The sequence below is a fragment of the Cervus canadensis genome, chromosome 11, assembly GCF_019320065.1.
Source record: "Cervus canadensis isolate Bull #8, Minnesota chromosome 11, ASM1932006v1, whole genome shotgun sequence".
Lineage (NCBI taxonomy): Eukaryota > Metazoa > Chordata > Mammalia > Artiodactyla > Cervidae > Cervus > Cervus canadensis.
In genome coordinates this window covers 4,625,425-4,769,603 of record NC_057396.1, presented here as the reverse complement: position 1 = coordinate 4,769,603, position 144,179 = coordinate 4,625,425, and the positions used below count along the sequence as shown (strand labels likewise).

Sequence of the window (144,179 nt, the reverse complement as noted above, 5' to 3'; positions counted from 1 at the left end):
TGCAGAATGCTCAAAAGAGGAGTGATAACTACTTTATGTTTTGGAAAGATCAATCTGGCTTTGTGGGAAGTATACTGGAGTATGATGGGTCAGGAGGCTGTTGTGGTGATCCGGACAGGAAATAATGAAGTCCTAAATGAAGTCAGAAGTCATGGGACTGGAGAAGGTGGTGAATAAAGAACATTTAAAAAGAGTTGACGACTTTGGGTTTCTAATTAAGTCAGCTGGTTGGTGATTCTAATTATTGAGATAGGGATATCTAAGGGTGGAACAAGTTAATATGTTCTAGTTTTAGCATCTGGAGCTTGAGTTCTAGGTAGGGTATCAAGGGGATGTCACATGCACGAGGTGTTATTCTATAGTCAGGACAAGGCTGGAGATATAGACTCGAGAATCACCAGGGGATAGATGGTCTGTTGCAGAACATTTGGAAAGTAAAATCGAGGAAGAGATACTCCTCCATCCTACCCGTGTCTCTTTCTTGAGATAAAAGACCTCAAGACAAAGTGGGAGAGAAGACACAGGAGCCTTGCCCTGGAGGGCTGGCGGGGCTGAGGATGGGTGCTGCGGCGGTGAGCAGTGTGGGGTCCGAGGTGTGACTGGAGCACAGCAAAAATGAGTCTGGAAGGGTGATTGCGGAATGGTCAACAGAGGCTCTTCCTCCTGGGGTTAGTCCCTCAGCTCCTGAATTTATACCCTGAGTAGGAATCTACTGTATTGTAACAGGTCCAAATCTAAGATCAAAAGCTCAGGTGTGCAAGAAATATTACATTTCTTTGTGATCCCTGGATCAACCTAGTTTTGATTCCAAGTTGCCACTCCTTTGGGCTGGTTGCTGTTTAGCTGCTAAGTCGCGTCTGGCTCTTGCAGCCCCATGGACTGAGCCTGCCAAGTCTCCTCTGTCCATGGGATTTTCCAGACAAGAATACTGGAGTGGGTTGCCATTTCCTTCTCCAGGGGATCTTCCCAACCCAGGGATCAAACTGGGGAACTGACAGGTGGCTTCTTACTGCGGAGCCGCAGGAAGCACATTCGGCCCGTAGGAAGGTGTGTAAGTCTTTTTGACAGCCCCCATTGCCGCCTCGACTATAATCCCTGGCTATGAGTCATCTCTCCCACCCCAGCTACTGCTGGTCTTCCCATTTTCTGTGTCTGCACAATCCTGTCTGGGCTGGCAGCTTCTGGCAGTTTCCCTGACACATTGAGGGTGCTAGAATATTTGGCAAAGCTCTGAAACCCAGTGCCTGGGCCCCTGCTTCCCTGGATAAACCACGTACCGCCTGTCTGGAGCCTTGCTGCTTCTTGGGGCAATGACTTGGAATAGAGCCCGGCTCCCTGCTGCTTCTGGACCTATGGACTCCTTCCCCACCACCACTACGTAGCCTCCAAGTCTGGGTGGAAGTTCCTCCCTAGTGCTCCTTCACCATACACCTTAAGCTCATTCAATCCATAACTTGAAAAACACGTTCTTCTTTGCTCCCGGGAAGGGAGGACTTGCTTCCCCAAAGAAGCGAAAAATATTTGCATTTCACTTTCTAGTGCATTGAAATAAAAGAAAAACACAAAACCAGATAAGATTATGCATTGGAACAGTGTCAGCATTTACCTCTTGGCACATATTACTGGTGGAGGGGAGGTTGGTGACTACAAGGAAGAACCGAGGCCTCTGATGGATGAAGGAGACAGTTGTTGGGACAGGAGATGGGGATGAAGAATCGCTGAAAGTAACATCTTTGGATTTGGGCTTCCCTGATATTTTAGAATAGAGCTTTGCAGGAAGGCTGTTCTCAAGGGTCGTAGATCAAACCTGGGATATCGTCAGCTGCCTAGTAGGCCACGGGGGTGGGAGGAGGTGGGGCCCTGGGCATTGGTGGCTGTGTAGGAAAAATACCCAGCCTTTTTATGTGTTTTTCTTTGTTCTTCCTTGTACTACCACGCTCACGGCACTTCTGATGCCAGATGTGTAGGGGTCTTTCCCACAAGAAGCAACACCAGACGGATGGCCTTCTAGAAGACGACGTGTGCATCGCTTTAGTCACGTGTGATTCTTTGCAACCCCATGGACTATAGCCTGCCAGGCTCCTCGGTCCATGGGATTCTCCAGGCAAGAGCACTGGAGTGGGTTGCCATGCCCTCCTCTATGTGATCTTCCTGACTCAGGAACTGAACCTGCATCTCTAACAGATGGCCTATAATTTAACTCAATTCTGACATGATCTACTTGGAGACAGCATCAGATCCAGAGGAGATTCTCCCCCCGCCCCACCCTACACACACACACTTCAGATACCAAGCCTAAGTAATAAGTCCGAAGTTACCCACAACTTCTGTCCAACTTGGCTACAAACCAGGGGTTCCTAAGATCTCCCTCCTTAGAGTCAATCATCTGCTAGAATGACTCATGGAGCCCAGGGAAAACAGGTATGTTTACCAGTTTATTAAAAGACATGATAAAGGATGAAGATGAACAGACAGAAAGAGAGATAAAAGAAATATAGGGGTCAAGAAGACTTGGAAGGGTCCTAGGTTCAGGGATTACTGTCTCCATGTAGCTAGGGTACACTGACGTGGATGTGTTCACCAACCCGAAAGCTCTCCAAACCCCTTCCTCAGAGATTTTAATGGAGGCTTCATCACATAGGTATGATTGATCATTGACTCATTTCCTTCTCCTTCCTCAAGAGAATGGGGTATGTTTGGGGATGGGTCAGAAAATCCCAAGCTTCTAATAATGGTTTGGTCTTTCAGGTGACCAGCCCTCATCCAGGAGCCCACCCAGAGTTGCCTCATGAGAACACTATCACTCAGGAAATTATAAAGGGTTCAGGAATTATTGTCAGGGGTCAAATAGCAAATACTAGAAAAAAAATGTTACTGATGCCCTTATTTAGCAGATCACAAGGGTTTTAGGAGCTCTGTGGCATGAAATGGGGGTGGACACCAATATGTATTTGTCTATTATTTCATAGTGTTATCAGTTCAGTTCAGTCAGTCGTGTCCGACTCTTTGCGATCCCACGGACTGCAGCATGCCAGGCCTCCCTGTCTAACACCAACTCCTGGAGCTTACTCAAACTCATGTCCATTGAGTCAGTGATGCCATCCAACCATCTCATCCTCTGTTGTCCCCTTCTCCTGCCTTCAATCTTTCACAACATCAGGGTCTTTCCAAGGAGTCAGTTCTTCGCATCAGGTGGCCAAAGTACTGGAGCTTCAGCTTTAGCATCAGTCCTTCCAATGAATATTCAGGACTGATTTCCTTTAGGATGGACTGGTTGGATCTCCTTGCAATCAAAGGGACTCTCAAGAGTCTTCTCCAACACCACAGTTCCAAAGCATCAATTCTTTAGTGCTCAGCTTTCTTTATAGTCCAACTCTCACATCCATACATGACCACTGGAAAAACCACAGCTTTGACAATACGGACCTTTGTTGGCAAAGTAATGTCTCTGCTTTTTAGTATGCTGTCTAGGTTGGTCACAGCTTTTCTTCCAAGGAGCAGGCGCCTTTTAATTCCATGGCTGCAGTCATCATCTGCAATGATTTTGGATCCCAAGAAATTAAAGTCTGTCACTGTTTCCATTGTTTCCCTATCTATTTGCCATGAAGTGATGGGACCAGATGCCATGATCTTAGTTTTTTGAATGTTGAATTTTAGCCAGCTTTTTCACTCTTCTCTTTCACTTTCATCAAGAGGCTATTTAGTTCCTCTTCACTTTCTGCCATAAGGGTGGTGTCATCTGCATATCTGAGGTTATTGATATTTCTCCCAGCAATCTTAATTCCAGCTTGTGCTTCATCCAGCCCAGCATTTTGCATGATGCACATAAGTTAAATAAGCAGGGTAACAATATACAGCCTTGACGTACTCCTTTCCCAATTTGGAACCAGTCTGTTGTTCCATGTCCAGTAACTGTTGCTTCTTGACCTGCATACAGATTTCTCAGGAGGCAGGTCAGGTGGTCTGGTATTCCCATCTCCTTAAGAATTTTTCACAGTTTGTTGTGATCCACACAGTCAAAGGCTTTTGGCGTAGTCAATGAAACAGAAGTAAATGTTTTTCTGGAACTCTCTTGCTTTTTTGATGATCCAACAGATGTTGGCGATTTGATCTCTGGTTCCTCTGCCCTTTCTAAATCCAGCTTGAACATCTGGAAGCTCACAGTTCATGTATTCTTGAAGCCTGGCTTGGAGAATTTTGAGCATTTCTTTGCTAGTATGTGAGATGAGTGCTATCGTGTAGTAGTTTGAACATTCTTTGGCATTCACAGTGTTACAGCCTCATACACACTTTCCTGCTTAAGTCAAGATAGCTTTGGAATTTTATTGCGTTGAACCTGGGTGCCTGAATCCTTGCTCTAATATGTGGATTGCTGGGAATGGTTGGTACAACAATCAGCTTTTATTTAGAAGTTAAACTTTTACTTGCTTATACAATTTGCTCTTCAAAGCACCTGGGGAGGTAAATGTTAACGATTTCCATTCTAATGATGGAATTCTCTGAAACTCAGAAAGGCCAGGTGAAAATACCAAAGTAAGAGAGTTAATGTGTGACTTAAACCCAGGTTGGCTTCCCTGCTGGTTCAGTGGAAAAGAATCTGTCTGCAATGCAAGGGATGTAGTTTCGGTCCCTGGGTTGGGAAGATCCTCTGGAGGAGGAAAGGGCAACCCACTCCAGTGTTCTTGCCTGGGAAATCCCATGGACAGAGGATCCTGGCCAGCTACAGCCCATGGGGTCGCAAGAGAGTTGGACATGACTTAGCAACTAAATAACACCCTCGTGTCACTTGTGTGTTCAACCTACAGATGATTTGTTGCCCAACAGTGACACTGTGAGAATGAAAGGGTCTGCTCTTAATAACTGTGCCAGGACAAAAGTGTGCCATGGAGTTCTCTTGGGCAGTTTGGGGTGTGTGGGCAACTGATTATTTTTCTATTTTTATTAACTTGAAAAAAAAAACAAATGGTAATTTTGGTAATCATTTCTACTTTAAAAAATTCTCTGTCTTATTACTTTGCAGCCTTAGTTTTATTATTTCCTTTCTTCAAGAAAGATAAAATTGCCAATTCCTTTTCTGAAACCAGTTTAACATCTAACCTCAAAACTTGATAAAAGTAGCCTCACTGGGAACAGAGATGCAAGAATCCTAATACATATTGCCTACCTGAATTCAGTAATGATTAAATAATGACATATATTGTGGCTAATTATGATTAATTCTTAAGAGTGCAAGGAGAAATTTCTATGTGAAAGATCGATTAATATAATTTCCCATACTAACAAACTAAAGAATGAAATACATTTCAACAGGTTCAGAATAAGATTCATTTTATACTTATCTATTATTTAAACTAGAAATAGGAAGGAACTTCCTTAACATGATAGAAAGGTATTTATCTTTTTACATGGAAAAACTTGAAGGCATTCACCTTAAAATTAGGAACAATACAATAACATATGCTATCACAATGTTCATAATGTTGGAGGTTCAGGCCAATGTTATCAGATAGGAAAAAACACTAAGAAATAGAAGGATTGTGTGGGAAGAGATAACATTGTTGCTTTCTTTTTTCTTTTTGGCCATGTTGCACAGCATAGGGGATCTCAGTTCCCCAACCAGGATCAAGCCTGCACCCCCTGCAGTGGAAGCATGGAGTCTTGACCACTAGACCACCAGGAAGTTCCCAAATTGTCACTTTCAAGTGTCATGATTGTTTATGTAGAAGAAAATCAACAGACTCTTAGAAGTAATAAGTGAGTTCAATATTTGCTGATTATAAGATCAATATACCAAAATCAGTAGCTTTCCTCTCAGAGAATGAGTGATAGTCACTCTGTCATGCCTGACTTTTTGCGACCCCATGGACTGTAGCCCACCAGGCTTCTTTGTCCATGGAATTCTCCAGGCAAGAACACTGGAGTATTTGCTGTTTCCTTCTCCAGGGGATCTTCCTGACCTAAGGGAGTGAACTTGCCTCTCCTGCAATGAATGGCAGGTGGATTCTTTACCACTGAGCCACCTGGGAAGCCCTTAAAAACTCCATCAAAGAGCATAAGAAAGAGCTGAAATAATAGTGAGATGAATTATCTTCGTGAATGAGAATACAATATTTAGAGATGACAATTCCCCCCAAATGCAATGCAGTTCCAAGCAAGTCATAGCCCCTTTGGAGAGATCCTGCTGCCTCATATTTTGAATGAACCATCAGGTGACTCCTGGTAGAAGGCAGGACTCTACTTCCTTCTATGAAAGAGGAAAGGTACTCCTTATTGCTTTTTGGAAGCTAGCACAAATGTGATTCTAGCTCAGGAGTAAAATTCTCCTTCCCAGAACTCTGAATCTTATGTGAGCGGTACAGTAGTGCACGGGGCGTTCAGAAGGCTTTTCCCTGTGGTGGCATCTGACCAAGTGCCTCCTGCATTGCAGCCTTCTCTGTCGTGCTGTTGCCAGGCCTCCTATGCTTCTTGCTCATTTTTGGAGTCTTTTTCTATAACCTCCTTTCTGAGAATTTCTGTGAACGCTCCGATATCCTCTCCAACAAATTCATTTTGCATTTAGCTAGACAGAACCAGTTTCTGATGCTTGCCATCAAGCACTTGGAACTGGGAACATTGCCAGAATAATTCTGCAATTTATGTAGAAGAATTCAAGTCCACGAGTAACCAAGACCAGTGGTCAGCAAAACTTTTTCCATAAAAGGCTAGATACTAAATATCTTAGGCTTTGGTGGCCAGATGCAACAACTCAACAAGAAAGTCCCTTTGAGAGTCCCTCTGATTGCAAGCAGATCAAACCAGTCAATCCTAAAGGAAATCAGTCCTGAATATTCATTGGAAGGACTGATGCTGAAGCTGAAGCTCCAGCACTTTGGCCACCTGATGCGAAGAACTGACTCCTTGGAAAAGACCCTGATGCTGGAAAAGACTGAAAGCAGGAGGAGAAGGGGATGACAGAGGATGGATGACATCACCAAGTCAATGGACATGAGTTTGAGCAGGCTCTAGGAGTTGGTGATGGACAGGGAAGCCTGGTGTGCTGTAGTCCATGAGCTCGCAAACAGTTAGACAAAACTGAGCGACTGAACTGAAATGTTTTGTAGAAAAATTTGTTTCACTATATGAAAACAATTAATTAGCTCCCTACCTCAGGCAAAATATAAAAATAAACTCTGGAATACAAAAGTAAGAAAGGAGCTAAATCTGAAAGATAAAATTACTGGAAGAACACATTGGCTATCTTTAGGACTTTGGGTTAGGGAAGAATTATGGTTGTTAGGCCAATATTAAACTATTTTATATTCTTGAAGGACATGTTAGCAGAGAAAGTGACTGTATTTTTAGGAAAAGTTAGCTGAAATCTGTGTGGTAAACTCAGGTGAACAGAGGAGCAATGCAAGAACCAAGGCCTGGCAACGTGCTGTTTGCTGAACCATTGTCTGGGTGGTGAAAGAAAAGGAAGGCCAGGCCAAAGAAAGAATGAGTGTATTTTTGTTGACAACAATGATGGTAAAAATTGAAGGGGGAACTTTGGAGCCAAAAAAGCAATATGAAGTTCTGCTTGATGATTCAGTAAATACCATGGTTTTCAGGGACAAGAATGAAGCAAGTGACCAAGTCCAGACACAGAATTAGATATCCTATAATTGTGGTTTTTTATTTTGTGTATATTCTTAATGTTATCTTCTTGGAGATGAAAATAAAAGCATGTGTGCTCCTACGCATCTGACTCTTTGCGATACCATGGACTGTAGCCCACCAGGCTCCTCTGTCTCTGGGATTATCCTGGCAAAAATACTGGAGTGGATTGCGATTTCCTTCTCCAGGGGATCTTCCCGACCCAGAGATCGAAGCTGTGTCTCCCGCAGCTCCTGCATTGGCAGCGGGTTCTTTACCACTGAGCCACTTGGGAAGCCCCATCTTCTTTGAGACACAACAAGAACAACAACAACAAAAGACTGGAAATATACAAACATAGCTTCAAATCCAAGTGTCATTGCTGGCTGTGAGAGTTTCCTCTTTTATGAAATGGAGGAAATAATACCCACCTTTCAGGGTTGCTACAATGATTAGAGTGTACGTATGTAGGGTGGGTTGAAGATGGTTACAAATTGTTTGAGAAATGGAGCTTATTTTCCTTCACTTTGAATCTGGACTGGGCTGGACCTGTGTATGCTTTAACCAGTAGCCCTCGGAACAAGTGATGCTTCTGATTCTGCCCCCTTAGAAATGGTAGGTCTGGGGATTCAGTCACTGTACAAAAGAGGCCGTTTGTGGGGAGAGAGGTCCCAGTTCTCCAGTCCCCCAGCTAAGGCACTAGATACGTGAAGGAAGCCATCTCGGACATTCTGGTCCAGCCACCACCTAGCTGAAGATTTATGAAAGACCCTACACAAGACTGGGCTTCCCAGGCAGCTGAGTAGTCAAGAACCCTCTTGCATTGCCACTGCAGGAGATGCAGGAGACGCGGGTTCGAACCCCGGCTCGAGAAGATCCCCTGGAGAAGGAAATGGCAGTCCATTTGAAGGAAATGCCAACTCCAGTATTGCCTGGAAAATTCTGTGGACAGACGAGCCTGGCAGTCTACTGTCCACGAATCACAAAGAGTTGGCTACAGCTGAGCGACTGAGCATGCTCGCGCTCTAAGCAAGACTAGCAGAGCTACCTAGTCAAGCCCCAGAATTATGTGATAGAAAATGGTTATAGTAGTTTCAAGATACTAAGTCTGATGTTTATTTGCTACGTAGCAATAGAAAATCCAAAGAACATATTAAACAATGTCAGTGCTTGGAACAAAGTATACTTGCCAAGTTTCTTCAGTCGTGTCTGACTCTGCTACACTATGGACTGTAGCCCGCCAGGCTCCTCTGTCCTTGGGATTCTCCAGCAAGAACACTGGAGTCGGTTGCCTTGCCCTCCTCCAAAGGGTCTTCCCGACCCAGGGATTGAACCTGAATCTCTTATAGCTTCTCCCTTGCAGGTGGATTCTTTACCGCTTAGCCACCACAGAAACCCTTCTAAGTGTTTACACGTTGGCAATTATTATTCCAATGAGCACAGGAGGTGGAGAAATCATTCAGTCAATTTCTAGTCAATGCTTTTCCAGGTCACTAATTTACACATTAATTAATTCCTTCTTATCACAAATAATAAACGTGTGCCCTACTCACACGCTCTTCTAGGCCCTAACAAAGCAGCCAACTTCCTTGCCTGAAAGGAATTAAGATGATATCCTTTAGTCTTTGTTGGTGGTGTGATGGCCACAGATATAACCAGAATATTAGGGTTTGGCCAAAAAACAACCTAAGTATCTGATATGAACATATAGAAAATGAAGTTCAAAGGAATCTTCCCTAAGTAAGTTAGAATTAACATTTTCTAAGTATAATCCTTAATAAACTGAATATAAACCATTAAGCTATTTCAAATTTAAATAAGCCTCCACCTTACTTATCATTCTTGATTTGTATCATCATCTTCTAGAAAATGTCTAAAATGAAAATGCTAATTGAGCTAATTCAAATACTGTATTCATTCAATCATTCAACCATTCAAAAATAAATTTATCAGACAAGCTCCATGTGACAGTGCCAATCCTTAGGTTTCTAATTCAGAGGGTTTAGACATAGACTTTTCTGTCAAGAACTACACTTTTTATATCATGGGTGAGGAGAAGGTTCAGAGTGTATTAGATTAATCATGTTTTTATATGAGAATGATTCCTAAAGAGGTTGTAATCTACTTACTTTGAGATAGATTCTTCCCTAAATATGATCTCGATATAGATAACCGAAAAAGTATAATTAGATGCTAAATTTGAACAGAATTCCAATTTGTTAGTTAAGGTTCCCAAACTTTTCTACATAGTTGCTTGTTTTTATTCAGAGTTAGGTGAATTTGCTAACTTGAGAGGCAAGATAAAGAAGCCTGTTAAATATGTTTTTGCTGTGATGCTGAGGTAGTTCTCAAGACTTCTTGCACGTTAACGTTTAGCCCAAACACATGCACGTAAAACAAATGACAATCATTATTATTCAAATCTAGGAGAGCAAGTCCACCCTCATGTGGGTTTATAACCAAGGAGAATTATTGGTTCTTGGTCCTAAAGTTTATAATCCTCAGGAAAATGCCTCAGCAAAAGAAATCAGGGATGAAAGACTGAGTTATTCTTAAAGTTTATCCCACCATCCTTTGAGAATCATAATGCCTTGTTTCTTTCTCACTAATTCAAGTTGGAACAGTAGCTCACAGCTGTCCCTTGGCTGGAGTCGAGCCAAAGTGGAGTTCACCATCCTCTAAATGCTTGCCCTTAATGGGAGTAACTGTTTTACACACTTAGAATGGTCAGTGAATAAGTGGGCAGGGGTCATGTTGCCTGACAGCCTTCAGTATGTGCAGATGGTAAAACATTTACCCTCAGAGAAACAGCTGGGGTCACCAGGGTCATGGTCTACAAGCCTCCACCCGAGCAGTAAAGCAGTAACTCTGTATTCCCGTTTTGTTCGTTCGGGTACTGACATCTAGGCTGTGATGGCAAACGAGGGTGCAAGCTAGAGTTTAATTTTGCTGATCCATACAACGTTTTTATTGTAGCAAGTATACTTTCAGTTAATCTCCTCTAGTTTAAATAACAGAGGGTTTCATAAGAGGAAGGCTGACCCCATGTGGCGGTTTTAAAACATGACTGCAAATTCTGTGGCACTTTTTGTGTTAAAGTGGGGTGCATGCTGCCTCTTCACTGTGGGTGAACTGTGACTACTTTGACCACTGGTGTATGGCAGAAGTGAGGCTAAGTGTCTGAAAGGCTCCACAGCTTCTCTTTGTTTGTGGGAGCACTTTCTTTTGGAGCCCTAAGCCACATGTGTGAAGGCTGACCAGCAAGATCTCCATGCTGGAAAGGTCACGTGTGGGTATATGGTTGACCTTTCCAGCTGAGCCCAGATTTCAGGCACCAGACTGGCAGGTCTTGGACCCTCCAGACCAGGCTGTTTGCCAGTGAAACCAAAGAATTACCCTGTGGACCCTTGCCTGCATTCCTGACCCACAAAATATTGAGATTTAATAAAATAATTGTTTTAAGTGATTATTTAGGGCAGTTTTAAAATGCAATGATAGATAGAACACTCTTTGTGTTAGTTCAAGTCCTCCAAAGAGCAGAGCTTTATACATGTAAGAGATTTTTTTTCTTCCAGTTTTATTGACATATGATTGACATACACATCATATAAGTTTAATATGTACAGTACAGTGACTTGACATATGTATATATTATGAAATGATTACCCAAATAAGTTGAGATCCATCACCTCTTTAATTACAAAGATTATTTTCTTTGTGATGAGAATTTTTAGGATCTACTCTATTAGCAACTTTCAGATATATTATAGAGCATTGTTAACTATAGTTGTCATGTTTATATTATATCCCCAGCACTTAGTTATCTTAAAATTGGAAGCCTGTAGCTTTTGACCACCTTCACACACTTCCCACTCGCTGCCTCTGGCAAACACAAATCTGATCTCTTTTTCTATGAGTTTGGTTGTTTTTGATTAGACATGCAAGGGACGTATCCTCAGGTATCCTTCTTGTGTTAGGAAGGATAAATGCGGAGGGAGTAGAGTACGTAGGTAGAGCCTTCAGGCCATGATACAGATCTGTTGTCTGTGAAGTCTTAGGATGCATCACAGTTCCAAAAAAGTTTTGATTCGGCTGGTGGGGAGTCCCAGGCCTATTTGAGAGGTCTTACTTATCTGGAATACTTTATGATCAAACTGGAGTTTTGGACTTGCTTGTTATCACTTCATGGCAAATAGATGTGGAAACAGTGGAAACAGTGGCTGACTTTATTTTTCTGGGCTCCAAAATCACTGCAGATTGTGACTGCAGCCATGAAATTAAAAGACGCTTACTCCTTGGAAGGAAAGTTATGACCAACCTAGACAGCATATTAAAAAGCAGAGACATTACTTTGCCAACAAAGTTCTGTCTAGTCAAGGCTATGGTTTTTCCAGTGGTCACGTATGGATGTGAGAGTTGGACTGTGAAGAAAGCTGAGTGCCGAAAAATTTATGCTTTTGAACTGTGGTGTTGGAGAAGACTCTTGAGAGTCCCTTGGACAGCAAGGAGATCCAACCAGTCCATCCTAAAGGAAATCAGTCCTGAATATTCACTGGAAGGTCTGATGCTGAAGCTGAAACTCCAGTACATTGGCTGCCTGATTGGAAGAGCTGACTCATTTGAAAAGACCCTGATGCTGGGAAAGACTGAAAGCAGGAGGAGAAGGGGATGACAGAGGATGAGATGGTTGGATGGCATCACTGACTCAATGGACATGGGTTTGGGTAAACTCTGGGAGTTGGTGATGGACACAGAGGCCTGGCGTGCTGCGGTTCATGGGGCCGCAAAGAGTCGGACACGACTGAGCAACTGAACTGAACTGTTATCCATGTTGTTGTTCAGTCGCTAAGTCACGTCCAGCTATTTATGATTCCACAGACTGCAGCACACCAGGCTTCCTCGTCCTTCACTATCTCCTGGAGTTTTCTCAAGCTCATGTCCATTGAGTCGGTGGTGATATCCAGCCATCTCATCCTCTGTAGTCCCCTTCTCTTCCCGCTTTCAATCTTCCCTAGCATCAGGGTCTTTTCCAATAAGGTGGCTCTTCACATCAGGTGGCCAAAGTGTTGGAGCTTCAGCTTTAGCATCAGTCCTTCCAATGAATATTCATGCTATCTATGGTATGCTAGAATTTGTAGAATGTAGCTAAGAAACTAATTAAAATATAGCGCCTAGAATCTCAGTATTAGGACTTTCTCCCTTTCACATAGTAAAATCCTTTGTTATAACCCATAAAATAGAGTTTTATAAAAATTTTTTTGAGTATTTTATTCATCAGACTTTGAGACTTTTGAAGACGGGTTTTCTGTATTTTTCACCTCTGCATACTTCTTCATCCCCCAAGTTCCTGACTCAATGGGTGTTTTTTGAATGACTAACTGAGAATAATGGTCAAATCATGTTTCCTGTATAATTCTTAGAATAAGTTACAATTATCTGGTTTATTTACAAGGATTCCCTGGTGACTCAGGCAGTAAATAATTTGTCTGCCAGTGCAGGAGATCCAGGTTCAATCTCTGGGTCAGGGAGATCCCCTGGAGAAGGAAATGACAACCCACTGCAGTATTCTTGCCTGGAAAATTCCTTGGACAGAGGAGCCTGGCAGGCTACGTGCATGGAGTCACAAAGAATCGGACACGGCTGAGCAACTAACACACACACACATTGTTGATGAAATACCTGAATGTTAATTATCTCTTTTAAAATGTGTTATAAATAGCCTTCTAAATAATCACAGTGAAGAAAATCATATGTGACCTAGGATTTTTTTTTTAATTGCACTTTGTTATTCCTACCATGGTAAATATATATATATATATATATTTTACAGTCTTGTCAGCTAGTACTGGTCTCCTTCCCTTTCTTGGCAGAGTTGTGGATAGGAGAGTTTATAATTCATAAGGCTGACATTTTAGTTGAGGTCTAGAAAACAAATCTCATCTTGTGAGTTCCATACCTAAAAGCTTCCTTGTAATTGTAGCCTAGTATCATTTAAAAAATTAGGGGCACTGACATTTATTTTTAAAAGTAGAAGCATTAAAAGCAATCTATCACCTATCAGTGCCATCATTTTACAAAAGAAAGAATATGTTCTTAACAAAAGAGAAGAAAGAAATCATCTTAGAATTTAAAAACTGAATGAACTAAATTACCAACTTACTATATTATACACACTATTTTTCATTCCTTTGCAGATTGATACCGGCCTCTATACCTGAGTTTGGAAACCACTGATTTCAAATTAAAATTTCAACTTATATCTTCAAGCCCTTCCCAGTTAGTTCTTGCCCTACATCTCCAGCTTCTTTTCATCCTGCTCCCCACACCCATCAACTGTAATTTTACAGACATTGGGAAGGGGAATGAGAAAGTCTAGAGGGCACTTCTTCCATACGGTCACCAAGAGTCGGATATGGCTGAAGTGACTTAGCATGCACATCTGTGGGATCTCAGTTCTCCAATCAGGGATTGAACCCAGGCCGTGGGAGTGAAAGCGTTGAATCCCAACCTCTAGACCAACAGGGAAGTCTCTATTATATAATCTTGCTGCTTAGATGGAGAAGGAAATGGCAACCCACTCCAGTATTCTTGTCTGGAGAATCCTGTGGACAGAGGAGCCTGGTGGGCTGCTGCCCATGGGTTCATACAGAGTCGGACATGGCTGAAGTGACTTAGCATGCATGCATGCGTTGGAGAAGTAAATGGCAACCCACTCCAGTGTTCTTGCCTGGAGAATCCCAGGGACAGAGGAGCCTGGTGGGCTGCCGTCTATGGGGTCACACAGTCGGACACGACTGAAGTGACTTAGCAGCAGCAGCTGCTGCTTAGAACTTTTGTTAATATATAATGTCTGTCTTTGACTTGTGTAAAAATTTTTGACTTAAAAGTACATTTTATCTGCCATTAGTATAGCCACCTCTGCAAATGATTGGTTATTATTTGCATGAAATATCCTTTTCTGTCCTTTCACCTTCAACCTATTTTGTGTCTTTGCATTTAAAGTGAGTCTCTTGTAGACAGCACATAGTTGTATCATGTTTTTTAAATCTGTTTGGGCAATCTCTTTGATTGGAGAGTTTAAGACTTCTGCCATTTTGTTATTTGTTTTCTATATGTCTTATAATTTTTTGTCCCTCATTTCTTGCATTACATCTTATTTTATACTTAGTTACTTTTTTGTAGTGAAATATTTCAATTCCTTTTTCACTTCCTTTGTGTGTATTATTGAGCTATTTTCTTTGTGGATCCCATGAGGATTACATTTAACACCCTAAAGTTATAGCACTCTAACTGTAATTCATACTTGCTCAATTTCAATAATACAAAAAACAGCTCCATCTCCACCCCTTTCAATTGCTGATGTCACAATATTGCATCTTAAAAATATCTTTTATGTAGAAAACAATGAGGAGTTATAAGCCAAAGTTACAATAATACTAGTTTTAGATTAATAATTAAGAAAAGGATTAGTCTTCTAAATCAAGTAGAAAAAAAAGTGGAGCTACATATCATTGCTACAGCAATAGTAGATTCTATAATTGGCTGTCTATTTATGTTACTGAGATCTTTATTATTCACGTGGCTTTGAGTTATTGTCTTTTCACTTCAGTCTACAGGACTTTTGTAATCATTTCTTGCAGGACAGGTCTAGTGGTTATGAGCTCCTTCTGCATTTGATAATGTCTTAATTTTTCCCTCACTTTTGTTATTGTTCTTGTTGGCCATGCTGCCCGGCTTGGGGGATCTTAGTTCCCCCACCAGGGATTGAACCAGGCCCATAGTAGTGAAAGAGCTGAGTCCTAACAACTAGGCCTCCAGGGAATTCCCTTCCCTCACTTTTGAAAGATAGTTCCACCAGATATAGGGTTCTTGGTTGACAAGTTTTTTTCCCTTTCAGCACTTTGAATACATCAGCTTAATGCCTCTGATCACCAAAATTTCTGATGAGAATTTTGTTTATAATCTTATTGAGGATCACTTGTATATGGTGAGTTGCTTCTCTTTTGTTGCTTTCAAGTGTCTCTCTTTGTCTTTTCAGTTTGATTGAAATGTGTCTTGATGTGGATTTCTTTATCTGTTTGGAATTTGTTGAGTTTATTTGACATTTATATTCATGTCTTTTATCAAGTTTGGGAAGTTGTCAGCCATTATTTCTTTAAATATTTCGTATGTTCTATTCTCTCTCCTTCTTCTTGGACTCCCATAATATGTCTTTGGTCCACTTGATGATCACTTTTCTTCAGTCTTTTTTTCCTTTTGTTCCTGTGATTTAATAATTTCCTTTGTCCTATTTTCAAGTTTGCTGGTTCTTTCTTCTACCTGCTCAAATTGACTTTTGAATTCCTCTAGTGAATTTTAAAATTTTAGTTATTTTACTTTTCAGCTCCAGAATTTCTTTTTGGTTATCTTTTCAGTATTTCTTTGTTGATATTTCCACTTTGTTCATACATTGTTTTCTTGACTTTCCCCATGTCTTCTTTTAGTTCTTTGACCATCTTTAAGATAGTTGCTTTAGAGTTTTTTTGTAGTAAATCCACTATCAGGTATTTGTCAGGAACAGTTTCTGTTGGTTTATTTTTTTCCTTTGGATGAGTCATATTTTGTGGTTCTTTGAATGCCTTGTGATTTTTTTCTTTGTTGTTGTTGAAAACTGCCCATTTGAAGCTAATAATGTGGTAACTCTGGAATTCTGAATCTCCTCCTTTCACAGTATTAGCTGTTTTTTTGTTTCCGTTTATTTTTCTTTATTGTTATAGACTATCTCTGTGCCAAAGATCTGCCTGAGGCACAAACTTAACATTTTCTCAGGTCTTTTGTGAGCCTGCACTTTCTCCAGGGCATGTGTGGTGACTTTTTGATTTTCTCTGTATCTGCAGTTGCTTTTGAATTTCCTGGCCTGGCAACCCACTACAGTGTTCTTGCCTGTAGAATCCCATGGACAGAGGAACCTGACAGACTATGGTCCATGGGGTTTCAAAGAGTAGGACACAACTGAAGCCACGGAGCATGCACTCACAGTCTTCTGTCTGGCCCTTAATAGGGAAAAAAGACAGAAATGAGGGAGAAAAAGTCACTGATTCTTCTAAGCACCTGGAAGTCGCTTTGGTAGGATGGGGAGAGACTTGAAATGATATGAGGAGTTGCAACCCGAGGAATATTTTCTTTTTGTCTGCACTTCTGTGGTCAGAAGCAGCAATCAATGGGACTTCCTTAATGGTCCGTTGGTTAAGACTCCATGCTTTCGATGCAGGGCATTTGGGTTCAATACCTGGTTGAGGAACTAAGATCCCATATGCCATATGGTGCAGTCAAAGGGAAAAAAAAGCAGCTATTAGTGATCAGATATCAGACTTCTAACATTTGGAGGACATCCTCACTCCCACAGCTGTGCAAACTGCATACAGGCTGCTCCAGGAGCATGTGCATAGCTGCCTGCCGTAGGGCTGAGAGGGGGGTAGCTACTACCATACTAAGAGCTGAAACTGACCAATATTGACCAAAATTTACAGTTCAAGCCTTCTCCTGAAAGGTTCAGACCCTCTATAGGCTCCAGAGTTCCAAACAAGTTGCCTTAGACTGAGTTGGTCAGTGCAATTTTTGTCTAGGAGGGGAGATATATTTCTGATGCTTCCTATTCCACCATCTTCCCAGAATCTTCCTCTGTGTTTCTTTGTTTTTTTGTTTTAATTTATGAGTTCTGTTTTTTTCTTAATTTCTAGGATATCAATCCAGTTACATTTTAATGTATAACTTGATCTTATGTCTTTTAGAAATGTTTGAATGATTTCTTAATTTGGACACAACCTAAATGAGAGGTTTCTGTGAGTGAACCTTTCATTTTGCTTTAGGAATAAGTTTCCTTTCCACAATAACACATTCAGCTTCATAAAGGAACTGACAATCTAGTGGAGACTGTGTATTCATCAGAAGATTATAAGTCAGTGAGGTAAAAGATGACTGTGAGTGTATCACCACATGTGAAATAGATCGCCAGTCCAGGTTGGATGCATGAGACAGGGTGCTCAGGGCTGGTGCACTGGGATGACCCAGAGGGATGGGATGGGGAGGGAGGTGGGAGTGGGGTTCAGAATGGGGGACACATGTACACCCATGGCTGATTCATGTCAATGTGTGGCAAAAACCACTACAATATTGTAAAGTAATTAGCCTCCAATTAAAAGAAATAAATTAATTTTAAAAAAGATGACTGTGAGGGGTACATGTTTGGTACCATGGAAGGTTTTAAGGGGAATGTCTAAGCAGATGCAGGGGTGAAGTGGAGGTCTTTTGGGCATGGAAATGTCAGGGCTGAGGTGTGAAGAATTGCAAGAGTTGCCAGGTGAAGAAAAGGAAATGCCTACATGCATATTTTTTGTATCTGCTTGAGCGCTGTAAGCTGGCACTGTTTTCCTTGTAAGGGCCTCAGTGAGTGATTCTGATGGCAAACATCTGCCTTCATCTCCTTGTTTTTCCTAATCAAACTGTTAGGCAAATTTAGTCAAGAGTGAGTCCTTAGTTGATCATTGAATTGTAAATCTCTAAGTCCTGCTTTATGAAGTGAGAGAACTCAAAGGATAATCCAAAGCCAAGAGAAGATAAGGAAGCCCAAGCTTTCCTTACTGCCTGTCAGAGCACAGCTAGAACCCAAACAGAACCTCAGACACGGTTAATACTCTTTTTATTACTTATCATTGTTTTTACATTAACATCAATGGAGTGACAACAAAGGGCAGCTCTGATTAGCTTCACATGGGGCTGACACAGTCTGCACCTCTGCAGTCACTTAAAATAAATGATTTTATTTATGAATTTATTTTGGCTGTGCTGGGTCTTCGTTGCCGCGAGGGCTTGCCTCCAGCTGTGGAGACTGGGGGCGACTCTCCAGTTGTGGGGTGCAGGCTTCTCACTGTGCTGGCTTCTCTTGCTGCGGAGCACAGGCTTTGGGGAGCGCGTGCTTCCGTGGCTGTGGTGGGTGGGCTCAGCGCTGGTGCCCCCAGGCTCTGGAGCACAGGCTCAGTAGTTCAGGTGCATGGCGTATGGAATCTCCCCTAGTCAGGGGAACCCTTGTACCCTGCATTGGCGGGTGGATTCTTTACCTCTGAGCCACCAGGGAAGCCCCTCTTCAGTCACTTTTGATCTGATCTTTGTTCTATCTTGTTGGACGCCATTTTTCTGGAAGATTCCATGGATAACCATGATAGATAATGCTGATGAAGAGAGGAAGAAGATGCCTGTGTTATACTGTTTCTCTTAATTTTTGGACTTGTTCTGGTATTAGCTTAGTTGAAGAGGAGATTTATTGAAAGGACATTACAATGCCTTATAGAATCCAGAAAACTACTGAACAACCAGGCCTTAGGAGAGGAAAAATACTACGGAATTTCTAGGATCTTGAGTCACAGAAATTTATGGAGTTTTCCTAAAGACTCTGACTGTGGACAAGACTCTGCTCAGAAATTCCAGTCTCTGAGTCTCTCTGTTCATTACTGCTTAGGGTGAGTTTGTGGGATCCATGTGCATAATGACTTTCTTTGTTTGAAATTATATCCTTAAGGTTAAAATTGTGTCTGGAACATGGTAAACACTCAATGAATATTATTGAATAAATAAGTGAATGGAATCACAGTCCCCCTGGAGAAGATACCTCAAGGGCCTTGCCTGAGGTGGATGTCTGCCTTTGCTCTAGACAGCTGCGGCAGGAGGGGGGATAGTAAACACTTGGCACCCTAGATCCACCGTGGGTCAGTGACATTCTCAGAGAACAAGGACTGTCAGGCAGGTGGCCAGTATTCTGAAGGTGATTGTTATTTGTGCTTATCCCTAAAAATACTGACAAGAAATCAATAGTTATGGAAAACTGACACAAAATAAGGGAAGATTACTGTAAAAAGTTGTGTCTCTTTTCATGTACTACATCTAAACTTGGTTCTCCAATGAGCCCATTTCAGTGAATTAAAATGTCATCTATTGTAGGATGAACCATCTCTTTGTGTTCAAGATGTTTAAGAACCAGATTCTAACAGAAGATCCCGACATAAAGCTGGGATACCAAATGGCTGGTCTTTTGGTAAAAGAATTAAAGAGAAGTAAACCTGCCACACCAAAAAATGCAGCAAGAGCACATGGCTGCCTCAATCACAGTGTTGAGAGGAAGAAACCATCCTACCTGACTCCAACCATCTTATCCTCTGTCATCCCCTCTCCTCCTACCTTCAATCTTTCCCAGCATCAGGGTCATTTCAAATGAGTCAGTTCTTCACATCAGGTGGCCAAAGTATTGTAGTTTCAGCGTCAACATCAGTCCTTCCAATGAACACCCAGGACTGATTTCCTTTAGGATGGACTAGTTGGATCTCCTTGCAGTCCAAGGGACTCTCAAGAGTCTTCTCCAACTGACCACAATTTGAAAGTATCAATTCTTTGGTGCTTAGCTTTTTTTATAGTCCAACTCTCACATCCATACATGACTACTGGAAAAACCATAGCCTTGACTTAGACGGACCTTTGTTGGCAAAGTAATGTCTCTGCTTTTTAATATGCTGTCTAGGTTGGTCATAGATTTCCTTCCAAGGAGCAAGTGTCTTTTAATTTCATGGCTGCAGTCACCATCTGCAGTGATTTTGGAGCCCAAGAAAATAAAGTCTGACACTGTTTCCCCATCTATTTCCCATGAAGTGATGGGACCGGATGCCATGATCTTAGTTTTCTGAATGTTGAGTTTTAAGCCAACTTTTTCACTCTCCTCTTTCACTTTCATCAAGAAGCTCTTTAGTTCTTCTTCACTCTCTGCCGTAAGGGTAGTGTCATCTGCATATCTGAGGTTGTTGATATTTCTCTCAGCAATCTTGATTCCAACTTGTGCTTCCTCCAGCCTAGCGTTTCTCATGATGTACTCTGCATATAAGTTAAATACAGACTTGACATACTCCTTTCCTGATTTGGAACCAGTCTATTGTTCCATGTCCGGTTCTAACTGTTGCTTCTTGGCCTGCATACAGATTTCTCAGGAGGCAGGTCAGGTGGTCTGGTGTTCCCATCTCTTGAAGGATTTTCCACAGTTTGTTGTGGTCCACACAGTCAAAGGCTTTGGCATAGTCAATAAAGCAGAAGTAGATGTTTTTCTGGAACTCTCTTGTTTTTTCTATGATCCAACAGATGTTGGCAACCTGGTACTACCACAGAATTGCTGACTGAATTCACATGAACAGTATGGTGAAAACAACCCCAAGCACATGATTCAGTATACAGTGCTGTCAGGTTGATAGGGCTCCATGTGATAGGCAAGAGCAAACCCAAATCTCCTGGAGAATTGCCAGCCCCAATTGCAAGATGTCACCTTATTTTTAGCAATGTTAATATGTAAACATGTATGTCATGTTTTACAATACATGGAATTGGCAATGTTCTCCAATTTCCTACATTTGTATATTGTCATGATTGATCAAATTACATTTCATCCTGTAACCATAGTTGACACCGGTTTCCACTTGAGATCTCTTCACATATCTCAGACTGAATTTGATATATTTCACCTATCAGCTCTATTAGGTCTTCATAAATGTATTGAAATTCCTTGTCCATGGAGAGACCTCCTCCTATGCTGTTTTATTGCCTTACCACCACTTAGATGGAAACTCAGAGGAAAGTAAAGGTAAATTTCTGTGCTTAACCTTCTATTTTAAACTGGAATTTGACTTTATAATTAGAAAAGATAACAATAAAAGTAATCAACAAAATACAAACAAGTTTTGTGAGCTTCTGTAAGTATGCAGTATTTTGGTTTTAACATAAAGTTGGTTTTATTCCTTAAAATATTATAGTCTTTTCATCAAATAAATGTCTCAAAAGCAAAGTCACATTAATCTTTTATTGGTTTTCCTTTCCCATGGGATGACACAGGATTAGCAGATGAAAGGGATGAAAAAAGGTAAAGAGGGACATTGCGTATAATTCATTAAAATAAGAATTCACTTTCTTTAGCTTCATAGATCTCAACTAAGGGTTATTTTGCCCCTTAGAGGTCATTTGGCAATGTCTGAAGACAACTATTTCTGCTTTATTGACTATGCCAAAGCCTTTGACTGTGTGGATCACAATAAACTGTGGAAAATTCTGAAAGAGATGGGAATACCAGACCACCTGACCTGCATCTTGAGAAACCTATATGCAGGTCAGGAAGCAACAGTTTAGAACTGGACATGGAAAACACAGACTGGTTCAAATAGGAAAGGAGTATGTCAAGGCTGTATATTGTCACCCTGCTTATTTAACTTATATGCAGAGTACATCATGAGAAACGCTGGGCTGGATGAAGCACAAGATTGCTGGGAGAAATATCAATAACCTCAGATATGCAGATGACACCACCCTTATGGCAGAAAGTGAAGAGGAACTAAAAAGCCTCTTGATGAAAGTGAAAGAGGAGAGTGAAAAAGTTGGCTTAAAGCTCAACATTCAGAAAACTAGAATCGGGCATCTGGTCCCATCACTTCATGGGAAATAGATGGGGAAACAGGGGAAACAGTGTCAGACTTTATTTTCTTGGGCTCCAAAATCACTGCAGATGGTGACTGCTGCCATGGAATTAAAAGACACTTGCTCCTTGGAAGGAAATGTGTGACCAACCTAGACAGCATATTAAAAAGCAGAGACATTACTTTGCCAACAAAGGTCCATCTAGTCAAGGCTATGGTTTTTCCAGTAGTCATGTATGGATGTGAGAGTTGGACTGTGAAGAAAGCTGAGTGCCGAAAAATTGATGCTTTTGAACTGTGGTGTTGGAGAGACTCTTGAGAGTCCCTTGGACAGCAAGGAGATCCAGCCGGTCCATCCTAAAGGAAATCAGTCCTGGGTGTTCATTGGAAGGACTGATTCTGAAGCTGAAACTCCAGTACTTTGACCACCTCATGGGAAGAGTTGACTCATTGGAAAAGACCATGATGCTGGGAGGGATTGGGGGCAGGAGAAGAAGGGGACGACAGAGGATGAGATGGCTGGATGGCATCACCGACTCGCTGGACATGAGTTTGAGTAAATTCCAGGAGTTGGTGATGTACTCACCAACAGGGAGACCTGGCGCGCTGCAATTCATGGGGTTGCAAAGAGTCGGACACGACTGAGCGACTGAACTGAACTGAACTGAACTGAACTGAAGACATCTTTGGTTGCCATGACTGAGGATGGTTTACTGGCATCTAGTGGGGAGGAGAAGGGAGCAATAGAGGATGAGATGGCTTGATGGCATCACCGACTCAATGGGCATGAGTTTGAATAAACTCTGGGAGTTGGTGATGGATAGAGAGGCCTGGCGTGCTGTGGTTCATGGGGTTGCAAAGAGTTGGAGACGACTCAGCGACTGAACTGGACTGAACTGAGTGGGGAGAGGCCACGGGATGCTGCTGAGCATCACTCAATGCCCGGAACAGCCTCTCATGAAGAATTATTCAGTTGAACATGCTAATAGAGTGCTAAAGGGTAAGAACATTTACTCTTGTACAACAATATGGATATACTTAATATGAACTGTACATTTAAAAATGGCTAAAACGGTACATTTTATATTATGTGCACTTAACCACAATTAAAAAAAAAGAACATAGGTTCTTATTTTCTAGGCAGAATTTCTAGTTAGAAGTGAGCTTTAGGCATTTTGCATAGGAATAAGAAAATTCAGCTTCTATGCTCAGTTAGTGCTTCACTTCATACTTAAGACTGGTGAGATACGCAACAGAACCCTTGTGTCATACACCATAGGAGAGCTGGTCAAGCTACTGTGGCAGAGATTTGTAAACAACAGGCATAAACTGACTCTGGTGAACGGAAGCAAAAGATAAAATTTATTGGAAGGCCCTGCAGTCAGCTGCAAAACCTCAAAGAGAAGCCCTGTACCTAAGCTGTTTGTAGGACAGGACCCAAAGCAGCTTCAGAGATTTACCTGAGTGTAGGACTGCGTAGGCAGTATCTCCAAAGTCCACTGCCAGGGTACATCAGCCTCTGGTGTTTATAGGTGAGTGTCCGAGAGGCCAAACTTGGGTTCTGTACCCCTTTCTCAGCCCCGGCTGTATGTGGCATATTTAGTGATGTCTCCCTAAGACAGTCTATAAAAGAGAAAGACAGTCCCTGTCCCCAAAAGTAGCGTGAAAGGATGCTGGGCAGGTGAAAACAATTAAAATGCATTTTAGCTGCAAGATAGATACTGCCTTCTGCTGCCCACAGCAAAGTGCAAACTGGCAAACAAAAAAACAAGAAATGCTTTAAATACAAGACATTTGTTTACTATGAAATTGATGGAAATCACTTAACTCCTCTTGATCTGTTTTATCATCTACAAAATGAGGAACTTTAATGACTTCTGTCTTCTACATTTTTATTATAGACGTGTTCCCTTATGTTTCTAAAAAAGTCTTTGAACTCCTATTCATATATACCTTATATTTTGCCTAGGTAGTGGATCCCCCTTTCATTTTATCTGTTCTTGGAATGGCTTCCTAATGGTTTTGGTGGTATTTCTGAGTTTTGAATTACTGATACATTTTGGGTGAAATAACGGATCTTCTCGGGGTGCTTATGTGTGGTGTAATTTGTATCAGAAAGAAAATCAATTCCAAATATTCATCCCTCCATTTGCAGAGAAAACCAGGCAGAGGTGGAGGGAGTATGGAGGAGGAACAGCTGAAAGAAAAGCCTTTTCCGGCTCTGTGTCCTGCTGAAGGGTTAAGCCCTGCACAGAGAGTGTTTTTTCCCACAGAAACACGGTAGTGAGTCTCTATACCTGGAAAGGGAGAGCTCCCTGGACTTTAGGAGATGAGCTTCTGGGGGAAGCAACAAGGACCAGGGTGTAGAGATCTGAAGATTAGGAGAGATGAGGGAGGAGGTTGGGGCCTGCAGGGGCAGGTGGCCAGTGGGAAATTCCTGATGCTGAGATGCGTCAAGGATGTGAAGGATGAGGATAATATCCAAATGGAGTCTTGGTCAATCACTGTCTTTGTGCAGTGTAAAACCGGACGGTTGATACAAATCTCACAAGGTCTGTAGGACTGGTTTGGAGAAAGGAAGAGAGAAGAGGGTGAGACATATCTGGGATGCTGTGGGACAGAGGAGGGGGGCCAGGGCAGCTGTGGTGGGACAGATGGAGTGAGGTCAGGTCAGGGGGGAGCTTGGCGCTGGGAGTGACCATAAGAATGCAAATCCTTGGGAATTCACACGTGTTTTGTGGGAAGCCCTGGACTACCCAGAATACTCAGAGTGAGCACTTGGCCCAAAGGGTGAGGGGAACTTAGTGTACTTTTGGGCTCTACTGTCTTGGGTTATATTACACTATACCTGACCTGATAATAGGTTAGGGGCAACTGAACACCCAAAATAATGTGGTGGGGTTACTTATGTTTTTGGTTTCTGCCTCTGATTTCATTGTATGGCATGTCTTCTTTTGCCACAGTCCTCCCAAATAGAAATCATTTTTGTACTCAGTCACTTCAGTCATGTCCGACTCTTTGCCGCCCCATGGACTGCAGCCCGCCAGACTCCTCTGTCCATGGAATTTTCCAGGCAAGAATACTGGAGCAGGTTACCATTTCCCACTCCAGGGGATCTTCCTAACCCAGGGATTGAGCCCGAGTCTCCGGGGTCTCCTGCATTGGCAAGCAGATTCTTTACCACTGCACCACCTGGGAAGCCAGAATAGTTTTACCAAGAAATAAAAATTGTATTTATCTGTATGGTTAACATTTATTGACATCCACCAAGTGCATCTTGCTTGAGGAGAGTCATAGATGAGTAAGACATAGTGATGTCGTAAACAAAGTTTATCCGCAAATGGAGAGAGAGACATAAAAACCAACCACAATACAAGGTTGGAGGCAGCAAGTGTTAAATGGAAGGCAGGAACAGTGTTCATTAGTTCTGGTTGGGAACGGTTATATAGAATCCAATGAATGAATGGGTGTTCTTGCTGAAGTTTCTATTTTTTTCTTGAATAATTTCTCTTTCCTATTAAGAGACAAAAATAAGAACATTCTGGCATTGCATGAAACACACACACACAAATCCCAAGGCTAAAAAAACACAAGAAGTGTTGCAGTAGGTAATCATTCATCCAGCCCACTTTTCTATGCCTGGGACAAGTTTTGAAGATTAACCTCCAAAGGCTAAAAAGGCAGCACTGTGTATAGGCCTTGGGGGTCAGATACTTTTGCATCCTGTGTCTGCCATTTTACCAGCTGCATGATCTTGGGTAAGATACTCCTTATTAATAGCCTCTCTTTGTATTAGATTACCAATCTATAGAATAAGAGCATGAATAATTTACTGGATTGTTGGAATAAACAAGCTAATGCATGTGAAATGCTTGGTACGCTATATAAACTTGATGCATTTTAGCTATTATTTTTATTATCCTGAAAAGAATGTTGGGAATTTTACACTTGTGAGTTTAGTCACATTCTTTTGAGTTTACATTTTCTGCTCACATCACTTCTTGGATTAACAAACACCTTACATTTAATACCTATATAATTAAATCTTGCTTTAATTTATCCAGAAGCTACCTCTTTCCAACTTTGACTGGAGGCACCTCACTCTCTAAAACATAGGATTTAAAGCACTAATCCACGAGTTCCATGGTTTTATATAAGGGGAGGTACTAATAATATTTTCTACTTTGTTGGTGATAACTGCCAACAATTGTCAGTGTTTCGTGAGCTTTTTTGACAGCAGCATCTCCTTAAATAAGAACTTTGAGGTACATTTACATGATATTTTCCAAACTGTCTTCTTTGAAACGTTATTCTGAGAGGGCTCAATGGGTGTTCCACACAGAGGATTGTAATTTAGGAAGCGCTGAATTAAACGAGAGTTTGTTAGGTTCTCTGTAACATCCAGTGTACCTCAAATACAGTAGGTATAGTGGTTTTTGAATTTGTTTCTCCAAAGCATCTTTTTTTTTGGTGGGGGCCAGGTGGGGGCGGGAGTTGTCTGGTAGGACCAGTGTTCTGGGAACACAATTTGAGAAAAGTTGATTAATAGTAAATTACAGCTTCAATCTGTTATCTCACAGGAGTAATTTCCCTCTGAGGACATTACATTATTTATTATGTGGAAGCACTTTCATTGCTTTTCTGAACATTCAAAGACTCTCAGGTGATCTTTATGCAGTGTATTCTCATCATCCTGACATTTTTGCCAGAAAAGTTTAATTGTATTTGTTTACTTAAAGATATCATTCTGTATGTATTCTCTTTTCCAAATTGCTTTTAAAAACATACTAAGTAGTGATCAGCTGAATTGTGTAGCAGAAAGAGTGTGAAGTCATGCAGCCCTGGCTTGGAATCTTTGTTCAAGAACCAAGAATTTGTCCTCGGATGATTTATTTAGCTTTTTTGATTCCTACTATTATATTTTCTGCTCTCATCACTTCTTGGATTAATAAACTCCTTACATTTAATACCTATATAATTAAATCTTTCATATGTCTGGAGACATAGCTTTTTATCCTTGTCCTTTGATTTCTTTCTCACAATACTCTTCTGACTTGATCAAGCAAATATAAATCATTTTATTTTTTTTAAACTGAGTTTGGAATTTGATTAAAACAAAAAAGTGTAGATTAGGACATGGGATATTCATACACATCATGACTAGCAATTGTCACTGTTGATGGTTAACCCCTTTCCCTATGTACATATGCAGGCAGGAAAAATTAGGTCACTTTTCCTCCTCTAGGGCCAAATCTGTGGGAGTGGGAAACCCCGGGAGAAGGTGTTATATTCCTCAGTCTATCCCTGTGGGGGAGCCTCTGCTAAAGTACTTGAATCCAGCCAGAAGGAAGAATGAGTTGCAGCTTAAGGAAAAACCCCTTGAAGTTTCTTTTCCACGATTTCATCAAATGATACTATATTACTGAAAACTTAAAATCACAGTATAAATATTCTCATAGTATAAGATAGTCTGATTAAATTTCAAGTATCCAATGTCTCAAATTTCTCCCCTCAATAGGCTTTTAGATATATATGTTCCAGTGTGTTTCAAAGTAAATACCTATTTCCCAGGCTTTCTCATTCAAGCCCACCATAAGGAGACAATGCCTCCTGATGGAAATATGGAAATCATAAATATTACCGTATAACGTCTGAATTCCGTTGATATCATCCTGTGAAAGTTTGAAGTTCTTGGAATCTTCTTTGCTATAGGTTGGATACATCACAGCATTAGGATCAGACGAATGACTCAGACCTAAGGAATGGCCAAGTTCATGTGTTGCAACATACAGGAAGTTAACTCCTGAAACCAAAGAGAGACATATAGTGACTGTAAAAATAACTATCTGTATAATAACATCAAAACAGATAATCAAAATTAGAGTAACTATAAGATACCTAATTCTTTAAATCCTCCATAGTTTTCTTATTTGTTTCCAGGCCTTCATGAGGGGGTGGGTTTAAAAGAGGAATCAGAAAAGTTGTACTTTAATCTTATCACCACTTCTGGTTTTAAGAAAATATAATGTTTTTTTCTGTCTATTTTCTTCTTATGTAATCATTCAGCAGTGTTCAGAAGCAGAAAGCAAAGGCTTTTAAAAAAATATAAAGACCTGAGTTTGAAACCTGGCTCAGCTCCTTACTAGCTGGACAACTCTGGACAAATGAATGGGTATTGCTGAGTCTCAGTTCCTCATTTGTTAAATGGAGATAATAATTCTGACCTTGTAGATTTGTCATAATAACTCAAATTTCCCAATATCTGAAAAATGATGAATATCCAATAAATGATAGTGGCTCTGAATAGCAGGAGAAAGAAAATTGGTTTCGAGAAAGCACAACCGCAGGGCAGGCCCTCCAGGCAAGGCTGCAGTTTGCTTTTGATTTGTTAAAGTGCATTAAATATATGTTCTCTCTCCCTCAGACTCACAGATAGGCTTTGCAAATAAGAAGGAAGTTGTGAGTGTGTGAATTAGAGGGGCCAGAGTTCCAATCATGGTGCATTAGATTGAAGGAAGGTGTCTTTACTTTGAGTGGGAAGAGGGAAGAATGAAAAACACATGCAATACGTGAAATGGAAGCAGGGTCGTAATTTTACATAGGTTAGATTTTCACAGCAAGGCATCACTGTGGTGGTAAATTCCCATTGCCAAACACAAGTATTCATTTCACTTTCAGGGCCAGTTAGTAGCCAATTTTTTAAAAGCATTGTCTCCAATTAGGATTATTTATCTAGAGCTCCTCTTCATTAGTTTTCTGTTTTGTCTATAATCTTCCACTTTGTAAAATGATGACTACAGTGGGCTGGGTTATAGTGTGACCAATAGTGACCAATAGTGACCAATATTAGTGTGTGTGTGCTGTCACTTCAGCTGTGCCCATGTCTTTGCAATGCTATGGACTGTAGTCCAACAGGATCCTCTGTCCATGGGATTCTCCTGGCAAGAATACTGGAGTGGATTGCCCTCCTCCAGGGGATCTTCCTGTCCCAGGGATCGAACCCGCATTTCTGTGTCTCCTGCATTGGCATGTGGGTTATTTATGACTAGAGGAAACTAAGAAGCCCGAATAATACTAGAATTATATACAATTCTCCAAATATTATAGTCTCTGCTCCCTTTTGTCCTTTAACTAAAAAATATTTTGAGGATATATACAAAAGAGTTATACTTGATTGAAATATTGATATATTCCAAGCACTATGCTAAGCATTGTGTAAGCATTATCTCATTTAATTCAAACAACAATCCTGTGAGGTGGGAATTAGTTACACTTCCATTTCACAGATGAGGAAACTGAGGCTCAGAGAAGTTAAGTAACTTGTCCAAAGAGAATGTGAGTAATTGGTAGAGGTAGAGCAAATTGAACCCAATGTTGCTTGACGCTATAGCCCGAGCCTCCATCTTCCATACGTGGAACTTTATGAGCACATTTAAAGCACAGAGGTTGGCAATTAGCAAGACTAGATAATTATTATTAATTAAAGCAATTATCAAAATTAGAGATAGTTAAGATATAGAAAGTTGAGGATTTTGAAAAGGATGTGTAATGGAAGAGATGCGGGATACTGTACCTATCCCATTGCCATCAGTCCAGAGCTCATCCTCATCGAAGTGAGCATCTCCTCCCAGGCCTGGCCCAGGTGCAAAGGCATGAGCAAGTGTGGCTCCTGGTCCATCAAAGGGATACGAGTCCCCATGAGCTGAAAGAAAACAGGGTGATTGCCTTTAGAGACTGAATCTATATCCAGTCATTCCATCTTTTAGTTTATAAGATTATTGAGGTGAAAACGATCAGTCCAAGCAGCCAGCTACATGACAGGGTGGTTTGGGTATTTGTTTGTTAGAGGAACTTTTTCTTTCATACAACTGCTGCTCATCCCTAATAACCTCCACATTTTGAAAGCTTACTGATGCAAGACTTTAAAAACATTCACATCTGATTTATGGTGGCACTTAAATGTTAAATTTGATCACTTTCCTTTGCCGCATGGTGGCAGAGTGGAGAATACTGGATTCAGCAGGTAATTGAATATCATTTAATGTAAGTTTTCTTAAAAACCTAGCTTATCCTTTGTGAGTATAGCAGATAGTTTCTTGAAGAACTGTGCTCAAGGTATCTTAAAATGGGGGTTTTGATGTGCTTTTATTTGTGATGCAGAGAATTTTATTTTCAAATTGGCATCTGGCCGTATCCAGTTTATCCGGTTCCTAAAAAGCATGGAGCATCATGTCAGTGCTTTCTGTAAGGTTTTCTTCACGCTTGTCAATATTGCGGTTTAAGTTTAAATTTCAGCTAAATTCACAGCACCCGTGAAGTGTAATATTAAAGCAGACCCAAAGAGCAATATTTTCCTCTAAAATTTGCACCATGAAACATCAGTAATTAATAGCAGTTCAGGTATATAGGTTTTATCTCCTTAAGCCCTTTAATATAAAATTTTCTATTTTCTGCTTTCTTACTAAATACATGAAAGGTGTTGGCAATAGGCCACAGGGGCAGTTCACTTCTTGGAGACCACTTAAGGCCTTTGAAAGTTGTAACCTCTTCTTTTGCTTGTATATGTGCGTGCCTGCTAAGTTGCTTCAGTTATGTCTGACTCTCTGCGACCCTGTGGACTGTAGCCTGCCTGACTTCTCTGTCCACGGGATTCTCCAGGCAAGGGTACTGGAGTGGGTTACCATGCCCTCCTCCAGGGGACCTTCCCAACCCAGGGATCAGACACGTGTTTCATATGTCTCCTGCACTGGCAGGCAGGTTCTTTACCACTAGCGCCACCTGGGAAGCCCCTGCTTATAACTTATATATGTATATAAAATGATTCATGTTATAGAATAAAGGTTGGCAAACTTTTTCTGCAAAGGACCTTTTTGTGGGCTTCATGATCTCTGTTGCATTTACTAAAGTTTGTCATTGTAGCCCCAAAGCACTCACAGACAATAGGTAAATGAAAGAACATGGCTATGTTTGGGTTTCCCTCATAGCTCAGTTGGTAAAGAATGTGCCTACATTGCAGGAGACCCCGGTTCAACGGACGTAAGTTTGAGTAAGCTCCGGGAGTTGGTGATGGACAGGGAAGCCTGGCGTGCTGCAGTCCATGGGGTCGCAAAGAGTCAGACATGACTGAGTGACTGAACTGAACTGAATGGCTGTGTTCCAACAAATATTTATTTACAGATTTGGCACATGGGACATAGTTTGCCATTTTCTGCTATAAAAAGTGGCTCTAAATTAATGGGCTAGAAAAAATGTAGTAACATTGACATATATATGTATGTTTATATCTGTATCCCATTAATGAGATCTATGTATCTGTCTATCATCTATCTATATCTCATTAAAGATTTTAAATCTGGAAAACAGGAGGGCACTGATATAAACAACAAGCAAAACAGCACACAGGATCAGCCTGAAGGAATCTTCCTTACCTCTTCTTGCAAAGCCAATCATGATATCAGCAGTTCCCCATCTAACTCTCTTAAACGTCAGTGGGATCTCTTTGCTCCATATTTTGAGGGCCTTGGCCACTAATTGATTCACTGTGATATGTGGTAAGTCTGAAGTATATGACATGATCCTGGTAGCAAGCAAGAAAACAATGTTTGACCTTTTAGGAGAAAGGCTATATTGTTTTTGCCAAAATGAGCCAAAGCAAAACTGACCTGTAGGTGACTACTTTGGACGTCCATTTTGGGTGATTTGGGAATAGCGAATATTCTGCAACATCTGGTACTCCACATCTGGGCTTCTGCATGATCTCTATAATACGGGGGCTTAATATTCCAGTTATAGGCAGGTGAAAGAATCCTTCCATCCGCTTGAGTCTCACTTCTAAACTATTGGCATTCTTGATTTTTGAGTCAGATGCATAAAATCTCTTGAGATAGTCCTGTTGGAAAGAGAGTAATTGATCTCTAATTCTTGTTTGTTGTCTTCTTTATCTCAGAAGTCTGCACAACTTTGCCTCTGATTCCTATGAACCCAAATAGTAGTTTGAAGGCAAAATAGTTACACAGTAACCAGGTAAAAAAAACAGTGCATTCCTGAGAAGAAAATTTAATATTGATGATGAGTCATTGCCATTTCTTTTCATGGCCAAAAGAAAATAGTCCCTCTATTTTTCGATTGTCCCATTAAATGTTTTGAGGAGAAACCCACTGTATAGTTTATAAAACACAGACTTGTTTTAACAGTCAGGAAGAGTGCCCAGTGTGCCCTCAGGGTGCACACCTGAAGTCTGCTCTTGGCATCAGAGACCGTTTGGGGAGATCCAAAGTCACCCAGCCCTTTCTAAGACTCTCTGGAGGTCAGGTCCCCTGAGGTTAAAGCTCTTAACCTTTTAGTCCTGGGAAGGATGTTAGGACATTATTTCATTCTCTAAGTGAAGAAATCAAAACTCATAGTAACTAAATGACGTGCTCCACGGTCATGTATTAAGTTAGTAGGCAAACTGGTCCTGAGTTTCTTGACTGCTTGCCATGTCAACGCTCTTTCCATAGCTAAATTCTTTGTAAAACCCTCTTTGTGAAGCTGTAAGGTAAAGAAGGTCTCTTAGGTGTGTTCCATGCACAGTTAGGTCCCTGGGAATTTCTTAAAGGACCTCAGTGAATGGGTGTGAAGATAGCGGTCCTGCAGCCTAAATAGGAAAAAGTAGAAAGTGAATGAAAATAACAACGGCAGCAGCCTCCCAAGAACCTTGATGAAGCACTTACTAGTGGCAGGGACCAGACCAAGAGCTTTACATGCTTATCAGATTTAAATCTCATAACCACCCTGTAAGTTGGGTATGGCAATACTTTCCTATTTCACATTTGAAGAATAATGGCTCCAAGAAGGGAAGTAACTTCCATGAAGTCACCCCATGAGCAACCAAAGGAATGGGTATTTGAACTCCTATTCTGATTCCAAAGCCCATTTCCTCAGAAAACCATAGAGCATCATGATAATGTGTGATAGTGCCGTCGAAATGAGTTAGGAGTATGAACTTCACGTAAGTAATCTTAGCAGTAAGGAGCTCTCTCTTCCTGTTCCCAAGGACTGTGTTTCATTCAATACAACAAGTACTCACTGTTCATCCATGACAGTTGCGCGTTAATTCCTGATTTAAAATCAAATAGCTCATTTTCTCCCTTCCAGAGCTACCAGTTTTGCAAAGACACCCTCTCGGAGAAATCTCTCTGAATCCTTGAGATGAGTTTTCCTACCTTCCTTTAAAGCTAGAGAGCCTCCCTCTGGTTTACTGGCAATCTGCACCCTGGGTGAAGGGGCTCAACACTCCTGCAAGTGGACTCCCTCTGGAGAATCCAGAAGGTGGAACCATACAAAATGGATGTTTTTCAGATCAAAAGAAAACAGTCAAATAGGACCTCCCTGATGGTCCAGTTGTTAAAACTCTGCCTGCCAATGCAGAGGACATGGGTTTGACCCCTGCTCTGGGAGGATTCCACATGCTGTGGCGCAACTAAGCCCGTGTGCCACAGCTACTGAGCCTATCCTCCTTACGAGAGACGCCACCGTGATGAGAAGGCCATGCACTGCAACTGGAGGAAGCCCGCACAGAGCAACGAAGACCCAGCGCAGCCAAAAATAAAATAAATACATTAAAAAAATGGTCAAATATCAGTAATTTCATATGGTTCAATCCAACACGTTACAGGGACTTTTAAAAAAGTCAGTTAGTGTGAAATAGAACTCAACTTTTCTTATGCTTAAAGCTTAAAGTTATAAACAATACTTTTACCAAGTAATAATTACTTAGACTTTGGGCTTCTCTGGTGGCTCAGCTGGTAAAGAATCTGAAGGAGAACCCAAGGAGACATGGGTTTGATCCCTGGGTCAGGAAGATCCCCTGGAGAAGGGAATGGCCAACCACTCCAGTATTCTTGCCTGGAGAATCCCATGGGCAGAGGAGACCTATCGTCCATGGGGTCGGAAAAGAGTTGGACTCGACTGAGCCACTAACACTTTCTGTGCCTCGCTCACATTAGAATAATTATTATATATTGGAAAGTACATGAGTTTTGAACCAGAACTTGTTCTTGACTCTTGTCTCTACAGTTAGCAAGTATGTGGGATGTGAATCAACTTTACTTTGGTTTTTTCTTTCTCCCAGGATAGAGCTGAGGATTCAATGACATCACGTATAGGACGTATTTCATAATCTGAAGTTGTTACATACATGATAGTTGGTATTGTTACCACTTCATTTATTTGCTAGACTCCTCCAGGTATAAAACACAGTATTACTGTTTCCACTGGATATATGAGAAAACGGTCAGAAGTTCATGCCTCACCCATCATCTTCGGTTTATCAGCAGAAGAGCTGCAACATCTACCCTCATTTTCTGTTCTCAAGTCTCTCCATCCCTAGGGTCCTTATCTTGAGCGGCATCTCTTTGCTCTTTAAGAGACTATCTCAAGTCGCAATACATGGTAGTACCTGCAAAAGCTTCAATCTATATAATATGTCTCAGGGATGTTGTTTCACATCACCCCCATTTGATTGACATCATATCTTCCAGCTAGAAAACCGAAGCTCAAAGGTTAATAAGATGCCTCTGTCCATCCACGCAGTAGAGTGGAGGAGGTGGAACTTGAATCCCCTTTGGGCAGGCTTCAGAGCCTGCACTTGATTAAAGCATTTATTGCCTTTATAATCGGGAAAGTTATTAAAGTGGAAAGCCCGTGGCGGCCCGGGAGAGCGGGCCAGAGACGTACCTGAGCCAGCTGCCAGCGCGGGTCGCCCTCGCCTGCCGGGCCCGGGCCGAGCGGCAGGGCCGGGCTGCCGGGCAGCAGGCACGCGGCGCAGAGCAGCGCCAGCCGCATAGCTGCCGCCTCGCGCTTACAGGGCATTTGGTGTTCTGTGCAGGCGGCTGGAGAAATTTATATGGCTTCTTAACCTTGGATGTGGAAACGGGTGACTCATTTCAGTGTTTTCTTTGTTTGGAACGTCTTACGGAACTTTGAAAAGCGTGTGTTATCTTTCATTAATGACAACGAGGAAGTATTGTGCCCTTATTGGCAGGAAGCACAATGGATTTGTCTTTCAAAGGGTTTTTTTCCCACTTGTCTTCTGTATAAATTTAACCCGTGAGAAGACACATTTTCTTTGCCAGGATCAAGTTGCTACTTTTTTTTTTTTTCATTTTTAAAGCCTTTATCTGTGCGTTCATTTCTGGCTGTGCTGGGTCTTTGTTGATGCGCAGGGTTTTCTCTGGCTGCAGCCAGTGGGGGCTGCGGTGGCATGCTTTTCATCGCGGTGGCTTCTCTTGTTGCAGAGCACAGGCTCTGGGGTGTGCAGGCTGCGGGAACTGTGGCCGGAGGGCTCAGCGGCTGGGACCCCCGGGCTCTAAGCACAGGCTCAGTACTTGTGACAGATGGGCTTAGTTGCTCCGCTTCCCAGATCAGGGGTCCAACCGTGTCTCCTGCATCGGCAGGCAGATTCTTTACCACTGAGCTACCAGGGAAGTCCTCAAATTGCCACTTAGACATGTCTTCTCAATTAAAAAATCGAGGGAGCATTATAAACAGGACATTCTGTATTTTAAACAATATAAAAAAAATTGAAATGCATAGAAAAATATTAACACATAAAAATATTAACATGCATATACTTAAGTCATTATGAAGCAAACGCTTTGTAACTGTCTCCAAAGTCACAGAGGGGAAGTCACAGTTTTACACTGTGCTCATTCCTGAGTATACTCCACTGTAGCGACATTGTTTCTGAATTTTCTGCATTTAGCTTAAAATGTGTTTTGCTTTGAACTTTTGCTTTGTTGCCCCTGTTTAGTCATGCTGATTCTGTGCCTTTTGTAAAAGAATGTTGCCTATAGCCTGAAATATATAGGATAGCCTATTCTTAAGGCTCTGGCTTTTAAGAGTCCATTCATTTAGAGATTAAAGAGTTGCAGAAGAAACAATAATATTTGTCTTGTTGGAAGTTTACAGGAACACTGTGACTGACCTACATGGGCAACTGAAAGAACAAAGGATTCCTCCATCAAGAAGTTGGCAACAACTCTCATCTTGCCTTGAAAAGTGATTTGCTAAAACCCTTCGAGGAGTTGGGGGCTTTTCAGATACAAGGCACCTGTCTCCTTGCATGACCCTGCAATAAATCTTTCTGTGCTCAAATTCCTGATGTTTGGTTTGTTTCATCTTGCTTGCATTGGGCACATGAACTTGTGTTTCGTAGCAATAGCTTCAGATGATTTTTTCAAAACAAGGAATCATCAAGTACACTAGGTGAATATTTGAGGGCAAGGGGCAGTCAGGAAGAAAACTTTTCTTAAAACCAGCTACAAGTACTTCCTAAATTGTTTTGATAATTCTTTCGCCATAGCAATTCTCTCTTTTGTGCATAAGACTTCACTCGGGTAAGAAAACTCTTTCCTGATCCGTCTTTGAGCTAGCACCATTAAGTATATTTCTATGTCCCTAAATTTGTGTTGTTGTTTAGTTGCTAAGCCATGTCTGACTCTTTGAGATCCCATTGGACAGTAGCCTGCCAGGTTCTTTTGTCCCCGGGATTTCCCACGCAAGAATACTGCAGTGGGTTGCCATTTCCTTCTCCAAGGAATCTTCCTGACCCAGGGACCCAACCCACATCTCCTGAATTGGTAGGCAGATTCTTTACCACAGAGTCACCTGAGAAACCCTTGCCCAAATTTACTCATTCATAAAACAAAAACATTCATTTATCCATTATATGTGCTTGGTCCTAGGGATAAAGGAATCAGCAGACATATACTCTGAACTCAATTATCTTGTAGGGAGATATAATGGAATCTTCTTACAGAGCTTAAGTTAAATATCAAAGTATAAATATGTGTAGAGTCATTTGTTGCTAAATTTGGAAACCTCATTTTGGTCCTTCTCAAATTTGATCACTGACAGGCAGTTGATTCCTGTGTTCTTTCATGAAAGGCTCTCTTCCCTGGGATTCTGTGCTAATACATTTGCTTGTTTCTTCTTCTGTTTTGATCCCCATTTTCCTGTTTAAACTCCTCTTGCGTCCACCTCTTAACCCTTGGTGAACTGTAAGTTTCCGTCAGTGGCCTTTACTTCTTGTGCTATGAACATTCCTTCAGTTCAGTTCAGTTCAGTCGCTCAGTCGTGTCCGACTCTTTGCAACCCTGTGGACTGCAGCACACCAGGCCTCCCTGTCCATCACCAAATCCTGGAGTTTACTCAAACTCATGTCCACTGAGTTGGTGATGCCATCCAACCATCTCATCCTCTGTCATCCCCTTCTCCTAACTTCAGTCTTTCCCAGCATCAGGGTCTTTTCCAATGAGTCAGCTCTTTGCATCAGGTGGCCAAAGTATTGGAGCTTCAGCTTCAGCATCAGTCCTTCCAATGAATATTCAGGACTGATTTCCTTTAGGATGGACTGGTTGGATCTCCTTGCAGTCCAAGGGACTCTCAAGAGTCTTCTACAACACCACAGTTCTCACATCCATACATGACTACTGGAAAAACTATAACTTTGACTAGATGGACTTTTGTCGGCAAAGTAATGTCTCTGCTTTTTAATATGCAGTCTAGGTTGGTCATAGCTTTTCTTTCAAGGAGCAATTGTCTTTTAATTTCATGGCTGCAGTCACCATCTGCAGTGATTTTGGAGCCCAAAAAAATAAAGTCTGTCACTGTTTCTATTGTTTCCCCATCTATTTGCCATGAAGTGATGGGACCAGATGCCATGATCTTAGTTTTCTTAATGTTGAATTTTAAGTCAACTTTTTTACTCTCCTCTTTCACTTTCATCAAGAGGTTGTCTAGTTCATCGCTTTCAGCCATAAGAGTGGTGTCATCTGCATATCTGAGGTTATTGATATTTCTCCTGGCAATCTTGATTCCAGCTTGTGCTTCCTCTAGCCCAACATTTCTCATGATGTACTCTGCATATAAGTTAAATGAGCAGGGTGACAATACACAGCCTTGACATACTCCTTTCCCAATTCGGAACCAGTCTGTTGTTCCATGTTCAGTTCTAACTGTTGCTTCTTGACCTGCATACAGATTTCTCAGGAAGCAGGTCAGGTGGTCTGTTATTCCCATCTCTTTAAGAATTTTTCAGTTTGTTGTGATCCACACAGTCAAAGGCTTTTGGCGTAGTCAATAAAATAGAAGAAGATGTTTTTCTGGAACTCTCTTTGCTTTGTTGATGATCCATCGGATGTTGGCAATTTGATCTCCAGTTCCTCTGCCTTTTCTAAATCCAGCTTGAACATCTGGAAGTTCACGGTTCACGTACTATTGAAGCCTGGCTTGGAGAATTTTGAGCATTACTTTACTAGCGTGTGAGATGAGTGCAATCGTGTGGAAGTTTGAGCATTCTTTGGAGTTGCCTTTCTTTGGGATTGGAATGAAAACTGACCTTTTCCAGTCCTGTGGCCACTGCTGAGCTTTCCAAATTTGCTGACATATTGAGTGCAGCATTTTCACAACATCATCTTTTAGGATTTGAAATAGCTTAGCTGGAATTCCATCACCTCCTCTAGCTTTGTTCATAGTGATGCTTCCTAAGTTCCGCTTGACTTCATATTCCAGGATGTCTGGCTCTAGGTCAGTGATCACACCGTCATCATTATCTGAGTCATTAAGATCTTTTTTGTGTAGTTCTTCTGTGTATTCTTGCCACCTCTTCTTAATATCTTCTGCTTCTGTTAGGTCCACACCATTTCTGTCCTTTATCATGCTTTATTATGACCATCTTTGCATAAAATGTTCTCTTGGTATCTAATTTTCTTGAAGAGATCTCTAGTCTTTCCCATTCTATTGTTTTCCTCTATTTCTTTGCTCTGATCACTGAGGAAGGCTTCCTTATCTCTCCTGGCTATTCTTTGAAACTCTTCATTCAAATGGGCATATTTGCTTTTCTCCTTTGCCTTTCACGTCTTTTCTTTTCTCAGCTATTTGTAAGGCCTCCTCGGACAATCAATTTGCCTTTTTGCATTTCTTTTTCTTGGGGATGGTATTGATCACTGTCTCCTGTACAATGTCATGAACCTCCATCCATAGTTCTTCAGGCACTCTGACTGTCAGATCTAATCCCTTGATTCTATTTGTCACTTCCACTGTAAGGGATTTGATTTAGGTCACACTTGAATGGTCTAGTGGTTTTTCCTACTTTCTTCAATTTAAGTCTGAATTTGGCAATAAGGAGTTCATGATCTGAACCACAGTCAGCTCCTAGTCTTGTTTTTGCTGACTCTATAGAGCTTCTTCATCTTTGGCTGCAAAGAATACAATCAATCTGATTTCTGTGTTGATCAGCCAGTGATGTCCATGTGTAGAGTCTTCTCTTGTGTTGTTGGAAGAGGGTGTTTGCTATGACCAGTGCATTCTTTTGTCAAAACTCTTAGCCTTTGCCCTGCTTCGCTTTGTACTCCAAGGCCAAATTTGCCTGTTACTCCAGGTGTCTGTTGACTTCCTACTTTTGCATTCCAGTCCCCTATGATGAAAACGACACCTTTTTTTGGGGTGTTAGTCCTAGAAGGTCTTGTAGGTCTTCATAGAACCATTCGACTTCAGCTTCTTCAGCATTACTGATACTGTGATACTGAATTGTTTGCCTTGTAGATCAAGAGGGATCATTCTGTTATTTTGGAGATTGCATCCAAGTACTGCATTTCAGACTCTTTTGTTGACTATGATGGCTACTCAAGTTCTTTTAAGGGATTCTTGCCCACAATAGTAGATATTATGGTCATCTGAGTTAAATTCACCCATTCCAGTTCATTTTAGTTCGCTGATTCCTAAAACGTCAGTGTTTACTTTTGCCATCTCCTGTTTGACCCATGATCTCATATCACTCCACGGGTTCATTTACTATCCATACTTTAATCAGTTCCAGGCTTGTTTAAATCTCATTTTCCTGGACTTAATAATATCTTGTCACTTGGTTGCTATCAGGATAAAGGAAATGTTTATATATCACTTATCTCATTCCCTGGCATAAATGTAGCCTAAATCTCTTCCTTATAAATTTGTATTTTCTATCGCATTCTAGAAATGTTCATTTGGACGTTCTATAGGAACAACATGTCTTAAACTAAAGTCATGATCTTTCTCATCAGTCCTCTTCAGCTCTGGGTTTTTTTATTTCAGTGAGTGTTACCACAGTTCACATTTGCTTTTGTGACTCTATAGGCATAGTGTAGGTCCGGAGCCAAAGTTCTGACTCGGGCTTTCAAATTCTTGGATAGCTGCTAGGGTGGTGGATATATTGTACAGCACTGAAAATGAGTGCTGCAGTCCATGGGGTCACAAAGAGTCAGACACGACTGAGCAAATGAACTGAACTGACAGAAATTATAGCCAATATTTTATAATAGCTAAACCTTTAAAAATTGTGAATCACTTATCTGAAACTCATGTTGTGCATCAACTATACTTCAATAGAAACAAAATATAATACATGTTTAAGTCTTTAAAAATGCACACAGAAAATAAAATATAATGCATTAAAAAAGGAAAAAGAAATAATACTTGCTAAGGAAAGCAGAAAAACCAAGAGCAATTGAATTTCAACAATATTAATGACTGTAATTTAAAAATAACTCAAAGATGAATTATTGAGCTCTTACTATGTGTCAGGCATGGTTTTTAAATGTACCATGTGCATTATTTCACATAATACACAAAGTAATCCCATGAAGCAGTGTAATAGTCAGGGTCCAATTGAGAATGACAGAAATTGCCTTACCTAGTTTTAGAAGAAAGGGAATAGAGGAAGAACTTTCAGAACAACACCACAAAACTTACCAGTCAAAGAAACCACTCCTTCCATATGCAGGATCCTGGGAAATCAGAAAGCTGCTCTGTACATCAATGGTCCCAGAATTCCATACTTTATATTTGTCATCTGTCTGACTTATTTCATCAAGCATAACATGCTTTAGGGTCTCCTGCATTGCAGGCAGATTTTTTTGCCATCTGAGTCATCAGGGAAGCCTTAGGCCATCCACATTGCTGCAAATGGCAGAATTTCATTTTTGATGGCTGAATAATATTCCATTGTGTGTGTGTGTGTGTGTGTGTGTGTGTGTGTGTGTGTGTGTGTGTGTGTGTGTGAGAGAGAGAGAGAGAGAGAGAGAGATCTTAATCCAACAATCTGTTGATGGGCACTTGGATAGCTTCTGTGTCTTGGCTATTGTAAATAGTGCTGCTGTGAATACTGGGGTTGTTTGTATATTCTTGATTTAAGTGTTTTCATTTTTTCCAGATATCTATTCAAGAGTGGAATTTCAGGATCATATGGTATTTCTGGGCTTCGACATAGAGAAGCTGGTTCAATCCTTTGGTCAGGAAGATCCCCTGGAGGAGGGCAGGGCAACCCACTCCAGTATTCTTGCCTGGAGAATCCCATGAACAGAGAATCCTGGGGTGCTACAGTCCATGGGGTCGCAAAGAGACTGTAGTGACTTTGCACAGAGGTATGATATTTCTACTTTAATTTTTTGAGGAAACGTCATACTGTTTTCCATAGTGACTGCCTCAGTTTACATCCCTACCAAGAGTGTACTAGGGTTCCTTTTTCTCCACATCCTCTCCAACATTTGTTATTTGCAGACATTTTAATGATAGCTATTCTGACAAATGTGAGGCGATACCTCATTGTGGTTTTGATTTGCATTGCTCTAATAATTAGTGATGTTAAGCCTCTTTTCATATGTCTGTTGGTCATCTGCATGGTCTGCTTTGGAAAAATGTCTATTCAAGTCTTCTACCCACTGTTTGATTTGGTTGTTTATTCTTTTGATGTTGAAATGTAAGTGCTTTTTATATATATTTTGAGTATTAACTCCTTGTTGGTCATATAACTTGCAATATTTTCTCCCAGTCTGTAGGTCATCTTTTCATTTTATTGACAGTTTTCTTTGCTATGAAAAATGTTTAAATTTAATTAAGTTCCATTTGTCTATTTTTGCTTTGGTATCCTATGCCTTTAGGAATAGATCTTGGGAAATATTGCTATGTTGTTCAGTTGCCAAGTCGTGTCTGACTCTTTGTGACCCCATGGACGGCAGCACCCTAGGCTTCCCTGTGCTTCACCATCTCCTGGAATTTACTAAAACTCATGTCCATTGAGTTGGTGATGCCATCCAACCATCTCATCCTCTGTTGTCCCCTTCTCCTCCTGCCTTCAATCTTTCCCAGGATCAGAGTCTTTTCCAATGAGTCGGCTCTTCACACCAAGTGGCCAAAGTATTGCACCCTCAACTTCAGCATCAGTTCTTCCAATGAGTAGATCCTGGAAAATATTGCTATTTATGTCAAAGAGTGTTCTGCCTCTATTTTCTTCCAGGAGTTTTAGGGTTTCCAGTCTTATATTTAGGACTTTAAACCATTTTGAGTTTATTTTTGTATATGGTGTTAAGGAATGTTCTAATTTCATTCTTTTACTTGGTGCTGTCCAGTTTTCCCAGCCCCATTTATTAGACGCTGGCTTTTTTCTGTTGTATATTATAACCTCCTTTGTCATAGATTAATGAACCATAGGTGTGTGGGTTTATTTCTGGGCCCTTTATTCAGCTCCACTGATCTATCTCTCTGTTTCTATGCCAGTGTTATAGTGTTTTGAATACTGTAATTTTGTAGTGCAATTTGAAGTCAGGGAGCATGATAGCTCCAGTTTTTTCTTTGTAAAGATAGCTTGAGGAATTCAGAGTCTTTTGTGATTCCATGTAAATTTTAGAATTATTTGTTCTAGTTCTGTGTAACGTGTAATGGGTATTTTGATCGGAATTGCATTTAGTCTGCAGATTTCCTTGGGTAGTGTGGTTATGTTGACAGTATTAAAATTTCCAGTCCAAGAACAGGGTATATCGTCCCATCTGTTTGTCATCTTTAATTTCTTTCATCAGTGTCTTATAGTTTTCCAAATACAGGTCTTTTATGTCCTAAGGCAGGTTTATTTTTAGGTATTTTATTCTTTTTGATGCAATTGTAAATTGTATTGTTTCCTTAATTTCTTTTTTTGATAGTTGACTGTTTGTGTATAGAAATGCAACAGATTTCTATATATTAATTTAGTATCCTGCAATTTACTGAATTCATTGATGAGCTCTAGTTTTTTGGAGGTGTCTTTAGGATTTGCTAGGTATTATATCATGTCATCTGCAAATAGTGACAGTTTTACTTCTTGCTTTCCAATATGGAAGTGCTATCTATTTTTGTATTATACTTTATAATACTGAAACTTTATAATATAACCATAATAGCAAATATCCTTATAAAGTTTACAGTGTCCTCAGTTCTAAGTGTTTAACATATTGTTAAATCCTGAAAACAAACCTGTGGTAGGTACTATCATTTTCACTCTTTTTTTACAGTTGAAGAAACTGAGGTGCAGAGTTTAAGCAAACTTACCCAGTGCATGCATGCTCAGTTGCATCCGACTCTTTGTGACCCCAGGCTCCTCCGTTCAGGAAACTTCCCAGGCAAGAATGCTGGAGTGGATTGCGATTTCCACCTCCAGGGGAGCTTCCTGACCCAGGGGTTGAACCTGTGTCTCCTACATTGAAGGTGGATTCTTTACCGCTTCCTGGTAAAGCAGCCACCAGGGAAGCAGCTTATCCAGTATCACACGGCTATTAAAGTGGCAGAGACAGGCAGTCTGTCCTACTCATCACTGTATAATACTGCCTGTATCACGGGGTGAAATATTGCTTCATAAATTACTTCAAGGTTATTTCCTGACTCAATGGGGCTACAAGGTCCTTGAGAGCAGGGGCTTGTGTTTTTTTGCCGTATGCTCCACTTTACATGTCCTCCAAATTATTCTTTTCATATTTACCTTAAAACCTTTTTAGTTTAAAATAATTTTAGATTTTCAGAAAGTTCTTAAAAATAAGAGTTCCACCAAAAAAAAAAAAAAAGAGTTCCCGAATACCCCTTACCCAGCTTCCTTTAATATTAACATCTTACACACCATGATCTTTATAAAAATGAAATTAACATTGGAATATCACTTAACTAACATACAGACTTTATTTAGATTTCACCAGCTTTTTCAATAATTTTTTTCTATTCCAGGGTCCAATACTGTATACCAAGTTGCATTTGGAGTCTTACTGGTTTTTAAATCTGCGAATAAGAAAGAGAGGAAAGCTGACTATATGGGCCAATCTGATAATGATATCCAACAGTCTAACTCTAAATATTCAGACTTTTTAACCATCAGGTTTTCCTCCTTAGTTTTCAGTGATAGCAGTATAAATTTCTGTGTTTTAAAGTAGGACAGCATGATACACAAAGTTCAACATTTAAATATAAGTGGGTTTTTTTTTTTTGTATTTGAATACGGAGAAAATTCAAATTGAATGTGCAATTCTTGCACATTCTAATTACAATTGAATTCTAATTGCAATTCTAATTACACTGAATTCCATTCCTCTTAAAAGCTTTGTTATTAAAAAAGCTGCAGCTTGTTGACTGCCTATTACTGTTTAGTAAGTACTTTGCATGTGATTTTGCTGTTAATCATCACATCAATGCTAAAAGCTAATTATAGTGCAAAGACGTTAGCTTTTGTTTGTTTGGCAGTTTTTATTTTTGTCACTGGCCTTCCCCAACTTGGTACGATCTCCAGTTTGTGGATCGCCCACCTGGCAGCTCCGTGGTAGTACTATTGGGGACCTCCTCCAAGAAGACTGATGCCAACACACTGCGCCTCCCAGGACTGCTGTTGCCAGTGTCCCGACCCCGAGGTGGGCCACTGTGGACCCACACCGCCGCAGGAGACCCCCAGACACTGACAGGCGGGTCTGCCCAGTCTCTTGTGGGGTCACTGCTCCTTTCCACTGGGTCCTGGGGTGCACAAGCTTTTGTTTGTGCCCTCCAAGAGTCTGTGTTTTCCCCAGTCCTGTGGAAGTTCTGTAATCAAACCCTGCTGACCTTCAAAGTCAGATTCCCTGGGGATTTCCAGGCCTTTTGCTGGATTCCCCAGGCTGGGGAATGCAGGGCCTGACATGGAGCCAATCATACCAAAAAGGTTCTTGCACTGTTGCAAAGGTTCTAGGCCTTACCTCTGCTAGACTAGTTATGGCTTTTACAACCCCTCCTTTTGGTGTTTGCATGAGTTTCTTTGAAACTTATTCATTTACTTACCAAATACTTATAAGCATATGGTATATATGTGGTATAGCCCTGTGAGAGGGCTAGGGAACTCAAGAAAACTAACACTTAGACACTACAATCAGGGACCTGGCAGCTTCGTTGAAATAGCCACAGAAAATTAGAATGCAATATGGTCAGTGCAATGATAAGTTTTTCTTGAGATATGAAGGAATAAGGAAGAGGAACATTTAGCACAGCCTGGTGTTGTTGGCCGATGCACTTAGGGCAATGAAGAGAGACTCACTCATACCTGCATCATCTGATTTAATCTCATACTGTCTCAAGTAACTGACTGGTCCCCTTGAGGAACAGTGCCATACTGAAGGCCTAGATTTGGTTATTAATACTGACAAGTCAAATCTTAGTAGCAGCGGCAACAGCTAGATCAACTGTAACTGAGCTCATGAATTGCTTCCATGTCCATTACTGTGCATTTTGGTCACAGGCCCACTATGTTCATGGGTAGCTGAGGGCAGAGGCGAGCTGACCTCTACTAGACACGTGACTGCATCCACAGAGGTGTTCAGGGCTTCCTCCTGGGGAGATGTGCTCCTTCAGGCATTGATGTGAGACACAATGATCCACACTTTGTGCTTACTTGCCTAGGTTCATTCAGCTGCTACTTTCCCAGACCTCTTTATATTTGATCTTATAATCTTTCTATCTTGTTCCTTCTAGATTCCTGATGAACCAGTCAAGTGACTTGTGATTACAGGAATTTATGTATATTTTTATTTTTATGTGATCACTTCCCCCTCCAGACTGAGCTGGTGACTGCTTATCATCATCAACATCAATAGCAAATGCACACTGTTCAGTGTTCTGCTTGCTGGAACCAGCACCCTTCATTACTGCCTTTCACAGTCACCCGCTGGGGGACTCGAGGACGGCAACAGCCTACAGTGAGCCAGGCATGAGAGTTTTCCCTGTCATCAGTTACAGAAGGGGAGCAGAAAATGCCACCCCAAATATGTCACGTTGGCATAAGGCTTATTTTGAGCTGAAGGCCAGTGAGAAGAAACAGAGATAAGAACAGCTCTAGGCCCTCTCCCTCCTTTCCTAAAAGCTGGACATAAGTTTGTAAAGTATCACTATTCTCTATTTAGGAGGAAGGACTAGACCTCCTACCAGCTCAGAGACAGCCCTAGAGGAATCTATATAACAAGGTTTACTCACTAGATCTTCCGTTAGTTCCCCCATATAGCTACCTTCCCACAGTTTGCTGTCCCAGAAACTTAAAGCACATTGCCTTGTCTTGTCATTTCTCACATTCTCCTTCTCCACTGAATTAAACCATCACCTTTATCCTAAAAGGCGACTGAACTGAAGTGAACTTTATGCTAAATTAAATGCCATCCTCGTGCACTGCCATGTAAATGATTCCAAGTATCCAAAGATATATAGATAAGTTAAAAGCATTTAGCTTTTACATAAATTTAAATAAGATGTTTAGTATTATTCCCTTGGACACAAAGGAGATCCAACCAGTCTATCCTACAGGAAATCAATCCTGAATATTCATTGGAAGGACTGATGCTGAAGCTGAAACTCCAATACTTTGGCCACTTGCTTCAAAGAACTGACTCATTTGAAAAGACCCTGATGCTGGGAAAGGTTGAGGGCAGGAGGAGAAGTGGACGACAGAGGATGAGATGGTTTGATGGCATTACCGACTTGATGGACATGAGTTTGAGTAAGCTCCGGGAGTTGGTGATAGACAGGGAGGCCTGGTGTGCTGCAGTCCAGGGGGTCACAGAGAGTTGGACATGACTGAGTGACTGAACTGAACTTCATCCTAAATTAAATGACCCTCGTGCACTGTCATGTAAATGATTCCAAGTATCCAAAGATGTATAGATAAGTTAACAGCACTTTGCTGAATAACATGGCTAGCATTATTCTATTTGCATAAATAAATATATATTAAATATAAAACATACATGCAGTAGGGATTTCTTTTGAGGAGAGAGGGCAGCGGAGTGCAGATAAAGGGAGATTTTTGCTTTTTACTGTATAACAGTTAATAAAAGATAGCATTTTTGCATGTGGCAGACTCTGTCCTAAAGCTTTACTTTTTAAAATTTCACTTACTCATTACAACCCCAGGAGGAAGATACTTGTGGTTGAGAGTGTAGACTCCTCTAGTCTACAGACATTTAAGAGTTCATATCTCAGCTTATAGCCTAGCAGTGCAACTGTGAGCTTAAAACAAATTACCTGAACACTCTGGGCTTCAGTTTCCTCATCTGCAAAATGTGAATAGAAGTCATAGAGTTGTTGTGAGGGTTAACTGAGGTACACATGGGAGCTTATTAGAACAGGCCTTGACACATAAAGCACTCGTAAAATTATTATCATCATTTCCATTTTATAGACAAACAGAGTGAGGCCCAAAAGTTTAAAGTAACTTGTTAGTAAGTGGTAGAGTCAAGCATTAAACCCAGCCTGTCCCCAGAACCTAGGCTCTTCATTATTTAGTCAAACTGCTTCTCAGTTCTCTTGGATAATTGAACTTTTTGTAAGCATGCTTATGAACACATGTGTTACTTGTGTGTCTTGGAAAAATTAAAAGCTGCGAGAAGAAATGTGAATGGAAAATAAATTTTTACAAGATGAAGATGAAATTTTAAACTATCACCTGTACAGTTTTTAAGAGAGGATCATAGATATTAATGGGGCTTCCCAGGTGGTACAGTTCAGTTTCAGTTCAGTTCAGTTGCTCAGTCGTGTCCGACTCTGCGACCCCGTGAATCGCAGCATGCCAGGCCTCCCTGTCCTCCCAGAGTTTACTCAAACTCATGTCTATCAAGTCGGTGACGCCATCCAGCCATCTCATCCTCTGTCATCCCCTTCTCCTCCTGCCCCCAATCCCTCCCAGCATCAGGGTCTTTTCCAGTGAGTCAACTCTTCACATGAGGTGGCCAAAGTATTGGAGTTTCAGCTTCAGTCCTTCCAATGAACACCCAGGACTGATCTCCTTTAGGATGGGCTGGTTGGATCTCCTTGCAGTCCAAGGGACTCTCAAGAGTCTCCTCCAACACTACAGTTCAAAAGCATCAATTTTTTGGCGCTCAGCTTTCTTCACAGTCCAACTCTCACATCCATACATAACCACTGGAAAAAACATAGACTTGACTAGACGGACCGTTGTTGGTAAAGTAATGTCTCTGCTTTTTAATATGCTATCTAGGTTGGTCATCACTTTCCTTCCAAGGAGTAAGCATCTTTTAATTTCATGGCTGCAGTCACCGTCTGCAGTGATTCCCAGTGGCAAAGAATCCGCCTGCCAAAGCAGAAGACATAGATTTGATCCCTTGGTTGGGAAGATCCCCTGGAGAAGGAAATGGCAACCCACTCCAGTATTCTTGCCTCGACAATCCCATGAATAGTGTAGCCTGGCAGGCTATAATCCATAGGGTCGCAGAGTCAGACACGACTGAGCACACATGCATGCATAGATATTAATAGTATTTTTTTAAGCAGCTTTATTGGGATTTCATTTACATACCATAAAATTCACCTGCTAATGGTGGTTGGTTTAGAGAAAAAAAGTCTTGGTTACAGAGTTTTGTTTTAGCTCATGGTAGCATTTTCAAATTCACAGTAGTATTTAGCTTGGTGTCCAATAATTTGGTTCAATTCAACCCACTCACAATTATTAAGCACTCACAGAGGAGAGGCCTTGGGGAATACAGCAATCATGTGAAAAGTCCCTGATCTTCCCTTAAGTATAATAGCTGGTGTCTTTTTATCATTTGCATTTGAATATTTTTGGCCTTTTTTTTTTGTCATGATGTAAATCATGATTAAATTATTCATCACACCACTGATTTTTTTGGTGTGTGTGTGTGTGTGTGTGTGTGTGTGTGTGTGGCAAGAGATAATAAATTCAACATTTTTGCTATCAGGAAAAATGTTTCTTTTGTGTACTTTTTTGTTTTGAAGAAGCTGCATTCATTTGTGGTGAAGGAAGGACTTCTCTGATAATCTACTATATCCCTTGGAACTAATTCTAACATCATGTCATATCCTGATCATTCTAATCTGAGAATTTCCTGAAGTGTTTGTACAGTCAGAAAGATTCCCCTTGGTTATTAGGAAACTCCATCAGTTCTCCTTTCATGGGACTCTCTTCATTACTGAATTTCCAGCATCCCATGTCTAGCCTTCATCACACACTGGCCTGAATTGACACCATGTCTCTATGTATTGTAAGCCAGATTATTTTGTAGAAGGGTAGTCTTTTTCCTTAGGGACTTGAATTTGGTATATGTTATGAGCCAGACAGAGATCATCAGTTGGAGAAATAGAATGAAAGTTACTGGAAGATTATAAATATTTGGAGTGGGTGATATAATGCTGGACTTCCCAGGTGGCTCACTGGTAAAGAATCTTCTTGCCAATGCAGGAGATGCAAGAGACATGGGTTAGATCCCTGGATCAGGAAGATCCCCTGGAGGAGGGCATGGCAACCCACTCCAGTATTCTTGCCTGGGGAGTTCCAGGGACAGAGGAGCCTGGCGGGCTACGGTCCACGGAGTCACAGAGTTGGACGCAACTGAGCACACGCACACGTGATGCTGGAAGGGGTTGCTGTAGCCCCCACAACAGGCTTGGCTACATTTGTGAACCCCGTGATGAGGAGTGACTGAGTCTGACCTATTGATGGAGATGGTTTGTTTTCTCACATGCAGCAGGCAATACAGGGTGGCGGAAAGAACGTGGACTTTGGAATCAGATACATATTGATCCAAATCCGAGCTTCATCACCTTGGACAGGTTACTCAACTTCTCTGAGTCTGTTTTCTTACCTCTTCAATGAGGTTCTAAAACTCTTGTTTCTGGTCCCCTGGCTCTTGGTAATTTTTTTTTTTTTTGCAGGGCTTCTTAGCCAAAATAAATGTCCAACAGTCTTGTTTATTAAGTAGTAAGGTCTGAATCAACTTAATAATTATGTCCTAACAACTTAAAAGCTATTTGAAAAAAATAGACATAAATTGAAAGAAAAATAATCTTTTTATTTTATCCTTAAATAATAATGATTTCACACTAATGGAATGTGTACAGGCTCCTGGTGGACACTACACAACTTCTGGATTTTGGGGGAAGACCAATCCACACTGATTTTCACACAGTACTTGCTTTTTATCACAGAACCCAGTTTTGCAAAGTTTGATGACATCCAAAGGGATGTAGTGTGATCTAATATTGAAACTGTGAACTACCTTGAACTACTAGTTTGCTCAGTTTCCAAGAAATACTGAGCATTACTGTATTTCCCCTGAAAATTTAAGCTATCCCATGAGCCCACCTGCGTGAAGTTTGGGAACCATGGGGTTGAGAGAATTCAAGTGCAGTGATTTTGGAGGGATGATGTAATAATGAGCAGCCAGTGCCTGGAACGTCACGGGTGCTCAGTAAGTGCAGCGACAGATGTGGGGGTGGGAGAGAGAGAACACAGCCCAGAACTTGATTCAGTATTACTACTCTTCAAATAAACTCCCCTCAGTGTGCTGAATCAGAGTCCTCTCTGGACGGCCCTTGACCCTTGCAGTGACCCCTGCCATAGTGCCTTCTTTCTTTTATACACACACACACAGTAGGCCAGTGTGTGTGTATAAACTCCCAATACCTTGGGGAGAGCCTGGGAACTCAACTCAGGAGAGCTGATGTGTTAGTTTCAGTAAGGTGGGGGTAATTACTTAGGGTCTCTGACACTTCAGTTAAGAGGCAGCATACTGTTACCACATATATACCAGATCAATACCAGATATATACCAGGTCAGTATATACCATATATATATACATACCAGATATATATACAACAGATATATACCAGATCAATACCAGATATATACCAGGTCAATATATACCATATATATATATATCAGATATATATACAACAGATATATACCAGATCAATACCAGATATATACGAGATCAATACCGTATTGATACCAGAGATATCATAAATTTTAAAAAATTATGTGTTTCAGTTTTGGCTGGGCTGGCTCTTGGTTGCTGTGTGTGGGCTTTCCCCGGCTTGGGAGCTGGTGCTCCTCCCTACCTGTAGCACTCAGGTCTCTCATTGCAGAGGCTTCTCTCAATGTGGAACAGGGGCACACAGGATTCAGTAGTTGTAGCACATGGGTTTAATTGCCCTATGGCACGTGGAATCTTCCCAGACCAGGGATTGAACTGCCGTCTCTCGATTTACCACTGGATCGCCAGGGAAGTACCAGAAATTTTTAATATTATTAAAAATTTAATACCAAATACATGAAAATTCTGATCTTCTTGTATCACTTTCCATAGTGTTTATTTTAATAATGTCATTAATGGCCTCTAAAAGGTTTTACAGTGCTGGGCATTCAAAAAGGTAAATTAAAAAAAATTTTTTTAACCATTTCCCAATCTGCTAAATTCTATTTATATTTATTATTTTTAAATTTTATTCAAGTATAGTTGGCTTACAATGTTGTGTTAGTTTCAGGTGTATATAAAAGTAAGTTATAAATACATGTGTATCTATTTTTTCACATTCTTTCTCCTTATAGGTTATTACAAAATATTGAGTGTTGTTCCCTGAGCTATACAGTAGGTCCCTGTTGGTTATCTACTAATGTTTTATATACTGTAGTGTGTATATGATAATCCCCAGCTCCTAATTTATTCCTCTCCCCCTTTCCCCTTTGGTAACCATAAAGTTGTTTTCTATGTCTCTGGCTCTATTTCTTTTTTGTATATAAGTTCATTAGCATCTTTTTTGATTCCACATGTAAGTAATATCATGTGGTATTTTTTTTCTCTATCTGACTTACTTTGCTTAGTATGATAACCTCTAGTTTGAGAAAGTTGCTGCAAATGGCATTATTTCTTTTTTTTATAGCTTAGTAATATGCCACTGTGGGCTTTCCTGGTAGCTCACCCGGTAAAAATCTGCCTGCAATGCAGGAGACTCTGGTTTGATTCCTGGGTCAGGAAGATTCCCTGGAGAAGGGATAGGCTACCCACTCCAGTATTCTTGGACTTGCTTGGTGGCTCAGACGGTAAAGAATCCACCTGCAATGTAGAAGACCTGGGTTCGATCCTTGGGTTGGGAAGAACCCCTAGAGGAGGGCATGGCAACCCAATCCAGTATTATTGCCTGGAGAATCCCCATGGACAGAGGAGCCTGGCGAGCTATGGTGCATGGGGTTACAGAGTCAGACACGATTGAGCTATTAAGCCCAGCACACAGCACAATATGCCACTGTGTGTATATATATATATATATATATATATACACATATAGCACATCTTCTTTATCCATTCATCTGTTGACAACATTTAGGTTGCTTCCATATCTTGGCTGATGTAAAGAGTGCTGCAATGAACATCAGGGTACACATATCTTATTGAATTATGGTTTTCTTTGTACAGCCACTATGGAGAACAGTATGGAGTTTCCTGAAAAAAACGAAAAATACAGCTACTGTGTGATCCTACAATCCCACTCTTGGGCATATATCCAGAAAATCCTGATTTAACAATAATGTTTATTTAAATAATTTAAATAAATAAGTAAACAAACAACCAACCATACTGTGTGGCCCAATACCCTGCAGGTCAAACAATGCGTGCCTTTGGGTTAGATTTTTCCCGTGGATCATGCTTTCCAACTCTGAAACCAGCCCAAACTCTTTACCTCTGGTTGACAGGACCAAGAGCAAACCTAGTGCTTACGGCCCATGGAGTGAGTCATTTTTCAACACCTCCTTTCTCTGTATGACAAAATTATTTTCAATCATAATCAGGAAATGAAATGAATAAGAGTACTGACTGGAAAGAAAATACAGAAAGTGAAATTTTCAGTTACTGAACATTGTAATGAATAATGTGCTTTTTGTTTTTGAACCCGAACTTCATTGTAATCGATTTTGCACAGTTGCGTGAAAATTGGTCAACCTATCTTGACTCATAGTGCATTGAAAAACTCTTTTTTGATGTTCATTTTACTTCTTAAACTTTTAAAATTGACCTAGAGATGATTACGATGCTGCGCCAGTCTTTACTGTACAGCTGAGTCAGTTACGCACATGTAGACGTTATTTTTAAAGCACTGTTTTCTATCACAGTTTATCACAGGGCACTGAATCCAGTTCCCCGTGCTGCACGGTGGCACCTTGCCGCTTACCTGTCCTGTACCAACAGTCTACATCTGCTAACCCCAGACTCCCGCTCCCTCTCTCCCCGCTCCCCACCGTACTCACAAGCTTGTCCTCTATGTCTGTGAGTCTGTTTCTGCTTTGCAGATTGGTTCACTTGGGCCGTATTTTAGATTAAGGAGATATCACATGGTATTTGTCTTTCTGTGTCTGACTTACTTCAGTTAGTATGACAATCTCTAGTTGCACCCATGTTGCTGCAAATGGCATTATTTCATAAAGAACAGTTTTTATTAATTTAATTTTAAAGGTCTTTTTTTTTTTTTTCACATGAAGTGACCAAAATACAAAAAGGAAAAATCTTAAACTTAGGGATACTTTTGTCAGTGATAAAAAATTCCCATTTCACATCAGTTTCCAGATACCACAGTGCTATATATATCTGTTATTTTGGAACTGACTTTAGCATCTTTCATATGTCTCTACAGTCAAAAAAAATTAAAATACCAGAAAGCTCCACATGGTCACAGGGATGACAGAAATGATGAAGTTCAAATTCCGTTCCCTTATTTTTATAATCCCTTATTTTTATTGTTTATCTTGAATCTACTCTTTAAACATAGGAATGAGTAGTCCTATAGAAACTGGAGAAAAGAATTAGGCCATAGTGATCATGAAAGTTATTAACTTACTTTTAAGGGTATGCGTGTAGCTGAGTCCTCATTAGTCCATGGCTAACTTCAGCTAGAAGTTCTCCAAATTAAGTTCTGTGTGGGACACAATATCTATTAAAGATAAGTAATAAAAACATGCTTACTGGAAGTCTACATATATATTATTAAAATTCAACTGTAATGTCAGCATTTATTTAGAATACAGATTGATACAAGATTTTTGGAAGGGGCTTATTTCAATGCTATTTATTAGAATTGCTGGCACATGGTGATAATAAAAAGGAGACTGAGATTTAGTCAGTCTGGAAAGATGAAGCAAGCTATCCAAGAACACAGACTTCATTAACAGAAGACCAGAACTGGAGCTCAGATTTCTTGTTTCCTAGCATCTGGTAACAAGATGGGTAGCACTGCAACATGAAACAGTTCCTCAGGACTGTAAAAGGAAGTGAAAATAATTATTATTTTAATATTAAATCAATATATTTATTGATCAATTTAATGCTTGTTAAGAGCTAGGCATTGTGATACGTGTTTTATGTAGATCGTCTCACTTAATTCTCCCAATTCTATAATTATTATCCCCATTATGTGGATGAGAAAACCAAGACTTGCGAGATGTATGTCATCAGAAGGATAAAGGTGGGAGGAAGCATACTGATCAATAAGATCGCCTAAGCTGTGAGCTCCTGCCACAGGCACTGACACCTTCCCTCTCACCTCCACCCATCTAGCAATTCACCTTTTTGCTTTAGGGCTCTGGGAATTTAGGTAGGGTCTGAGTTATATACTCAGAGTTATATACCATCACTTCATGGCAAATAGATGGAGAAACAGTGGAAACAGTGACAGACTTTATTTTGGGGGGCTCCAAAATCACTGCACATGGTGACTGCAGCCATGAAATAAAAAGACACTTACTCCTTGGAAGGAAAATGATTACCAACCTAGGCAGCATATTAAAGAGCAGAGACATTACTTTGCCAACAAAGGTCCATCTAGTCAAGGCTATGGTTTTTCCAGTAGTCATGTATGGATGTGAGAGTTGGACTATAAAGAAAGCTGAGTGCCAAAGAATTTATGCTTTTGAACTGTGGTGTTGGAGAAGACTCTTGAGAGTCCCTTGGACTGCAAAGAGATCCAACCAGTTCATCCTAAAAGAGATCAGTCCTGGGTGTTCATTGGAAGGACAGATGCTGAAGCTGAAACTCCAGTACTTTGGCCACCTGATGCAAAGAGTTGACTCATTGGAAAAGACCCTGATGCTGGGAAAGATTGGGGGCAGGAGGAGAAGGGGGCGACAGAGGATGAGATGGCTGGATGGCATCACTGACTCGATGGACATGAGTTTGAGTGGGCTCCAGGAGTTGGTGATGGACAGGGAGGCCTGGCGTGCTGAGGTTCATGGGGTCACAAAGAGTCAGACACGATTGAGTGACTAAACTAAAGCAACAGCAACATTAAAGTAATAGGAATTTCCTATTTTTTCCTGGAGGCTCCAAGGAAGCGTTCAGGGGCCTCTAAATTTCGGGACATGGAAAGGAGAGTACAGGCAAGGGGAGAGAGAGGAACACCACAGACGTGGGGGATTAGGGCCTGAGGAGAAAAAGAGGCAGGAAAGGATACTGGGCTGATAGGTTTGGGAAGGGAAGGAGCTTCCCTGGTGGCTCAGCGGTAAAGAATCTGCCTGCCGATGCAAGAGACATAGGTTCAATCCCTGGATCAGGAAGATTCCCTGGAGAAGGAAATGGCAACTCCCTCCAGTATTCTTGCCTGGAAAATCCCATGGACAAGGGCTGGTGGGCTATAGTCTTGGTGTTCAGTTGCTCTGTCATGTCTGACTCTTTGCAACCCCATGGACTGCAGGCCGCCAGGTTTCCCTGTCCTTCACCATCTCCCAGAGCTTGCTCAAACTCATGTCGATTGAGTCGGTGGTGTCATCCAACCATATCATCCTCTGTCATCCCCTTCTCCTCCTACCTTCAGTCTTTCCCAGCCACAGTCTAAGGGGTTGCGAAAGAGTCAGACATGACTTAACATGCACACACATCCATGATTGGAGAATGTTTTAAGAGAACATTGATAGTCTCCTGTGCTGTAATCTTCTCCTTAAACCTGCGATAAATCTGTTCCTCTCAGCCCTGTGATTGTGATGACCTGGAACAGGGGGAAGAGAGGCTGTGTCCATGATGAGGGGGACGGAAGGCCTAGAAGGGATGAAAAGGCACAGGCGACCGTGATAATGAGGAGGGGCTTGGAGGAAGGATGATGGAACAAATAAGAGATAAGAGAGAAAGCAAGCATCCCCCTAGCATGAAAAGTCTCAGGGATCTGACTTGAGAGTCAGTGCAGAAAGGGCGACCTCAAGGGTGGAAATTTGGAGCTAAAACCAGTACTGTAGGCTGACTCAGGATCGTGTCCACCCAGAGGGTAAGGCTAGGCCAACTTGGCCCTCAAAGAGGCAGACTGAGTCTCCCAGGGTTTTTTCCTCCCTGAAGGGCACCCAAGAGTTTCAGGAGGGGGAAAACCGATAATCTATGTGCAGACATACTCCACTTGTGGGTTGTGGGAAGGTGGTCAGACAGCCAGAGCCTCAGAGCACCCTTCCCAGGGTTTACCTGACATTTTCAGGGCTCAGCTCATCAAAGAGGCTGCCGGCTTTCTCAGAGGAATTCCCATCAGAGTGGGAGGATAGGCCCACAGCAGGGGAATGAGGAAGAAAATTCCATTTAGAAAAAACAAACAGAACTAAGAACAAAGGGTGGAGTTCCAGGAAGAGATAACAGAAGTTTTCTCCCCTGGGAAAGGTGAAAAGTGTGTGAAAATCACTCTTTCATTCAGAGCCCTGCAGTCTGTATTATTCTGTATTATTATTCTAGGAAAGTTCCAGAAAGTCAGACGACTCATTGCTCAGGAAGTCACAGATACCAGAGGCTGCAAGTGCAGAGGGCAGAGCGATCCCAGACAGAGCTCCTGACCTCACTTGGGCGTTGTCCATCTCCCAGCCTTGTCTAAGCCATCCTTCCCCTCCTTCCAAGGCTCCGAGCCATCTTCCCACGCTGACAGCACCTGGGAGGCTTGTCAGCCCTCCGTGGATCCCCGCGCAGAGCTGGGTGGCTAATGCCCAGGACTAAGAGCAGCTCTGCCTTTACTGCACTGAGGGGCACTTTTCATATGTGTTTGCTCTGGATGTGCTGAATCTTTCTCAGGGAAGGCTGAGTGGCTCAAAGCGGTGGACATGGATTCCAACTGTGCCTCTGCCTCTAGGACTAGGGCAAGTTCACTTAACCCGGAAACATAGAAACAGAAATACCCACCTCACTGAGTTGTGAAGATTAAAGCACTTACATGGTGTCTGGCACATAGTAAATGCTCAATAAAAAGGATCACACACTGTTGACTGGAGTGTATATTAGGACAATCCCTCTTGAAGACACATGCACTCTTGACAATTTTTTGGCATATATTATATATCAAAGCTGAACATATGCATAGATTATCTCAACAATTCTACTCAAAATTACAATCTTTTGTTAGTTTAAAAGGTCACCATCTTGGGAAATATGTTCTAAGCTCTAAAGAGCAAACTAACAAATTTTTGAAATACAACCCAAGTAAAACTTGAGGACTGTTTTATATTTTATTAATAGTGTTGTGGCTTGGTGCTCTTTGGTACTTAAATTCCTGAGCCTTATTGGCTTGAAGTTCTTTGCCCTCCATGGTTAAGTTAGTCACATGGTCATGTTTTGGAATTTGAGCTCTGTTAATTATAAGAATAATTACATCTTGGGCTGATTTGGAAATGCCTTGGAATTGGTTGACATCCTTGAATAGACAAGAGTAAGTCCCATGATGCTAGGCCAGCCACTAGCAGGATTTCTGGGTGTGACAAATGTCACATTGAAATGCTTGACAATTTTCACTGTTAAGGACATTATTACTTGTGTAAGAACTAAACACTCATCAAATGCTCACTTGGTGAAATTACATTCAAAGTTCTCTTATTCACTCCTCACCAGGATTGTCACACTTGGTTGTAATATTTTATGAATAAAGCCTTATTGGTATACATTTTGGTGCAATCATAAAATTGTCAGCTCTTTCTACTTCTTCCTCTCTTCTTACTTCCCTCCCTTCTTCCTTAATATTTCTGCTGTGATCTATTTTCAGATATCTCATAAATATAAACATATATATTAATATGAAATACTTTACAGATGACTCTTTTTTTATTATTTTTTTAAAAAGTGGCAACTTCCTTTATTTATTTACTTATTTTTTAAATTTATTTATTTATTTATTTTTTCAGTGGGTTTTGTCATACATTGACACGAACCAGCAATAGATTTACACGTATTCCCCATCCCGATCCCCCCTCCCACCTCCCTCTCTACCCGATCCCTCTGGGTCTTCCCAGTGCACCAGGCCCGAGCACTTGTCTCATGCATCCCACCTGGGCTGGTGACCTGTTTCACCATAGATAATATACATGCTGTTCTTTCGCAACATCCCACCCTCATCTTCTCCCACAGAGTTCAAAAGTCTGTTCTGTACTTCTGTGTCTCTTTTTCTGTTTTGCATATAGGGTTGTCGTTACCATCTTTCTAAATTCCATATATATATGTGTTAGTATGCTGTAATGTTCTTTATCTTTCTGGCTTACTTCACTCTGTATAATGGGCTCCAGTTTTAATTTGAAAACTCGCTGCCCAACACTGTTGATATGATAAAAAGTTTGAATCGAAGGCACGTCGTTTTGAATGGCTCCTTCCTGTGGACCAGGGCTACTCAGAATGTGGTTCACAGGGCAGTGTCTGTCGACGATCTGATTGCTACCAGTCTGCGAAGACATACCTACAGAACTGCAGAACTTGACACTAAGCATTTATACGTTTTTTATAAGCAGTTTCTCAGAGTGATTCTATGAGTATGTCTGTAATAACGTCTTCCAGAGAGAAGTGAGTGGTTTGTCTCCTGCTGCTGCTTCTCTTCCTCTTTTTCTCCCACCCCTCCTCCTTCCCCCAGCCCCTTTTCTCCTCTTCTTCCTCCTCCTTTTTCTTCTTATCCTCCTTGTGTTTCTTCTATAGACATAAAAGTCTGTGATATTGACATAAGGTGCATAAAGAATTGTTCCTCCCAGTCAATGTAATGGCAACTTTGTTTAAACCACAGGAGGAGGCCCTGTGAGGACATGACTGCCTGCTGACCCTTGGATTGCTGTTCATCCTGCCAACTATGCCAACTGTGTCACTGATCCCGTTTGTGACACCAGCTGTCTTGCTGTTCACACTGTCTGCACTGTTCGCTGAACCCGGGGTAGGCAAAGCGCAAGCTAAGAGGCCGGAAGCAAACTCAGGCAGCGGTAGGATCTGCAGATGTGTTTCTTCTCTCCTGGCTGATGCAGCAGCCGTAGCAGCAGACGTGCTATGTTCTCGCCTCTGGTGGTTGACCCCACGGACACAGCCGGGACGCAGCAGTAATTGGGGCCACCTTCTGAGTGGAGCTTACACATGCGCACCGCACACAACCCGCGACTACGCCAGCATTTTGTGAGGCGCGTGCGCAGTGCTACAAATGATCTCAGCTGTACTGTTTACAAAGAGCTAGCACATGGAAGCAACCTAGATGTCCATCGGCAGACGAATGGATGAGAAAGCTGTGGTACATACACACAGTGGAATGTTACTCAGCCATTAAAAAGAATGCATTTGAATCAGTTCTAATGAGGTGGAGAAAACTGGAGCCTATTATACAGAGTGAAGCAGGTCAGAAAGAGAAACACCAATATAGTATATTAATGCATATATAAGGAATTTAGAAAGATGGTAACAATAACGGCAAAAGAGACACAGATGTAAAGAACAGACTTTTGGACTCTGTGGGAGAAGGCAAGGGTGGGATGATTTGAGAGAATAGCATTGAAACATGTGTATTACCCTATGTGAAACAGATCGCCAGGCTAGGTTCGATGCATGAGACAGGGCGCTCAGGGTTGGTGCACTGGGATGACCTTGAGGGATGGGATGGGGAGGGAGGCGGGAGGGGGGTTCAGGATGGGGGACACATGCACATCCGTGGCTGACTCATGTCAACGTATGGCAAAAACCACCACAATATTGTAAAGTAGTTAGACTCCAATTAAAATTAATTAATTAAAAATGATCTCAGCTGTTACACAGTCATTATTTACAGAACATGGGGCTAGAGAGTCTGAACAGTCCATTTTGGCCAGTGTGCTCTGTCTCCCAGCTGGACCTGGGCAACCAGAGGCTTTTCCCTACCCCCCTGCCCCTGGAAGGCACGGCCTGCCCACCCTTCCCACAGCGGGAGTCATTTTCAGGATGCGGCTTAAGAGAGAGTGTGCTGTTGAGATCACGCGGACTGGATGTGTGCCGGTAACTGAACCTGGTTAAGACCTCTGTATAAACAAGACTCTGGGGGCAGGTGCAGAGATTTACTCCCCTTGAGGTCGCCCAAGACGAGCCTTGTATGGCCGTTCCCTCGCGTATCATACCTGCCACCTACCTGTCTGGAGTGATCTGCCTTTCTCCAGTCTCTGCTTGCTTTTTGCATGTGGGAGCCAGTTTCAAATTCCACCCAAGGGAACTCTTGAAGTTGTGAACCAACACCCATTATTAAAAATACCCCCCCCAATAAAATAAAAATAAAAATACCCCCTTTTCTCTCTGCTGCTGCTGAGTCACTTCATATTTGTCTGACTCTTTGCGACTCTATGGACTATAGCCTGTCAGTCTCCTCGATCCCTGGGATTCTCCAGGTAAGAATACTGGAGTGGGTTGCCAGGCCCTCCTCCAGGGGATCTTCCCGACCCAGGGATGGAACCTGCATCTCCTGAGGCTCCTGCATTGGCAGGTGGGTTCTTTACCATTAGCTCCTCCTGGGAAGCCCAAATGCTTAATACTGCTCCCCATCAGGGAATCTAACCCTGGTCTCCTGCGTGACAAGCAGGGATATTCACAACTATACTAATGAGGGGTAGCTCCATTAAAAAAATTCAGTTTTGCAACTTGCATTTTTTATTGAATAAAATATAGTTCTTCAGCTTGACCTTTAGGATCTTCACTTAAGCCTAGTATAACAGCTGAATGTCTCATAATTCTTGTAAAAGTTATGTAATTTCTTCCTATTGTCCACTTAAGCCATTTCTTTTCCCAAAATGTTTTCTCTGCTTAAATATTTATGAATTTATTCACTCATCTAATGAATATTTGCTGGGCTTCCCTAGTGGCTCAGATGATAAAGAATCTGCCTGCAATGCAGGAAACCTGGGTTCAATCTGTGGGTCATGAAGATGCCCTGGAGAAGGGAATGTCTACCCACTCCAGTATCCTTGCCTGGAGAATTCCATGGACCGAGGAACCTGGTAGGTTACAGTCCATGGGGTTGCAAAGAGGTGAACATGACTGAGCAACTAACACTTTGACTTTACTTTTTCACTTCAGATGCTGGGCAATGGGTTTCTGCCCCTCTGTAGTTTAATAACTAGTACTTCAAATACTTACCTGCTTTGGGGACTAGCTCAAGTCTTGCCTTCCCCATGAAGTGTAATTTGAAAAAGTACTGATCATTGTCAGAAGAGTTGAGAGTCAGAACACTTGGGTGTAAATCCCAACTGGGAAAGTTGCTTTACTCCTGGAGTCTCATTTGTATAGTCATCTGTAAAATGGAGCCAATAGTGATCCTTCCTCCATAAAGATTTATTTTTTAAAAACAGACTGACTGACATGTTTGTGTTGAGCGGCAGTGGGTCTTTGCGGCGCCCTCCGTTTTTCTCTGGTTGCGGAGCCGGGAGCTGCCCCTCGCTTTGGTGCCCAGGCTTCTCAGAGGTGGCTTCTCCTCCCGGTGGTTCTCTTGTTGCAGAGCGCCGGCTCTGGGCGCACAGGCTTCAGTGGGTGCGGTACACGTGCTTAGCTGCTCTGAGGCATGCGGAAGCTTCTTGAGCCAGGGATTGAACCTGTGTCCCCTGCGTTGACGGGCAATTCTTAACCACTGTACCACCAGGGAAGCCTCATAATGATTTTTATTTTTTTAAATTATATGGGATAATGATGTAAACATGTCTGGCATAATATGAAGTCACTCAATGCTATTTTCTTCTTTTCTCCTATGAAAAGTTTTGCTTTTTACTCAATCTAATTCGGCCATCAAAGGCATGTTTTTTCTGTTGTCAATATTCTACACATTCTAAATTAGTTCATTTAACTGGTACTACCTTCCTATTCTAACTTCCTCCTTTTCTGGAATCTCCTCCCTTCCTTTCCCATCTGCCCCAATTCATTATTTTTTTCAGGATGGAATTCAAAAACCTCGTTTCTCCATAAGTACTCACCGGCCCCTTGACTTTTGGGGATTTGCTTAGAGAACTTTAGCCTCTAATCATGTTATCTCAGGTGTTGTTGGGCATCTTATTAACCCCACATTATTGATCTAATGAAAATAAATATTCTTTGATGGTAAGGAAAGTGTCGTTATGTGTTGTTTGTATTTTCCTGCTTCCTGGAGTTTAGAACATATGATAAGTAGTTAAAAAACCCAGTAGAACCTTGACGCTGGTGAAGGACACTGATGGTAAGCCATATTTTAATGCAGAGGCCCAGTGGCTGGAGGTCTACTGCTCAAATGCTTCTTTCAAGTACAGCATAACGATTAGTGAACTGCAACCAGTTTGTCCTTTAGCAAAATAATTAACCCATGTCCTCAGACGTTCTGTGCTTGCAAAAAGCTGAAACTTCCAGGGTAAAAACTTCAAGGGTTTCTTATGCTTTTGATAAAGTTGGTTGTGCCCCAAAATACTGGGTGGAAAAATTCTTACTCGGCCAATTATTTTGGCATCGTACTGCTTCAGTAATAGACATATCACCAACTAGCAGTCAGGTGTGGTTTGGAAGGCTGGCTTTTGGGTAAATACAGACAAGGGAATAATTGCTAGTTCTTGCCTAGAGGCTCTGAACCCGCTTGCATTTTCCCGTCTCTGAAGGAGCAGATGCTAAGCACTCCTCTGGCTGCTCGGTGAACTTCCAGAGGCCGCATCACGTGTCTTCAAAAGTCCCGCTCCAGGAAGTGTCCTTTCTCAGATATTCCATCTCTCAGTAGCTCTACTCACTAACCAACTTTCTGAAGAATAGTGTCTAGCAAAATGGAAGGAGAGCAGTGTTCTGATTTAGATGAGTATCTTTTATTTAATTTTAACTTTATTTATAAAAATTCAAAAAGAAAAAAGTAAGCTCAAAATTACACCATATTAAGAACTAATATTAGAATTAAATTTCAAATTATATCTAACCCTAACTGAATGCTTGTAATGTACCTGTGCAGTTTTTCTTGTCCAGATGGTATATGAAAGCAGACTCAAAAAGTATATGAAAGTTGAACAAAGAATTAATTATATAAAAGAATTAATTATATAGCAATGAATAAATTGATGTTGGAAACTTATTTTGGCTATTTATTACAAATTTCAAGAAAAATTATGAGACTTAGAAATGGAGAAAAAAGAGAGCATTGAGTGTTCTTTTAGCAGAGTGATCATGAGTGTTGTCTAGCTGATCATCCAGGGATTATTTGATTGTATTTTATTATTTCACCGTCTGATCGACAAGTATATTCTATAATTCTGTAATAGAAACAAAGTTGTAGAAAACTGATAGCAATCTAAGTTTTTCTAGTCCACAGTAATGCAAACAATCTCGTCCATAGAAATGCAAATACTCTAAAAAAACAAATGAACAAACAAAACAGAAACAGTTTCATAGAAACAGAGAACAAACCGGTGGAGTAGGGGCTGAACCAAATAGGTGAAGGCGATTAAGAGGTACAAATCTTCCAGTTATAAAATAACTGGGCTTCCCAGTGGTGCCTGCTAATGCAGGAGATGCAAGAGATGCAGTTTTGATCCCTGGGAACAGAAAGATCACCTAGAGTAGGAAAAGGAAACCCACTCCAGTATTCCTGCTTGGAAAATTTCCTAGACAGAGGAGCCTGGTGAGCTATAGTCCCTGGGTTTGCAAAGAGTTGAGTAAAACAGCATGCACGCACACACACACAGACACAGACACAGACACACACACACACACACACAAAGTAAGCGTAATATCTGATAATATTTTAATAACTTTGTATGGTGACAAGGCCTCCCAGGTGGTTCAGTGATAAAGTATCATCTGGCTGATTCAGGAGACTCAGGTTTGATCCCTGGGTCTGGAAGATCCCCTGGGGAAGGAAATGGCAACACAATCCAGTATTCTTGCCTGGGAGATCCCATGGACAGAAGAGCCTCGAGGGCTACAGTCCGCGGGATCACCAAAGAGTCCAATATGACTCTTTGTTTAGCGACTAAACAACAAGAAGAAGAATGGTAACAGATGGTTACTAAACTTATCATGGTGAGCAATTCATTATATATGCAAATGTCAATGGCATATTGTCTCATTGAGATAAAACTTTGAAATGTAAAATTTATATTTTATTGACCTATAAAATTTTAATCAGTTTTGCATTTATTAGCAAAATTATTTCAGTGTACCTAATTGCACATATATATTCTCCAAAATCTCTGACTAGTACACCCATTAATTAATTGAGTAAACAAATTCTTTGATATATGTTTATTTTATGTTTGAGAGTCATCATTTTAGAAAATTATGGCTTAGCATTTTTGGAATTTCCACTGAGAAACCTGAATGGGCTCTCTTGGCAAAGTATTAGTATCAAGTAAACCGCGCTTCTGGAGACGTTCACTAATGGTTATTTAACCTGGACACATCCCTTCTTGGAATCCAGGGTGAATTCCAGTAACAGTAGAACTTAAACTCTAGTTACTCTGTTTCTTAGTTTTTCTTCTCTCTCAACTGATTTTTTGTTTTATTTTCCTTTCTGATTTGCTCATACTCAATAACACATTGGTATCCTGGTACCTTGCGTGCACCAGGAGAAAGGAGCAGTGGCCCCACAAAAGACTGAGCCAGACTTGCCCGAGAGTGTCCAGAAGTTTCTGGTGGAAACCTGGTTTGATAGCGGCCTGCAGTGGGGTCAGAGGCACTGAATACAACAGTTCTGGGAGCTGCAGGGTGTTCTGGCATGAGTATTTTTGAAGGAATTTGGCCTCAGGCCAAACTACTGGGAGGGAACACAGCCTCACCCATCAACAGAAAATTGGATTAAAGATTTACTGAGCATGGCCCTGCAAGATCTGATTCCCCTACAGCCAGTCCCTCTCATCAGGAAGCTTATACACCCTCTTATCCTTATCATCAGAGGGCAGACAGAATTAAAAACCACAATCACAGAAAACTAATCAAACTGATGACATGGATCACAGCCTTATCTAACTCAATGAAACTATGAGTCATGCCATGTAGGGCCACCCAAGACACACGGGTCATGGTGGAGAGTTCTGACAAAGTGTGGCCCACTGGAGAAGTGAATGACAAACCTCTTCAGTATTCTTGCCTTGAGAACCCCATGAACAGTATGAAAAGGCAAAAAGATAGGACACTGAAAGATGAACTCCCCAGGTCGGTAGGTGCCCAATATGCTACTGGAGAAGACTGGAGAAATAGTGCCTGAAAGACTGAAGAGGCTGAGAAAAAGCAAAAACAACACCCAGTTGTGGATGTGTCCAGAGAAGGAAGCAAAGTTCTAGGCTATAAAGAATAGTATTTCATAGGAACCTGGAGTGTTAGGTCCATGAATCAAGGCAAATTGGAAGTGGTCAAACAGGAGATGGCAAGAGTGAACATCGACATTTTAGGAATCAGTGAACTAAAATGGACCAGAATGAGTGGATTTAATTCAGATGACCATTATATCTACTACTGTGGGCAAGAATCCCTTAGAAGAAATGGAATAGCCATCATAGTCAACAAGAGAGTCCAAAATGCAATCTCAAAAATGACAGAATGATCTCTGTGCATTTCCAAGGCAAACCATTCAATATCACAGTAATCCAAATCTATGCCCCAACCTCTAATACTGAAGAAGATGAACTTAAATGGTTTTATGAAGACCTACAAGACCTTCTAGAACTAACACCAAAAAAGGATGTCCTTTTCATCATAGGGGACTGGAATGTAAAAGTAGGAAGTCAAGAGATACCTGGAGTAATAGGCAAATCTGGCCTTGGAGTACAAAACGAAGCAGGGCAAAGGCTAATAGAGTTTTGCCAAGAGAACGCACTGGTCATAGCAAACAAACACTCTTTTCCAACAACACAAGAGTCAACCCTACACATTGACATCACCAGATTGTCAATACCAAAATCAGATTGATTATACTCCTTGCAGCTGAAGATGGAGAAGCTCCACAGACTCAGCAAAAACAAGACTGGAGCTGACTGTGGCTCAGTTGATGAACTCCTTATTGCCAAATTCAGACTTAAATTGAAGAAAGTAGGGAAAACCAGTAGACCATTCAGGTATGACCTAAATCAAATCCCTTAAAATACAGTGGCACTGACAAATAGATTGAAAGGATTAGATCAGATAGACAGAGTGCCTTTAGAGCTATGGGCAGAGGTTTGTGACACTGTACAGAAGGTGGTGATCAAATTCATCCTCAAGAAAAAGAAATGCAAAAAAGCAAAATGGTTCTCTGAGGAGGCCTTACAAATAGCTGAGAAAAGAAGAGAAGTGAAAGGCAAAGGAGAATAGGAAAGATATATCCATCTGAATGCAGAGTTCCAAAGAATAGCAAAGAGATAAGAAAGCCTTCCTAAGTGATCAATGCAAAGAAATAGAGGAAAACAACAGAATGGGAAAGATTAGAGATCTCTTCAAGAAAATTAGAGATACTAAGGGAACATTTCATGCAGAGATGGGCACAATAAAGGGCAGAAATGGCATGGGGCTAACAGAAGCAGAGGGCTTCCCTGGTGGCTCAGACGGTAAAGCATCTGTCTCCAGTGCTGGAGACCCAGGTTCGATCCCTGGGTCAGGAAGATCCCCTGGAGAAGGAAATGGCAACCCACTCCAGTACTCTTGCCTGGAAAGTCCCATGGACAGAGGAGCCTGGTAGGCTACAGTCCATGGGGTCGCAAAGAGTCGGACACGACTGAGCGACTTTACTTACTTACTTAACAGAAGCAGAAGATATTAAGAAGAGGTGGCAAGAATACATAGAAGAACTATACGAAAAGGATCTTAATGACCCAGATAACTGCCTTGGTGTGATCACTTACCAAGAGCCAGACATCCTGGAGTCTGAAGTCAACTGGGCCTTAGGAAGCAACACTATGCACAAAGCTAGTGGAGATGATGGAATTCCAGCTGAGCTATTTCACATCCTAAAGATGATGCTGTGAAAGTGGTGCACTCAATATGCCAGCAAATTTGGAAAACTCAGCAGTGGCCACAGGACTGGAAAAGGTCAGTTTTCATTTCAATCCCAAAGAAAGTCAATGCCAAAGAATATTCAAACTACCACACAATTGCACTCATTTCACAAGCTAGCAAAGTAATACTCAAAATTCTCCAAGCCAGGCTTCAACAGTACGTGAACCAAGAACTTCCAAACATTCAAGCTGGATTTAGAAAAGGCAGAAGAACCAGAGATAAAATTACCAGCATCAACTGAATCATAGAAAAAGCAAGAGAATTCGGGAAAGACATCTGCTTCATTGACTATGCTAAAGCCTTTGGCTGTGTGGATCACAACAAACTATGCAAAATTCTTAAAGAGATGGAAATACCAGACTCCCTTACCTGCCTCCTGAGAAATCTGTATGCAGGTCAAGAAACAACAGTTAGAACTAGATGTGGAACAACAGACTTGTTCCAAATAGGGAAAGGATTCCATCAAGGCTTTATATTGTCATCCTGCTTATTTAAGTTATATGCAGAGTACATCATGAGAAATGCTGGGCTGGATGAAGCACAAGCTAGAATCAAGATTGCTAGGAGAAATATTAATAACCTCAGATGTACAGGTGACACCACCATTATGACAGAAAGCAAAGAGAAACTAAAGAGCCTCTTGATGAAAGTGAAAAAGTTGACTCAAAACGCAACATTCAGAAAACTAAGATCACGGCATCTGGTCCCTTACTTCATGGCAAATAGATGGGTAGACAATGGAAACAGTGACAGACTTTATTTTCTTGGGCTCCAAAATCACTGCAGATGGTGAGTGCAGACATGAAGTTAAAAGGTGCTTGCTTCTTGGAAGAAAAGCTATGACAAACCTAGACAGCATAAGCAGAGACATTACTTGCCAACAAAGGTTCATCTATTCAAAGCTATAGTTTTTCCAGTAGTCATGTATGGAGGTGAGAGTTGGACCATAAAGAAAGCTGAGTGCCAAAAAATTGATGCTTTTGAACTATGGTGTTGGAGAAGACTCTTGAGAGTCCCTTGGACTGCAAGGAGATCAAACCAGTCAATCCTAAAGGAGATCAGTCCTGGGTGTTCATTGTAAGGACTGATGCTGAAGCTGAAACTCCAATACTTTGGCCACCTGATGTGAAGAACAGGCTCATTGGAAAAAGTCTCTGATTGCTAGGAAATATTGAAGGTGGGAGGAGAAGGGGACAACAGAGGATGAGACGAGATAGTTGGATGGCATCACCAACACGATGGACATGAGTTTGATCAGGCTCTGGTATTGGTGATGGACAGGGAAGACTGCTGGGCTGCAGACCATGGGGTCGCAAAGAGTTGGACAAGACTGACGGACTGAGCTGAACTGAAGAGCATATTCTCATTTGGTTGCATCAGTTTTTAGAAATTTGCTTTTATAGCACAACCATTTGATGATCTTTCTAGTTAATGGATATGAATTTTCAGTTTGGTGAGAAACAGAAGAGAAACTGATTGGTGTTTTTTGTTTGTTTTTCTGTTTATCTATTTGTAAGCTCACGTTTATTCAGAATTTTGAGGCCATTGGGAAGGAGGATAATGCTGTAAGATCTAGGCGAGTTAGGTTTTGTTTTTCTGTTTTATTCTCAACTCAGCTGAAGTGTGAGACTGAAGCCATAAATTCTCTATGTGCTCATGCATCGCTCTGTGTTGGTGTCTGTAACTGAAACAGGTTCTATCCTGTAACTGTGAAAATGGAAAATGTTTTCCAACTTCTGGAAGGTATTGCTATGGCAGGGTATTAATAAATTAGATTATAATTTCTTAAAGAAACATTCTTCTGATTTTTTCAGAGGTAAATAAGCACTTATGTAACTACTAAAAAATAAATGCATGATATGTTTAAAAGGCAGTAACAGTCTTCCCTTTCTTATTTCTTCTTTTTCTCACAATGTGCAGCAGCAGGTAGACCTCTTGAAAGCTGTAATAAATAATTTAGCAGTGTCACAGAATCCAAAATTCATACACCAAAGTCAGCTGTATTTCTATAAAGAATAATTGGAAATGAATAAAAAAGAATACCATTTGCAGCAGGATGAAATATTTATATATAAACTCAAGAGAATACATGCAACACTGGAACACTGACAGCTACAAAACACTGCTGGGAGAAATCAGGGAAGCTGGCAGTAGCTTTCCCATGAGGAGCTCTGTTTTGGATGGAATGGAGTCAAAGCATGAAAGGCCCATGGGATCTGGAAAGGGGAATAAAGGTGCACTGGCTCTGCCACCCGTATTGATAGTAATAGCAGATATCTCCAGAGATTGCTAGGTGAAATCATCTGAGATCAATAATTCATGATATACATGGTGTTACTGACCTGGGTTCTTGGACTCTTTAGTCAATAGAAATTGATGAGACCAGATGAGAAATTCAGGCAAGGATTTATTAGGACTCAGCATGAAGGCGTGAAAACAAGTAACAGGTTCCCTCGCTCCCTCTCTGAGTGGAAGCAAGCTGGGCCCTCTAGTGGGGTAAGGGTAAGGGCAGATCCATGGGTTGGGCCAGAGGGGAGGCTTAGGTGGTCTGCCCACCCCCTTGGAGGTGCTGTGTGCAGGGATCATGTTTAAGTACTTTGCTTTTGCTCTCAGCACCTCAGAAATGGCAGTTAGGGTTTGGCCTTTTTGTATCTTATTGTTCATAACTTGCCCCAGGTAGGCAGGCACACAGTTATTTTTAGTCCATTACAGTTTCTTTGTATTTTGCTGCTTGAGGAGATGTTTGTCCAGGTAGGAGTACTGCAGTGGTTATAGAAGGGAAGGCCATAAACCTAGACTGACTTCCCTAGAAGGTAAAAATATCCTGGAGCCAGTATCTTGGTTTTCTGGAAAGACTTTAATTATGTGTGTCTCTTTTTCTTATAAGTGAATAAATAAATATCCTGAGTTAATGAAAAAAGTGATTCATAAATCATTCCCCACCCTCTTTGCATATTATAAAGACAGAGCCTTGGGCTGATATGCTGAGGACATAGAGAAATATTGCAAGACTCTAGAATCACGTTGCTAGAGTTTTTCATGTGATGTGCTTTCCAGAAAAGCCTTTACTTTCTGTAGTAGTTTGAAGCCTGCTTCTAATGTAGTGAAACTTCCATTCGTATGCACATAACGTATTTAGGTTTCAGGCTTTCAAACTAAATTTGATCTGGAAGCTGGGAAAAGAGAGATACTGTGGGGAGGTACTGAGAGACAGATTGGCTACATGGTTGTGTTCAAGGAAAGTGGAAATCCTGACAGTTAAGCTTAACCACTTTAGAATATTGCTGCTGCTGTGCTCAGTCGTGTCCGACCCTTTGCGACCCCATGGACTGTATCTGGCCAGGCTCCTCTGTCCATGGGGATTTTCCCAGCAAGGATACTGGAGTGAATTGCCATGTCCTCCTCCAGGAGATCTTCCCAACCCAGAGATCGAACCCAGTCTCCCCCTTTGCAGGCAGATTCTTTATTGTCTGAGCCACCAGGGAAGTATTATTGTTATGAAAATAACAGAATCAGACTTCAAGTTCACTTGTAAGAAGGAAAATCCAAGATTTTTTCCTTTCCTTCTCTCTGGCCACATTAAAAAAAAAATGGATTTCTGTTGCTTTTCCCTTCCATCCTGCCTTTTTTTTTTTTTTTTGGGTTTCTATAGCATGTTTGGCTTGTCTTACTCCCTTGGCAATTTAGTTGGCACTGATTTTACTCTCTGTACACATTCACGTGCATTTCCAGCCTTATCTGTGTGACTTTGGAAGTAATAATATCTCTTAGGGTTCTTGTGAGTCTCCAAGCAGATTAGGTGTGAAATGATGCTTTAAAAACTCTGGTGCTGAATATAATTCTGAGACACCAGCCAAGTGATCTGGCGTTGAAAGTAGGTTAGGAATCTGTGTGCTGGGAGCAAAGACTGAGGTGGGGTGAGGGTGTGCATCTCTGGGACTCATCCTGGCCCTTGGTATACTGGCCCACTGGAGAGCTCCACTGATGGCTGGGCTGAGGTTCCAGGTGTAATGGTTGTCTTCAAGATGGACTTGGATACTGAGGTAAAGACGTAGGGACTTTGGTTTTCAGGTAAAGACGGAAAAATGTGGTCGAGACCTTGCTAGTCACTTTCTCTGTAAGGCTTGGTTAGATTACAAATACAAGCGCTTTCACTATAAGAACAAAATGGATTTTTAAAAACTTAAAATTTTCTTACCCTTTTAAATAAATTCCCAGTATACCAACAACTTTCTTCCAGAAGAGCAATCTGTAAGATTTTGTATTTTCTTTTATGATTTAGGCTTTCATTTTTGCTCCAAGAAATGTGACTATCAAGGGAAAAAAGCCTCAAAACATCAAAAACTCTTGTTAAAAATTAAGCCATGTTCTTGCAGAGGGTAAGAAGAATGGATTAGTAGACTGAGCACTAGATCCTGATTAAAAAACTTCAGATCATTTTTATCTGCCTCTTTATTCCTTTATAATTCATTTTCCGCAGGTTTCATGGTAGTCCATGAGGGAAAGGTCCTCAGCGGGTTGTAAATAGCAATATAAGGGTTATCTGTGATTCCCAGATATCTAGCTCCAAATTCTTCCTTGAACTCAAGCTTTTATATCTACTGCTTAATTGGACATCTTCCCTTGGAAGACTTTCCCTTGGATATATTGATTGGTTCAGGTTCAGTCACTCAGTCGTGCGACCCCATGAACCACAGCATGCCAGGTCTCCCTGTCCATCACTAACTTCCGGAGTCTACTCAAATTCATGTCCATCGAGTTGGTGATGCCATCCAGCCATCTCATCCTCTGTCATCCCCTTCTCCTCCTGCCCCCAATCCCTCCCAGCATCAGGGTCTTTTCCGATGAGTCAACTCTTCACATCAGGTGGCCAAAGTATTGGAATTTCAGGTTCAGCATCAGTCCTTCCAATGAACACCCAGGACTGATCTCTTTTAGGACGGACTGGTTGGATCTCCTTGCTGTCCAAGGGACTCTCAAGAGTCTTCTCCAATAGCACAGTTCAAAAGCATCAATTTTTCGGCACTCAGCTTTCTTCACAGTCCAACTCTCACATCCATACATGACTACTGGAAAAACCATAGCCTTGACTAGATGGACCTTTGTTGGCAAAGTAATGTCTCTGCATTTTAATATGCTGTCTAGGTTGGTCATAACTTTCCTTCCAAGGAGTAAGTGTCTTTTAATTTCATGGCTGTAATCACCATCTGCAGTGATTTTGGAGTCCAAAAAAATAAAGTCTGACACTGTTTCCCCTGTTTCCCCATCTATTTCCCATGAAGTGATGGGACCAGACGCCATGATCTTAGTTTTCTGAATGTTGAGCTTTAAGCCAACTTTTTCACTCTCATCTTTCACTTTCATCAAGAGGCTTTTTAGTTCCTCTTCACTTTCTGCCGTAAGGGTGGTGTCATCTGCATATCTGAGGTTATTGATATTTCTCCCGGCAATCTTGATTCCAGCTTGTGCTTCCTCCAGCCCAGCGTTTCTCATGATGTACTCTGCATAGAAGTTAAATAAGCAGGGTGACAATATACAGCCTTGGCGTACTCCTTTTCCTATTTGGAACCAGTCTGTTGTTCCATGTCCAGTTCTTACTGTTGCTTCCTGACCTGCATATAGGTTTCTCAAGAGGCAGGTCAGGTGGTCTGGAATGCCCATCTCTTTCAGAAGCGCACCGGCTGCGATGGACGGCACAGAAGCATGGCCGTGAGGAGCTACCCACTCACCCAAGGTCAGGGGCAGCGACTGAGAGCGCCAGGATGTATTGATAGGTAACTCAAACCCAGCAAAGTCAAAATTACACTCCTGATTTCCAGCCCTCATAAACCTATTCTTCCTCTAATCTCCCTCATTTTACCACCATTCTCCCATTTGCTTAGCCCCCAAATCTTGGAGTCATTCCTGATCCCCTTCTTTTTCTTAAAGCCACATGCACTGTGGGGGCAAATCCTATTGGTTTTTTTTTTTAAAAAGTAACAGATTTGTTGCAGTGTGAATTCACAGACCATAAAGTGCACTCTTTAAAAGTACAGTTAAGTGGTTTTGGGTATATTCACAAAGTTGTGCATTGGTCATAACCACCTGAGTTCAGAACATTTTCATCTCCAAAAGAACCCCATTCTCATTAGCATTCATTCTATTCCCTGTTCTCCAAGCTCCTGGTGGCTGCAGGCACCATTTTACAACATACAGGCATTGAGGGTTGCATTTTGTATTCATCCTTATCAGTACTTGTTATTGTTTTTGATTAGAGCCATCTTGGTGGGTATGAAGTGGTGTCACACTGTTTATGGTATGTATTTCCTGAGCATCCTACTGGCTCTTCCTAGAAAGCTTTCTCCCATCTGACCATCCTTAGCGTCTTCACGGCTCCTTCCTTGGTCAGCACCATCATCATCTCTCCCCTGGGAAATTCCACTGCCTGGTGTCCATCACATGCTTCTACATGCATATGTCACACCATATGCATATGGCGTCCCTCATCTACAAGCTTCCAGAAGCTTCCTGCCAGCCGGCAGCCAGACTGACCCTTTGAAACCTGAGATCATGTATGTGCCGGCTCACACCCTTCTCATCAGTGTGCAGCCCATTCCCTAGCTGGCCCCCAGGCTTTGCAGAGCGTGGCTGGCTTTCTCTCTGACCTCACCTTTTCTACTTCTCTTCTCTCACTGCCTCCAGCCACCCTGGCCTTCCTGCTGTGCCTCAAACGCCCGACCTCTCCTAGCTCAAGGTCTCACCTTGCTGCTTCCTCTACCTGAAACCTAGAGTCACCCATGTCTCCTTCCTTTCCTCACTCACATTGTTGCATGAACATTCCTGACTCAGTGTATCCTTTCCCCACACTTGCTTTTATAAAATGGCACTCCAACACCCTTTTTCCCCTCTCCCACTTTACATATTTTTCAAATTATTTTTAATGTCTTTCATTGTACTGAGATTTATTTAGCCATTTGAATATTGACTGTCTCTCCCATTAGAATGTAAGCTCCTCGAGGGCAGAAGTTTACACTTGAAACCAGCTGAGCCTAGACTGCTGTTCATATAAAGCAAACACTTATTTTTTAATGAATTAAGAATGAATCCTGAGGGTGATGGTGGGATAGCTAGAGCCTTCAAAAAAGACTGAATTATTTGTGGAGATGATGTATTTTAGGGAAGGGGTAAAGTGAAGAAGAACTAAAGAGCCTCTTGATGAAAGTGAAAGGGGAGAGTGAAAAAGTTGGCTTAAAGCTCAACATTCAGAAAACTAAGATCCATGGCATCTGGTCCCATCACTTCATGGCAAATAGATGGGGAAACAGTGGAAACAGTGGTTGACTTTATTTTTTTGGACTCCCAAATCACTGCAGATGGTGACTGCAGCCATGAAATTAAAAGATGTTTACTCCTTGGAAGGAAAGTTATGATCAACCTAGATAGCATATTAAAAAGCAGAGACATTACTTTGCCAAAAAAGGTCCATCTAGTCAAGGCTATGATTTTTCCAGTAGTCATGTATGGATGTGAGAGTTGGACTATAAAGAAAGCTGAGCACCGGAAAATTGATGCTTTTGAACTGTGGTGTTGGAGAAGACTCTTGAGAGTCCCTTGGACTGCAAGGAGATCCAACCAGTCCATCCTAAAGGAGATCAGTCCTGGGTGTTCACTGGAAGGTCTGATGTCGAAGCTGAAACTCCAATACTTTGGCCACCTGATTAGAAGAGCTGACTCATTGGAAAAGACCCTGATGCTGTGAAAGATTGAGGAAGGGAGGAAAAGGGGATGACAGAGGATGAGATGGTTAGATGGCATCACTGACTCAATGGACATGAGTTTCAGTAAACTCCGGGAGTTGGTAATGGACACGGAGGCCTGGCGTGCTGTGGTTCATGGGGTTGCAAAGAGTTGGACACACCTGAGTGACTGAACTGAACTGAAAGTCTTTCCAAATAAACTGTTGAAAAAGTATTAACTTCCAGAAATTGCCAATTCATATATATGGGAATATGCCTAAAGTTTAATGGAATGACATGCTGCACTCAATGGGGATTGAGTTGCAAGTGATTCATGTGGAATGTGCTTTAAGAGGACGTTTGACGTCCCATCCCCTACTGAGGCAGCTGTGAACACCCAACCTCAAAAATTAACATTGTTTACTTTGTATTACAGGCCTGGAATTTTCCAAGAATAAACAAATTGCTATTTACATAGACTTGATTTTCTCCCACCACTGCAGATGATCTTAAATGGATTTAAATGTTACATTTCTTAATTGGTCTTTTGCAACTGTTTTTTCATCCTTTTATCCTTTGCTGATCTCTCCCTCTATTTGTAGAATCAATATGCTGCATTGTGTAACAAAGATTTAATTTTATCCCCAACCATTTAAAAATATATCTTGAATGAAGGAAAGTATACTGTATTAAGGTTAATGGAGAAGAGGTTAAAAATGAGGATACGTGTTTTAGAAGTCACTGACTAATTTCCTACTCTACCTTACTTACCAGCATGCTTCCAATTCTGCTTTATTTCAATTCCAAGATTCTAAGCTGTGACAGCAAGGCAGAGATTATGCAGTTTTTAGCATAATAGGATGCCCTTTAGCCTCACCATCTTGACAAGCTACTTGGGGATGAGAATGAGACCAAAGACAAGTTCACCAGATGGAACATAATCAGAAGATACTGCTTAGGCCTAGTCAGGCTTGTAGGACAGAGACACAGACCTTTCTATGATCCATTTTGTTGTTGTTATCCAGTTGCTAACTTGTGTCTGACTCTGTGACCCCATGGACTGCAGCATGTCAGGCTCCTCTGTCCACCATCTCCCGGAGCTAGCTCAAATTCACATCCATTGAGTTGGTGATGCTATCTAACCAACCTCATCCTCTGCCACCTCCTTCTCGTTATGCCCTCAATATTTCCCAGCATCAGAGTCCTTTCCAATGAGTCAGCTCTTCACATCAGGTGGCCAAAGTACTGGGGCTTCCTTTTCAGTATTAGTCCTTCCAATGAATATTCTGGGTTGATTTCTTTTAGGATTGACATCCACACATGACTCCTGAAGAAATCATAGCTTTGACTATAATAAGAATCTAAAACTCCAACCTGTTGACAAGCATTAGGCATTTCCACTCACTGGGAAATTTGAGCTACAAATATTCACATAAAACCTTCAACTGAGGGAATGACTAAAAGCAGGAATGAAGAGGAAATGCAGATGACATTTAAATGAAAGCTCCTAAAGACCCTGTGACACATTTTAAACATATCACACACAATGATTAAAAATTGTAGTTCATTTGTTGTCTACCACGTGAAATAGAAGTCCAAGATGTTTCTGAATAAACACTTGAAAAAGAACAGAGGACCTAACAAAGTTGAGTCCACCATCGCACACCAGGCTAACAGGAAGAGAGCTTGGTTCCAGCCACAGAAAATTTAATGCTGATCTGTTAGGGAAGCTCCCCACCCAGGTGATCCATTTGTCCTTTAGCAGCCTTTCTGGTTCTTTCCAAGGCCACCTGCAAATCATTATGAAGAGGTTAATAGGACATACACAGAGGTCATCAGAAACCGAACTCTGTTCTGCTTCTTCTTGATTTCAAAAGAAGCAGTTGATTCACACTTTGGTCAAAACTTTTATTTAACCAAATATTTTTGCACTGTTATCCTGAAAACCCTGTACTCCAGAAAAACATCTACTTCTACTTCATTGACTACACTAAAGACTTTGACTGCATGGATCACAACAAGCTGTGGAAAATTCTGAAAGAGATGGAGATACCAGACCCTCTTACCTGCTTCCTGAGAAATCTGATGCAGGTCAAGAAACAACAGTTAGAACCAGACATGGAACAACAGACTGGTTCCAAATAGGGGAAGGGGTACATCAAGGCTGTGTATTGTTACCCTGCTTATTTAACGTATATGCAGAGTACATCATGAGAAACGCTGGGCTGGATGAAGCACAAGCTGGAATCAAGATTGCTGGAAGAATTATCAATAACCTCAGGTATGCCCATGGCCACCACCCTTATGGCAGAAAGTGAAGAGGAACTAAAGAATCTCTTGATGAAAGTGAAAGAAGAGAGTGAAAAAGTTGGCTTAAAACTCAACATTCAAAATAACAAGATCATGGCATCTGGTCCCATCACTTAATGGCAAATAGACGGGGAAGCAATGGAAACAGTGACAGACTTTATTTTTCTGGGCTCCAAAATCACTGCAGATGGTGAGTGCAGCCATGAAATTAAAAGACACTTGCTTCTTGGAAGAAAAGCTATGACAAATTTAGACAGCATATTAAAAAGCAGAGACATTACTTTGCCAACAAAGGATCATCTAGTCTAAGCTGTGGTTTTTCTAGTAGTCATGTATGGATGTGAAATTTGGACTATAAAGAAAGGTGAGCACCGAAGAATTGATGCTTTTGAACTGTGGTGTTGGAGAAGACTCTTGAGAGTCCCTTGGACTTCAAAGAGATCCAACCAGTTCATCCTAAAGGAAATCAGTCCAGAATATTCATTAGAAGGGCTGATGCTAAAGCTGAAACTCCAATACTCTGGCCACTTGATGGGAAGAGCTGACTCATTTGAAAAGACCCTGATGCTTGGAAAGATTGAAGGTGGGAGGAGACGGGGATGACAGAGGATGAGATGGTTGGATGGCATCACTGACTCAATGGACATGAGTTTGAACAAGCTCTGGGAGTTGGTGATGGACAGGGAGGCCTGGCGTGCTGCAGTCCATGGGGTCGCAAAGAGTTGGGCACAACTGAGCGACTGAACTGACTGATCCTGAGAACAAGTGAGCAGTATGTGTTATAAACTACTTCTACACAAAATTCCTCTTTCAGATGAGTATGTAAATGTACTGATTGAGTTCTGACACAAACAAAATCACTTTTTCCTTTGCTTTAGAGAGGCTATATATTTACAAAATACACACAACTATTTCTCTTACTCAAAAAGGGATAAGGATTTGTAAGAATTCCTTTTGATAGATGGGGGTTAATCACAGTCAGTATATCATTTGATTATTAATTCAATTTGGAATTTGGGGAAGAAAAATTTCAGGTCACTGGTTATCAGTCTTTGTGGTACTATTGCTCAGCTATCTCAAGGAATAATTACAAATTCTCTAAAATATCTCAAAATAAAATTAATTCTAATTGCTTCAAAAGCAACAGTTTTAGAGCTCTTATATGGGCTATCTAGACCACATATTTTGACTCAGATATTTAAGCCTCTAAATATCCCAGTGAGGTAAGAATTATTCTTACTGTAATTTTACAAAGGAGTAAACTAAGACAGAAATTAGGGAACTTGACCAATATCACAAAAAAGATGACAGATCTGGGTTTTTTTTCTTTTCTTTTTTTTTTTAGATCTGGGGTTTGAATTCAGTCAGGCAGGCCTCAGAGCACATGCATTTTGCACCGAGTAACATTCATTTATTTGGTGAAGAGTCTACAACGGACACACGCAGGGCTAGCATTGGCCATGAGGCGGACACCACGGGGGTTGTGCTCAGCACTACATGCCTTCAGGCCAAAGCTTCACTGCTGTGGGTTCCCGGCCACAGCTGGTCAGCCGGCACGGCCTGCACACATCATCATACTACCTTCATCTCCTCGCTTAATTATTTCAAAAAATATAACAGGTTTATTGAGATATAATTCACATACCATACAATCCCTTCACTTATGGTGTACAATTTAATGGCTTTCAGTATATTCACAGATTTGTGCAACCATCACCTTTAGCAGGTCATACATGTTAGCAGTCACATCCACGCCGCCTCTCTCCAGCTTCTAACAAGCAGAGATTAGTTTCCTGCATCTCTGAACATCTCATACATATAGAATCATGCAATATTCTCTGCCTTCTGTGCATATCAATGCCTTATGTGTGTGACTTTTTTCACTTAGCGTAATGTTTTCAAATTTAATTCATATTGTAATATGTATTAGTATTTTTTTAATTGTCAAATAATACTCCAATATGTGAATTTTCCAGGTTTAAAAAGTCCATTCATCATTTGATGCCTGCGTTTCCACTTTTTGGCTATTATGAATAATGCTGCTGTGAATCTTTATGTGCACATTTTTGTGTGGACATATATTTCCAATTCTCATAGGTATATACCTATTTGGAGCCTGGCGGTTTTCAGTCCATGCGGTTGCAAAAGAGTCAGACACAACTTAGCAGCCAAACACCACCACTATCACCTAGGAGAGCAATTGCTGGGTTATGTGGTATCTCTATGTTCTGTGTTTTGAGGAGATGCCAGACTGTTTTCCCTTCTTGTGTATTGATATTAAGTTTTCCTCAGCTGACCATTTTTGCAAAAGCGACTTTTTTTTACTCTGTAGAGTCAGTTGGCATTGGAAGTCAGGGATACCAGATTTTGTCATCAGCAGTCAAATATTCAACATCTGGTTGGCTGTAAATAGCCACTTTCAGTAATGGAAACCAAATGGAAAGTTTAGAGTACCCTTGAGTAATTATCCCATCTCTTCTTACTATTAAGTCTTTTTAGTGAGCCTATGAAACAAATTTAATAAATAATAGTAAAATTATAACTAGTATCTACTGAATACTGTAGCTGTTCCTGGCAGTCTATGAAATATGCTAACTATATTTTATCATCTAATTTTAGAGCTACTTTTTACAAACATTTTTTTTAATTGAAGGATAATTGCTTTACAGAATTTTGTGGTTTTCTGTCATACATCAACAAGAATCAGCATAGGTACACCCATGTCCCCCCCCTCCTGAACCTCCCTCCCACCTCCCTCTTCATCCCACCCTTCAGCCTGTCACAGAGCCCCTGTTTGAGTTCCCTGGGTCACATTTTTAAAAAAACTGAAGTATAGTTGATTTACAATGTTGTATTAAATTCTGATGTAGAGCAAAGTGGTTCAGTTTTATACATATAAGTATTACATATTATTTTTCATATCTGTTTTCATTATGGTTTATTATGGTTTCATTATGGTTTATTACAGGATATTGAATATAATTCCCTATACTATATAGCAGGGCCTTGCTGTTTATCTATTTTATAAATATTTGTTCATAGCTGCTAATCCCAAACTCCTAATTTATCCTTCCCCTGCCTTTTAACCACAAGCTTGTTTTCTATGTCTGTGAGTCTGTTCCTGTTTTGTAAATAAATTCATTTGTATCATATTTTAGATTCCACATATAAGTGATATCGTGCGGTATTTGTCTTTCTCCTTCTGACTTATTTCACTTAGTGTGATAATCTCTAGGTCCATCCACATTGCTGCAAATGGCATTACTTCATTCTTTTATAGCCTAGTGGTATTCCATTGTATGTTTATATCTTCCTTATCCATTCATCTGTTGGTGGACATTTAGGCTGCTTCCATGTGTTGGCTATTGTGAATATTGCTACTATAAACAGTGGATTGCATATGTCTTTTTAAATTAGAGTTTTCTCCAGATATATGCCCAGGAGTGGGATTGCTGGATCATATGGCAACTCTATTTTTAGTTTTTTGAGGAACCTCTATGCTGTTTTTCCTGGTGGCTGCACCAACTTCCCACCAACAATGTAGGAATGTTCTCTTTTCTCCACACTTTCTTCAGCATTTATTGTTTATAGACTTTTAATGATGGTCATTCTGACCTGTGTGAAGTGATAGCTTATTGTAGTTTTGATTTGCATTTCTCTATTAATCAGCGAAGTTGAGCAGTTTTATTGGCAATCTGTATGTCTTCTTTGGAGACATGTCTATTTAAGTCTCCTGTTCATTTTTTGATTTGCTTCTGTTTCTTTGTTATTGAGTCGTATGAGCGGTTTGTATATTTTGCAAATTAAGCCCTTGTCAGGTCTCATTGTTTGTGTATTTTCTCCCAGTCTGCCAGTTGTCCTTTTGTTTGTTATGGCTTCCTTTGCTGTGCAAAAACTTACAAGTTTGATTAGGTCCCATTTGATTATTCTTGCATTTATTTCTATTTCTTTGAGAGACTGAACTAAGAAAATGTTGCTATGATTTATGTAAGAGAATATTTTGCCTATGTTTTCTCTTCTAGAAGTTTTATGGTGTCATATCTTATATTTAATTAAGTCTTTGAGCCATTTTGAGTTTACTTTTGTGTAGGGTGTGAAAGTGAAAGTCGCTCATTCATGTCCGACTCTGCGACCCCATGGACTATAAGGTCCATGGAATTCTCCAGGCCAGAATACTGGAGTGGGTAGCCTTTCCCTTCTCCAAGGGATCTTCCCAACCCAGGGATTGAACCCAGGTCTCCCATATTGCAGGTAGATTCTTTACCAGCTGAGCCACAAGGGAAGCCCAAGAATACTGGACTAGGTAGCCTATCCCTTCTCCAGGGGATCTTCCCAACCCAGCAATCCAACTGGGGTCTCCCGCATTGCAGGCAGATTCTTTACCAACTGAGCTATTAGGGAATCCTGTAGGGTGTGAGGAAGTATTCTAACATCATTGATTTATATGTGGTTGTCCAGTTTCCCAACACTACTTGCTGAAGAGACTTTCTTTACTCCATTATATATTCTTATCTTGACAAAGATTAATTGACCGGAGGTGTGTGGGTTTATTTCTAGACTTTCTATTCTGTTCCATTGATCCATACCTCTGTCTTTGTGCCAGTACCCTGCTGTCTTGATTCCTGTGGCTTTGTAGTATTTTCTGAAGTCTGGGAGGGTTATGCCTCTACCTTTATTTTTTTTCCTCAGGATTGCTTTGGCAATTCTGGGTCTTTCGTGGTTCTATATAACTTTTAAGATTATTTGTTCTAGTTTTGTGAAAAATGTCATGGGTAATTTGATAGGGATTGCATTAAATCTATAGTTTGTGTTGGGTAGGGCCCAACACATTTTAATAATATTAATTTTAATATATTTAATAATATTAATAATAATATTAATCCTTCCAATCTAAGAATATGGGATATTTTTCCATTTCTTTGAATCATCTTAAATCATCTTCAATTTAATTTATCAGTGTTTTAAAGTAGAACTACTAAAATATGAGATTAAAAAATAAGAATGACAACTGTATTTTATCTATACTAATGACTAGGTAGAAAAAAAATTTAGCTTGAAATAAGAAAAACTAAAGCAAAAGACAAACTTCCCCAAATGAAAAGCTAGTCAGAAGAGGCCCTCTTAGAAGGGTTAAAGACAGTTTCACTGAGGGCATTTTATTTTCAGGAAGGAGAAAAAACAGTGAATTACTATTATTTCTTCTAAGTCTGAATATTCATGATAATATCTCAAGGTTTGAGTTTTCTATAAAGTACACAGAATTTGTTATCAAAGTGTGATAGGAGCTAGTAACCATTAACTAAAGAGAAATACTGGATTGATCTTATACAACATTTTTATTGGCTTTTGTTAAAAATTTTCTTGTTGTTGCAAAATGCCCATCTCTTACCTAGTATAAGAATCCATTTGAGTAGATTTGCCCATTATAACCTACTTCAAAGACCAGTGAGCACACATAGAGTCAAACAAACAAACAAACACACACACAAACAATGAGAAACAAAACTTATACAGTATGTAATCTGTGATATGGTTAACGACGGATACATTTATATTCATCATAACAAATGTTAAGACCAAAAAGGCTTGTTTAGAATTAATATAATTTGTGTGGTAATGCTATTTCCTACTAAAAGAATTATAATACATGTTAGAAAATCCACAAATAGGCTTCTTCCTGGAAATAAAAACCAAACTGATCAATTTGCCTCAGTGTATTAGTGAGGAAAAAAATAATGCATATCTAACTGAAGAGTTGCACCATGTTGATTCTGATTTTGCATGAAGCTGATCATATAATAATTTCCCATTTGGTTTAAAGTTCTGAATCCAAAACTGAGACACTGTTTAGAAGCATAATTATTTTCAATGAATTTGAAATTACCCTTAGAATTGAAGGCCACGGGAAGAATATGTAACCTGAGTTCTGATTTAGTCCTTAAGATCCAGTCCTCAGATCCAGCTCTCAGTCATCTTCATTCTTTAGGAAAGACTAGACTTTGCTATTTAGCAACCAATCCAGGAACTAGATTTCAGCACACTAACCACATCTTCCTTCTCTGTATCATATTTGTATGCTTTGGGTCCTGAAAAGAAGTAAATGTAGCCTAAAAGAGACAAAGTTGAAATTATGGTTACTGAAAATGACTTGAAAATTTATAAATGGGATGGCCTTGCAGTTGTAACTTTCTCGAGGGGGCACCAAAGAGAAACAGGGAATGTGCCAGGGTGCAGCTGGCTAACCCTCAGCCCAGCTATCTCTGAGCCCTGGAATCTGACACCCCTAGCTTGCCAGTCATCTCTCATCATTCTCTCTGCCATGCAGGGGAGCTCTGTGCCTCTCCTCAGGCTGCTCCCATCCGGGAAATCCACCCCCCACTTTTGCTTTCCCGAGTCAAAAAACTAGCCAGTTTTTAAAACCTAGCAGGTTTTAAAGTCCCACCACGAAATCTATACCAACTGATGCTTGTTTTGATCTTTTCTTTCTCAGATCACCTCTTGCAATTACTGGGAAGACTACCACCCAATTCAGTACTAAATTATAGATTGTCTTGATTTCTAGTAATTTCATCTGCGTTGGATGGAGGGGCATTTCCCAAAGAGAGTAACCATTCCAAAGTTGCCTTTGCATTTCTCGACAGTGTCCAGCTCTGTGCTAAACACTCAAGACGAATGTGTTGACTGACTGATTCAAAGATTCAATTAAACTTATTCAACCCAGTTCAATTCAACTTTCACAGCTATGTGTCAAATTTCAGAAGTTGGGTGATAGAATGAGGAAAGGCATTTATTCTCAATGGGAAGGTTGAGAATATGTACATTTTAAAGACGAAAAAGGTAATTTTGACTGGATGGCCTTTATGATGTAACTGGCTAATGGACTGAAGCTATACTTTTAAAACTTTGCATTTGTAAAGAGAGACCCATAATGGCAGACTTTTTATACTCTTTCTGATGGTTAATCTGGTTAACTAAATTTATAAGGGACTCAGGGCCCCAAAAAATTAGAACCAAGGACTCCCCTTCTGAAATCCATTTTCAGTTATGTTAAAGCAAAGCCCAGAAATTGTTACAATTTCTACAAAGAAAGTGTTCTATGGAAACACTCACCATTTAATTCTACAGCCGCATCTATTTGGCCATTGACTCCTGAAAATTCTTCTTCAGTACTCTTTGGATAGTCTTTTTCCATTTTCCTTTTTCGCTCATCATAACTGTAAGAAATATTATTTCATAAATAATGTAAACATGAGGTATTCATTGATTGTAGAGGGCACCACGCTAGTCAGGTGTATTTAGCCAGGGTTGACTTATGATTTACTTTAGATCTTGCTCTCTCTGTTTCTCTGTTTTTCTGTGTCTATCTCTGTTTCCCTCTCTCTCTGTTTCTTTTTCTCTCTCACACACACACACATTCTGCTATTACTTTCCCATTTTGCAGAGATTCTGTGGCCACTAGTTTGGGAGTCATTTTCTCTAAACATTTTCTTTAGCAAATTGCCAGTTATATTGTTTAGACTTAGTTACATTGTTTAGAATTATAAGATGATATTTCTATAATTAAAAATTACTGCTTTTCAAAGGAAAATCTACACTTATTTTTAGTGCTTTTTTTATCATTGTAATTTCTTTCTCTCTTACTCTCCATGTATGAATTTCCTGGCTCACCAAATAGTTGAAAGCCCTTCATGGAGGCTTTCATTAATGAGCTTTGTGCTCTGTGGAGAAGGGATTGAACAAATGATGCACGATGAATGAATGCATGAAGAAACAAATGTGTGAATGATCAATTGATAAAGACAAGAAGTGAGAAAGTCTGGAATAACAGATATTCTGCTTTTAAAACATTCTAGTTGTTTCCTAGAAAGATTACACAACTAATCAAAAAGTAGATTAGGTTTCTTTTTCTGAATTCACAACTATCATGCAATGATAACTCTAAAGACTGGTTAATACATCTCTTTAGTATTTCTCTAAATTATCCCTTGTAAAGAGACAGTGACTCATATGAACCAGTATGACTTGGATGAGCCCAGCATGTAGGCAGAGCAGGCTCTCTTCCCTTCAAGAAGACTTCATTTAAAGTGTGAGAAAGTCCCTTCTTCATCAGCATGGAGCTCCCAGCGGGGACATTCCCTAGGTGGACGCCCTACTCATTTCCCACCAGAAGGTCAAACAGTTTCTCCCAGTGCCTGGGCCACTGGGAGTTTCCTGCGGCAGCAGATCACAACTGCCTTCTCCTGAAATGTGCCTCTCATATGGCTATGACTACACAGGCAGGGGACAGAGCTCTCATGATACTGAGTGGATCAAACCCCGGGAAGGAAGTATTCAGGTTGAAACTGACTTGTGGTTGAGATGCTTCGCTGGATGTTGAGGAGAGAAGTGGAAGTTAACTCCTAGAAGTCCAAACTCCCTTTTCAGGAGAGTCCTTAGAACCTTCCAGCAGGCCGAGGGGAAACCCAAGCTATGTGAGTTACACAAATAAAAATGGAAACCATTGCCATGGTTTGTCATCAGAAGTGCCAGTAAGGAGTGGGGACAGGGCATGTCTATGCTATCAGGAGGAGTGTTGCAAGGTGTCAGGACTGTAGTGAGGGAAAGAGAGGAGGGAAAGGACAGCTGGGCATATTGCCTCTCCCATGGCTTGGATTTCTCTTGTTCACTTTGTTCCAGTGTTTGAAATCTAGAGTCCCTTGTTCAAAGTGGAAGTACGATTGTGTACATATTAACCAGTGCTTACTAGGTTCTCTTCTCTCACTTCCCTGAAACAGTTGTATTGAGGAAATGGGTGCTATGACTGGAGGGAATGAGGAGGGTAATTCTAATGCTTAAAATATTTGGGGCGAGGGATGAAACAGGAAGAACAAAGTGACCGAAAGGTGTTTGGCATGTCTGTAGACATACAGAGAGATGTGGTGGGGGATACCAGGGAACGTGACATTTTGAATTCTTTGATTAATGTTGATCCCTAAAATCAGGGAAAAATAGCGAAATGCATTTCATATCCTCCTCCTCTTCTGTCTGCCCTGAATAAAGGATGAGGGGCTGAGCTATTATAATTAGAGCTATGCCTCACCCTGTGTTCATTAAACATTTATGAGTGATTTTAAGAACTTCATCACCATTTACATCATTTTACAGCAAAGTGTGTTCTCAGTTCCAAACAAGTGACTGGCCAAAGAATATCTGTAGGGAAATCTATTACAAATTGGGATCTGCTCATACTGAGAAATCTGGAAAGTATGAAAAGAGAAAGTGAAGATCTTTTCTTGAGAATAGAAAAACCATTTAAATAATATGGAATAAGTTTTCAAGAAAATGATGACTATTAATTCAACAGAAAGAAAAATCCAATAGATTTGAAAAAGTGATCTTTCTTTCTTTCTTTTTTTAATGTGTGGGCTTAGTTTGCTAAGGGCAGTGGTGACATCTAAAATCTTATATATCTATCTGTTCAGAGGATAATGGAGCTAATAATATTATATGTAAATACAATTTCAGCAGAAATTTTGGACAAGCAATATCCAGCTGAGAATTTTAATTTTCAATTACATTTATAAAAACATAGGCAAAAATTCTGGCAAACCTGTGAAATCATTTTTCTTTTCTTCACCCTTTCTACCACTTAGGTGTTTAATAGTTCCTCCAGCTTTCTGAAACCTGCGTCTCTGCCCTGTTGTCTCTTACCCTATAACTGCTTTTCAAAGAGTATCTTTTTAAAGAGTATCAATAAAATCTATGCCAAAGTGTCACTCTGACACATAAGTCATGTGGTCCTGGGATGTTGGAGTGGGTAACCATTTCCTTCGCCAGGGGATCTTCCTGACTCAAGGATCAAACCCTGAAATGCAGGTTGATTCTTTACCATCCAGGGCCAGCACCACTAAGGAAGCCTGCATTTTAAGATTAGCTGATAATATATATATTTCTTTTGGACCTCTTACATAGACACTGTGTAGATGGCCTTACACAGTTAACATAGAGTTAACCTACTTCTCATTTTACCAAATAAAAACATTACCATTAACCATCAAAATAATAATTATCACCTATTTTCATCATCATTTCATTAAAAAAAAGAAACTTTAATACTAAAAAAGGCAGAAAGAACATAACCTCAGAAGAAAAGATGTTTCTTGCCAATAATACTGACCCAGATCACATCCTCCTATGTCTTTATTGTGCTATTTTTATTTTTCTGTGGACTAATGAAAACTTTGTGATGATCTATCACTTGGTTTTTGGACAGGTATTTGAGGATTTCACTTCCCTGGTAGCTCAGTTGGTAAGGAACCCATCTGCAATGCAGGAGACCCCAGTTGAATTCCTGGGTTGGGAAGATTCCCTGGAGAAGGATAGGCTACCCACTCCAGTATTCTTGGGCTTCCCTTGTGGCTCAGCTGGTAAAGAATCTGCCTGCAATGCAGGAGACCTGGGTCTGGTCCCTGGGTTGAGAAGATCCCTTGGAGAAGGGAAAGGCTACCCACTCCAGTATTCTGGCCTAGAGAATTGCATGGACTGTATAGTCCATGGGGTTGCAAATAGTCAGACACGACTGAGTGACTTTCACTTTTGCTTTGAGGGTTTCTGTTATAGAGCAGAGAGCACAGTCAAATGGCAGAGTCAGGGTTTGAGTTCTGACTCTGTTATGTGCTGGCTCTGTGATCAGGGGAAAATGCTCTGAGCCCTGGTTTCTTTATCTGGAAAATAGTGGTCATGAGGATGAGAGAAATAACACACATATACACTCACACACACACAGGCACACATGCACACAGAAACGTGTCTGGCACATGTAGAAATCAAGGGCTGGCCCAAGCTATTTGCTGTTTATTTTGGCCCCAAGAGGGCTTCCCTTGTGGCTCAGACAGTAAAGAATCTGCCTGCAATGTGGGAGACCTGGGTTCGATCCCTGGGTTGAGAAGATCCCCTGGAGGAGGGAACGGCTACCCACTCCAGTATTCTGGCCTGGAGAATTCCATGGACTGTATACTCACAAAGAGTTGGACACGACTGAGTGACTTTCACTTCACTTGGTCCCAAGAGCCATTAACTGGCTGGCTAGTATAAAGTTGAGTGAATGTTACCATTAACATTTTGTCTGGGATTTGTCCCAGATCTGATTTTGTCTGGGATCCTGAATCATCAAAGAGTTTAATGTTTACCTAATTTTTTAAACACACTTCATTGGGATAACATTTTGCAGTAGTAGGCAAAGTTGAGAAAAAAAGAAAGGAGGACTAGAAAATGTTGGAGGTAGTCCAGAGATCTCAGCAAAAATGAGGTTAGAAGGTCTACTGTTAATAGTATACTGAGGATTTTGCTGAGAGTTAAAGAAAATAAAATTATATGACAGGATGAGAATTATGGGCATGGTTATTTTAATTGACAGTAAATAAACAGATGGTGAAGAGAATGAAAAGTGACTACACATGGTATATGGAAAGGACTTCTGGATTTGGACTCAGAGGGCATAAAATATAGCCTTGGATGGACTACTTTTAACTGTGTGGCCTTGACTTAATCACTTGATCTCTTAGATGCAATGTTTTTAACTGTGAAATGAAGATAACAGTACCTACTTCTCAAGATGGTTGAGGAGGCAGATGGGAAATGAGAGGAAAAAAAGAAAATAGTTTGATTTCTAACACATAATAAACCATCAATATTTGAACACTAAGAAAGTATTTATTGTAAATATACTATACACTGTGTGTGTGCTAAGTCACTTCAGTTGTGTCCAACTCTGTGCGACCCTACAGATTGTAGCCTGCAAGCCTCTTCCGTCCATGGGATTCTCCAGGCAAGAGTACTGCAGTGGGTTGCCATTTCCTCCTCCAGGGAATCTTCCCAATCCAGGGATTGATTCCACGTCTTTTACATCTACCTGCTTTGGCAGGAGGCTTCTTTACCACCAGTACCACCTGTATACCAGATACCTGGTAAAAGCACTGCACACATTTTCTCACCACTAAGGTCTTGTTTGTGAAACCCAAATACCAACTAAAAACGATTGACCAGTAACTATCTTTATTTCCTCTGAGGGTATTTGTTTCATCATTTAACATCGATCAATGGGTATAGAAATAAAACAAATCATTATTGACAGTTAAGCTTTACTAGCAATACTGTGTAACTGAAATATGGTAGGGCTGTAGATACCTGATATGCTTTCTCATATATATTACCTTATTCTGCACATTTGAAATCTAAGGATTTAGGGAGTATTTTGGTAAAGTACCTGTGAACTGTTTAATTTTTTGCTGAGAACTTAGATTTGTTAGAAATTTCTAGTGTTTTCATTGTGATGATTTCTAACTCGTGTGAATGGCAAAATTTAACAGCATTCTGTCTTCTTTGAACTGCTGAATTGAGAGTTCAGTCTGCTAAACAATGCTTAAAGAAAATGTGAGAAAGGATGGCAGAGAGAGGAATTTACTGTTAAGTATGTAAGATACTGTCTTCTTAGGGGGTGCTAGTGATAAAGAATCCACCTAGCAATGCAGGAGACATAGGCGACTTGGGTTCTATCCCTGGGTCGGGAAGATCCCCTGGAGGAGGGTATGGCAACCCACTCCAGTATTCTTGCCTGGATAATTTCACAGACAGAGGAGCCTGGTGGGCTACAGTCCATAGGGTTGCAAAGAGTTGGACACGACTGAGCAAGTTAGCATGCACACATGTATTTATGGTACATGTTTCAGGAAGTTTCTTCAAGGAGACCTTTCTAGTGAAATCTAGTGGAATTTCTAGCAGAATCCCCTTTGAAGTTAATAATACACTTCTAGCCAGGAGTCACATGGTTCTCATGGAGGAAGGGATCTTTGTGATCTAAACTAGAGAGGGTAGGGGGGAGAACAGTCAGAAATGAAGAGAAGGGAGAAGAGTATGAACTTGCTATGCACCATCCTAGATGAGGTGAGGAAAGTGGCTATGAGAAAATTCTGGAACAAAGAATTAGTAATAATGTTGAAAAGTACTGATGATCTCAATTACTGCCTGACTGTATGATGAAATGCAAATTTATATCCAGCCTGAATTCTCTAAATTCAAGACCTGTATGTCCAACTCCCTTCCAGACATTTCCATTCTTTGATCTTACCAGCATGTCAAACTACATAAATACAAACTGGAATTTCTGTTTATTCTTTTAATTTTGCTTTACTTCTTAATTTTATCCTTTCCCTATTGAAAGGCCTTAGCATCCTTGTCAAAAAGTGACTGATCATAGATATATGGACTGTCATTTTTATTCCATTTATCTATATGTCTATTTTCATTATTAGTATCACATTGTCTTGATTACTGTTGCTTTCTAGTAAGTTTTGAGATTAGGAAGTCTGAATTATCCAGCTTTGTTCCTCTTTTTCAAAATATTTTGGCTATTCTGGGCTTTTTGATTTTCCAAATAGATTTTAAGATCAGCTTCTCAATTTCCAAGGAGAAACCAGTGGTATCCTGGTAGGGACTGTGTTGAGTCTATAGATCTATTTGGGGAACACTGACATTAGGGCTCTGAGCCGTGAACATAAGATATCTTTCCATTTAGATCTTGTTTAACTTCTTCCAACAGTGTTTTATAGTTTTCAGATTATAAGTTTCCCACTTCTTCTGTTAAAATTTATTTCTAAGTATATTTTTCTTTTTGATGCTATGGAATTGCTTTCTTAATTTCATTTTTGCATTGTTCATTGAAGTATATAGAAATACATTAGATTTTTCCATATTGCATATATACTCCACAAATTTGTGGACTCATTCATTTCGTTCTAACAGCTTTTTTTTTTGTTTGAGGTTCCTTAGGTTTTTATATGTAAAAGATTATATGACATATAAATACAGATAGTTTTACTTTCTTTCCCATCTTCTGTATCATTCATTTTTTAATATCATTCATTCTTCCTTAATTGCCCTGACTAAAGCCTCCAGTAAAATGGCGAATAGAAGTGGTGAGAATGAAAGTTTTTGTCTTGTTCCTGATTTTACAGGGAAAGCATCCAATCTTTCACCACTGAAGATGATATCAGCTGTGGGTATTCATAGATGCTTTCTATCTGAGTGAAAAAGTTTCCCTCTATTCCTTGTTTGGTGAATTTTCTTTTATCATGTAACAGTGTTTGATTTTGTCAAATGCTTTTTCTACATCTATTGAGGTGATTTTATGGTTTTTAATTTTTAAATCTATTGATATATTATATTAATTGATATAATTAATCAATATAGATGTTATTATAAGATGAACAGATGTTAAACCAACCTTGCCTTCTTGGAGAAAAATTCCCAGCTGGTCGTGGTGTGTAATTCTTTTTTATATGTTTCTGGATTTGGTTTGGTAGTATTTTTGGAGGATTTTTGTATCCATATTCATAAGAGATATTGATCTGAAGTTTTATTCTCTTATGATGCCTTCATTTGGTTTTCATATAAGGGCAATGCTGGCCTCATACAATAAGTTGGGAAGTATTCCTTCCTCATCTACTTTCTGGAGGAGTTTGTTAAAAATTGGCAATAATTCTTCTTTAAATGTTTTGATAGAATTCACCAGGAAACATGTAGGTGTGGGTTTTTCTTTGTGGATAATTTTTATACTATGAATTGAATCTCTTCATTTGTTATAGGTCTATTCAGAATGTCTATTTCTTCATGACTCACTTTTTTTATCACTTTGTATTTTTCTAGGAATTTGTCTATTTCATCTAAACTTTCTAATTTATTGACACACAATTGTTCATTCTTTTATAGTCCATTTTATTTCTGTATGGTTGCGTTCATTCTTTCATCTCTGATTTTAGTAATTTTGGTTTTCTCTTTTGTACTAGGTCAATTTAGTGAGAAGTTTATAAATTTTTTTGACCTTTTCAAAGAAACACATTTAGCTTTGCTGATTTTCTCAAAGTGTTAATTCTTTACTTCATTTTCACTGTTATCTTTATTATTTGCTCCTTCTTGCTTGTTAGAATTAATTTGATCTTTTTTCCAGTGTCTTAAGTGGAAAGTTAAGTTATTTATTTGAATTCTTTCTTTTTTTTTAATATGAATATTTACAGCTAGAAGTTTCTCTTTGAGCACTGCTTTAACGGCATCAACATAGGTTGTGCTTTAATTTTCATTCATCTTAAAGTATTTTCCAATTTCTCTTGTGATTTCTTCTTCAGCCCATTGGTTGTTGAAGAGTGTGATATATAATTTCCATTTATTTGTAAATTTTCCAGTTTTCTTTCAGGTATTTGTTTCTAGCTTAATTCCATTGTAATCAGAAGAGGTATTTTGTATGATTTCAATGATTTTAAATTTATTGAGGCTTCTCTTTTGGCCTAACTTCTTATCTATCCTGGACAATGTTCCACATACACTTAAGTAGAATCTGTAGTCTTCTTTTACTGAGTGAAGTGTTCCATAGATATCTATTAGGTGTAGGTGGTTTATAGTGCTGTTCAAATCTTCCTTTCCTAATTGGTCTTGTTTTCCAGTTGTTCTGTCCATTATTGAACATGAAGAACTGACGTATCCAAATATGATTATTTCACAGGTTGTTTTCTCTCTTCATTTTTGTCAGTTTCTTTGCTTCATGCATTTTGGGGCCTTATTGTTAGGTTGTCTTATATTTTTAGTAGAATAATCTGCCTTTCACTATAAATTGTCCCTGTCTATTCCTAGTAATACTTTTTATCTTAAAAGTATTGTTTTAATACTTCTTGTTGCCTGATATCATAACTACCCTGGCTTTCTTATGGCCATGGTTTCCATGAGATATATATATATATATATATATATTTTTTTTTTTTCCCCATCCTTTTAACTTTCAGTCTATTTGTATCTTTGAGTACACAGTGGCATCTTGCTTTTTAAATCAGTATGACAGCCTTTGTAATTTGATTAAATTGCTTAATCTATTCACATTTAATATTACTGATATAATGGGATTTATATCACTTCTGTTTTCTACATATCCCACACATTTTTTAGTTCCTTTTCCCTCCTTATGCTTTCTTTTGCATTAGTTACAAATTTCCAAAGAACCATTTAAATTTCTTTTGTGATTTTTTTCACTTCACTTAATAGAGTTATTTTCTTAGTAGTTGCTACAGAGCATAACATACATATTTTAACTTACCATACTCTGCTTTCTTCAGAAAGAAACAAATCTTTCTATATGCTATAGGCCCAACAATACAATTGTATATATATATGATTTTATACAGCTAATTTAACAATTAGAGGAAATATACATTTATACTATCTTTTATAATTTCATAATTGCACTTACTGGTGTTCTTTTTTTTACTGTGGATTCAAATTTTCAAATTACTGCCTGGGTTTACTTGCTTGAAGAATTTTCTTTAGTACTTCTTGTTAGGAAGATGATAGTGATAAATCCCCTGTTTTTGTTTATTTGGGAATGTCTTCATTTTACCTTCATCTTTGAAAGATAGCTTTGCAGAATATAGGGTTCTTGGTTGAGCATTCTTTCCTTAGGCACTCTGAAGATGTTTCCCACTACCTTCTGGCTTAACTGGTTTGACTGATTTTCAGTCTTGTCTCCCTATAACATAACTGCACTGCTTCCAGAGTGATATAACAAAAACCTTAATGAGTTACTTCCCTGTTTAAGACCTTTACAGATATCCCTATTTTCTCTAAATTAGCACTGATCTCCGGGAAAGGCACAGGCCCTTCCTGATCTCCATCCTTGGGCCACATCTCTCATCCCAGCCCACGTTCTAATCATACTGAACTACTTGAGGTTTTCCTCCTAAACATAGGCTTTTTCATGCATCAGTGCCTTTGCATAACTGCTCTCTCTGCCTGGAAAACACCCTGCCCATCCTGTCTGGGAAACTCCTACTCACCTCTCAGAATGAAGCTCAGTCATTGCTTCCTCTAAAAACTCTTTCTGGACAATTTTGCTAGAATTGGCCATTTCCTTCTTGTTCTGCCCCACTGATCCCTGCACAGTCTTCCATGAGGCCACTTGTGGCATCTGGGTTGCTTTTAATTAGTTATCTATACATTTACTTTCAACTGTACAACTTGCTGAGGGCATTAATAACGCCCAATAAGAATTGAGTCCTTACTATACGACAGGAATTTCACATTTTTCTCATTTATTTTCACAACTCAATGAAGTAGATGCTATTTCTGCATCCAGAAATGATCCAACAGAAAGATGATCCAACATGCCAGAGTTGAGATGAACATTTCTTTAATCCTGTCTACACTCTGAAACAGCAAACTTTGTGCCTTGTCATGAGTGTCAACATCTTAGTACACAGCTTGACATGTAATCATGACCAATACGGGCATGAATGCAGTAGTTTGGTAATATTTAAAAAAAAAAGATTAAAAAACAAGATTTTGAAATCTATCCATATTTCTTATTTTTGTTACTATTATTTATTTCTCTATTTTGATTAACTATAAAATCTTTAAATAAACAGATCCAGTTTCAGCATTCTTGAGGTATCCAGGAAGGAAAGAATCTGGAAGACTGTATCCTACTTTGGGCTTCCCTAATAGCTCAGTTGTTAAAGAATCCACCTGCGATGCAAGAGACCTCGGCTGGATTCCTGGGTCAGGAAGATCCTCTGCAGAAGGGATAGGCTACCCACTCCAATATTCTTGGGCTTCTCTTGTGGCTCAGCTGGTAAAGAATCCACCTGCCATGTGGGAGACCTGGGTTGGGAAGATCCTCTGGAGAAGGGAAAGGCTACCCACTCCAGTATTCTGGCCTGGAGAATTCCATGGACTGTATAGTCCATGGGGTCGCAAAGAGTCAGACACGACTGAGTGTCAATCATGCTTCTAGTCTATCTGTATAGACAGAATGATTTAGGAGTGGAAAAGAGCTTGTACCTATACATTTGTAAGTCATTTTACACAAATTTTAGACAACACTGACAGAAGCAGAAGATATTAAGAGGTGGCAAGAATACACAGAAGAACTGTAGAAAAAAGATCTTCACAACCCAAATAATCATGATGTGATTGATCACTCACACTTACCTAGAGCCAGACATACTGGAATGTGAAGTCAAGTGGGCCTTAGAAAGCATCACTACGAACAAAGCTAGTGGATGTGATGGGATTCCAGTTGAGCTATTTCAAATCCTGAAAGATGATGCTGTGAAAGTGCTGCACTCAATATGCCAGCAAATTTGGAAAACTCAGCAGTGGCCACAGGACTGGAAAAGCTCAGTTTTCATTCCAATCCCAAAGAAAGGCAATGCCAAAGAAGGCTCAAACTACCACACAATTGCACTCATCTCACACGCTAGTAAAGTGATGCTCACAATTCTCCAAGCCAGGCTTCAGCAATATGTGAACCATGAACTTCCAGATGTTCAAGCTGGTTTTAGAAAAGGCAGAGGAACCAGAGATAAAATTGCCAACATCCGCTGGATCATCAAAAAAGCAAGAGAGTTCCAGAAAAACATCTATTTCTGCTTTATTGACTATGCCAAAGCCTTTGACTGTGTGGATCACAATAAACTGGAAAATTCTTCAAGAGATGGGAATATCAGACTGGTTCCAAATAGGAAAAGGAGTACGTCAAGGCTGTATATTGTCACCCTGCTTATTTAACTTCTATGCAGAGTACATCATGAGAAACACTGGGCTGGAGGAAGCACAAGCTAGAATCAAGATTGCCAGGAGAAATATCAATAACCTCAGATATGCAGATGACACCACCCTTATGGCAGAAAGTGAAGAAGAACTAAAGAGCCTCTTGATCAAAGTGAAAGAGGAGAGTGAAGAAGTTGGCTTAAAGCTCAACATTCAGAAAACTAAGATCATTGCATCTGGTCCCATCACTTCATGGGAAATAGACGGGGAAACAGTGGAAATAGTGCAGTGGATGACTTTATTTTTTGGGGCTCCAAAATCACTGCAGATGGTGATTACAACCATGAATTTTAAAAATGGTTACTCTTGGGAAGGGAAGTTATGACTAACCTAGATAGCATATTAAAAAGCAGAGACATTACTTTGTCAACAAAGGTCCATCTAGTTAAGGTTATGGTTTTTCCAGTGGTCATGTATGGATGTGAGAGTTGGACTATAAAGAAAGTTGAGTTTCAAAGAATTGATGCTTTTGAACTGTGGTGTTGGAGAAGACTCTTGAGCATCCCTTGGATTGGAAGGAGATCCAACCAGTCCATCCTAAAGGAGATCAGTCCTTGGTGTTCATTGGAAGGACTGGTGTTGAAGCTGAAACTCCAATACTTTGGCCACCTGATGAGAAGAGCTGACTCATTTGAAAAGACCCTGATGCTGGGAAAGATTGAGGGCAGGAGGAGAAGGGGATGACAGAGGATGAGATGGTTGGATGGCATCACTGACTAAATGGACATGGGTTTGGGTGGACTCCAGCAGTTGGTGATGGACAGGGAGGCCTGGTGTGCTGTGGTTCATGGGGTCACAGAGAATTGGACATGACTGACTGAACTGAACTGAGATGACCATCTCAAAGCATGGTGGAGTTGATGGCACCCCCTTGCTCCCAGAGGCCTCAGATGCTCCTTGGTGTAATCACTGCTCTGGTGTTAGTAAGTAAGGGAAAATACTTACAGGGAGAAATTATCCAGAGGTGGCAGAAGTAACATAAAAAAAGAAACTGGATGGATCGTTGAGGCTGTCTAGAACAGGAAAGGAAGGAATAAAAGCAGACAGATGAATGGGGAAGTAGCCCTTGTTAGTAAAGCTTACCTGATGTGTCATTTGGTGGGGCAGCAGTGCTGGCATCAGCCTGGCAGAGCCCCATTTGGGTTTCACTTTGTAGCTCTGTGGTCGGCTCCTCTGTGAGTTACTGTTACACTGACATGTGGTTTCCTACTCTTAGGTGGTGGTGGTGATTTAGTCACTAAGTCGTGTCCCACTCTTGCACCTTCAAGAATCGTAGCCCACAAGGCTCCTCTGCCCATGGGATTCTCCAGGCAAGAATACTGGAATGGGTTGCCATTTCTGCAACTGGAAGAAGATCTTCTCCAGGAGATCTTCCCAACCCAGGGACTGAACCCCAGTCTTCTACACTGCAGGCAGTCTCCTGCGTTGCAGGTATTCTTATGCATTTCAGGCAGATTCTTTATCCTGAGCCACCAGTGAAGTCCCCTTACTCTTAGAGCTTGAATCAACTTGACCCAAGCCAGCACTCAATCCTCAGTGGAGGAAACTATTCAGTAGTTTTTTAATGGCACTTCATTCACTAAAACGGGCCCCCAGCCCTAAGGGTTCATGGAGAATTTCCCTGACAACAATCATATCTAGAGACTTCTCTTCAATTGGCACATTATTTGTACCATAGACTGAACTAGCAAAAGGACCAAAGAAGAACCTGAGGGATGACTAAGGAGAGTAAATCCTAATGCACTGCCCAGGGGTATCAATATAGAATTATTGGTGTGTAACTTGAGCTTTCGGTATTTTTGGGTGTGTCTATGTGCTTTACCTACAGAACTTCATTGCCTCCTTCCTCTTTCTTTTCAGCCCAACTTCTTCCTATTTAGCATAGGATGTAATGACTGAGGCACCACTGGCCACCTGGAATCCTGTGGCAATCATGAGTGGAAGCTACCTGTTAATACTAGAGCAAAATGTCAGAAGGAACTTGGGACCTTAATGGCCATGTACCTGTCTTACCAGCTCTAAACCTATAAAACTTCAGACATTCTACATATTTGAGAGAAAAACCCCTTGTGGTATTTAAGTCACAACTATTACTGTCTCTCTTTCTAGCAGCTGAACATAATTTCTATCTGATACAGGGTTTTATAGACTATAAGATATCATACACATGAGGCCCTATTGAGCAAAATGTGTCAAACACAGGGGAGCAGTTATTAATAAAAATGATGCATTAGCTTTTCCTGAACTTCTGAGCTGTAGGTCAAGGTTATCTGTCATATTTCTTATTGTGAAAACCAGTGTGTGTAATGGAGAGTGTAAAATAGAAGACTCCCATTGCTGAAAGTACTGTATCTGCCTTGCCAGAAGCAGAGATTTCAGTGCAATGTCAAGGTACTTCAGTGTTTAAAAAGAAAATTCCCTTTGATGAACTCTTTGACTGGATTGCTATATATAGGAATATTTAGGTTTAAGCAATCACTTGTTAATTTTCACAATATTTTAAGCAATTATTTGTTAATTACCATATAATTTCAAACAGGAGATGGCAAGAGTGAACACTGACATTCTAGGAATCAGTGAACTAAAATGGACTAGAATGGGTGAATTTAATTCAGGTGACCATTGTATCTATTGTGGACAAGAATCCCTTAGAAGAAATGGAGTAGCCCTCATAGTCAACAAAACAATCTGAAATGTGGTACTTGGGTGCAATCTCAAAAATGACAGAATGATCTCTGTGTGTTTCCAAGACAAACCATTCAATATCACAACAATCCAGGTCTATGCCCCAACCACTAATATTGAAGAAACTGAAGTTGAATGGTTCTGTGAAGACGTAAAAGACCTTCTAGAACTGAAAAAAAGATGTCCTTTTCATCACGGGGGACTGGAATGCAAAAGTAGCAAGTCAAGAGATACCTGGAATAACAGGCAAGTTTGACCTTGCAGTCCAAAATGAAGCAGGGCAAAGGATAACAGAGTTTTGCCAAGAGAACACACTGGTTATGGCAAACACCCTTTTCCAACAACACGAGGCAACTCTACACAAGGACATCACCAGATGGTCAATGCCAAAATCATATTGATTATATTCTTTGCAGCTGAAGATGGAGAAGCTCTATACAGTCAGCAAAAACAAGACCGGGAACTGACTGTAGCTCAGATCATGAACTCCCTATTGCCAAATTCAGACTTAAATTGAAGAAAGTAGGGAAAACCACTAGACCATTCAGGTATGACCTAAATCAAATCACTTACAATTATACAGTGGAAGTGACAAATAGATTCAAGGGATTAGATCTAATAGACAAAATGCTAGAAGGATGACAGATGGAGGTTCGTGACACTGTACAGGAGGCAGTGATCAAGACCATCCCAAAGAAAAAGAAATGCAAAAAGGCAAAATTGTTGTCTGAGAAGGCCCTACAAATAGCTGAGAAAAGAAGAGAAGCTGAAGGAAAAGGAGACAAGGAAAGATATAGCCATCTGAATGGAGTTCCAAAGAATAGCAAGGAGAGATAAGAAAGCCTTCCTAAGTGATCAGTGCAAAGAAATAGAGGAATAAAATAGAATGGGAAAGACTAGAGATCTATTCAAGAAGATTAGAGATACTGAGGGAATATTTCATGCAAAGATGGTCACAAAAAAAGGACAGAAACCATATGGACTTAACAGAAGATATTATGAGGTGGCAAGAATACACAGAAGAACTATACAAAAAATATCTTAATGACCCAGATAACCATGATGGTGTGATCACTCACCTAGAGCCAGACATCTTGGAGTGTAAAGTCAAGTGGGCCTTAGGAAGCAGCACTATGAACAAAGCTAGTAGAGGTGATGGAATTCCAGTTGAGCTCTTTCACATCCTAAAAGATGATGCTGTGAAAGTGCTGCACTCAACATGCCAGCAAATTTGGAAAACTCAGCAGTGGCCACAGAACTGGAAAAGGTCCGTTTTCATCCCAATCCCAAAGAAAGGCAACACCAAAAAATATTCAAACTACCGCACAATTGCACTCATCTCACAGGCTAGCAAAATAATACTCAACATTTTCCAAGCCAGGCTTCAACAGTACATGAACCAATAATTTCCAGATGTTCAAGCTGGATTTAGAAAAGGCAGAGGAACTGGAGATCAAATTGCCAACATCTGTAGGATCATCGAAAAAGCAAGAGACTTCCAGAAAAACATCAACCTCTGCTTCATTGACCATGCTAAAGCCTTTGATGCGTGGGTCACAATAATGTGTGGAAAATTCTTCAAGAGATGGAAATACCAGACCACCTGACCTGTCTCCTGAGAAACCTGTATGCAGGTCAAGAAGCAACAGTTAGAACTGGACATGGAAAAACAGACTGGTTCCAAATTGGGAACCCTGCTTATTTAACGTATATGCAGAGTACATCATGTGAAATGCAGGGCTGGATGAAGCACAAGCTGGAATCAAGATTGCTGGGAGAAATATCAATAACCTCAGATATGCAGATGACACCACCCTTATGGCAGAAAGCGAAGAAGAACTAAAGAGCCTTTGAGGAAGGTGAAAGAGGAGAGTGAAAAAGCTGACTTAAAACTCAACATTCAAAAAACAAAGATCATTGCATCTGGTCCCATCACGTCATGGCAAATAGATGGGGAAACAATGGAAACAGTGACAGACTATTTTCTTGGGCTCCAAAATCACTGCAGATGGTGACTGCAGCCGTGAAATTAAAAGACATTTGCTCCTTGGAAGAAAAGCTATGACCAACCTAGACCTCATATTGAAAAGCGGAGACACTACTTTGCCAACAAAGGTCCATCTAGTCAGGGCTATTGTTTTTCCGATAGTCATGTATGGATGTGAGAGTTGGACTATAAATAAAGCTGAGTGCTGAAGAATTGATGCTTTTGAACTGTGGTGTTGGAGAACAGTGGACTCTTGAGAGTCCCTTGGACTACAAGGATTCCAACCAGTCCATCCTAAAGGAAATCAGTCCTGAATATTCATGGGAAGGACTGATGCTGATGGTGAAGCGCCAATACTTTGGCCACCTGATGCAAAGAGCTGACTCATTTGAAAAGACCCTGATGCTGGGAAATATTGAAGGCAGAAGGAGAAGGGGACAACAGAGGATGAGATGGCTGGATGGCATCACCCACTCAACGGACATGAATTTGAGTAGTTCTGGGAGTTGGTGATGGACCAGGAAGCATGGTGTGCTGCAGTCCATGGGGTGGCAAAGTGTCGGACACAACTGAGCGACTGGCCAACAACAACCATATAAGTTCCTTTCATTACTAAGGAGCTACTTTTTTGAGCACCTGCAATATGTTAGGCAGTGTATTAGGTAGCTACATCCATTATTTCACTAAATACTCTCAGTAACCCAGGGAGGTTAATATCAAAAGTGGCCACTGTGGTTTCTTTTCCTTTCTGGCAAAATGAGCTCTTTAATATTTGAATTAATGTCCTAGGCCAACCTTCAATTGATTTGTTTTATCTAGATTGCCAAAGACTTTTCCTTAATAGAATCTCATAGAGGTTCAGTTGGAAAGTTTCAGTATTATTTCCACAGGGGTTATTAGCCATCATTAATATCAGAGATCCTCTCCCTCCCATTCCTTAATTTACAGAGAATTAAAAACCTTTCACCAAGCTCCTCATGTTAGCTGTTCAGCCTCAGTCCTGCTTGGTTGGAGGTATGTGTTTGACTTTGGGTTCTAGTGGGTAGTGATATTAGTCCAAAGACTAGAACCAGAGTCCTAGGCAATGAATGGATAATAGAAACCATGAGAGTGGATAATCCCCCCAGGGAGAATCAAGCTGTGAACAGACTTTGACAAGTTAAATGGATAATCACAACTCACACTCTGACATGCCAGTTCATACACTCCATCTCTGGACACCATTCTCTGAAAACCTAAAATGGGAGTTGAGTTTCTTAATATGTATCTCCCTGTAGGTCAGCATGGTGATGACAGCCACCTTATCTTGAAGAAAAACTTTGGAGAACATGGCCAGCAGATACTAGGGACTTAATAAGTGAATAACTATTCCTATTTTATAAAGGAAGTTATGAAAGAAAATTAGCTGGCTTAGTGGTTAAACACTGGACTGGAAGTGTCAACGCATGACAACACAAGACACTTTGAGCAACGCTTCCAAGGCTCTCAGTGCCTCAGAAGAGTCGGGAGGGTCCACATGTGACATTCATTTTTATGAAATAAGTTTTCCTGAAGTATATCTGTGCTTCTGTTAGATTACGTTTTCAGCTCTAAACTGAAGAAGTAGAGGAAGATGATAGATATGTATTTATAAATTTATTTTATACCACAGATATGGTCATTAAAAATGGGTAATATAAAATAAAATGAAAACCCTTAGACCAAAGCTGAGTTGTTTTCCACTGCCAACAAGGTCCTAACATAGACCTACAGAGTTTAGCATAGTTACCTGTTTAGAATCCGTTTTTGCTTCTCTATTAAAGTTCAGAAAGACAAGGAATGCTGAAGTGAGAACTGTGACTAGAGAAGGTGTAGAGGCAGAGCTTGACAAAGTTGTACCCAGTTAAGGTAGTGAGATGAGGCAGGAGAGACAAGGTGTGACCGTGTGTACAGTGATTGAATCTGCTCATAGCAACCTTTTATAAGACAGGCCTGGAAATTACACATGATCTTTGTTTGGATGAGAAGAATTTTCATGTTCTAGGTTAAAGAACATAGCAATAAGGCCTTTGCCTTTCAGCAAAAATTTCCTTCAAAGAGCCCCACAGTCATCACCACATTCATTTTGTACAAAATCACAGAGCATTCTGGAATGCAGTGATATTCATGCATCAATAAGATATACTCACGTAAGAAGGAATCAGTTCTTCTTTCAAGGCATTCATGGTAGGTATGTATTGGGAATAGTACCTCCTCTATTTTAGGCCCCTGGGTATCCAGCTAATGAGTGCTTTGAAAGATTAGGATGTTTCATGTGTTAGACACCAAACAATGGGATTATTGAATGAATGTTTCACTTATTTGGATGGTTCTGTATCTTGAAGACAGTGTCAACCATCAGTAAATGACACCCTAGTGACTGAGAAGAGTCAATGGGCCTATTGTAAATTTGCCTTGCATTCTTTTCAGCAAAAGGATTTTTCCTTCTCATTGAATACAGCTGGACAATCACAAAGAGAAAAGCCATACCTGTAGTATTCATCTCCCACAAAGAAAAGGGTCTTCTGTGCATCCTTGAGATAGACCGCGGCATCTATTCGCTGCACATGTCTTGGAAACCCAAAGTCATAAATAGTCCGAGGAGGACCTTGCATTTGGAATCCTCTTGTTATCCAATAGTGGGGTCCTGGAACCAGAAATTAAAGTTTACAAAAACCCTGTACTATTTAGTGATGCCCTTCACTCATTAGGATTTCTATGCAGGATTACAAATGGGGCTAGTTTATGGGATATTTGCCATGGCTAAAACCCAGGAGGAGATACAAGTCTCTATTCAGTTCAGTAAAATACTTAAAACTTGCCCTGGAGGCAGAAATCCCTAGTTATGCCTTATGAAGGCAATAATACTGATACAACTGTGTCTTAAATGCAACACATTCATTTTTTTCAAGATACTTTTCATCTGTATAATCTCATTTCAGTCTTATATATGTGTGAGAGAGAAGGAAGGGGCAAGTGAAACACAAATGCTGATTCTTGCTTAAATTGGCACTAATCTTCTATCCTCAGCCCTTGGCATTAAGAAAATACAATCTAAACTGATAGCTAACATTTGCTGGACAATTTCCATTGGCTAGCTACAGTCACATCTTCAAGGTTGTTATTACTATAACTATTTTGCACAGGAAGAAATGAAGATACAGAGCAATTGGATAACTTCCCTAAGGCACTCAAATAGTAAAGGGCTAGAGACAGAGTCCAGGCGTCTCTCTGCTCCCAGATGCTTGTACTGTTTTGCTGAGGTTTCCACGCTGACTTTTGTGAATTAGAGGCTCTCAGCAGAGAATACCATGTCACTCAGAGCAGAGGTCTGGGGAAGGGGGTGGCAGGGCGGGGCAGGGAGCAGGTTTCTAGCTTCCCGGACACTCGCTTATCACCGAGCCTCACCGGACTGCATCTTTGGCTCTGGGAGAGTTTGATAGTCACCGTCACTGTTGTCAGCATCACAGTACGGTAGAGGGATGTTTCATCCCCAGTCTGAGGAGCAGGAATGGCTGGAATTGCTCTGTGGTCACTAACAAACACTGATGGTTCTGGGTGCTCCAGACACACCGTATCCTGTACCCCGCCACTTCTTTCTTGGCGATCTTCAGCGTACCTTTAAAGAAGTAGGCTGTGCCCCTCTCAGCCACTTCATAAGCTGCATCCACATCGGACATAAGTTGGGGGAAGGAGCTGGTGATGGTGCTGGGCCGGATCCCTGACATCAAGTGAACCTGCCGACGCCAGAAAATCCTATTTGGTGACAGAAAAGAAATAAGATCAGGGTTGACTCAGATCTTCAACTGAACTTGGACTGCAATATATGGCAAACCACACTTCAGAGGCAATTTCTAAATGCCTCTTGCCCATGTCTTGTTTTTTTTTTTTTCCATGTCTTGTTTTTAAGTAGAATATATATATTTTGGCTTTAGTAATCCGTTTCTTTTTCCTTCTCATTCTTTTAGCATCTCTGTAATTCTTTTTCCTTCATTTATTTAAGGATGTTCAAAGAATGGAAGGAAATAGCAGGGGTTGACATCAATGATGTATACACTTAAGCTGTGCACCTTCCTATTCTAAGTATCATTTGCTACAAATTTCCCATTCTTCTTCTGATTTTTTTATTGTGTGTGTGTGTTTGTGGTTTTTTAAAATTTTTTAAATTTATTTTTTAATTGAAGGATAACTGCTTTACAGAATTTTGTTGGTTTCTGCCAAACATCAACATGAATCAGATCTTTTGAAAATTAAAATCTCATAAAGGTAGCCATTCAGGTGCATTTTGTGAGTATTATATAAATAAGCCAAGCTTTTGTGGTTTGGAGATGCTAATTACTTCCAGTAAAAACAGCAAAAACATTAACAATTATAAATTATGTTGCCTATTTACTTATCTATTGAAAGTGTTTATATCTTAGGACCTAATGACATGTTCACACAAATCTGGTACCTATACATTAACTTAAGATTTAGCAGCTTAACCATCCATTTTCCCAATATTATTTACATAAAATTGTGGGAGTATACACGAGGGTACTGGTCTGAAAATTTCAATGTAAATGTGGTCTATTTTGAATTTTTGAGTTTAAAATCATTCTTATAAAATATGAATAGTTTACTGACTTAATAGAAGCTAGAATCAACACATAAAATTATTTGTGGACAGAGAACTTAAGGGAAAGTTTTGACTTTTAATTTTCCACGTGGTAAATTTAGGCACTCCTCAAACATTCTGTTGAGCTTCAGTTAATTTAACGAATATTTGTGAGCACCTATCAGCAGGCACTGAGTTAGACCTTGGGATGAAACACTGAACAAGATTCAGGCTCTGCCTTCAAGAAGCTATCATCTAGTAGTAGAGGTGGATAACTAGTTAGACACTGTGTGTGCTTAGTCGCTTCAGTCCGGTCTGACTCTTTGAGACCCTCATGGACTGTAGCCGGCCAGGCTCCTCTGTCCATGGGATTCTCCAGGCAAGAACACGAGTGAGTTGCCATGCCCTCCTCCAGGGGATCTTCCCAACCCAGGGATTGCACCCAGGTCTCTTGCATTGTAGGCAGATTCTTTACCATCTGAGCCACCCGGGAAGCCCAATTAGACATTATAATTTGTGCAATGCAGAGTTAAGTGCATGATGTTCAGGAGCGTAGAGTGTACCCCATAAGAGGGATGCTGCATATAGGGGTCTGGTGAGGCTATCTGGGTGAGCTGATGATGAAATCCAAAGAACAGCTCTATTGAGAGAGAGGAATATTTTTTTCATGTTCCTAAGCAGCATCATGGTGCAGAAGGGAAAGCACATTGTGTTTTAGAAAACTGAAAGCTGTCTTTGCACCTCTAATGCTGACCATTATCTCCAAGCTTGTTTCATAATCTCTTAAATGTAAATAATAATACCTGGCCTGTCCCATGCGATCACTAAGAGGATCAACAGAGATAAAGCATGTGAAAGTGCATCATAAACTATAAAGTGCCGCTTGGCTGGATATTGTCCATTTTAAAAATAATTATTTGGGCACCTACCATAGATAATACTCAGTGTGGCAGGAGTCTATTGAGGGTAAGCTTCCTCTCCCCAAGCCCTATACATCACAGCCTTATCTAGACTGTAGGTATTTTTGTTGTTGTTATTGTGTTAGTTAAGTTTTATTGGGGGCAAAATGAGGACTGTAGGCTGGGAGACAGCACCTCAGATGGCTCTGAGAAATTGCTCCAAATATGCAGGGTGAGGAGAGGTCAGTATATATATTTGGTTTTGGTGAAGAGGGAATATATATAATCAAGTACATATTTTTCCAGAAGGTTTCTGCTAGTCTGGTGAAGCTTTCTGCTAGTCACAAGGAACAGCTGTCACAAGGATTTTAGTGCTTTTCTAGATATGAGGAGGTACAAAAATTAGGCTCATAAAATCAGTTCCTAAAAATACCTTCTGCAAACCCATTCTGCTAGCTTTTCCCTGAGCACAGAGTGCCTCATTTTTGCTCTTCTCCCTGAACATTTTTCGGGGGATGTTGAAAATCAGCAGCTGCCCCAGCTCACGATTTCATTCTTGTAGAGGTAGGTGAAAATTTGTAGTTGACAGGGCCCCCTCATGGTTACAAATTCAACCATACTTTGGGAGGCATTTCATGACCATTTCATCCCATGGAGCAAGGAACTCATTCCTAGGTCTGGCGAAGATTTTGCTGATAGGCCAGTCAGTGTACTGTTACTATCAACAGTAACCAAGGGGCTGGACCAACCTGTCTTACTCAGCCTCTTACAGTCCAGGAAAAATTTCCTCTTGTTTGTATCCTTCCATATCTAGAGTAATTACAATTATTGATTGCATACAGAACTATGTATTTGATTAACTGCTCCAAGTCACCTAGTTATTATTATTTTGTTGGAGATTCAGCCACACATTTGGTAATGCAGGAAACAACAATCTCATAAAATAGGCAAAGTGCAAAGAACATAGCTAGCAGTATTATTAAAGTTATATGTAAGAATTAGGCCAAAATCTTCTATTAGGTGTGGGAAGCCCCTGGTGGCTCAGCAGTAAAGAATCTGTCTGCAATGCAGGAAACATGGGTTCAGTCCCTGGAGAAGGAAGATCCCCTGGAGAAGGAAATGTCAGCCCACCCAGTATTCTTGCCTGGGAAAGCCTATGGACAGAGGAACCTGGCAGCCTACAGTCCATCCAGTCTCAAGAGTTGGACATAATTTAGCAACTAAACCACCACCATCATTCCATTAGGTGTAGCCCAGTGTATTCTCAGGTTGTCTGAATTAGTCTACTCTGTACCAATCTTTATCTATCAAGGAAATTATATATTTACACTGTATGTATTAACAGATAGAAAACTTAGACCCAGAAAGACTGGGAGGCTCCAATGTCAGTGAGTGGCTAAGGCCAGACAGAGTCAATTAAATTCCAGCTGCCTTGATTTTCATCATACCCCCTAATTTCTCTACTTGCTCCTTCTCAGCCTTGTGACCTCTGGTTTTCCTCTGTTTATAACTTGACCGCTTACCCAATGAGATCTGGCCTTTTCTGGAGGCCAGAAGAACTGCTTTCCCCACTTCCTTCTCTTCACCATCACAAAGTGAGCACTTGTTTGGGTATCCAGAAGAATCAGGTAATAAATATAGAAAAACAGATTAAGTCAAAAGCTCATAATTTCATCTTTGATAAGGAGGCCAAAAAATGGATTCACTGGGAACCCATGAAGAATCCAAAAAGCATTTTCCAATTAATTCAACACAATATGTAATTCCAAAATGCTGATTCTGCTCAAGTCACTGTGCTAGATTTTCTCTAAGGCACAAAGTGTGCCTTTCAGGCAATTAAAATAATGAGCATGAGGAAAGTGGGAAGGAGGATAAGCAGACACATTGTCTAATAATCAGGCTTTTTCTGAATTACATCTCTGATGAGGTTAACTTCCAGCTGCTTTCTCTTCTTGGGTACTCTAGAGCTGGGATGTATTATCTTTCATTTCTCATTTAAAAATCACATGGGAGTTTTTAAATTCTCATTTAAAAATCAAGTGACTCTAGGCAAATTAAACCAATTCTTTAAGTTGCATGTTATTGATGTCCCAGATGACTCAATGTGAGGGGTAGTAAAGTGCAATGGCTAAGAGTTTAGGCAAACCAAAATGTACTTTTAGAACTGTTCACAGGTGATAGAATCTTATATTACTTACTTGACTTAGGATATTGTGGGTATTGTGAGGATTAAATTGATGTAAAGTATCATTCTAAACCAAGAATAATTTTGTGACATGGAAGACATTTTTTAATGAGTGGTGATAGTTTTGGTTGTCACAGCTAGGAGTGGGTAATGCTTTTGGAGTCTAGTGAAAACCAGGGATATCATTTTATTTACCTTTTACAATGCACTGGATAGCCCAGCATGGCATAGACTTGTCTGGCTCAAAATATCAGTAGTGCCAAAGTCAAGAAACCTTGGCTTAAACACTGCTATGACATATTAGAATGTATACATGATAAATACTAATAACTAATAAGCACTATGTATATGTGATACTTATGTAAAGTATCACAAATTCCAAAAGAATCTTTACTCATTAAAAGTTTTATATTAATGAAGAAAAATTATATCTTGTGGGTAATAAAGTGATAAGACACATATTCAGAAGATTTACAAACTTAGACCTATAGATTACAATAATAAATACATTAAAATTGACCAAAAAAGGTATAACAATTAACCTCCTAATATACCTGTGAGTAGATTTAAAGTATAAGGCAAAAAAAGAAAATCTATAAAATTGTTAGAAAAGAAGAACTGATGGGAATGGAAAGATATTCCATGCAAATGGAAATCAAAAGAAAGCTGGAGTAGTAGTACTCATATAAGACAAAACGTTGTTGTTGCTGTTCAGTCACTAAGTCAAGTCCAACTCTTGCAACCCCCTGGACTGTAACCTTCCAGGTTCCTCTGTCCAGTGGATCTTCCAGGCAAGAATACTGAAATGGGTTGCCATTTCCTTCTCCAGGGGATAGTCCTGACCAAGGGATCAAATGCATGTCTCTTCCATTGGCAGGCAGATTCTTTACCTCTTTACTGAGTCACCAAGGAAACCCAAGACAAAATAGACTAGGATAAAGACTATTGGAACCCTCTTGCACTGATGGTCAGAATATAAATTGATAAAGTGACTATGGAGAACAGTATGGAGGCTCCTTAAATAACTAAAAATAGAACTACCATATGACCCAGTAATCCCACTACTGGGCATAAACCTTGAAAAAGCCATGTTTCAAAAAGACACGTGCACCTCAATGTTCATTGTGGCACTATTTATAATGGCCATGACATGGAAGCAACCTAAATGTCCACCAACAGAGGAATGGATAAAGAAGATGTGGTACATATAGACAATAGAATATTACTTAATCATAAAAGGGAATGAAATTGGGTCATTTGTAGAGATGTGGATGGACCTAGAGGCTGTCATACAGAGTGAAGTAAGTTAGAAAGAGAAAAACAAATATAGTATATTAATGCATATATGTGGAATCTAGAAAAATGGTATAGATGATCTTATCTGCATAGTGGGAATAGAAACACAGATGTAGAGAACAAATGTATGGGCACTAAGGGAGGAATGAGAGGTGGGATGGGTTGGGAGATGGAGATTGACATATATACACTATTATGTATGAAACAGATGACTAATGAGAACCTCCAGTACAGCTCAGTGCTCTGTGGTGACCTAAATGGAGGAAAACCCAAAAAGAGGGGATATATGTATATGTATAACTGAGTCACTGGTTTCTGTGTGGTAGAAACCAACACAACATCGTAAAGCAACTATAGTCCCATAAAAATTATTTTAAAAAATGATAAAGTGTTACAGGAGACAAAGAAGACACTACATAATGATCAAGGGATCAATCCAAGAAGAAGATACAGCAATTGTAGATGTGGCACTAGTGGTAAAGAACTCACCTGCCAATGCAAGAGATGTAAGAGATGTGGGTTTGATCCCTGGGTTGGGAAAAAGACCCTAGAGGAGGGCATGACAACCCACTCCAGTATTCTTCCCTGGAGAAGCCATGGAAAGAAGAGCCTGGTGGGTTACAGTACATAGGGGTGCAAAGAGTCAGACATGAATGAAGTGACTTAGGACACAGGCACACATGCACCCGACATAAACTTCCCAGGGGGCTCAGAGCAAAGAATCCACCTGCCAAGCAGGAGATGCAGGTTCAACTCTTGGGCCAGGAAGATCCCCTGGAGAGGGAAGTGTCATTCTGCTCCAGTGTTCTTGCCTGGAAAATCCCATGGAGAAAGGAGCCTGGTGGGCTACAGTCCATGGGGTCACAAAAGAGTTGGACATGACTTAGTGACTAAAGAACAACAACAGCATGGGAGCACCTGTTAACAGACATAAAAGGAGACATACAAGGAGATATTGACAGTAACACAATAATAGCAGGGGACTTTAACACCCTACTTACATAAATGGGCAGATCATCCAGGCAGAAATCAATAAGGAAACACAAGGCTTAAATGATGAATTAAACCAGATTAACTTAATTGATATTTATAGAACATTCCATCTGAAAGCAGTGGAATATTCATTCTTTTTAAGTGCACATGGAGCATTCTCCAGGATAGATCACATGCTAGGCCACAAAGCAAGCTTCAGTAAACTTATATAGATTGAATCATATAAAGCAGGTTTCCAACCCCCAGGCTGAGGACAGGTACTGGTCTGTGGCCTGTTAGGAAGTGGACCACACAGCAGGAAGTGAGTGGCAGAAAAGTGAGTGAACCTTCATCTGCCATTCCCCATTGCTTTCCATCATTCACATTACCACCTGAACCATGCCCACCCCCCACCTGCCCTGTCCATGGAAAAACTGTCTTCCACAAAACCAGTCCCTGGGGCCAAAAAGGTTGGGGACCACTGATATAAAGCACTTTTTTCATTCACAGTACTATGAGATTAGAAATCAATTTCAAGATTTGTGCAAAAAAGCACAAATACATCAAGGCTAAAAAATATGCTACTAAACAACTAATGGATCACTGAAGCAATCAAAGAGGAAATAAAACAAAATACCTAGAGACAAAAGAAAGTGAAACGCAATGATCAAAACCCTGTGGGATGCAGCAAAAGCAATTCCAAGAGGGAAATTTATAGTGACACAAGCTTACCCCAGGAAACAAGAAAAACCTCAAATAAACAACTTAACCCTATACCTAAAGCAACTAGAGAAAGAAGGACAAACAAAACCCAAAGTTTGTAGAAGGGAAGAAATCATAAAGATCAGAGCAGAAATATTGAATAAATGAAATGGAGACAAAGAAAACATAGAAAAGATCAATAAAACTAAAAGCTGGTTCTTTGACAAAATAAACACAATTTATAAATCTTTATCTAGAACTCATCATGAGAAAAAGGAAGAGGGCCCAAATTAATAAAATTAGATATGAAAAAGGAGAAGTTACAACCAATACCATGGAAATATTAAAGACCATAAAAAACTACTACAAGCAATTATATGCTGATAAAATGGACAACCAAGAAGAAATGGACAAATTCTTAGAAAGAAATCTTATAAAGCTTAGAAATCTCATAAAGCTAAACCAGGAAGAAATTAAAAAAATGAATAGATGAATTACAAATACTGAAATTGAGTCTGTGATTTAAAAACTCCCAAAAAACAAAAGCCCAGCACCAAATGACTTCACAGGCAAATTCTACTGCACATTTAGAGAAGAGTTAACACCTACTTTCTGAAACTCCTCCAAAAAATTGCAGAGGAAGGAACACTCCCAAATTCATTTTATGAGGCAACCATCACCTTGATACCAAAACCAGAAAAAGATACCACAAAAAAAAAAAAGAGCAGAAATAAACCCATGCACCTATGGTCAATTAATCTATGACAAAGGTGGCAAGAATATACAATGGAGAAAACACAGTTTCTTCAATAAGTGGTGCTGGGAAAACTGGACAGCAACATCTAAAAGAATGAAAGTAGAATAACTCTCTAATATCACACACAAAAATAAACTAAAAATGGATTAAAGACCTAACTGTAAGACTAGATACTATAAAATTTGTAGAGGAAAACATAGCTAGAGTATTCTTTGACATAAATTACAGCAATACCTTTTTGAATCTATCTCCTATAGTCATAGAAATAAAAAAGTAAACATACAGGATCTAATTAAACATAAAAGCTTTTGCACAGCAAAGAAAATCATAAACAAAATAAAAAGAGAACCTACAGAATGGGAGAAAATATTTGCAAAGACAAACAATCCAACCAAAAAATGGGCAAAGGATTTAAACAGACATTTCTCCAAAGAAGATGTACAGATGGCCAAAAGGCAAACAAAAAATGCTCACCATCATTAATAATATTAGAGAAATGTAAATCAAAACTACAATGAGGTATCACTTCACACCAGTCAGAACAGTCAGCATCAAAACGTCTAAACAATAGAGAGGGTATGGGAAAAAGGGAACCATCCTATACGGTTGCTGGGAATGTATATTGGTACAGTCCCTATAGAGAACAATAAGGAGGTTCCTTAAAAAACTAAAATTAGAGCTATATATAATCCTGCAATTCCACTCCTGGGTGTATATCTGGAGAAAACCAATTTGAAATAATACATGCACTTTGATATTCACTGTGGCACTATTTACAAAAGCGAAGACATGGAAGCAACATAAGCATCTATCAACAGATGAATGGTTATGGAAGATGGGATATATATATATATGTCTATATCTATATCTATATATACATACACATATATAAGTATATAATGGAACATTACTCATCCATAAAACAAATGAAGTAATGCCATTTGTAGCTACATGGATGAACCTAGAGATTATCATACTAAGTGAAGTAAGCCAGACAAAGACAAATATCATATGATATAGCTTATATGTGGAATCTTTAAAGACTGATGCAAGTGAACTTACATACAAAAAGAATTAGATATAGCAAACAAATTTATGGTTACCAAAGGGAAAGGGAGAGAAGGATAAGAGTTTTTGATTAACATATACACACTACTATATATAAAATGGATAATCAACAAAGACCTATTGTATAGCGCAGGGAGCTATACTCAGTATTTTATAAAAATCTATAAGAGAAAAGAATCTGAAAAAATATATGCATGTATAACTGAATCACACTGCTGTATTCCTTAAACTAACACAACTGTAAATCAACTATGTGCGTTCAGCTGTGTCTGACTCTGCAATGCTATGGACTGCAACCCACCAGGCTCCTCTGTCTATGTGATTTTCCTGGCAAGAATACTGCGTTGCCATTTCCTGGCCCAGGGTATCTTCTTAATTCAGGGAAAGAACCCCCGTCTCCTGCTTCTCCTGCATTGCAAGTAGATTCTTTTCTACTGAGCCACCAGGGAAACCCACTGTACTTCAATTAAAAAAAAAAAAAGAACAATTGCAAGATATTTTGAAAATGGTAGTGAAATAAACAGATCATATTAATAGTCTGTAATCTGATCTTAGGTAAGGAGGGCAAAACAATGGAGTCTATTGATATTAAAGACTTGCTGATAGATATTTGACTGCATTGTTTAGCCAGGAACCAAAGCTGTATCTGGAACATAGTTAAGCTCAATAAATATTTGTTGACTAGATAGATAGATGTCACGGTTGTGTAGAACTTATCTAATCATCAGTTTTCATACTCTCTTTACTAAAGAACAGCATCTAAGTCATCAGGTTTGAGCAGAAGTCAGCGGTAACATTCCTGACGCTCGCTGCCAGTCCTGTGAGCTCCCTGCGGCAGGGTTGTATATTATTCATCTATGTATTCTCAGGATTAGCAAATCCTGGCACATCTAAGGCTTGATTGAAGTCTGTTAAGCTTTTTACCTTTTTTTGTTGTTCTTGTTGCACCCCACTGTCTTCATTCCCCACCTGCTTGACTGATCCTCTTGGTCTTTCCTTTCTAGGAGACACGGTTACCTCTTTGCTGACTGTAATTCAGCAAGAGTGAATAGGTCCTTTCATTTTCCATTCTCTTCACCCCTGACTTTCCTTGACTCTTCTCTGTCACTCTGTGCCCTAGTTTCAGGAGAAGGGAGTGTCTTTCTTCTTTCAGTCTTTTGATGCTGGGTTGAATTGATGCTTCTCTTCCCTGAGAATGGGCACTGTGGTGCAGTGAAAGAAGCAACGGGTACTTGAGACCTTATTTTGTTATTGGATGTGTGACCTTGTATGAGTCACTTAATTTTTCTGAGGCTAAATTTCTTCTTGTCAAATAAGAATGAAAATAATAATAATAACTGCTAACATTTCAAAGGATCAATTGAGACAATGCATATCAAAGTGTTTTATAAACTCTGGACTGCTACACTCTTACAATTATTTGTAAATACTTTAAAGAGACATGTTGTTACCCTACAAACTTATTAATTATGTAAAACCTAGAGTTTATCAATAGAACTAAATTTTCTTGTACATTTTTCTCATTAATATAAAATTTTGTCAGTGGAAACTTTGAAATACAAACAGTCACATCATTGGTCAAGAAGGCATTCATTTGCGGGGAGCTCACTATCCAGGGCTGTTTATATCAGGAGGTTTAAGAGGCCAAGAATCAGACATGCATCATCCATCTCACTGAAACCAAGAAAAACAAAGCTTATAAAATTAAAATCCTACATGTAGATAGTGGTTAAAACAGTGAAAACTATTCATTGTGTCCTTAAATTAAGTGTATATATCCATCTTGGGAGCCTATGGAGATCCATATTTTAAGCCACAACCTATGAAGATGTAAAGAACCCCGTCCTTAGTCAGAAGGAGGGGTTTCAGAAGAAACGACAGTGAATCAGCAATCTTTGTACACCTTCTGCCTCTTTGCCTGAATTCATAATACATAACAGAGAATCAATCTAAGTAAATACAATACCATGTGTTGACTTTCAGTGATGCAACCTTAGAGCCAGAAAAGAAATATCCTCAGGGAGACTGAAGGAGGAAGACTTCCTTTTTAGTTGTGCACGCTTTCCTCAAGCCCATGAAAATCTGGAAAATGCTAGGTCCCAATGGACTCACCTATTAATAATAGGAGAGGGTACTGATTTTATTGTCTTTCCTTCTGATAGAGCTTTGCATTTCTTTCTCCGCAACGGCTCCTTTTTATGCCTTCAAATGTTCCCAGGTATTTCTCAAACTGAAAAATCCTCATTTCACTCTGCTGCCTCTTCCAGTTATTGTCTTAACTCCTTGTTATTCATAAGATTTTCAAATGAATGATTTGAAAATGAATGATCTATACCATCACTCTTTGTGCATGTATGCTAAGTCGCTTCAGTTGTGTCTGACTCTTTGCGACCCTAGGGACTGTAGCGCTCCAGGCTCCTCTGACCATGGGATTCTCCAGGCAAGAATACTGGAGTGGGTTGCCAGGCCATCCTCCAGGGAGTCTTCCTGACCCAGGGATGATCAAACCCTCATCTCTTATGCCTCTTGCACTGGCAGGGGGTTCTTTACTACTAGTGCCACCTGGGAAGCCCGCCATTACCCTTTGCCTTTTCATTCCTTAGGATCTAGGTTCATTCCTTCTTGTTGTTTAGTCGCTAAGTTGTGTCTGACTCTTTTCGACTCCATGGACTGTAGCCTTCCAGGTTTCTCTGTCCATGGGATTTCCTCAGGCCAAAATAATGGAGTGGGTTTCCATTTCCTTCTCCAAGGGATCCTTCCCATGCAGGGATCGAACCCACATCTCCTGCATTAGCAGGCGGGTTCTTTACCACTGAGCCACCAGGGAAGCCCCAACTGTGCTGCTAAAACTATAGTCCTTCATCATCCTGGACTGAAGTCCTGTTCTTCAGTTTTCAACCTGGTGACCTCAGCAGCATTGTCCACTACTGATCACTTAAAAAAAAAGACAATCCTCTTTTCCCTGATTTATCTGGGGTTCCATTATAGCCATTCTGTCTCTGATGTCAAGTAGACCTAGGTTAAAACTCTAGCTGGGAAAAAGAGTGTGGATTAAAGGAGCAGATACCTATAAAATGTTTAGGATAACATTGCACATCATAAAGGATCATGAAATGTCAGATTTTATAATTAATAATATTATAAGAGTTTATCTAAAATTGACTTTTTCTTGATGCATCTAAATCTTTTTGATTTTCTTATCTAAGTGAGTGATGCTGCTACTTTTGACTCTCCTTTTCCATTGTTCTCATCAGATCAGTGTCAAGGTCCTGCTGGTGACTTTTTCAAGATGCCTCTTACATTCGTCCTTCTCTTCAGTCCCTACATGAGTGACCCTGAAACATATTTTTCTTTCCATTACTATATATGGTACATAACATCTTTCAGAATGTGACAATTAGTCAATCAGTCAGGGATTTACAGATGTTTTAAAATAAAGAACTCTAATTTGAGAATAAAACAGCACATGCAGAAGCCTAGCAGACATTTTTGGGGACCTAGATACTTAAGAACCTCCTCCTCCCTGTGGCTCTTCACCCAACCTGCAGGCCCAGGGCCCAGGGACAGAGGAGCCACCCCAAAGTGCTTTTCTCACTCATGCAAATGCATTCCAGTCAGAAGGCATTCATTCATTCAAGTCAAAATCCAGCATTCTCTTCACAGTTCCACTGCACAGCTACGAGGTTTTCTAGGTGAGTGATAGGAGACTCTGCTCTGGGTGTCAGCAGACTCCAAAATGAAGGATTTGGACATGATCAACTTTATGCCTATTCTACATGTGAAATGCTATTATTCTTCTGAGATCTGAAGCTGATAGACATATTCTTGATCTTATCATTAAAACTGCATCATGTAAAACCCAGAATAATAGAAGGCATACAAATATCATTTGGGTATGACTGTTGTTCCAGTCATTTCAAGGAAATCTGAGATAACCTTAATATTTTGTAATTTATTATAAAAAGTAAATCTGTGTGAATTACATATGTGTTTGTGTGTAGCTGAAGTTTCTCTTCAAACAGAACATTTGAATGTACCCATATCCATTTATACACTGTGGAGAATATGTAGCAGTCTCACAGTGACTTTAAAAGGCACTGCATTCCATCATGCTTTGGAAACAAACTGTGCGGTTATTACCTCCACAGCCTGAAATGTCTCATCAACAGATTATTGTTAGTGATGGGGAATTCCAGGCTGGCGGGTGGGAGAGAACAGGCTGGGAATGCTTTCATATGGCCCCCAGGTTGCCATGATGGCTGTGGCTGAAAGAATTCTTTGTTCTTTGTCCAGGTTTAGCAAGCCCTTGGGGACTTTTGGTGACGATAGGGGATCAGCGCCATGCGAGTCCAGCTCTGCACGGCACCTACGAGGCAGCAGGGCAGGGTGCTCAGGAGCACAGCCTCTGGCACAGGACTGTGGGTGTGGGCCCCAGCTTAAAACATGACCAGCCCTGTGAGTGTGAACAAGTTGTCCGTCTTTTCTATGTCTAATTCATACCTTACAGGGCTGTGTAAGGAGTTGATAACAAAATGCTTAGCACCGAGTACTGAACACATTGAAGTCACGACAAATATCAGGCAACACCTGATTTTGCAAAGGAGGAAGAGAAGTTCAAGGTCCCATGGTGGGTTAGTGGCAGCTCCAGTGCTGGAAGGGTACCACTCTTGGCTCCCCGTCCTCCTTCTAGCTCTTCCTAGTTCTTTGGAATTACCTGCCCTTACCATAATAGCTCCTCAGATCCTGAGCGGAAGAAGATGAGAAGGTGATGGCTGAGCAGGAAAAAGTTAATCAGCCATCTTTCTTCCCTGCTTACTCCCTTCTAAATGCCCCTTATATCTATGCTTCTCTTTCTATTCTCTTACCACCGTCAGTATTTACATTTCATTTACATTTGGTATTTCATCAAAGGATATATTATCTCCCATTAGTTGTTAGCAATTGTTGAATGCTCATAGTGTGATAAATAGAAGTTTAAAAAGTGTTTCTTTTAGTTTTTAAAGAAAATATGATTGTGTGAAAGGGCTGTCTTTGACTTCACTGTCCCTTTGCCTCTGTCACAACCACTGATAATACCAAAAGAAGAAGCTACTTGTTGCACTGGGGCACACCCACTCATCAGGATGGCACAGAGTCTGACGAGTTCATTCCCTCAGATGGAGCCGACGTTACCTTGCACGGTGTCTGGGGCTCTCCTGCTCTGCACCTTGCCTATCACTCCTGGCTCAATGCCTACTGATTCCACTTTGGTTTACTTTTTGCTAATAAATAATAAAAACAAAGTAAATAATCAGCAAGTCTTAGGGAAAAAAATCAATCGAAACAGGTAACAATTAAAAATACCTCTGGTTGTTTCCAAGCCTTAATCTATTGTACATAGTTTTTGTTCCCCTTCCTAAATATAGTAACTGCCTTTTATTAAGCCCTCACAAGTTTGACACACGACTTGCCCAGTGTCACCTGATCAGTAGGAAGCATAACCAGAATTCGAACCAACTTAGCCTAAGGCTAAAGCCTAGATTTCTGGGTTTTCCTCTTACTTGCTTTGAAAAGTAGATGCCCATCCATTGTTGAAGATTTAGTTCAGCTGTTTCTAACTTTTTAAAAAGTGGAAACAATCCAGATGTTCATTAGTTTGGGACAGGTTAAGTAAGTAGGGATAAGTAAATAAGTAAAGATCTGTACACTGGGATAATATACACATATATTAAATAAAGATGAAAATTAAAGTTCACTGACATGGAAAAAATGAGAGATAATTGAGTGAAAAAGTTTGCAAATCAGCACATCCAGCACATTACAAAGTCTTACTTTTGTGGATATCCCTGTCTCCCTCCCATATTTATGATAAATCTCTACTCAGAGAAAAAGTCTGGAAGGATATTCAATAACATGTTTAACAATATGATTACTCTGTTATGGACTGAATGTCTGTGTCCTCCCATAATTCATCATAACCCCCAGTGTGATGGGACCAGTAGGAGGTGATTAGGGCTTGATAAGGTCATGAGGGTGAGGCTGAGGGAATTAGTGTGTTTTTAAAGAAAGAGACACCAGACCCCTTTCTCTGTCTGACTAAATACACCCACAGCACACAGAGAGATGGCAGTGCTCTTTGGATCTTTCTTTCCTTCATTTTGAGGTGTGCAAAAGCCAGGGGACTGTTGATCTGTCTTTACAGCCCCAGTTACTGTGACGGGGTTAGCACCCTACATGAGTTCAACACACACTTTTCCAATGAAGAAAAAGAATAAGTCATGTCACACATGCTTATGCCTGAGCTACCTCTGCCTATTCTGATGTGGTTGAGTTCTGTCCCCAGTAAAGGTAGGAGTGGGGGTGGGAGTTGGGAGGTTTCTTTTTGTCCAAGGAGAGAAGTGATTACAGAGGAACTGGTAGCCATGTTCCCAGAGACAGCACCATGGGAGGGGAATAGGAACAATGCAACTTTAATTCATGAGCTTTCCAACAAATCTTCACGCTTAACCTTAGTCACTGTCCGCTTCTACTCATGGGGCTTCCAGCTGTGGCTGGAGAATCCCTCCAGCTTGGCCTTGTCTACCATGGCCCTCAGCCTCATTCAAGCACAATGGCTGGAGCTTTTATTAATTTGTTTTTACCAGTGATAGAAAAGAATAAAACTATCCAAAACACTGACATCTGTTCAGGTGTTATTACCCACACCAACTATTCTCGTGAAGCAGATTGCTCTCTCCTCTACTTCAAGCCATTTAGGCCTAGTAATAGTTATCATTGATATTAGTCAACCATACTTAGCATTCTTCCATGTCTGCACACATACATTTTAAAAATCCATATTATTTATATTCTCTGGGTCTATTCTTCATAGCTATAAACAAGACACCTTTCAAATGGGCAGCTTATTTAAAGCTTTATTCTTTATTTCAACCTCACTTACTATCAGAAGCCTACAGCTCATAGATAGGCCTTCCCTTAAAGGATTTTTCTCCAAAGATTGAATTATCAAAATTGCTAACACATTGTGTACTAATGCCTGCACCTGATTAATAAGAGTCACTGCCACTTTCTTAGCAGCTGCCCAAAGTATTCAAATTATTTTTCTTCATGTGTCTAGGGGAACCTCGTTTTTTGACTCTAATTTTGATAAATGAAAATAATCCTCTCCTAATTGATTCTATTAAACATCTTTTAATCAGAAGCGTTTTCCAACAAGATTACTCCAACAACTATTGATATATAACTCTGCCCTACTACTTAAAATGAGCAGCTTTGCAGTAACTCTCTCAGGTTTTATTCCAGTACTTGAATTTAACTTTATAACGCAAAACCTAAAAATTAATTCCCCTTAATGTGTTAGTTGCTCAGTCGTATTTGACTCTTTGGGACCCCCTAGACAGTAGACCACCAGGCTTCTTTGTCCATGGGATTCTCCAAGCAAGAAAACTGGAGTGGGTTGCCAGTCCCTTCTCCAGGGGATCTTCCTGACCCAGGGATCAAATCCAGATTGCCTGCATTGTAGGTTTCTTTACTAACTGAGTCCCCAGGGAAACACCTGTATGAATTTTCCAACCTCTTCAGATTTTTCCAGTTATCAGTCACTGCCTATCACCATCCATCCACCTTTCAGCAAGCCAAAAGTCAGCATCATTATTATTACACTTAATTTGGCTAGAAAAATGTATTATCAAAGTCTACTTCCTATCTTCAAAAACTTCCACATTAATTTCAAAACAAACAGTTTTAATTTTCTCCTTTTCCCTTATTACACTAATATTAAACTTACATCTACTTAATTTCCATGATTATCTCCATAATAACAAAAATACTAAAAAATAAAGATCAGCTGTGCTCACTTCGGCAGCACATAACTAAAGATCAACCACCAACCACCACTAGTCATAGCTATATCTGCAGCTACTCCTATAGTATCTTCACTAAAAATCCAGCATCTCCAGTATCATAAATTACTCAGTCTCCAATGCCATTAAAGTCAAACACCAATGCCATCACATTGTTTTTTATAACTCACAGAACTACTGAAACTTCAATTAATAAGCCCAAAAGAAACATTCCTAAAATGACAATAATAGAAACTCAAACCTCAGGGTATTCTTCTAGTAGCTATAGCTGTAGTAAAACAAGAAGTCACCAATATTCCCTCTCCTTCTGTGCTTTCTGACAGCTGGCAGTTGAAAAGTCAAGAGGCCTGCCATATGACCCAGTAATACCACTTCTGGGCATACACACCGAGGAAACCAGATCTGAAAGAGACACGTGCACCCCAATGTTCATCGCAGCACTGTTTATAATAGCCAGGACATGGAAGCAACCTAGATGCCCATCAGCAGATGAATGGATAAGGAAGCTGTGGTACATATACACCATGGAATATTACTCAGCCGTTAAAAAGAATTCATTTGAATCAGTTCTAATGAGATAGATGAAACTGGAGCCCATTATACAGAGTGAAGTAAGCCAGAAAGATAAAGACCAATACAGCATACTAACACATATATATGGAATTTAGAAAGATGGTAATGATAACCCTATATGCACAACAGAAAAAGAGACACAGATGTACAGAACAGACTTTTGGACTCTGTGGGAGAAGGCGAGGGTGGGATGTTTCGAGAGAACAGCATCGAAACATGTATATTATCTATGGTGAAACAGGTCACCAGCCCAGGTTGGATGCATGAGACAAGTGCTCGGGCCTGGTGCACTGGGAAGACCCAGAGGGATCGGGTAGAGAGGGAGGTGGGAGGGGGATTGGGATGGGGAATACATGTAAATCCATGGCTGATTCATGTCAATGTATGACAAAACCCACTACAATATTGTAAAGTAATTAGCCTCCAACTAATAAAAAAAAAAAAAAAGTCAAGAGGCCTTGAGAAACAGGGGTTTAGGAAGAATACTAAGTTTAGAACTCTCCACCCATCTATCTATGCACCTGATTATCCATCCGTGAATCCATCCACCCATGCAACAACCTATCTGTCCATCTTTCCACCTACCCAACCCTCTTTAACAAATATTTACTGAGAATATACTATGGGCTCTCAGTAGGGATACAGAGGTGAATAAAGTAGAAATCAGATAAATCTGGGCTGATGTCATAACTCAGTCACTTAATACAACTGTGTTACCTTGTAAAATTTTGTGTTCTCTTGAGCTTCTGTCCTCATCTGTAAATTTGGGATTCTAACACTGCTTCACAGTGAAAAGGATTAGAAGAAATACTGGACTTATACAGAAAACAGCCCAGTGGCAAGAGCATCGTAGGTACCCCACAAACAGTAGTTTCAGCGATTCTGTGTCTCCCCAAAGACTCCTGCCTCCCATCCGACTGTCACACAGGACAGCACTTCAGCATGATCGTCACCCACGGCAGCAACAAGGTCGTCTCCAACAACGTGTGCCTGGGCACGCGGCTGAAGCCTGGTGAGAGCTGGGGGCACGTGTCAGGCTTACCGGTCCCTGAAGAGCAGGAGCTCCTTCCCCAGCATCGTCACAGCATCGAAGGATAAGTTGGAGTCACAGAGGTCGGGGATGGACGGATTATGAGGGGGCCCATGGGGCGCGGTGGGCTTCCCTGGGAATGCTCTCCGAGGTCCTAGGGTTCAAAGTGACTTGGTCAAAATGGTACCAGGAATGCAGTCTGTACACTTCTGCTCCAGGGACCCACTTCCATTGTATATTACAAGGTCAATGACATGAGGACCTGGGTTTGAATCCTGGCTTCATTAGTTGCTCACTCCTATGATGGTGGTTCAGTCGCTAAGTCGCGTCTGACTGTGGCAACCCCATGGACTGTAGCCTGCTAGGCTCCTTGGTCCATGGGATTCTCCAGGCAAGAGTACTGGAGTGGGTTGCCATTTCATTCTCCAGGGGATCTTCCCAACCCAGGAATCGAACCCAGGTCACCTGCATTGCAGGCAGATTCTTTACCAACTGAGCTACGAGGGAGGACTCGTGTGATTCAGACGAATAATTCAATCTCTCTAAGCCTCCGTTTCCTCATAGTAAAATGGGGGAAGGCAATAAAGGTACCGACGCGACTGGAGTGACTTAGCAGTAGCAGCAGTAATAAAGGTACCGACCTCAGAAGGTTTCTGTGAGAATTAAATAATGCCTGAAAAGCACTTAGTGGAGTGTTTGACATATAACAAAAGTTCAAAAAAATGACTATTATTTTATTATTAAGCAAATTTCTTTGATAGCCATGGGTGTTTCAAATTAGGAATCTATTTTGAAAATTTCCTCTGTGTTTTTTGTTTGTTTGTTATTAAGTACTCTTGTTTTCAATAAGATTATATCTTTCTTGTGTGTTTTCTTCTTATTTTTGAACAGCTTCTGGGTATCTTGCCCTGTGTATAAGCCTTTTCTTACGTGTCCAGGAGAGGCTGAGCAAATTCTTGGGGCCCTGAAGTACCATGGAGGTGTCTACCATTTAATGGCATCTTCTGGTAGATCCTCTTGGAAGAAGTACCATGGAGGTGTTTACCATTTAAAGGCACCTTCTGGTAGATCCTCTCGGAACACAGGACCTGGCCCTTGGGGGAAATGCTGTTGAGTTTTCCTGAGACAGTCCTCAGGAACAGTCTGCCAACTACAGAGGAGTGAGCTGGGGCTGCCTAAGTCACTGCTCCTGGGAGGTCCCTCTGCTGAATCGAGTCTTGTTACCATAGCTGGGTATCAGGGAAGGAGTGAGGCCAGGGGGTGAGGTGGGTAAGACCCGGGTGGAGAAAGGTCAGCAATAGGATGAAGATCAGAGGTTGGGGTGAGGCTTTGGGAAAAGATCAGAAAGTGGAAACTGGTCAGATCAGAAACACACTGCCATTTTTTGAACACTTACTAATCCTCCCAGCACTCTGCTGAAGCTCAGGGTGGTAAGGTGGTTAGCAGTAGGTGAGGCTTGTGCTTCTCGGTGATATAAAACCATGTTTCTGTACTTTGTTCACTTCCAGAAAAACAGCCTTGTCAAAACATAAACTTCATCTCTTGGCTGAGGAACAGTGGCTGTCAGAATGGCGGTGATGCTCCAGGGCACAAAGACCCATAAAGGGTAGGCACAGATCTGGAGTGGGTTCTTCTTGGGGTCACAGGAGAAGAGCATGATTACCCACTCCGGTATTCTCAATTGGAGAATTCCGTGGACAGAGGCCACAGTCCATGGGGTCACAAAGAGTCGGACATAACTTAGTGACTGAGCACGCATTCCTTGATGGCCACAGGAAGGGTTTTACACTGGAGCCCTAGCTTATTATATGGAGAGATACGCAGTTTTTTTTTCCTGTCACGCAAGAGAGAAGCAGCACTGGCATAGACTCCCCTCTGAAGGGATACAGCTGGCTGAACGCTTCTTGGGATGAAATTTGTCTTTTATGTGCCTCAGGTGAAATCTGACTGCAGCTGTGTGTACCTACGTCTACAACAGATGGACTGGCCAGATGCGGGAAGGCAGGAGGAGCTGGATTCTGTAGCCCCTTCTCTAGGCTGAGAGGAAGAGCAGGAGTGCCTACAAGTAAAGGCTGAATGAGCAGGTTCTGAGGCTTACAGGAAAGGCAGCGTCCTAGATTCTTCAGCTTTTTACCCATCAAACAAACAAAATGTCAAGGTCTAGTGATGTTTCAAGATTTCTTCTCATGGATTAATGGACTTGTCTTTATGTTTATGAAAGTGGGATATAAAGTTCCTAATAATCCTATATCACCTTTAAAAGAATGGTAACATTTCAGATAATTTTGGATATTTTGGGATAGTTACTGTCTTTGAGCCTCAGCTTTCTCAACTATAAAAGGCACAAAACATTTTACATCCCTCAGGCTGGTGATGAGGATGGTATGTGATGACTCATATGAACATGATTTGTAAACTGCAGATCAGCTATATGACTCAATGGTACAGTTATTGCCATCGTTATTACTATTTTTAGGAAGATAAGGTCCATTCTCTTCTCCAGAGGATCTTCCTGATCCAGGGCTCAAACCTGGATCTCCCACAGATTCTTTATTGTCTGAGCCACCAGGGAAGCCCTGAGATAAGGTCACTTATTTGCAAATGAATAAACACTATATATATGAACTGTAAAAAAAATCCATCCTCTTCCAATATCTAACCCCTGATCAACACTCAAAATACACACAAATGATTGTATTTTCTATGGCCATTGAGGGACCAATATGCTCGGAGGAAAGATGTAAAATTTAAATATTCATCTTACAAAAAAAAGCAATACTCATATATGGTAAGTAAGTTCTTCCTAAGAGGGGATAGCTTAGGGTTTCTAAGCTATTCTTAGGTTCTAGAAACCTAAGGGTTTCTAGCTTAATCTTCACCTATGCAGGTTAATGTCTGGCAGAGTACACTTTGCTGTGAGACCAAATGCCTGTCACTTTCAGGGTCTGTAGTCAAAGAAGTGCATCAATTGTACCGTACAGTGCCTGGATCCCCTTCACGTCATCCTTGGGGAGATGGAACCCATAGGGATTCTGATACTTATAAGTTGGGTACATCAGTGCTGATGGGTCTGTGGAATGGGCCAGGCCCAGTGCATGGCCAAACTCATGAGCAGCAACGGTGAATAAATTGAAACCTAGATGATGTGAGAGAGGAAAAGACAGCATCAACACAGAGTTTTATTTTCACTATTTCCTGTCTTCACAGGAGAATTTATGCCAAATCAGTTTGTTCATTTTCTTTTCAGAACTGGGTTATGATAATGTTGGTAGGGTGTTCTGGCACTTAGCTTTGCTGACTTTAGCCTAGTTCGTCTCCCCTTGGCTAGGAGGGGCTTCGGTTAGGGGACGATGGAAATGTAAATCCATTCATTTTGTTCATGGTCAATGGTGCTCCGTAAAGAAGGACTTTAGCACTAACAGTGGCAGTAACACCTAGATTTAGTCCATGCATGCTTCACTGGTTCCCTGTCTGCTCTCTTTTATCCACCCATGTTTCACACTGGAGGTTTCCAGATGACATGCATGATGTTCTAGAAATTTTAACCCAGCCCATGGCACTTCTCAGTAAAGTACTAATTCTTCTCAGGTCATTTCTGAATGTGACCTATTTCCAAGTACAAGTAAGAAACAAAAAATACTACATAGTTGAAGAAAAATACTGCTGTGTGTTGAGTAGGGGGTTGCTGTTTCTCGAGATTATACCCTGTGAACCAGAGATCAGACAAATCTACAGCACAATTGAGGATGGATCTTTTCCCTTATGGTGTTCCCTTTTGGATTTTTGGCTTACTTGTTTTTCCTAGCCAGCCTCCCTAGTTAAAGGGTGGCTTGGGACGTTGAACCTCAAGGTTTCATGATGGAGGCCCAGAAGAAGGTACAATATTTTCCAGGTTATGGTGAATTGTGCATATATACCATTCGTTCCCATAGTCCACTTCTCAGCATTGTCGAAATGTGTATCTCCTCCCAGGCCTTCTCCAGGTGCAAATGCATGGGCTAGAGTCCCTCGAGGCCCATCGAATGGATAGGAATCCCCGTGATCTAGACATATGGGGAGAAATGCCAACAGGATTTAGTCTTTCTAGCAAATTTTGAGGGGTACATAACATCACAGGGAATGGACAACTTTTTGAGGAGCACTGACATTTCTCATACAAATAGATTTACTTTTCAATATTCATTTTTTTAATAAGAGAAATCTCACATGCCAATGAGTGATCTATTAAAATAGTAAAAGCGATATTTTGTATTTTAAAGATAGTAAGCATTACAAATTTTTAAAAATGTTCTTTTGTTATTGTATTTGTTGCACTATTAATTGGCACAAGGCCTACTGTAGACTATGACCATGCTGCAGATCACAAAAGGAGAAAGGCAGATGGTTATTCAGCCACCATCTTGTCCACTCACTGGACTGTGAGCATGTTGGCCAAGTGCTTTCAACGTATTATTTAGGGGGTGGCAGTGAGGGGGGAACAAATTAGGAGTTTAGGATTAACGTATACACATTACTATGTATAAAATAGGTAACTGAGAATGAACTACTGCATAGCACAGAAAACTATACTCAACATTTTTGAGTATAGTTTAGTAATAATAACCTATAAGGGAAAAAAATCTGAAAAAGAATATATATATAAAAAACTGAATTACTTGCTGTACAACTGAAACTAACACAACTTATATATACTTATATATAAAGTATATGTAAAAAAATTGCTAACAAAAAACAAAACAAAAATATGATCTGGCTGAGACAATGATAGTAAATTGGACGAGCGTGTGCTTTCTGCTTGTACAGCCCAATGTAATTTAAGGATGTGTCAAAAAAAGAAAGAAAATTTCTCTGTAATCTTGTTATAAATTTTGCATAAAACTCTTGAAAGCAACAGAAGTATTTATAAAATTACAGCTTTTAAAGCTTAATAGGCTTTTGTTTTAGTGTCTATTTTACTTAAAAGTTCATTACAAAATAATAAAAAAGGAGGAAGGATAAAATGAGGGATATTATAGAATACATTTCACAGATTTTCAGAATTTTGGTGAGAATACCTTGCTTTATTTAAAACCAACAAATCAAAGTTCTGGTGTACCCTTCCCCAAGTTTCAGGGCAGTGTTGTTTAATCAGTACATGCCCTGAGGTCCTGGTTAAACGGCAGCAGAGTGCCCAGTCCGCTTGTTTTAGGGAACAGAGCACCAGCTTGGAAGATCAAGACAGAGCCAGATGTTAACTCCATCATCCCCAAAGCTGCCCCAAGCCACACCGCCCTGCCACTTCCCTGGGGGTAGCTTTGACCCTGCGGGAGGGGTGAGACCCACCATGGGCCAGGTCACCCCAAGGCCACCTCTCAAGGGCTCCAGCTCAGGACTTGTTTGATCCTCTCTCCCAGCTTCTACGCATGTCTCTCCCCAGGGACATCAGATTAAAATTAGGATAAAGACTTTAAAGAGGACACTTAGAAAGGTTATCTGTGGAGGGAAAGAGGCAGGGATACTCACCTTGACTCTGAGAAAGCTGAGAGGGAAAGGACTTACACGGCCTTTCCTTCATTTACTACTAGACCTGTTTCTCTGAAACAGGGGCGAGTGAGGGATGGAGTGTGCAGGCTGGTGGCAGGCCTGGCAACTCCACCAACAGGCGTCTGAAGCGAGGGCCAGACAGCAGTGACAGCCGCCCTCCTAACCGCCGCTGCCCGGGAAAGCTTCAGGAGCTCTGTGGGATTGACCCTCAGAGAGGATTCAGAGGGGGCAGATCCTCAGCTAACATGAAGGGGAGCGATGGACACCATCATGGGGATGGGGTGAGGGCAGAGGGTCTCCCAGCCATCAAGAAGCTAAACCTGACAGAACTTGTCCCTGACGGGGCAATGCCACGGCGAAAATGGATTATGCCGAGGCTGTTCTGTAGCTCAGTCATGTGGACAACTCCCCGGCTCTATGTTCTGACTAGATAAAGGCCGTGACTTTGCCATGATCTCGGCCTCTGCCCTTCACAGCTCTGAGAAGGAGCGTGCTGCTCACATGGATTAAACATTGTATGAGGAAAAGTATTGAAATATTTTTCCTCTGGACTAATCGACAAAATCCAGGAAGTACCACAGTACCTCCGGTTTCAAAAGAGATCATAATGTCTGCTTCGCCCGCATTGACTCTGACAAAGTTCAGAGGGACGGCGCTGCTCCAGGCCCGCAGGGCCATCTCCATGGCTCTGTCCACTTCCGCAGGGGTCATGGAAGGGGTGTACTTGGATATTCTGTCAATACAGAAGCAACACATTTTCCTTTTAACAAGTGCTCCCAAGTGAAGAAAGTGAGAATTACGTCAAGTTCATATTGAAAATAAAAATAGTGAAACATAAATCTACAATTTAGAGATTTTTCTAAAAAATAATGATTATTTTGCTTTCATATTTATTACCTTACTGAAACATGCTAACATAAGAAAAATGAAGGGGTGAAAAAAAAATTTGAGATTTCTGACGCTGAAACAGTTTGACTTTTGTTGTTATTATACATCACTAATTGGAAAGAATAATACCTGTGTAACTTATGAGTAGCTAGAAGTCCATTTTTCCTAAAGTGGTTTTAATTGAGAAGGGATCTTTTTCCCCTAAAGGGACCAAAATGTTTCAATTGTAAAAAGTAAAGACAAAGGGTTTTGAGGTTTTGCAAATTCTTATTCAAAGACAAGAAGGTTTTCCCCAGGGCCAAGGGGGAATGTTTTTTCTTAAAATAATGTACATCTTAAAGAGGAAGTGGTGGCTTGTCACAAGGATGCTTACTTAGGCTGAAAAAAGCTCAAGTCTTTCTTTCATCAAGGCACAGAAGGATAGAGCATTTTGGATACAGTGGGTAGAGACCGTTGGTGTTTTTCTAGGACGTGCCACTCTGGCACACAGGGGCTGGGGATTCTAAGCTGCCATAAAGGAAGGGCGAAAGAAAGGAACTGCAACCTGGGACCTTGGGCTCAGGTTCAATAGTGGGTGCAGAGTTAGAAGCAAATTCTGTAAATGCCCACCTTGAGAGCCAGACTCACAGTCTACTTCTCCAGGTTCTAGCCCTGGCCCTTGCCCATATTAGGTGCTTAACAAACACTTGCTAAATGGATGAACTAATGAATAAAAGCTAGCGTTTTTTAGGGCCTACTCAGTTGTTCTCAAAGTTTAGGACCTGTGATAACAATTCAGAAAACTTGTTAAACACACAAGCGTGATCAAGAAATCTGCATTTTAACAAGTGTCCCATGCTATTCTGATGCAGGTGGTGCAGTCTCAGCCAGAAATCAACAGTGGTTGTCTCGGAGGCCCCAGAGGAGGGGACCATGTCCCACAGAGAGGAAGGGAAATAGCTAAACCCAGCAACTGAGAGGGAAGGAATAAGATCTCTCACTCCAGGAACTGGGTCCAAGAGGAGGGAGCTAGAGTGTCCAGAATGGGAACCGGGACTCTTAAAGGGACCAGTTAGTGTTTTCCGAATTTGCCACTCCCACTGCATAACATGAATCTGTGATTTGTCGTGGCTATGTATAGTCAGCATCTCTCATATTGTAGATAAGTTATCCATCCCCACATAGTGGCCTGTGTGTGTTGGGCTGGAGAAAACAGGCATGGAGAAGGGATGCACCAGAAAGGAAGAGCACATGGACAGAGGTCCTCACCCAGAGGGTCTAGAGACCGATACAGCAGCAGTGATGACAGCCGACGTTCTGGGAACACACGCTAAGGGCTGGACCCGGTTCCGGGCACTTTTCAAGGTGGTACACCCGCTAACCCTCACAGCCGCCTTCAGAGATGATAGTATCACCCTATGTTTCATGACTAGTCAGGAACTGAGCCCACTTCTTTATGCCTCCAAAGTTTATGCACATAAGCACTAGGGTATATTTTATCTATTTCAGTCCTCTGCATGCTAAGTCACTTCAGTTGTGTCCGACTCTGTGTGACCCCATGGACTGTAGCCCACCAGGCGCCTCTGTCCATGGGATTCTCCAGGCAAGAATACTGGAGTGGGTTGCCATGCCCTCCTCCAGGGGATCTTCCCGACTTAGGGATTGAACCCCCATCTCTTACGTCTACCTGCTTTGTCTGGAGGCTTCTTTAGCACTGCCACCACCTGGGAAGCCCTTTCAGTCCTCTGCGTGTGTGTTAGTTGTTCAGTTCTGTCCGACTCTTTGTAACCCGACGAACTATAGCCCGCCAGGCTCCTCTGTCCATGGAAATCTCCAGGCAAGAACACTGGAGTGGATTGCCGTTCCCTTCCTCCAAAGGATCTTCCTGACCCAGGGATTGAATCCTGGTCTCCTGCATCGCAGGCAGATTCTTTACCGTTTGAGCTACAGGGAAGTCCTTTCAGTCCTCTGGGCTATGTTAAAAGAAGTTATTCTGAGATCCAGTAGCTACACAGAGTGCTAAGGGAGCCTCTAGTTCCTTTTTTTTGGAGAAGGGGAGTGGAGGAGAAGGAGAATTGTTCAGGAGGAAGTGGATGGTCAGTGTGGGTGTGTTGAGGGGTTTTGGGAAGTGCCCAAAGAATATTACCACAAGAACACTATACTTCAAATCCCAAGTTAGCTTGATCTATCCCCTAGTCTTTGCTGTGTGTAATCACAGACTATGGCTTCCCAGGTGGCGCTAGTGGTCAAGAACACACCAGCCAATGCAGGAGACAAAAGAGAACTGGGTTTGATCCCTGGGTCGAGAGGATCCCCCGGAGAAGGGTGTGGCAACCAGTATTCTCACTTGGAGAATCCCATGGATAGAGGAACCTGACGGGCTACAGTCCATAGGGTTGCAAGGAGTCGGACACAACTGAAGTGATTTAGCACAAACGTAAGCACAAACTACGTGCTCAGAAATGTTTAGGAAATGTTTACACAGTTTAGGAAATGTTTAGGAAAGTGTACACAGTTTAGGAAAACTTCCTATGACACAGTTTAGGAGATGATGGGAAAGACTTCATGAGTTTATATAAAAATTTCCTTTCTTACCTCGTAATCTCGTGGGTGTTCAGTTTCTTTTAGGTGTTTTTTTTTCCCCCCAAGAAAGATCTTTGAGGCATTCTTACACTGAAGCAGAGACTAAAGCTGTATCTAGAGTGCCACCTTATGGACGCAAAGGCTCATAGCAGCTAACAAGTGGCCTAGAGGAATCATCTGATCTCTGCTTGGGTTTGGGCCCTCAGCTGTCACAAGGAGTCACCGGAGTGCTGGGACAGTTTAACAGCTCGTTCTGTAGCTATTCCCTCCCCTCGCAGGGTTTGCTGATTACAGTATTGGAAACACTCTTCAGCAACCAACCTGCCACCAGCGAACGTCAAGTTGGGAAGAGATGAGCTTCCATCACACAGTTAAGAGCTGTTAACTCACCTCCTGAACATCGATAACAGTAAAATGCACCGTAATAATTAGGAAGCACCACGGCTGGTCTATCGGAGGTGGACCGAGCGGGGAAGGAAGCCAGCACTGGGCCGGCAAATGGATGCGGACTGCGGGCTGCGGGGCTGGAGCGCAGGCCTGAGACATCAGAGCACAGAGCGGGGGTCGGTTCGGGCTGGGTGAGTCCCCTTGGGTGATGCACAGTCCTTGTTCCCCCTGGGGCAGGACGAAACCGGAGGATGGCCCCGGGGGCTGGGCTCACGTGTGGGAGCGGCGGAGGATGAGGCGGAAACGGGGGAGCCGGGGCCTCGGGGCGGCCAGCTCCCGCGTGGCCTTCGGGTCAGGCGCGGATGTCACGGGCCATCCCTGGGAGACCTGATAGCTCCTCCACATGCTGCCGCAGCTCTCTGCTTGGACTTGTGGTTTCCCATCTCTCACCTGCAGCTGCGGCTATTTGCTTGTATTTCTCCCCAAAAGGCGAGGGAAAATGATGTACTTACCTTTTATCTCCAAAACTGAATGCCTATGGCAGACATTTAATAAATTGCAAATAAATTATTTCTGGAATTAATAATAAATTTCTTACTTCTAATTTAGAAGATTGTTTTAAGAAAACTGGTTGGTACCATCAGGTTATTAATCTTAGACAAGATTCTTTTACTTTGTGGAAAAATGTGTTGTCTCTAAACTGGTAAAATTGTCATACCTAAAATGGCCACTCATTACGACAATCTTGAGGTCATGTTTTCTTGTGAATTCTCCATTGTCTAAAGAGTAGACCAAAAAAGTTATTCTCTCTTATGGTTTGGGCGAGTCATGATTTTTATACACATCAGAAGGAAGATATTTTTAAAAGAAAAGAAGGAGAGGGAGGCTATTTCTCTGTGAATTTGGAAAGACTCGATCTCATTACCTGTATGTCAAAGTATTTTTTTTCCATTTGGGTTCACCTGGGAAGAGGCGATAGTCGGCCACATCGGGAACTCCGCAGCGAGGCCTCTTGATCACGTCCATGGTAGCTCGGTCTAACTTCCCGGTGACTCGGAGGCCGAAGAACGCCTGCAGCTCCTTAATCTTTTTAACCGTGGAATTGCCTCCTCTTGCAACCATCTCCCCAATCTGGGGCCCTCCTTTTTTTGTGTAATACTTGTCAAGGTACGCCTGAAACGGAGAGGCAGGCTGACGTCTACAGCACAAGCTCTGAGCAACACTCATGCTCAGGTAAGACAGAACAGTATTCTTGTTATGCTAAAGGCAGTGTGCACAGCATTTGCAACTTTTGAAAAATATTAGATATATTTGCATAGATAAAGCTTAGATATATAAGTCCAAGTTATTAACAACAATTATCTTTGGGAGGTGGGATTTTAGATTTTTTATTTGCATGCATTTCGTGGTTTTTCTACAATGAACTGCTATTTTAAGAGAAAAAAAATTAGAAAGAAAATAATGTGAACATTATCCCCACAGCCCATTTATTTGTATTGAAGTCTTTACCAGTTTGCAAAATAAAACTATCCTATTTCTCTGTAAGCAGCTATTAGAGTCGCCTTTTCATTATACACTGTGCAAGATTAGTATGTTCTTAACTCTGTGAGGCCTCATAATGCGATCTCTCATATTATGTGAAAGTAATAGGTGTCAATCTGTTTTCTGGCTGAGACGTTTAAATAATTCAGGTGTGTTCAATACGTGGGGTGTTTTTCAAGGGGCAGGTTTTCTAGGACTGACTGTTTGTCCCTTGAAGCAAATATTAAAAAATTAGTCATAAATATAATGTTTTCATTTGCATTTAAAGGCTTACAACCCCTAACATATCACTCAAAACACTCTGTATGACTTCTCGGGTGACGTGAAGAACATAGTCATGCCAAAGCAGGTTTAGTGGCTGCCGCTGTCCTAGGAATTTCACCCACCGAACTCGTTTCAGGAAAACAGAAGGCAGCTAAAGATTTATACCTGCATTTTATTAAACATAAATGTTTATATTTATATGCAATAGGGTGTTGAATATAAATAATATTATTTGTATATCATATGAACTATATTCAGAAACCATGTGCTTTATTATATTCTATATAAACTATGTGCATTGTTCATTTCTGTTAAATATATTTATGTATAAATAATAAAATTTTGGAAGTAATCTTAATATCTAACAATAGGGAATGTGTTAGATACATTATTATATATTGATATGAAGTAATACTAGACCTCTGCTCACATCACATTTTTGAAAAATATTTAGTGGCATGTATAATGATTCAATAGAATGGCAATACACTGAGAAAAGCAGAAGTGAAACCTTTATACAGATTATAATCACAATTTCATACATAAACCAAGTCATATAATGTATATGTATTATGTTCATGTTTATTATATCTGTATGTTAATATATCAATAATAATGTTAGCCTGTATATTAACATTTAAAGCTAACACACTAGTCAATGTATTGGTAATTAGCACATATATAATTTATTAATATAGTGAACATAAGTAACATAAATAATGGAAGGAAATATATCTGAATATTAATCTTGCTTATCTCTGGGTTGTAAAATTACGGGTGACAATTTGTCTTTATCCTTTCCTGTATCCCAAAGATTTGGTATCAACATAAGCTGTAATTGTTAAGCAAAAAGTGAAAAGGAGTAAGACTCACTTGTTTAGATAAGGTGCTGTGAGTCCTTACTGTGTCCTTACTGTGGACTCAACCAGCCCTTAGTCTTTGGCCTGCTTGTAGGCTGACCTCACTTCCCTGGTGGTTGTTCTTTGTAAAATCTTAGTGAGATGAGAACCCAAGAGGAGAAAAAGGGTGAGGGAGCCCTGAAACACAGGGGAGGTGCCCTGAAACAGAGGTGTGACTATTTGCTTTCATTTCCCTGTCTCATTAAGCTATCTGATACACGCATTTATGTTTCTGATTCTTCTGGCAAGATGACGGTGATTCTCTGAGCTGTTCTGTTTGCTCAAGCGGATGCTGCAGTCATACAACGCTCATAGTCTGAATTACAGACTTCAGAGGTGAGCTCTGTGTGGAGCTCTGTGCTCCATATGTTCTGTGGCTGTTTAAATTTCAAATATTTTGTTTCCTGTTAGGTTACATGTTACAGTTACACTCTAAACTCTAATTTTGATTTCACAAAATATGGTCCCATAAGAAGATGCTTTGGCCACCTGCTGCAAAGAACTGACTCATTTGAAAGGACCTTGATGCTGGGAAAGATTGAAAGTAGGAGAAGGGGCTGACAGAGGATGAGATGGTTGGATGGCATCACTGACTCAATGGACATGGGTTTGAGTAAACTCCGGGAATTGGTGATGAACAGGGAGGCCTGGCGTGCTGCAGTCCATGGGGTCTCGAAGAGTCAGACACGACTGAGTGACTGAACTGAACTGAAGAAGATGCTTAATATGCATTAAGTGAAAAGAGATTTATCACTATTATTATTATAGTACAAGCCAAGTTTGTAAATAGAAATGTGTGCACATGAATGCACACAGATATACAGTGATAAACTAGGATGAGGTGAGGAAGTGGGGGGGGGGTTGCCAAAAACACAGCGATCCAGAAAAATAATATCAAATGCAATATGTTTGGAAAAAACTTAAGGCAAAAAAAATTCACGGTGGAAAAAAAATTAAAATTTTAAATAAGGATAGGATCCAGCCTTCAGCAGTCCTTTGTCCTAGTCCCAGCCCCAAGTCATAGAAAGTATTTCAAAAAATATAAACTAAGGGATTAACAGTTCTTATATGTTGGTGATGGAATAAAGAATAATACTTTTAAAATCATATATGTTTTATATATATGTTTTCTATGAACCTATAAAATTCTTACAATAAATTGGTTCTTCTTCAAAATGCACATAAGAGGCTAAGCCTGCAGCTCAGAAGTTTAAGGCCAGTGATAGTAAATAGGATGCAAACCATCTTCAGTGAAGTAAAGGTAGAATCAGTAACGATTGCTGCAGGGATCGGGTGAGCTGCTCCCCACTGGGTGCTCCCGCGGGACACGGCTCTTACAGGATGGAGCACTGGCCGCCGTGCACACGGTCCATGGCCTTCTCCTCACTCCCACTCGGGGGTCTCACAGTCCTCCCTGCTGGGCGTGATGATGCCTTCACAGCTATGGCCATGGCCTGACCCAATTCCAGACACAGGGTGGATGTTCGGTTACCATTTGAGCTCTTATTCTTTAGGCAGAATATAGCAAATGTGCTTCTTTGAAGAATTATCAGATGTTCTGTGGTACAGAGAGGCCAATATTTTCTATGCACTTTATTGCTAAAATTACCAACAAGGTTTTAGCATGCTTTCCAGAGTCAAAATGTTCAGTTAGGCACAAAGGTGCACACCTAGAACTGTGCATTCTGTTCTAACACTTGTGTGCTGTTGGCTCAGCTCTTGGTTGTGGGATCAGCTGGGCCAAGGGTCTCAGGCCTCCCCAGAACTGTCCTACGTGCCTCCACCTCCTCATCCTCACTGGGAAAACCACAGGAGCCTGTCGCTGGTGTTTGGGTGATCCTCTTTCCAGAGATAAGAATAGCAGAGGCCTGGAGAGCAGGCCCAGAAGCTCGTATCCTGCCCAGCTCTTAGTAAGTGTGCCTTCCGAGTGTCCCTCCTGGGAGGAACGAGCTTAAAGCTCAGATTTAAGTGCTCCTCAAGAGAAGATGAACTTCAAGATAAGATTTCTTCAACATTTCTTTCTGTTTTGGCAAAGTCACAGAAATGGAACTGTGTGAATTTTGCCCTGTGTGTTAAATCCTAGGTTCTAAAAAGTGTGGGCAATTCCTGTAATTTCTTTTAGTATCAGTTTTCTCATCTATGAGATGGGGTCGGTGTCTATCCTTCCCACACCAAGGTGAGGATCCAATGAGATGCTCAGTGTGAAAATGCTTTGAAATGTATCAAAAGACCTTAACATGTTCCTACCCTTTTACTCATTAATTCCACTTCTGGAAATCTATCCTGAAAAAGTAATCCTTTAGATTAAGCTGATGTACAAAGATGTTCACAGAAATCTTATTCATGTGGAGATATTCCATGTAGCCAAGAAAATAAATGGGACAAATTATAGCTCACTTATTTTCTGAAATATTTGTCATTATTAAACATGATGTTTATGAACATATAAACATCAAAGTTTTATTATGATATAATAATAAAAAAGGAAGGAACCAAAATTTGAGTATAATGATGATTTAAAAATATATTTATGCACAGAAAGTAAAAGGGTAGTAAAGGCCCCTGAATTTAACAATTTGTATTTGGAAGATTTTTTATTTTTATTTTTTTCAATTTTAAGTTCATAATAATGTGATATTAAAAGCTTCTATTATTTTAAGGACAACTTAACAGCCTGTATTAAATGTCGTATTGATATTGCTATTTAAAAACAAACAAACAATAGGCTAAAACTCTGGACGATGAGACTAATTATTTCATTTTCCAAGCCTTTGTGATAATTAGCCAATAAGAATTGAAAAGATACAAGTGAGCATGAAATGAATCAAGTAAAAATCTGTTTATCTTTTCAAGAACAGACTCTCCTGTTCCTGGGTGGAGGAAGTGAATAGCACTTGGAAACACTTCCTGCCTGGAGTTCCCAGGCACGGGAAACCGTTTGCTATCTCTTGGTGAGCGACCAAGAGAAAAGCAAGCAGGGTGGAGGTGCTTAGCCCGGCCTAAGCTCCCAGTCCCCGCTGTGTGCTGGCCTGACTCTGGACTCGGTGGTGTCCTCCTGCCATCTGGCCTGCTGCCCCAGGCTGCTGCGCTCGCTCTTTCCTCTGCCTGGACAGTTCTGTCTCCAGATCTTCACACGACCGAGAAGTTCAGGTCCACATCGTTCTTTACAGAGTTCAGGTTCACTGCAAATGTCCCTTCCTCAGAGAAGCCTTCCTGGACTACTCAGGTGAGAATGCCCCCCTCCCCCTCCAGGGCCCTAGTAACTCTCTATCATCCTGGTAAATTTATTTTTTAACATCACATGGACACTTATCGATTGCCTGGTTTGTCTCCTCCCAGCCCTTCCCACTCCTCCGTCACCCCCATGTCAGTGCTGGAAGAACGGAACTTTACCTGTTTTGTTCACTGATGTTTCTCCAGTGCTTAGAACATGCCTTGGCACATAGCATATAGTAAGTGAAAGGGTGAAAGTGAAAGTTGCTCAGTCATATCCGACTGTTTGAGACCCCATGGACTATATAGTCCATGAAATTCTTCAGGCCAGAATACTGGAGTGGATACTCTTTCCCTTCTCAATGGGGTCTTCCCAACCCAGGGATCAAACCCAGGTCTCCCACATTGCAGGGGGATTCTCTACCAGCTTAGCCATTGGGGAAGCCCAAGAAAACTGGAGTGGGTAGCCTATCCCTTCTCCAGTGGATCTTCCCGACCCAGGAATCGAACTGGGGTCTCCTGCATTGCAGGTGGATTCTTTTACCAACTGAGCTATTAGGGAAGCCATTCAATAAATAATTGCTAAATGAATAAACCTAAGCTGTTTTATGAAATAAGGTCTATTTTCATGTTGTTTCAGTTGTTGTATTGTTGCCTGAGTTGTTAGCTATTTCTTTAAACTGTAAGGTGGGACAGTAATTCTTTCTAGTCATTGGGATGCACTTGGGAGGTTTGCCTAGATCATACCAGCCTGCTGAAGAGTGATACCCTTTCCTGCCCGGAGCTGATGCCTAGGGCCACTGCAGGCAGGAGAAGGCCTGTTTGCCAGGTGTCAACAAGTTTCCTTGCTCTTTGGTCGAAGGTCTTCCCAAGTATGCCGTGAGGGAGACTGCAGGGGGCTGACTTGCTTTGGAGAGGAAGGATAAGGGGTCACTCTGAAAGTGACAGTGTCGGTCGCTCACTCATGTCTGACTCTTTGCGACCCCATGGACGGTAGCCCGCCAGGCTGCTCTGTCCAAGGGATCTCCCAGGCAAGAATACTGGAGTGGGTTGCCATTCCCTTCTCTGGGGGATCTTCCTGACCCAGGGATCAAACCCAGGTCTCCCACATTGCAGGCAGCTTCTTTACCATCTGAGTCACCAGGGAAGCCCCAGGGAGTCACTAGAGATCCCTAACATTCCAAGGACACCTAATTCTTTCCCAATACCCTTAGCAAGGATAGATTTATTTCAAGGTTGGCTGGCCTTATTCCTGCATAGACCACTATGGGATCAGTTAACTGTTTTCTGAAAGTCCAATAATATTTTCTGTTTCACCATGTGATTTCCACCATTGTGGTACAAATGCAGTAGATGATTTGTAAATAAACAAGGGTGGCTTGTTTGGGCCTGATGACCATAGCTTGTCTGAACCTGGACAAAACCATGATTTTTCAGCCACCAGATCAGTTCTAATCTCAGCATGACACTCCTTCTGGAGACCCCAAAGACTAGTGTCTGAATCAGAGTGGCATGAAACTGGATAAGTGACAATTACATGTCAGGAGAAGGGAGGCAAAGTCTGGTGGCAAAATACGATTGGAAATAGACCCAGTTAGTATTCTGAGATATGTTATTTAGAATTTAGTTCATCTGAAAGTGGTTTCAAGTCAAAGAACGTTCAACTCAACAGGTCTGTACTCGGCATCCACTGTGCTGTTTATATGGAGGGCTGATATTCAAACGTTGAATGACCGGTGGGCGGGGGACTGATCAGTTAGAAAGGAAGAGTGGCGTGAGCCATCAGGAGGGACACGCTGTGTATACAGATCAGCTCTGCGAAGCAGCCCACGAGTGTAGCCTGGCAGGTAGGAAAGCAGTCCCCAGCAGGGCTGCGATCACAAGTGTGCTGTCTTTATGACAGATACACAAAACAGAGGTCCTGGTGCAAAAAAGTCTCACTAAACACCTTTCACTAACGTTGGAGATTCCTCCATTGAAGATTTATTTCTTTAGGCTAAAGTTTGCCACCTCTCTTTAAATGTAAAAAAAACAAAAGCAAAAAATCCCTCCCCCCCGCCCTCCCCCCCCAAAATACCCCAAAACAATTGGAAGCAAATATACATTGAATCACTTGGAGTCACTCTTAGTCTTTGAAGGAATTCTGATATGCTGAATGAATTATTTGTATTAGATCCTTGCCAACAGTCAGTTGGGAGAGATTTTAAAAGAGAAAGGTACAGAAAGTGTAAGTAAATAAGGGACTTTGGGAATATGATTTAGAGAGGAAAGACCTTGGCATGAGAAGTGGGTTGGGATCCAAGAAAAATTCGGTTCACTCCAAATTTTGATCAAATTTGCCCTGAGTATAAGAGCTGTTTTTCTGAAAAGTGAACACAGGAAATCTTTCTGTTGTGACTGTTAGGAATCTTAGCGCTAAATTTGCAATCCACCTCTACTATGCAAATCTTACACTTTGTTTTTTATTTTTCTTCCCTTAGTTTTCCTTCTATGTTGTTTCTCAAACACTTCTTTTGTCTTTCTGTAATGCCTGTATTTTTGCAAGCCCCCTCAAATTCTGTGTGCAGCAAAATACCTGGATAGATATTCATTCATTTATTTAGGCAATCTTGCAACACAGACACTCAGCGTATACTAGACACCAGTCTTAGCTGTACAGGGAATCGTATCCATCAGACTTCAGTGGACTTAGAAGATGATTTCAAAACCATAACAGATTTTCATGCTTTTCTTATTATTATCCCCTTTAGATTTTCTGGGGCTGGAGGGGGAAGAGGGAATTGTGCAAAGATTCACAAACCTGTGCAAGGTGGTAGTTGTTCCTTGAGGTCCTGGGGGAGGCCGCGAGCAGGGAGGGGGCTGCGGTGGAAAACTTCAGAGCGGTGACGAGGAGGACAGCAAGGCCAGATGCAGGGAGCATCTTCATCTCCTCTTGGTGGATCGGTAATTATAGCAACCCCGGGGGACGCGAGACAGTGCATGTTTGCACTTCAACCTTGAGCTGCTTTTATAGAGTCAAACAGGTCTGGGCCCTCAGAGTAAGGATGATTCATGTCTCAAAAGGTAATTATACAGCTCCTTTCTCCCCTGATGATGGGGTAACACAGTAGGACACAGGAGTCAGGGAAAGCTTCATTCTTTGCCATTTATCAAGTGGCAATAGGAGGAAAAACAGTCACTTTTAATGCAGTTTGTCACTATTAATAATTCCACGAATTGCAGTAAACATGATTAATCTGAACCCATCTCAGTTGAAACCTTTGATAAGTCTCAGTTTGGGGCCTTGTCCATTCTACTTGCAGGAAAGATAAATAAATGGAATATCCTTTAATTTGTCCTTAGTAATTCTGGGCTCCCCACACGCTCACCCCAATCACCTTCTTCTGCATCCACTTGGACATTTCTCAGAAACGAATGCTGCTTATAATGATGGTGCTGGGACACGTAAGATCCTGAGTCATCAAGGAAACAGTACATTATTCTGTGCTGACTTAGGGTGCAAGGTACACTGGTAACTGTTAGAAAGCTTTTGAATAAGTTAGCGCAAGAGAGACGTTCTTTGTTAACTGAGACATTAAATTCCCCCTTCTCTGTGCACTCTGGTTAACTAGAGTCATACTCTTGTTCCTGGCTCTGATTTAGATGGATCTTGACTAAGAAAATGCAGAAATGCATGCAGAAATGGTGCAAAATCACTTTGGCATCAAACAAATTGAGATTGAATTTTAAGATACTTTCTAGTTGTGTGATTTTGGACAAGTTATGTAACCTCTGAACATCAATTTGTTTAAATCTGCAAAAGACTAACAGTAATATTGTGTGCAAGCTCATCACATTACAGAGATAGCATAGCATGTAGATGTCTGTGGGCACCACTTGCATCCAGTAGACCTGGGTTCAAGCGCTAGTTCTGACACTTGTCCATATGACTTTGAGCAGGTTACTTAATCTTTTTCAGCTATGTAATTTTTCCTGAAAAAAAGGGGGAAAAAGTGCCTACTTTGAAGAATTATTATAAAGGAGTAAATCAGGTCATAACAAAGCAGAGTGCTCAGTAGATATCAGCTCTTACAAAATAATGTTCAATTTATCTTTTTACTTTGATACCAGGCACCGGGTAGGCTTTTAATTAATGTTCTTTGAACAGATGTGCTGTTATTTAGTTGCTCAGTGGTATCCGACTCTTTGTGATGCCCTGGACAGCAGCATGCCAGGTCCCCTGTCCATCACCAACTCCCAGAGCTTGCTCATACTCATATCCATTGAGCCAATGATGGCGTCCAACCATCTCATCCTCTGTCACCCTCCTCTCCTCCTGCCCTCAGTCTTTCCTAGCATCAGGGTCTTCTCCAAGGATTCAGCTCTTCACATCAGGTGGCCAAAGTATTGGAGCTTCAACGTCAGCTTGAGTCCTCCCAGTGAATATTCAGGGTGGATTTCCTTTAGGATTGCCTGGTTTGACTGATGGATACATGAATGCTCAATCAATGAATTACTAAGAAACTTGTTGGAAATGTAAATTCTCAGGCCCCACCCAGAATTACTGAATCAGAAACTCTGGGACTGGGACCCAGGATATATGTTTTAACAACCTGTGCAGGTTATTCTGATGCATGCTTGGAAAACCATTGGAGTAATTGAGTGAACAGGATTATGAAATGAACAAGATATACAAAATGCCAAAAACATCCTGGTCACAGAAAGTATTCAGTATCGCCCTTGCCATCTGCAACAGTGTGGCATTTCTGGTATTTAAAGTCATTTGTGAAGCCTGTTGCAAATAATTTAACACTAATATTTGTTAGGTGATAAAAACATGTGAATGTCTTAGTTAGATATTAGAATAACTATGATTAGATTCAAGCCTATTCCTAGGTGATCTCTCTCTCTCTTGCTCTGTTGCATGGTGATATACTTTCCTACATGAAGAGAAAATAGTGGAGTTATAGGCCATGTATGGGGGTCTGGTGAATAATCCCAGGTGCTCGATGAGAATTTGTTATACATGTGAACATCATCTCCATTATATGCTGTGAGATACACAAAACATGATCCTCAGAAGAAAAAAGAAAATCACAGATCTAATAGACTAGTTCAACTAACTGAATTATACTGTTCCTTGAAGAATGAATGATACAAGTCTCACTTAAGGTTGTTTTATAAATGAATGAATGAACATACACACATATACTCATTGCCACTTTTTGGTCTGAGGAAAGGAAAAGATTATTACAATAATCATTCAAAATTTCCATCAATATATTCTCCTATCTTCTACAGTATGCTGCTTACTACTGTAACTTCATAGCAGCTGCCACAATTGAAGAACAAAGAATGAATGACTCATTCAAACTTCCCTCCATTTGCTCATCTCATTCCCCTGTTTTCTCCCCACACTACTGTTCCAGTTTATCATGATGGTCCAGTGCAGATAGGAAGTGGAGGAATGGCAGCAAGAAATTCTGAACCAATTGAGAGAAAATGCTCTCATTTCCAGAACTCCAAAGAGTTTACAAAATTCCATTTTTGGATGCAAATTGAGGAAAATAACTGCTTATAAGGTATGATCTGGGCTTCCCTGGTGGCGCAGATGGTAAAGAATCTGCCTGCAATGCAGGAGGCCTGGGTTGGATCCCTGGGTTGGGAAGATTCCTTGGAGAAGGGAATGGCAACCCACTCCAGTATTTTTGCCTGGAGAATTCCATGAACAGAGGAGCCTGGTGGGCCAAAGTCCCTGTGGTCACAGAGTCAAACACAACTGAGCAACCAACACAAAATATGATCTAGATATTTCTAGAAGATTCCAGCATCCAGTTTTCATTTGCATGAACTCAATAAATCCCAATACTCCCAAGTATGACCCTTTGATTGTTAAGTGCAAAAATTGATAATTTCTAGGTATTTTCTCATCCTAGAAGATAATTTCTCTTCACAGGGGAGCAAAAATTTGCTTTCTACAATTTTTGTGTCAAGACTAAGTTAAATTCAAATCATTCCAACCTAAAAAAGTCATATCAAAGCAAGTCAATGACTAAAAGATAATAAAATGAGAGACCATATCCCAGAGAAATGTGGAAAGCATAGTATCTATAGAAAAATTGGGTGATAAAAATAATATGTACATTGGAGGTTGACAATCTGTTTCATGTTTACTGATGTTTGGGTTGATGTTTTGGGGATCCTGCAGACTTTGTAGAAAGTTTATACAGAAATTAGGTTTCAATATACCACTAATGTAAGGGAGTAAGTATTTC

The 144,179-nt window shown here is 40.7% G+C and overlaps 2 protein-coding genes across 2 annotated transcripts; both read right to left on the bottom strand.

Annotated features, from left to right (window-relative positions):
* Nucleotides 1-25,321: 25,321 nt before the first annotated feature.
* On the bottom strand, nt 25,322-34,962 carry MMP7 (matrix metallopeptidase 7). The gene is made up of 6 exons (XM_043482001.1): nt 34,806-34,962; nt 31,751-31,977; nt 31,517-31,665; nt 29,662-29,790; nt 27,730-27,891; nt 25,322-25,602 (listed from the first exon to the last, which is right to left on the bottom strand). Exons 1-6 carry the CDS (start codon nt 34,938-34,940, stop codon nt 25,574-25,576), a joined length of 831 nt encoding a protein of 276 aa, XP_043337936.1. The 5' UTR covers nt 34,941-34,962; the 3' UTR covers nt 25,322-25,573.
* A 47,995-nt stretch (nt 34,963-82,957) lies between these two features.
* Nucleotides 82,958-140,857, bottom strand: MMP20 (matrix metallopeptidase 20). The gene is made up of 10 exons (XM_043482237.1): nt 140,726-140,857; nt 132,933-133,180; nt 128,755-128,903; nt 126,565-126,690; nt 125,622-125,783; nt 122,660-122,801; nt 104,347-104,483; nt 103,218-103,374; nt 84,521-84,624; nt 82,958-83,517 (listed from the first exon to the last, which is right to left on the bottom strand). The coding sequence occupies exons 1-10, from the start codon at nt 140,849-140,851 to the stop codon at nt 83,417-83,419; spliced, it is 1,452 nt and encodes a 483-aa protein (XP_043338172.1). The 5' UTR covers nt 140,852-140,857; the 3' UTR covers nt 82,958-83,416.
* Nucleotides 140,858-144,179: the final 3,322 nt, after the last annotated feature.

Coding starts and splice junctions, on each gene's coding strand:
- MMP20 (XM_043482237.1), bottom strand. CDS start 140,851: ATGAAGATGCTCCCTGCATCTGGCCTTGCTGTCCTCCTCGTCACCGCT. Junction 122,802..125,621: donor GGGGATCCAGGCACTGTACG/GTACAATTGATG, acceptor TTTGAACCCTAG/GACCTCGGAGAGCATTCCCA. Junction 103,375..104,346: donor CACAGCCTACTTCTTTAAAG/GTACGCTGAAGA, acceptor TTCTGGTTCCAG/GACCCCACTATTGGATAACA.
- MMP7 (XM_043482001.1), bottom strand. CDS start 34,940: ATGCCCTGTAAGCGCGAGGCGGCAGCTATGCGGCTGGCGCTGCTCTGC. Junction 31,978..34,805: donor CGCGCTGGCAGCTGGCTCAG/GTACGTCTCTGG, acceptor TCTTTCCAACAG/GACTATCTCAAGAGATTTTA. Junction 31,666..31,750: donor TCCAAAGTAGTCACCTACAG/GTCAGTTTTGCT, acceptor GCTTGCTACCAG/GATCATGTCATATACTTCAG.